Genomic DNA, 144,179 nt, shown 5'->3' with positions numbered 1-144,179 from the left:
AGTCTATCATTGATGGTCATTTGGGTTGGTTCTATGTCTTTGCTATTGCAAATAGTGCAAAACAGCAATTACTTTTGTACCAACCTAATATTTATCTTAACTCTTGTATTATTGTCTACTAGAATTTGAGCCTCATGAGTGTTGGGTTATTGGCTAGTTTGTTTATGCATAGTTCTCTGGCATATAGTAGGGACTCAGAAAATATTTCTTGGTTGAAGGAAAGAGTGCTAACTTTAATAGCCTAAAATTTTACAAAATGTACTGATATTTATTCACTATATTAGAGGAATTCTATAATGAATGAAGTGTTTCTACTGTCAGACCCATAAACATACTTATGTCTATTTCATCTGTTAGGATGAACCATATATGGTTGCCAAATTTTTTTTTGACCAAATAGCAATTTGATATGGGCATTTTATATGGATTAATCTGTGTAAAATGAGATGCAGGAAAAATGAACAGTAATCTGGAGAAAGCTGATTGATTTCTCCACTGACTGTCCAATGATTCGTAAGATTCAGAAGTATAATTCCCATTGTCTGTACTTATTTGTATAACTGCTGGTAACTTAATTTAAAAAAAAAATGCACTGTCAATCATCCCATAATCTAACTACGCAGGATTTAGCTGCTCCTCTGTAACTATATGTAAGTTAAATATTAGCATGGATAGCTTAGCGAAAAAGCTGTGGACTCCACCGTAATTTTGCAGCATCATAAAACATAATCATTTAACGACTTTTTAATTATAAAACTACAAAAAAAAAATCCTGCCTTGTGTACCCACAAGATGGATAATTTAACATCTAGCCTGATTCTCACATAGCTTTTATACCTATTTCTTGTAGAAATGTATATATGACTAGTGAAGTCAATGTTCTATTTGCTCTATAGCTCCAAGAGGTTTTGGAAAAGGGAGGAAGACATTATGTGTTTTAATTTTTCGTTGGAAATATTGGAATAATGCTTTGTGGACTATCAAATTTTGGAAGAAATATTCAATGTTTATGAGGCAACCTGCACTACAGGAGCTCCATTATCCAAGAACGCTAAGCGTTGAAGACCTTGCTATCCCAGGATTTCATTATTCAGAGTCTTCACAATAAAATTGCCCAGGGTCCAACCTGAGTCAATTGAATAAGACTCTTTTTTTTTTTTTTTTTTTTTTTTTTTTTTTTTTTTTTTTTTTTTTTTTTTTTTTTTTGCAACAAATGGAAGAAACGCATTCTCTTCACAGGTGCTTAAATGAGTCAAAACATGAAGCTCTCTGTCTAAATCTGGAGATCCCAGCTGATTCTCCTTTGGTATATGAGGTTCTTGGTAGAGTGAGCAGTGTAAGGATGGCAACAAGAGGAGCTCTGGATCTCCAGAAATGGTAAAGGGGTTGCATTTTTATGTGTGTATTTTTCAGTGAGAGAACCCATAGCTTTCATCAGAGAAGATGGATGAAAAAATAAAAATAAAAGGTTATTGATCACTGATCTAGAGAGAACTCTAGTGGGTTTTAAGAAGAAAACCAATTTTGGTCTAGCTCTTGTGGCTATAAATCTCTCTAAAATAAATTATTCCATCTTCTTGCTTCATTAAGTACATTGAAGTGAAAATGATGGGCTATTTCATAATGTGATAGTGCTTCAGGGTCATCATTCTGTAAATGGATTCTTATGCCTGCCAGCAAATGAAATAGGGGTAGAAGTTTGTGTCTCATATATAGTGAGCCCAAGACGTGTCCAAGATGTTTGCACATAGTTTTATCACTGGGATTTACTTCATTACTTTTTTGCTTGTCTTATATTGTGAATCTTAGCAATTTTAATATGTGAACAAGGAACATTTTATTAGGCAAAAGACCATCTATGAAATATTCTAATATTTCTTAATTAGCATACATATATAGTAAGGTTTGTGTACAGAGTTCTAAAATCACATATGTATTGAATTTATAATATTTTCCTAATGATATACTAGGTTCTACAGTAGAATATTAAAATTGTTAAATTTAAATCATACAAAATAATCCTTATTATTCAGAAATGTAGATTTGTATTTGTATATTATATAATAGGTGCTATATCATACCATATAATATAGCACAACATATTATTTATGAAAATTAATGTAATTTAAATCATTACCAAGCAGATATGGATAAGTATTCCAGTAAAATAAAATGCAATTAAATGCTATATGTGGTCAAATGAGGAAAACATCCTGTCCAGCCGTGACCACCAAGGACTTTAAGAAAATGTAGGCTTTAAAAGGAATGAGGGCATAGGAGCTTAAATCTATCTGCATACAACCAAGAAAGCAAAATAAAACAAAATTGATGTCGCCAAGTTACATTATGCTAAAAAGTGTGTTTTATTTATAATGTGAATACAGTTATATTTAATGGTTGTAACTGAACTCAGTTTCAAACTAGCTTGTTTGCAAAGACTATCTTTGCAATTTCAAAAAAAATGATATGAGTAAATGCTTTTAGCAATCATTTGGGCAGTCTCTCCTGTTTGATATAGCCAGAGTTCAATATGCAAAAATAAATGTGAGAATATAATCAGAAATAATGACAACAGGAAATCTCTACTTTGCAAGGCCAGATAAATTTTACCCATAATTTAATTGGTTAATCATAATCCTTGGTTCGCAGCACAGTTTCAACTTTGAATCTGCATTGCTGTCTTTTATGTAGTTATTTTAATTAGTATAATCACCAGGAAAGGCTAAGAACTACAAGAATTCCTCTTAGTACTCTCATTCACAATGTATAAACATGGAAATGAAAGGTTATAGAGGTGAAGTAACTGGCCAGTGCAAAATAGCTGGTAAGTGTTGAGGATGGGATTTGCACCCATACTGCCTGTCTCCAGAATTAGTGCCCGGTTGTTAAGTGAAAATCTTACTGTGAATATAAGTCAATGTCTTTTTTCCTTCCAGACTTACATTAAGCTTGACTGAGGATTGAGTACCCTTTTTCTCTTTTCTTCTAATATAATTTCAACCACAGTCAACACTTGCCCTGTTTTGACCTGTTCTTTCTTCTGCAATGTGTACAACCTTCCATACTTTATCAGGTTAAAACATAGATTTATCTCAACCTTGAAGAAACTTAGTTTTAAACTGTGCACTAATTTTTGCTGCTGTTTAAATAAATTGATCCATCATACCTGGTCCCTCAAAACTGTATCAGAACCCTCTGACTTTATTATGTTTGACAAGCTTTGAGTTGTCCCACCTTTCTGGATCAAACCAATGTATGCCTCACATGCAATGATTGATGTCTTATGTCTCCCTAAGACATATAAAACCAAGCTGTAACACAATCATTTGGACATGTGTTCTCAGGACCTCTTGAGGCTGTGTCACAGGTCATAAAAATCTCTTCAAATATTTTACAGTGTTTGCCTTTTTCTCATTTCTTTCTTCCTTCCTTTCTCTCGTTCGTTCTTTCATTCTTCTTCTTTTTTTTTTTTTTTTTTTTTTGGAGAGAGTCTCGCTCTGTTGCCCAGGCTGGAGTGCAATGGTGAGATCTCAGCTCACTGAAACCTCCACCTCCCAGATTCAAGAGATTCTTGTGCCTTAGCCTCCCAAGTAGCTGGAATTACAGGCATGCACCACCACCACGCCCAGCTAAATTTTTGTATTTTTAGTAAGAATCGGGGTTTCAACATGTTTCCCGGGCTGGTCCCAAACTCTTGAGCTCAGGCAATCAGCCTGCCTAGGCCTCCCAGAGTGCTAGGATTATAGGTGTGAGCCACTACACCCAGCCAAGGGTTTGGCTTTTTCTATTACACTAAAACTTGGCAACTATATGTGAGCAGATGTGATTTCTGTAATCTCTGAGCCATGCTCTTACTGGAAAGCTACTGGTCATCCCCTTTCTGTCTCTCTTTCCCATTGCTTGACCTATATAACCTGATGGTGCTTGGCTGTCTTCAACTGTGTCACCAATAGAAATACTGTGGGTAATGTTAAAAGAGAAGATAAATTGGATCCCTAGAAAAATTTCATCAAACTTTTTTCTAGTTTCTGTAAATATGACTGTGTTAATTACTATATTGAGAACTCTTTATGGCAGGGAAAAGTATGCTCAAGTACCATTAAAGTAAGCACTATATATATATATATGTATTACATGTAATAATTCCTACGCATAGGTTTCATATATTATATAAAATATATATGAAACACATAAAACCTATAATATATAAGGAAATAATTTAAATTTAATGTATAGACAAGATGGTGTATAAAAGGTAAACTACAATGAGTAATCATTTAACTTAATTGTCAATATGCAAATTACTGAAGTGTGGCCCTTACTTGGAAATAGATAACAATGTTATTTAAAGAGTGCAGAAAGACTGTTATTTACTTAAGAGTATTGACGATAGATCTGTGAAAATGTCTGACATTTAATTAGGAAGCTTACTGAGCTTGACAATATTACTTTGGTGTCCTTTTCTCGTCACAATGTCTTATTATAATGACTATAATGAAGGCAAAATAACTCATTTAAAACAAACATATTATGTTTGACAATAAAATCGTGGCTAGGATTCTAATTAACTGATAGTATCTAAACTGTCAGACTCAGACATCCAGTACAACCTTCTCTTACAGATGGGAAACCCAAGGCTTACAGAGGTTAAGCTCTCGTTTCATGAGAGCATGATTTTTCTCTCTAAACACTTTATCTCCATTTGGCACTAGCTATAAACCACAGAAACTATACGTATGGCTTCGTTTACGTAGTCACCAAATATAGTTGCTTGAGTTGGTGCTTAAACACTTTAAGTTTTGATTCTTAAGGTAGAGTGACTTGTGTCACCTTCGCATGTTAATATTTGATTGCAGGAAACATTTCTTACAAGCTAATACAAGCTAATACCTGGGATATGATTTTATTTTCAGTCTAAGCTCTCAAGAATTTCTCAGGGCTGTGAAGAGATTGTAATGTATGACTCACTTGTGGAAACCCCAAGAGAGTGGCATGTTATATATTTTGTTATTCTATATTATTTTAAAATGTTCATTAAGACATTTTAAAGAGTAATTTAGTTTTCAAATTGGAATTGCAAAACATGTTTGTATAGGAACAAAATGGAAGAAAGAAAATTACAAACATTATATTTCTTTTTCTTAAATAAGTACTTGGAATATATTGGCACACTTTACATAATATATTTTAAAAATATGACTGGAATCTCACCATAAACACATTTCTATTTTGTTCCACTTAATATAACACATAATCAAATGTTCTCCAATCAAATATTTTTTGTAAATATCCTATATATAGCTGCTTATTTGTATCACTGGATCCTTCCCTCAAGTTTACTGTTTATTTTGTCTTTTTTTAGGTTTTTTTTAGTTTATTGTCATTTTTGGGGGGCGGGAGCAGGTGGGCATCATGTAAAGATTTCTATTGCCAAAAAAAATTAAAACTAATGGTTTTTTTTCTGTGACTAATGACTAGAAGAATCATCTTTAACTCAATTATGTACTAAATATTTACCTACATTTTCTTATAGTTATTTTTTGTGACAAAGTGAATTTCTAAACTGGATACACAATATTGGTAAAAACACCTAAAATTTTTTTATATTTCTTGAGAGAATTTAAATACTCAGACAACCCTACTTACCACTAAAATATGACTAGGTTGACAGGCTTGCTTACCCAATTAGAGTTTTTAAAACAAATATTTGGGTCAATCAAATATTCTGATTAATACAAATTCATAAGTGTAGCCCACTTCTTTTCTTTCTTATCCTGTACAAATAAAATAATTTTATTCTTTTAATAGCTAGAGGTTGCAAACCTTCTGAAACTCTAGATGATTTATTTTCTTCAATATTAAACTCTGAAAATTTATGATTTTTCTAGGGTTTTGAGTTTATCATTTTGAGAATCAGTTCTCATGATGGACTCAACTTCTATAGTTCAAGGAGACTGAGCTGAATGTCTGTTGGTTCTAATAGATTCAATACTTCAGTTTATGGGGAATTATTTGCCTCAGTTCTTTCATCTGTAAAATCATACTCTCTGCCTCATGGGTTTATTGTGAAGAAGGAAGAAGTCTGTGTGGAAAAGACTGAGGATATGATTAGCATTCATTTTTATTAGCTACCTTCACAATTATTACTGTTTTCACCAAATGTGAAATTGTGAAAAAAATTAGATCTTGTCATCAAGTGGTTTGTTTATATCTGTTAAGAGAACCAGTGAGAGGTGCTAGGGTCATGTTGCGAAGGTAGAGTTATTAATTAGTGGTTGTAATTTACTTGTTCCTAAAGTTTACTGATCTTCTTCCTCCCTCCCTTTCATCTTTTTCTATTTTATGCAAGATGTTAGATTTTTAAATGTTATCATGAGACAGAAAAATTAGGACTTTGCATATAATAATTGCCCTTACTGCTCATAAAATTAGTTCCTCAGCACAACACACTTGAGCGTGGTACCCGGGGGTATTTGTATAAACACTATCATCACTGTCTATATGTGCTGTGTGTACAAAGCCCAGTTCACAGGAAGATCCTGTGACTAGAACCCCACTTCAGTGGAACAATATGTTGCATTTATTCATTCATCTTCCTTGCTCAAGGCCACTTTCCACAATTACATCTGAACCACTGAAATCAATTACACTCCTCTAACGTATTAGTCCCACAAGTTTCCTCATCTGTGAAAGTTATTCAGACAAAATTAAAATTGGAATCATCTTGGTTGCTTCTCTTTCTCTGGTACTCTGCAGTGAGTGCACTAACACATCCAATCCTGTCCTAAGTTCAACACTATTAACTATCCTCTTTTCTGGATTAACCTCTTAATTGGTCTCCCTAAATCTACCCTATTCCTCCTTAACATTGAAGCCAGAGGAATTCTATTGCAATAGAAGTTGCATATGTCACTCCTCACTCAAAACTGCATGGTGGCTTTCCTTATCATTCAGGGTGAAAGTCAAAATACTTGCAGAGTCTGAGAATGCCCTCTATGATTTACTCCTCCATTATAGCTCTGTGCTTATCTCATTCTACTCTACTCTGGAAACAAATTGCTTTTGTGTTAAAAAAAAAAAAATCAGATGTTCTTTTAAATTAGTTTATATTTTAATTTATAAGTTTATATATCTACGAATATACACATTTTATGCATACATTATATATTATATAGAATATGTATGTTATATATAGCTAACTTCATAGATTATTTTTAATAATAATCATGTTTTTGACTCTGAATCCTTGCAATCCCATTTGACAAGATTAGCATTCCACCATGGTTATTCATTCTCCACCAATCCTTATTCCCTAGGAAAAATTCCATTCTCACGCGTTAAAATAAGGAATTGGATGTGAGCTAACGTAGAAATTATTTTGGGTCAGAAATTAAATGTCATGTTAGAGCTCAGACTACAAGTTAGTTATCACACTTAGAATGTGTAAGGGGAGATATCCATTTGGCCACATATGTAGTTTCAGGTAATGGTAAATGGAACAAAACAATTGCCTGTACCTTAACGTATCACTATTCAAGTAGACCTCTTTAGTCAAAACTCAGAAATTAATTTCTCACAAAATATCTTTATTCCTCATACACATTATCCTCACTTGTGACCTAATCATCTTTCAAAAGCATCACTTCTTAATACCATCCATTGAAGGTTAGGTTTCAACATATGGATTTTGAAGGGAGACAAACATTCAGACCCTAGCAATTTCTTTCTTAATTCTTTTATCTCTATGTTATGATTACATCTTCTACTGAATTTCCAACTAAGCACACTCCTAATTGGGTCCTAAAGGGGCCTTCACTACTTTAATATTCCATAACTTACATATACTTGTTTAAGGCTGTCTACCTTTGTGTGTACTTTTTTGATATCTTTCTATTATAACTAATGCATAGGGTATTCAGTTAATCACTGTTGGTTACTTAGGCAACTTTTTTCAAAATTAAACTATTTTATGGTATAGTTTACCATAAATCAAGAACCTTATTTTTCATTTTTAATTCAAATTTAACTTTTAAAACCACATATTTTAGTAGAACATAATGTGGTTGTTGAGGGGAGCTCTAATGTTGTTTCTATGTAAAATATATAAAAGAATAGCAAGGATAGTCTGGTAAATATATTTAAGCTATATTTTTACATGACATTCGGAAAGCTACTTAAATTCATCTTCTACCATTTGAAGGGCAATGCCAACATCTCTATCATATTCAATCTATCAATCACCTATCATATTGATTTATCTAGGTAAAATTAAGATAAAAATGCATAAACTTCTTACCGTGGACTTCTTTTAACTTCCTCAACTATTTTTAGCCTATAATAGGAAAAATAAATATATGACCACCTTTTGTTTAATTTTTAGAACATGTGTGCTTTTTAATGTCTTTTTCATGATGAACTCAGCAGTCTACTCAGTACCTTATTTGTCGAGTATATCTGAATACACTGTGCTCTGATGTATGGGAAATAAAGCACAACTGGTAAATCAGATTTCTGACTTTCAGAAACTCATAATCTAGTGAAATTAATGTAATTACCAATTAAATTTCTATTAGTCATCAAAAGGGTTAGTCTCTGATTTAATTAAGAATTGTACAGGTCAGTCTCTTTTTTATAAAGAGGGGATAGATTTGTGAATTTTCATTTTAGGGTTTCCAAACTCTACTCTTGGTACTTAGGGGAAACTTGAGCTTACAGGTGATATAGATGCAATTTGAGAGTCCTTACTTCTCTTTGATCCAAATTTTTATATGTGGAAACAACAGAATCTTTGATATTGTAAATAACAGGTCATCACTTAATACAGGATCTCTTTCCCAGTTAGTGGTTTTTATTCCTCCAAACAAAATGGAATTTCTTCCCCTTGTCTAAGAATTATGAAAATCTGCTTTTATTGATCCATTTTTTTAGCTTGATCCAATTCCCTCCCCTCAGCATACAAATGTTTATTTAGCTATCAGAACTTAATGTTTTACGCTTTTCGATTTTCTAGATCATGCAAATTTATGTGACGCAAATAATGATGTAACAAAAACAGCTACTCCTACAATTCATTGGGTACCTATTGTGTGTGAGGTACTGAAATAAGCATTTTCCTTCTATTATCTTTAATCCTAATGACAATCCAACAAAGCAAGTATTATGGTCTCTGAATCACAGAAAAGAAAATATACATAAGGAAGATGAAAGACATTCACTTTCCCAAGTTCACATAAAAAGTCATAGAGACTTTGACCAAGTTACATCTGTCTCTAGAGACACATTATGTTCATTTAAGCAGCAATCTCCTTTTGTCAGGTTCTGCCTTTGTTTCTATGTAGCTCATCTCCCACTGCTACTATGGTCTTATCACTGCTCATCTCAACCCACATTCTGCCCTACCTGCCTGGACTCCAGTAGCAGCCTTGGGATTAGTACCTTATCCAGCAAAATATGTGGCCCAGATGGGATACCAACCTGTCCTATAAATCAACAACTACAGCCTCTGTTTCAGATTAATTTCATCTAGTTTTTGAACTGGAAAGCTACCATCTGTCAGTATGGCTGTGTCCACTTTGGATTCATTGTTTCCCTTGTAGTGATTTCTGGATTTCTTTGAATTTCTGTGAATTCCTGTCCTTGCCGTGCCTTTTGTCTAATTCCAGTGCTTTAAATATGATCATCTTGTTATCTCCTTAATACCTGGATGAAAGCAAATTGCTGTGGCAGTAATAGTTTTGACGTTGCAGTCAGAGAACCTAAGTTTGAATTTTATCTCTGCAACATGTTGTGAACGAGTTATTTTATGTCACTTTATTCTGAAGAGGCCTTGTGTTCCTATGTTAATCAAAATCCTGCAATGTTTCAGTGGGCCAGGTCAGATTGTTTTATTTATATCATTGTTAACATATTAACTTTTGAGAATTTGCTCTTTGTTCGTAGGTCAACTTTTAAGTTACAGAAACTTTCTGCTTTATAGCATCTTACTTTATATTGATTTACTTTATAATTTCCTGTTCTGATTTGTTGCTAAACAATTTTAGCAACACGGTTAACAGTAATAGTAACCCTGGGGGCTATATGTATGCTTTGGGCTACTGCCCTAACATGAAAATATGAGCTGCTGATGTTGACTGCCTGCAAATGCCTATGGATTGGCTGTGGTGAAAGTAGTTTTATGGATTGCTCTGACCCTAATTTGCCCCCCTAAAAAATAGAAAAATAGCAGCAGGTGTTCAAACATGCTTTTACTAGCTCTCTTGAGATGCTGTAGCTGATTCAAACATTGTCATAGTGAGTTACATTTGCTAACATTTTTCCTTCATCTTTTGTGCTCAGATGATGATCATTAATCATTTATTGCTAGAAGGGAGAGAAACATACAGTCTTTCCAACACTGAATCTGAGAGAGAAGTGGAATCTATTTTCATTTACTCCGGCCTTGAACATCTCGCTTCAAGTAATGTGAACTGAAAAGGATGCTTTTAACATGTCAAGTTATCCATCAGATCCTAGGCAGAAGGTTAAGAGTCTAACCAGGAGTGTAGCCCTCTGAGCATTTTAGGATTCCCTTTGGTCATTGTACTGAAAGCTTGAGAATAAAGCACCTTAAATCAAACTCAGCAGAAGGCAAAGTGATATGCATAGATGCTTACATTACTTATGTGTACAAATGACTCTTCTAATCCGCTACGATGTACATTTTGAGTTTAGTTTCAAAAAATGAGTGATGAGGGTACACTTACTCATTTTCAGAAATGCACAGGATCCTGATGGTGCCCAGTAGTTTATTTATTCAGATTGGCTGAGACTGGGGTCCATAGTCAAGAATTTAAAATAAATGACCAGATTTAGTGAAAATTCACAACCCAAATTTGGATTCCTGGCCATTTTGTTCTACTTCTTGAACTAAATCCTCACACAAATTCAGATAGATATCATTTTGGAATAAAATGGCTTGATTTCAAGGATCAAATGGACATGAATTCAGCTTTTGAGTTAAAGTGATATAAAATGTTATGATGTTAACAAAACAGAATAAATATGTCAATTATATTAGCCTTGTGATTATCTAGATTGTAGAAACAAATTCTAAATATCACAAAATTTTAAAGATTTAATGGGTTTGAGATAATTTGACCATAGATGATTATCTCATATTTTAGTTGAATAATTGGGTAGAAAAAAAATATTATCAAAACTAACCTCAAAGGTAGTGATGAAATATATTTCTTTGAATTCCTAACCTAATTTATTCTCCAAAGTGTTTCTTTATAGAGATTTATAAATTTTTTTTCTGGATCACTGATGTGATACAAACACAGTGACACAGATAACATTCACACTTTAAAAACTGCAATTTTGAATACGGTGATACTTTTTTACTATTAATATATTTACTATTTTTAACGATTAAAATAGTTTAACTATTAATATTTTATATAAAAGTGATGTCAGATTTTCAGAGATGGTGCAGTATTTTTGTCCTCATCTCTGGGTTTTTTTTGTTTGTTTGTTTGTTTTTTACATTTTTTCCTGAAAATTGACACAAAGTCAGTGATACACTTATTTTCAACTTGAAAAGTTTATTATTACCTGATTCTACCTGATAGGTACAGCATAAAATATTTTGTGATTAAGAGGATTAAAAAACAACAAATGTCAAAATTGTCTAGAGGACTTTGCATATCACAGAGCACTTTTATGAGCTTGTTACATTTGATTCTCCTGAAACCATGTGAGGTATAATTTCTACCCTCATTTTATCAGTTAATTTTTTTTTGAGACAGTGTCTTGCTCTGTTGCCCAGGCTGGAGTGCAGTGGCATCATTACGGTTCACTACAGCCTCAACTTCCTGGGCTCGAGCGTTTTCTTCAGCCTCAGCCTCCTGAGTAGCTGGGACTACAAGAGTGCACTGCCATGCCTGGTTAATTTTTTTATTTTTTTGTAGAGATGAGGTCTCACTCTGTTACCTAGGTTAGTCTCAAACTCACGGGCTCAAGCAATCCCCCTGCCTCAGCCTTCCAAAGTGTTGGGATTGTAGGCGTGAGCCACTATGCCCATCAATTAGAAACTGGAGGTTTTACAGTTTTAGTGACAGCACAGATCTCACTACTAAGAAGTGGTAGTGAACTTGTAACCACATCTTCTGTGGCCTGAGTACTTTCCATAGTTACAAGGCATTGCTTTCTCAGCATCTGAGTAAGCTGCCATTTCCCTCCTCTATATGTACACTTGTTTGGATAATTTAGATTTAGGACATTAAGATTGGAAAGAGATTTTTTTAAAGGCAATGAATTAGATTATATTGAGATTAAATGAACTCATTGTCAACCCTTCACCTCCATTACCTCCACTAAGAGGTACAACCTTTCCATATGCCACACATGTGCCAGCATGACCCTAGTAGCTGCAAAGAGCACTTGAATGCAGTGACTGTGGCTTTGTTCTCATTATCTGTGAGTAATGATCCATGATGCATTTTCTGCTGGCTTTGAGGTATTCAGGAGATTCATTTTCATCCCTAAACTCCTTTCCCTTAGAAATTATTTTGAATTTTCTAAAACATTTGGAATTTTCTCAAACATAGCACACTTTTATATTCAAAGTACAAGTTTCATTTTGGAAACAATTCATTTTGAGTCGAGTCTGGTGAATAAAATTGATGACTAAGTAGAGTCACATTTCTTAGGTGTAAAAGAATTTTAATTGTGAGCAAATGCATTCTTCCAAAGTCACCTCGATTTGTCTTTTTGAGTAACCTGATTCAAATATTCTCCTTTTGTCACATTTTCTCCCATTCAAACTTATTTTGGGAGGGTCTGTCCTGAGTATCATATTATTTTGTTATTGACCAGTGCTTTGACAAGGTTCTGACACTGAGTGTCCTGTTATTTAATTCAATTCTGACACTACCCAGATTTAGCATCAGACTCCACACGTTTAAGAGCTCAGTCCTCTACAAGACTACCCTCACTTCAGGGGCCAGTTGCAAGTCTTAAGGGCACCCGCATTCCTGACCAACCAGCTATAAATTCAGAAGTTCTCATGACACCATCAATTTCAACAATATGCTAGAATGACTCACAGAACTCTATGCTGACAATTCCAGTTTTATTATAAAGGATAAAACTAAGAAATGGCCAAATTGAAGAGACACACAGGCTATGGTCTGAGAGGGTTCCAGATGAGCTTCTGTGCCCTCTCCCCATGCAGTCAGTGTATCACCCTCTCTGCACATTGGTATGTTCACCAACAGGAAAGCTCTTTGAGCTTTGGATGGCCAGAGTTTTACTGAGTTTTTACTATGTGATTCATCAAGTGATTGAGCTCAGTTTTCATTCCTCTCCCTTCTCAAGGTGTGGATGGAAGTGAGGTTAAGGCTAAAAGTTCCAACCCTTTAGTCATGTACTTAGTTTTTCTGGGGTGGCCAGCCCATCCCTTAAAATGATTTAAGGGCCCCTCTTGAGTCCCCTAATTAGTATTATTTCATTTGTGGTCAAAAGGGGCTCCTTTATCAAAAGACACTTACCATTAAGAAAAAAATAAGAAATTTCCAAAGGTTTTTGAAGCCAGGAACCTAGATCAAAACTAACATACATTTTTTTTTATTTCAACACAACCATTGACCATTAATAATTTACTTCTAAAAATGATTTTAAAAGTCAATTGTTTATAAAAGGTAACATAGACTGTAATAATTTAATTTTGGAATAACATTATATGTTAATGTATGTATATGCATGTCTGTGTCTTTATGTGCTGTGCAGCAAAAAAATAGGAAAATAATGCCAAATCTATTGCAATAGGACAACATCACTAAGTTCTAACTGGAATATCAGTGACCAGGGCGTTGGTTAGATGTGATGGGTTGGATTTGCTGATGTTCAAATTGGCTAAATTTGAGTCACTGATTAACGATTATAGAAGTTCAGATCTCTTCTATTCTTATAGAAGAACAGGTCTTGCAAGGAAGTATTGTTCCTTATATATCATATTTTGGATGGGAAGTTTTTGTTTGTCCTAAGTACCTATGTAGGAAAGCTCAAATTAGTAAATTGTGTGGATGTATAAAGAACCACTCACTCAATAGCTGAAACTATCTCCATATTCATGTCTCGTCCACTAAGGCAAACTATTGTTCTGTGCAGCAGGGAGATGTTTGGAGGTAACACTGCATGGTAGATAGGGTTGCAGGATGAATTCAATCATCTGTTTTCAAATCAAGCTCCATGTCTCACTAGCTGCGTTCCCTTGGGCAAGTTTCTTTCTCTGCTTCAATTTACTCATGAATAAAGTGGGAGATGACAATACTCCTACTTTCACTCAGTGTGAAAAGTAAATTAATTAATATCTTTGAAACACTTAGCAGTGCCCAGCACATACGGATAATTGAACACGTGTTAATGAAGGATTCTGTGTTTTCATACTGGCTCCAGAAAACTTTCACTGTAGCCTGTGGTCTAAAATTCATTGTTTAGACTTTCTGATGGTCTCGCTGAAAATCTAATATTATTCAATTATAATTGTACCATGCACATAGCTCTACAACTAAAACACAGTTTTTGCTTATTGTGTTTGTCCATCTTCTGCTATAATAGAATACCATAGACTGAGTTAATTATAAATGATAGTTTATTTGGTTCACAATTCTGGAAGCTGAGAAGTCTAACAGCAAGGTACTGGCATCTGACAAGGGTCATCCCATGGCTGAGGGGTGAAAGGTGACAGCAAGAGCAGGAGATAGAGAGGAAAAAGGAGCCAAACTCCAAAGATAACTAGCTCACTCGTGAATTAATTTATTCATGAAGGGTGGAGATTTCATGAGTCAGTTACCCCCCAGACCCCATGTCTTAACACCGCCAGAAGAATAAACAAATTTCTAACACAAAAACTTTTGGGGAACACATTCAAACCATAACACTTATCTTCATTGGTTTAATCAGTTGTCATTGTCTAACCCCTTTTAGCTTGATAGCTCTTGGAAAGCTGGTTATTAACTTCGAATGTAATTTTCTCTTCTATAGATAATTATATACTTATGAGAGTGTTGTGCGGATTAAACTAAACAATGGGGATGGATATCTAGTACCTGGCATGATGAACTCTAAATTTCTAAATGTGTGAGATGTGTCAAAATCAATCTGATTGGAAGATGGACTGTGCATTGTTTTCTTAGAATTGCTGTTATACCCTTGTTAAAGCAAACTAAATATGGCCTGGGAAGGACTCCGTATTTCTATATTTGAGTCCGTGTGGATGAACTGTAACCTAGCTTAATAGTCAGAAAAGATGGAAAACCTAACTTAGGAGTAGGTGCCTGTAACAATAGCTGAGTCTTGGCCACTCCCAGCTGTCATACTTCAACCACTCACAGATTGCTAAGTGTTAAAACTGTGTTCAAATAAGGCAAACACCAACCTGTAACCAATCCAGCTGTTGCTGTACCTCACTGCCGATTTTTGTACATAATTTCCCCTTTTTTTCTTCCAACACGTGGCTGCACTGGAGTCTCCGTGAATTTGTTGTGATTCTGGGGGCTGCCTGATTTGCAAATCGTTCATTGCTCAATTAAACTCCTTTCAATTCGGCTGAAGTTTTTCTTTTATCACCTTTGATTGTCTATTTCCTTTGGAGTTGACTGACATTGGACTATTGAGAGAGCTAAAGACTCTCAAAGTACATCATAACACCTCCTCATGATACTTCCTGACAAAGAAGCCTTGATAAATGTTAACTCTTCTCTGAGTAGATTTCTGTAATGCAAATTACAAAAGTAAATTTCTTTTTACACAGATTTATAATTCTACAGTGTAACTAGGATAAACCAAAAGGAGAGTGTCTGAGACAGGTCTCAATCAGTTTAGAGGTTTATTTTGCCAAGATTGAGGTTGTGTCCAGTAAAAAAAAGAAGACGCAACCCACATAGAATGCACAGCCCACCCTTTCTCAAAGAGGGTTTTGAGGGCTTTTATATATAAAGGGAAAAATGCATGTGGGAAGAAAGGGAAGTAGGAAAAAAAGGCAGGTAGGGGTAGACAAATGAGGCAAATGATTACATTCTTTTGAGGCTTTGGTCAGCATTCACTGAATCCATATGTTGCATGTAAAGAGGAGGGGGTAGAGGAACAGTCTATTACATGTTCATCTTGTGTTCTCTAAATCTGCATTTCACCTAAGAGAATGTAAACAGAGTAGAGGAAGAAAGCAAATATGTATTCATCTTGGGGTGGACAGTGGGATGATTTCTAATCTCCTCTTGTCTCATAGCCATGAAGATAAACTTGTTTTTTATTTATTTATTTATTTTTGAGACGGAGTCTCACTCTGTTGCCCAGGCTGGAGTGCAATGGCATGGTCTTGGCTCACTGCAACCTCCACCTCCCAGGTTCAAGCAATTCTCCTGCCTGAGCCTCCCAAGTAGCTGGGACTACAGGCATGTGCCACCACACCCAGCTAATTTTTGTATTTTTTGTAGATACGGGATTTCACCATGTCGGCCAGGCTGGTCTTGAACTCCTGACTTTGTGATCCGCCTGCCTCAGCCTCCCAAAGTGCTGGGATTACAGGCATGAGCCACCACACCCAGCTAGATAAACTGTTAATTTACATTGTCAGGGTGAGGGAGTCTACCTGGGGAGATATCTGAGAACAAAAACAAAGACAAGTTTTTTGGGTGTGTGCCTCAGGTTACAGGCTTAACTTTTCCTTTGGGCATAGTGAGCTTGCGATCCCAAGATTTTATTTTCCTTTCACGCTAGAATCAGATTTGTCTTAGTAGTTATAATTAGATGTGTCCACCCAAAGCAGATAGACATTCTAAGAATCAAAGTTGATAATGAAGTTGGTAATATGAGAATGGCTATAAGCTATAATGTGCTTAGATGACATGTTTGGCATATACCATATGAGTATGATGTGTTCTTTATATCCTATAATTATAAAAACAATATTTCAAGTTAATTATTACTTTTTCTCATTTAAAAAGGGGAAGTTTAAATATTTCCTTTAAAGTCACAAAGCAAGCAAGCAGCATTACCAAAACTTAATTCTCTAATTCCTTCCCTTTTCCAGGAAGCCTCTATATACAGTGAGGTGGCTTCCTGTCTACTCATAGTTTACTTCAATTTTGATCACTTGAGATAAAAATAATTGTTCACTACTGTTCTAATTTTCAGTTGCCAAGGTAACAGCTGTTCTCAGAACTTATCACAGAAAATCTATGAAACGTGGTATTATGAGCAAATTTATTGACTAAGTTCCCTTAAAACATCTGCTGGCAAGACACTAGGAGGGTTTTGGATTAATAATTAAAGCATGCTTCTGAATTATACATTTTTCATTTGTTTCTTTAAAGGCATTTTAAAGCTTTCGTTACTTGTGAAGGGAAACCTCTGAGGGTTTTCTGACATGATATTAAAACAAACAGGAAGATAAAATGGCAGATTTCCTAAATATGACAAGAAATAACAATATAAAGGATATTTTTGTTATTGTTTCTTCACACTGATACTCTGAAGTACAGAGGGGCTTTGAAATACATTTTGAAAAATCAAATTATTTTCTTTGATTGTTTCGTTGAAGCTCAAATATTCTTACTCCAAATTAAGAAATGTAATTTAATTTTCACAGAATCTGAACCACAACAGTGTGTTAGAGTATATGCCTCTAAATTTTCACCTAGCTGGTGTACAAGGTAGCAGAATACATATGGGGGAATCAGTTTGGAAAACTAGGATAAAAAGCACAGCCTTTCTTCTACCCTTTTAACAAACTGTTTAAGAATACAAAGAACTATTGTTCCTGTGCTGGGTCATGTCCCAAATCCCATCAGCACTCCCCTAGGAAAAAATAAAGAAATTCCCTAGATCTGGAAGAGAGTGGAAGAAGATGCATCTTCAGCTTTTGTAATAGACCTTACAACACTTGTTCCACAGGAAGGAAGCTGATTACAGTAATAAAGGATAGTGGAAGCATCAGAACCAGTGCATGAAACACAAATCAAAAGTAAGGCTTATTTAGAATGCCACTAGCTTTCCAGCCATGAATATAACCTTGTTTCTCAGGTGTTCAAAAAATCCTGTTCATTTTTTTTTGTGTTTGAAGTACACCTAGTACCAAGAGGTAAAAACTTAACCCACGAGAAGACAATAAAAGGAGAATATTATTTCCTGTGCCTCTACTCACTCTCCTCTTCAGATTTCTCCTCCCTCTTCTTCACAGTTGCCAATACTGAATAGTTTCTACATTCTCACACTATTCTAAGTGCTTTCAATATGATAAATTAATTAGCACAAAATTCCTATATCATAGAAGTTATTTTATTCCCACTTTACAGATAAGAAAACTGAGGTGAAAAGAGGGGGATTGACTTGTACAAGTATCTACAGCTAGTAAACTCAATCCAGGCCTGCAGAATTTATCTCCTAATCACTGTGCTATATTGCCTTCTTAAGTAATTTAGCCCTGGGCTCTCTAGAGTCAATTTGAAGTGCGTTCAAATATTAGCTCTGCCAAATATCAACTTTTTAAAACATAAGCCAATCATAGTAAAGTTACTTAGCATTCCTCAGTTCCATAAAATGTTGTAAGTAATATTTATCTTCCAGACAGGTCTTGAGTATTAAAGAATTATCATAGTAACTGGTAGTGGGACATCAAATCCCAAAGTAAAACTTTGCAAAACTTTGTTTTTGTTTGTTTCCAAAAGAATTAATAAAATTTAATGTTCTTTTACAGTGAAGCTTAGTCCCTGGTAAAATTGTATTGATAGCTACAATCAAGGACACTTTTCAGCAAAGGTACTATACAAATAAAATGAATATCACCCAAATGAAAGTTGCAGAAATAGATACCTCCCAAATGTAGGAGTAAATGATGGCAAAGGATATATATTCAGAGTTTGATTAGCAAAGATGTCAGCCACCATCACTGAGCAGGAGCTCAAAGGCAGGCAGGGGAATTGCAAAAGTTTATAGTGGAAAAAAAGGAAGACTTCATGTATGCACCCATGAGAGGTTTTTTGCATGGCGAAATTGGGAGCCTGGCTAACTGGATGCAGCAATGATATATACTTGTTTAGGGGAGCATATTTGCTTAGTTCTAAGTTAGTAGCAGGGGAAAAATTTAGGGAAGTTGACAGTTGCTAAGTTTTGTTCATTTGGGATAGATTTCTTCAAAGGTTGTGGTTTGGCTTTTTGGGTTGTTTCCTGCTGCAGGTTGTAGGTCAGTGTTCTATATTTCTATATGGTCTGGTCATTGCTGGTCATCGTTCCTTTGATAATTAATCGCTCAGTGTCTAATTAATTTAGCTAATATACAACAATGCTAGAAACCATGGAATTGAGGAGGGGATTTATGCAGGTTTGGGATGCCTCGATTCTACCTCAGAGCACCCTATCTCTTCCTTTTTGTTTTACTTCTCCATACCTTATTCTCTCCCTATCCCACTCCCTCCTCTTTTCTAGTAGAAGGAAGAAAATTATTTGCTTAGTGTGGTTATCTAGGAATGAGAGAACAACTCTTAACTTTACTCATCCATCCTTCTCTATATACACACTTAAAGCTCTGAGAGTAAAAAGACTGGAAACTTTCTCCACATTGCAGACTTCCCAGCAAGTATTTCTTAGGGAATCTTTGTGAAGGAGCTTGGAAGCACCCTCCTATCTTATATAATAAACAGAGCTGGGGTTCTTGACCTGAGGTCACATTGTACTACACTGCGATATTTGCAACACATTAACTTAATTCAGTTGAGTCACAAAAAAAAAAAAAAAACCAACCAGATCTGTGACCTTATTTTACAGTCAAAATATGCTGAATGGATGAGATGCAAGACAACAGTTCAATCACGGGCACTGAATAGTCGGTGATGAAATGCTTGCCTGTTCAACCTACCCATGTTACATTCACCTTCAATCTAGCAGTGACTCTGGGAAAAGTAATGTGTCATTTGCTTTCCAGGTGATAGTTATCCCCAATTTACTGTTCATCTTGGGAGAATGAGTAGAATCTGACAGGACAGATCTCTGAAATTTTAGACAGATGTAAAATGTAAGTAAATTTATGAATGGCACAGTTGTGATGTTTCCAAAGCATAAGATAAAAAATACAGTGCCTTCTCTAAACCATTTTCTATTTGAGGTCAAGTTTAATTTTCTTAAATACATCCCCAAACTCTACCCTGGAAGAACAATTTTGTAAGTGGATATTTTTACCTTATTTACACTTTTCAATGGTTATGGTTTCAGTGTCAAATGCATCACCAAAAAACTGTTACTAATTCTTTCTGCATTTGCCACTAGAACCAAAATGATTTTTAGCAAAAGTGTGGAGTAGATCTAGCCTTAAAAACACTTCTTTGTTTCATGCAACGTCATGAATACTATTTTAGTTTCTAATTTTAATTGGCTCAAACATTTCAATTTATTTATAATACACTATTCTCTGAGGGCTTGTGTATCCCAAGGGAATGTTGTTCCCACAGAATCAGCATATGACCTATCCATCAAAGGCATTCATGAAAGAATTTCTGAAAATATCTCCAAGAAAGTTTAAATTTTCTTAAACAAGGTAAATAGATTATTATTCCATATTCTAGAAATAGAATTACCTAACTTTATAGCTCACTCTCCCTGTCTTTTCAAAGCCTCTGTGATTTTACCATTAAAAAATATTTTATTCACATTATAAATAAATTTTTCTAGTTTGGATGACATATTGTGCTTTAGTAATCATGTCAAGTCCTTTAGGTTTACTATTTCATTGGATCTTTAGAACAATAGCATTAATTGGGTAATATTTTACCCTCCATTTTGTTTTATTGTTTTGAGATATACAGAAGTTAAATAAGTGGCCCAATTAAACATAATTCATAAAAAATGAATTTTGGACAGGGAAAACTGGGACATTCCTTCAGTGGGTGTACTCATAAAAACTTACAAAGATACAAGTACTTACAATGAAGTGTTACATGTTATTCTTAACTCTGTTTATATGTACATGAGTATATTCACTTTTAGGGAGAAGGGGTGTAATATAATAAATACTCTAGGTTTTAGAATTAAATATGTTTCAGTTTGAAACCTGACTCTATCACTTATGGCCAGGTAATTTAAGGAAATACTACTTAATTTATTTGAGCCTGTAACCTAATATGCAAAATGAAATACAATAACATTTTTTTAAATAAATATGAAATGAAAATATATATAAAATTTTTATCACAGTGTTAAGCAAAATCTTAAAATTGACAGTATTATTAAAGGTAGAGAGCTTTTAATTATCGGCATTACAGGTGAACCTCAAGAATTTAAGGAATTAATATTTTATAAGTATTGTTCAAACTAAAAGAAGAGGACAAAGAATAGTACTGAGAGGTTAAGTTACTGAAGGCAAGTGCCATGGAGGAGACAAAAAGCAGCAATTGGCCAATCAAGAAGGCAGCGGACACACACAACTAGGATGCTTGGTTAAATTCTAACTTTCCATTGTCTTTTCCAAATATTAAGATTACAGGCTTTATTACTTTTTGTTTTCAAACATCTATTGGTATAGTTCTCTAGGAAAAATTTGTAGATGATTATTTTGAGTCAGACAGACTGATAAAAACGTATGGCCTGTGGTTATCAGACATATTATCTTGAGATATTTAGGCCATTTACAAAGAGTTCTGGATATGGCTATTGAGATCACCTAGCCAAATATGTATCTTATTTAGGGTTCTCCTAGAAACAGACACTGAGAAAGCTTTGAGTGCAAGTAGTATAAGGGAGGCAGAGAAAATTCCAATAAATAACAAAATGAGATAAGGAAAGCATAATAACCAATAAATGACATGTATTTATGCAAACAACGAAAGCAAATGAAGCTTAATTCTACAACAGAAAAAAAAAAGCCACCAAGATGTGAGTGATCTGGAATATTTATATACCAATTTAGTGTAAATAATGGTTTAAGGCTGCTGCTTCTAGGAACATGATATCCTGGCTCATTGTAGTTGTGGATCCTTTCACAGTTGATGCTGGCAATGGACTATAAAACCAAGTGGCCACAGTGGTGGCCCTACAAGATTTAGCTGAGGCAAGAACAGAAATAAAAGTACATAAATCACATGAAACTTAAGTCACATCAGAAATACTTTGGGGGAATATTTTCCCAAAAGTTGGGATGCTGGATCATCAAATTACTGAAATAACTCTACAATGTTTGATTTAAGCCATATGGTAACCACAAAGCAAGGACATACAGTGGGCACATAAAAGATTAAAAGTAAGGAATCAAAGCACGCTACTGGAGAAAATTATTTAATCATACAGGAAGAAAGTAAGAGAGAGATAAAGGAACAAAGAATGTACAAAACAACCAGACAGTAAAATGGCAAAAGTAAGTTCTTACCTAGCAAAAATTACCTTAAATATAAATAGATTTAATTGTTCAATCAAAAGACATAGAGTGAATGAATGCATTAAAAACAAGATCCAACTAGAAATCTATAACAGGGTCACATCATCATTAAAAACACACATAGACTGAAAGTTAAGGGATGGGAAAATATATTCCATAAAATTAGAAACCAAAGTAGAGGAGAGATAGCTATCTTTATATCAGAAAAATTATAAGTCAAAAATTGTAAAAAGAGACAGTCATGTAATGAGAAAGTTCATCAAGAGGATATAACAATTAAAAATATGCATCCAGCATTGAAGCACCTAAATATATAAAGCAAATATTAATGGATATGAATAGAGAGATAGGCTTTTGACACAATAATTAATACTAGTAGGGGACACAATAATTAATACTAGTAGGGAACACAACAACTTACCTTTAGCAATAGAAAGATTATCCAGACAGAAAATCAAGGAGGAAATACTCAACTTAAACTACACTTTCAATCAAACAGACCTAAGAGACATACAGAATATTTTACTCAACAGCTATAAAATGCATGTTTTTCTCAAGCCAAATGGGACTTTTTTCAGTATAGAGCATATGTTAGGCTGTAAAAATAGTTTTAACATGTTTAAGAAGATTGAAATAATATAAAGTATCTTTTCTGACCACGATGATATGAAAGTAGAAATCTGTAACAGGAGGATTTCAGAAAACATACAAAACATAGAAATTAAACATACTCCTGAAAAACGAATGGGTCAAAAAATCAAGAATTTAAAAGACAGCATTAGGAGACATACCTAATGCTAAATGATGAGTTAATGGGTGCAGCACGCCAACATGGCACATGGATACATATGTAACAAACCTGCACATTGTGCACATGTACCCTAAAACTTATAATAATAATAATGAAAACTCAAAGAATTTAAAAGAAATATTGAGAAAAATTAAACAAAAACAAGACAAACCAAAATTTATTATAGCAAGCAACAAAAGTAGTTATAAAAGTGAAGTTTATAGCAATAAATGACTATATCAAAAATGAAAGAAAATGTTAGAAATAACCTAATTTTATACCTTAAGGACTTGGAAGAAGAAGAATATACTAGAAAAACACTAAAAATGGTCAACAAAACTGAGTTTGTTTTTTGAAAAGATAAAATTAACAAACCTCCATCTGCCTAATCAAAAAGAATACTCAAATAAAATCAGATATGAAACAGGAGACATTTACAAGTCATATAAAAGAAATACAAATGGTCCTGAGACTACTATGGACAATTACATGCCAACAAATTGAAAAACCTAGAAGAACAAATGGATACATTCTTAGACACCTAAAAACTACCAAGAATAAATCATGAAGGAATAGGAAACATAAACCTACTAATAATGGTTAAGGTGATTGAATCAGTAATAAAAGATCTCCCATCAAATACAAGCCCAGGACCCGATAGCTTCACTGCTGAATTCTACTGAAACATCACACACTGGGGCCTGTTGTGGGGTGGGGAGAGGGGGGAGGGATAGCATTAGGAGATATACCTAATATTAAATGACGAGTTAATGGGTGCAGCACACCAACATGGCACATGTATACATATGTAACTAACCTGCATGTTGTGTACATGTACCCTAAAACTTAAAGTATAATTAAAAAAAAATAAAACTAATACAAGTCCTTCTCAAACTCTTCCAAAAATTAGAAAAGAATAAGCATTTTAAAGCTTATTTTACAGGGCCAGTATTATTCTGATATCAAAAGCCAGACAAGAACACTACAAGAAAAGAAAATTATAGGCCAATATCCTTCATACACATAGGTGTGAAAAATTCTTAACAAGATTCTAGCAAATTGAATTCAAGAGCACATTAAATGGATCACTCATCAGGATCAGGTGGAAGTTATTCCAAAAGTACAAAGATGATTCATATGGTCTGTCACATTTATTGATTTTTAAATGATTCAGGATTTACACATCAATAAATGTGATAGATCATATTAACAAAATGAACTAACATTTTGTTAAATGTTTCTTTCTGCATCTGTTATTAACAAAATTCAATATTCTGTCATGATTAAACACTCTCAACAAATAAAAGTATAGAAGGAATGTACCTCAACACAATTAAAGGCCATATGACAAACCCACAGCTAAGATATTCAATGATAAAAATTTGAATTTTTTTCCTCTAAGATCAGGGTAAAAACCAGGATTCCCTTTTGCTACTTCTCATCAACAAAGTATTATATGAAGTCCTAGATGGAGCAATTAGGTAAGAGAAATAAATAAAGATATCCAAACTGTAATGGAAAAAGTTAAATTGTCTCAATTTGCAGATGACATAATCATATGTATACACACACACACACACACACATACATATATGGACTCCACCAAAAAACGATTAGAACTAAAAGAGAAAGTGGAAGGATACAAAATCAACATATAAATATAATTACCATTTCTATATACTAACAGTGAACTATCCAAAAATGAAATCATGAAAACAATCACGTTTACAATAGCTACAGAAAAAATCCTTAGAATACATTTAACCAAGGAGGTGAAAGACCTGTACATATAAAACTTTGAAACATTGATGAAACAAATGGAAGAAGGCGCAAATAAATGGAAAGATATCCTCGCAGATTGGAAGAATTGATATTGTTAAGACGTTCATACTAAATGATATTCAACTGCAATGCAATTCCTTTCAAAATTCCAATGACTTTTTTCATACAAATTTTAAAATATCAAAAAATTCTTGGGGGGATCGCCAAAGAACCTAAATAGCAAAAGCAATCTTGAGCAAAAAGAACAAAGCTAAAGCCATCAAAAAACCTGAATTTATAATACATTTAAAAAGCATGATAATCAGAACAACATAGTAACAGCATAAAAACAAACACATAAACCAATGGAACAGAATAGAGTCTCAGGAATAAATCAGTGCATTTATGGTCAACTGATTTTTCAACAAAGGTGTCAAGAATACACTATGGGAAAAGACAGCCTCTTCAATAAATGCTGTTGGGACAAAAAAGCAAAAAAGACAAATGGGATTATATCAAACTGAGAAGCTGCATAGCAAAATGAACACAGTGAAGAGAGACAATAAATATTAGATAATATTTGTAAAACATACATCTGATAAGCGTTTAACATAAAATATATACAATAAACACAACTCAATAACAAGGAAACAAATAATCTGATTAAAAAATGGACAAGGGATCCAGATAGACATTTCTCAAAAAAAGACATACAAATAGCTAATAAGTACACAAAACAATGCTCAACATCAATAATCATCAGGGAAATGCAAATGAAAGCCAAAATGAGATATCATCGTATGCAGTTGAAATGGCTATTATCACAAAGACAGAAAAAAACAGATGCTGGCAAAAGTGGTCCATGAAGTAGCTTGAAATTTACCTCATTTTACCATACAGATCAGTTTTTACTACCATACAACAAAAATTTGAAAGTGTCTCTGTCTGTCTGTCTGTCTCTCTCTCTCTCTCTGTCTGTGTCAGGGTCTTGCTCTGTCGCCCAGGCTGGAGTGCAGTGGCATGATCTCGGCTCACAGCAACCTCTGCTTCCCGGGTTCAAGCTATTCTCCTGCCTCAGCCTCCCGAGTAGCTGGGATTACAGGAGTGCACCACCACACCCTGCTAATTTTTGCATTTTTAGTAGAGACAGGGTTTCACCATGTTGGTCAGGCTGGTGTCAAACTCCTGACCTCGTGATCCACCCACCTCAGCCTCCCAAAGTGCTGGGATTACAAGTGTGAGCCACCACACCCAGCCTGAAAGTCTATTTTCTTAAACCACTATTTTGCCAAATATCCACAGCTATAACACTAATCAACAGTCAATGCTAAACTTAAGAGTAATGTTTTATCTTATGAGATGGACACATGTGTTAGAGTAGTACATTCTATTTTTACAGCTATTATGTAACTGATACATTAGAACCTTTTAGCATATAAAAGCATATGTTCGGTGTGTTGATAGTCAAATCATATTTAATATGTTATGAGTTGCTATAATTGTACAGATAATTTTCCATATGATAAATATTCTCATATTTAGAAGACTCCAATTGACAGGAAGATTCTAACAGACTCTCTATTTTAAATTTAAAGAAGGAATTTGAAGCTTTGGTTTATTTTTAAAACATAGATACAAAGCAAGTATATGAACTTGTAAGTGTAAACAAAGACATTTAATTTTTTTTTTAAATGCCTGACAACCTTGGAACATGGTAGCTAAAACTTCAGAGAAGATGACTTTCTTTCAGATTTGACTTTGCAATGTCTTTGTGTAAACGTCCAATGAGTTCACTTTTCCTGTTGCCTAGAAAAAGTCGATTTATCAGGACAGGAGAATTGCAATAGAGAAAAAGTGATTCATGCAGAGCCGGCTATGTGGGAGACTGGAGTTTTATTATTACTCAAATCAGTCTCTATGAGACTTCGGGGATTGGAGTTTTTAAGAATAATTTGGTGGGATGGGGGCCAGTGAGTAAGGAATTCTCATTGGTTGGGTCAAAGATGTAATCTTAAGGAGTCAAAGCTGTCCTTTTGTGCTTCATTGCTTCCTGAGTGGGGACCACAAGACCAGATAAGCCAGGTTATCAATCTGGGTTGTGCCAGCTGATCCATTCAGTGCAGGGTCTGCAAAATATCTCAAGCACTGATCTTAGGTTTTACAATAGTGATGTTACCTCCAGGAGCAATTTGGGGAGGTTTAGAATCTTGTAAGCTCCAGCTGCATGACTCCTAAACCGGAAGTTCTAATCTTGTGGCTAATTTGTTAGTCCTGCAAAGGCAGTTTAGTCCCTAGATACAAAGAGGGTTTGAGAAACGGCTGTTATCATCTTTGTTTCAAAGCTAAACTATTAACTATGTTCTCCTAAAGTTAGTTCAGCCTAAGCTCAGGAATGAAGGAGGACAGCTTGCAGGTTAGAAGCAAGATGGAGTCATTTAGATAAGGTCTCTTTCACTGCGATAATTGTTTTAGTTATTTTTGCAAAGGTGGTTTCATTGGTAGTGGCTGAACCAAGTCAGGTGTAAAATTCTCACCAAGGCTGGGTGCAGTGACTTACACCAGTAATTCCAGCACTTTGGGAGGCCGAGGCGGGCGGATCACGAGGTCAGGAGTTCAAGGCCAGCCTGGTCAACATAGTGAAACCCCGTCTCTCCTAAAAATGCAAAAATTAGCTGGGCATGGTGGCGCGCATCTGTAATCCCAGCTACTCACGAGGCTGAGGCAGGATAATTGCTTGACCTGGGACCCGGAAGGTGGAGGTTGCAGTGAGCTGAGACTGTGCCACTGCACTCCAGCTTGGGCTACAGAGCAAGACTCTGTCTAACAAAAAAAAAAAAAAAAAGAAAAAATTCTCACCAAAGTATTAATGAAACAGTCTCAAGTGTACAAGCTACAAAAATGACCACTGAGGGAATTATAATGCTGAGGAGACATGTTTCCTTATGAAGTCAAGAGTTTTTTAAGAAGTACTTGAGTCATCTTAGAATTGTGATGACTTTTCTTAGATGTAAAAACAACTTTTTAATGACCTACATAAATTTAAATTACTCTTGGAGGATAGATAAAATCAGCCTTAGTATCCTAATCTTAATTCAAACCAATAACCTTAAACTATTTTAGGTAGAGAAAAAAAGAATTCATAAAACCAATTTGCCTAGTTATTAATACATTCATCTGTCTAAGGAATCATGGGATAATTTTGTTGACAGGGCAAAAGCTTGACATCAGACAGATACATGTTCCAAATTTGCTTATTAGTTGTAAGATCTTAAAATTATTCAATTATTTTTGAGACAAGGTAAGTATAATTAAATAATGCATTCTAGCTTGTATAACTTTATTTTCTTTAATTTATTCAAGTAAACAATGGTGACAGAAAAAGCTGACCACACAGAGTTGCTAAGGAAAAATAAAACAAAAATAAACACTTGTCTGACCACATCAGAGGAAATCAATATGTTGCTTTTTTTTTAGCTGCTCATTCAATTAGCTTCTCTTTTCCATTATCAGTTTAACCTCCCATCTAGAAGTGCCTCCCCAAATTACAAGGATACTTTTCCTCCTGTCCGATACCTCATTAAGTGGAGCGGATGTTTTGTTTTTTCTTATTTTTATCTTACTTGAAGGCTTTTTCTCCCCTAGTAGACATAGACTGGATATAATGCTGTAAAACAAAAATAAAATTCTAAGCTCCCCAGCTGACTGAATGGATCCTCCCTATTGGCCAAGGGGATCTGAAAGAAAACCTAAAAACTAGTTCAGGCCGTGACAGGAAGAGAGGTTGTATTAGCTTCTTATACTCTCCTCCTTTTGGAATTCAGGCACAGCTGGCCAGTATTAACATTAAACTAGAGATCGCAAGACTGAAAAACAGACTGTTTGTAGCAATAAGATGATAGCAAATTCCAACCTGAGTTTAGTATAGTATCACATGACAGATGGTAGCCCTGAGGGAAATCAGAATATTTTATCCTCAGATATATTTTATTTTGCATATTTTGAAATGGACCTGCAAAGCTGTCCCTTGAGGAAGAAGTTTATATTCTGTAGAGAATCTTCATTCCTTATCAATTTAATATTCTATCCAGAACTTCCTTTTCCAGAGAGTCTGACATATTTTTAGGCTTGATAAGAGATATTAATCATCTATTTGATCCAAAGCCTGCTACCTGGAGGCTTCATCTAAATAACAAGAATCTTGGCTTCCAGAACCTGCCTTATCTTAACTCAACTATTTATACTGACTTCAATTCTTCAGGCATAGCTTAACTCTTTCAACCAATTGTCAATCAGAAAATCTTTTAATTCACTCATGACCTGGCTGGGAGCCCCACTACTCAAGATGTCCCACCTTTCCTGACCAAACCAATGTATATATTAATATGCATGGATTTATGTCTTTGCCTGTAACTTCTGTCTCTCTAAAATTTATAAAACCAAACTGTAGCCCAACCACCTTGGGCACATGTTCTCAGGACCTCCTGAGGCTGTGTCAAGGGCCATGATCCTCAAATTTGGCTCAGCATAAACCTTTTCAAATATTTTCTGAGTTCGGCTTTTTTTCATCAACAATAGCAACATTCTATTATTAAGGTGGGCTAAAAATAAATAATGAAAAAGATGTAGGTTGAGTATTAGTCTGTTATTGTTCAAATATTTTTTTCTGAGAATAAGACATTATAGTAATCATTGTACACTGAAGGCCAAAAGAGATAACTTCTTTACATTTCTTTTTACTCATGAAAGAGACAAGCTGTAGAATTTTGTTTAATATAAAATAGTAACGTTTGCTCAGTAGACAATTACTTCACAGTGAATTATAAAGGAAAAAATGAGAACTGGCTTCGACACAGGCATACTTAGGAGATATGGTGGCTTTGGTTCCAGACCACCAGAATGAATTGACTATTGCAATATGGTATGCCACACAATTTTTTTTTTTGTCTCCCAGTGCATATAAAAGTTATATTTATACCATATTATAGACCATTATGGAGTAAACAAGGGAGATATGAAAAGCTGATTTCACAGAGTTGCTAAAGTAAAGACATACCTCACAGGTATTTCTTTATAGTAGTATGAAAACAGACTAATAGCAGAAAAGTTAGATTGCTAACACTTGACTCCATAATGTTAAGTGTGCCTTAACATTATGCCTAAGAAATTTATATACCTCAACTATTGCTAGAAAAGCTGAGGATTATTTGAGCCTTCAGTGAGGCATAATCTTCTTGCTGCTAGAGAGTCTTGGCTTGATATTGATGGCTGCTGACTGATCAAGGTGGTTGTTGCTGAAGGTTGAGGTGGCTGTGGCAATTTCTTAAAATAAGACCACGATTAAGTTTTCTGCATTTATTTACTCTTCTTTCACAAAATACTTCTCTGTTGCACATGATCCTGTTTGATAGCAAACAGCAAAGCTTTTTGAATGTCCCCAACCCAAATCTCATGTTCAGTTTTAATCCCCAAAGTTGGAGGTGGGGCCTGGTGAGAGGTGATTGGAATAGTAGAGGGGTGGATTTTTCCCAGGGTGCTGTTCTGGTGATAATGAGAGAGTTGTCATAAGATCTGATTGTTTAAAAGTGTGTGGCACCTCCCCCAACTTTCCTCCTGTTCCAGCCATGACAGATGACTTGCTCTCCTTTGCCTTTCGCCATGATTGGAAACTTCCTAAGGCCTCCTCAGAAGCAGAAGCCGCTATGCCTCCTGTGCAGCCTGTGGGACCATGAGCCAATGAAACTCTTTCCTTTATAAAGTACCCAGCCTCAGGTATTTCTTTATAGCAGTGCAAGAACAGACTAATACAAAGTCAGTCCTCTCGAATCCTACTACTGCTTTACCAACTAAGTTTATGTAATATTCTAAAGCTTTTGTTGTCCTTTCAACAGCTTTCACTACATCTTCACAAAGAATAGCTTCTATCCCAAGAAACAACTTTCTTTGCTCATTCATAAGAAGCAACTTCTCATTCATTAAAATTTTATCATGATATTGCAGCATTTCAATCACATCTTCAGGCTCACTTTCAGTTATAGTTCTTTTGCTATTTCCACCACATTGCAGTAACTTCCTCCTGAAGTCACTGAAATCTTTCACCCTACAAAGTCATCCACAGGGGTTGGAATAAATTTCTTCCAAACCCCTGCTGATGTTGATATTTTGACCTTCTCTCATGAATCAGGAATGTTCTTAATAAAGTTTGGAATGGTGAATCCTCTCTAGAAGGTTTTTAGCTTACTTCGCCCAGATCCATCAGTGGAATCGCTATCTATGGAAGCTACAGTTTTATGAATTGTATTTCTTAAATAATAAGACTTGAAAGCCAAAATTACTCCTTGATCCATAGGCTGTAGAATGGATATTGTTTTAGCAAGAAAGAAAACAACATTAATCTCCTTGTATATCTCTGTCAGAACTCTTGGGTGACCAGGTGCATTGCCAATTAGCAGTAAAATTTAAAAACAAATCTTTTTTGAACAGTAGATCTCAATACTGGGCTTAAAATATGAAGTAAACCATGCTATAAACAGACATGCAATTATCCAGGCTTTGTTGTTTCATTTCTAGAGCACAAGCAGGGCAGATTTAGCATAATTCTTAAGGGCCCTAAGATTTCTGAAATGACAAGTGAGCATTGGCTTAACTTAATCAGGTGACTTGGCCCCTAATAAGTGAGTCAGCCAGTCCTTTGAAGATTTGAAGCCAGACATTGGATTTTTCTCTGTAGCTGTGAAAGTCCTAGATGACATCTTCTTCCAATAAAAGGCTGTTTCATTTACACTGAAAATCTACTAAGCATAGCTGCTTTTATTATTATTTTAGCAAGTTCTTCTGGATAACTTGCTGCAGTTTCTATATCAGCACTTGATGCATCGCCTTGCACTTTTATGTCATGGAGATGGCCTCTTTTCTTAAACTTTATGAGCCTATCTCTGCTAGCGTTCAACTCTTCTTCTGTAGCTTCCTCACCTTTCTCAGCCTCCTTAGAATAGAAGAGAGTTAGGACCTTGGTTTGGATTACGCTTTGGCTTAAGGGAAGGTTGTAGATGGTTTAATGTTCTATGTAGACCACTCAAACTTTCCCCATATTGGTGTAAGGCTGTCTGGCTTTCTTAGCATTCATGTGTTTATTGAAATTATACATTTAATTTCCATCAAAAACTTTTATTTTGCATTTATAACTTTGCTAACTGTTTGGTGCAAGAGGTCTAGTTTTCAGCCAATCTTAACTTTTAACATATCTTAATCATTTCTAGCTTTTAAAAAATTTACTTTTTAATTGAATTATTATTTATTTAGAGACAGGGTCTTGCTTTTTCACCCAGGCCAGAGTGCAGTGGGAAAGTCTTGGCTCACTGCAGCCTTGACCTCCTGTGGTCAAGTGATCCTCCAACCTCAGACTCCAGAGTAGCTAGGATGAAAGGCGTGCATCACCATGCCAGCTATTTTTTTTTTTTTCTAAAGACAGAGTCTGGCTATATTGCCCAGGCTGATATCAAACTTTTGGACTCAAGTGATACTCCTGCTTTGGTGTCCCAAAATGCTGGAATTACAAGTATGGGCCACCATGCTCAGCCCATTTCTAGCTTTTGATTTAAGGTGAGACAAATGTGACTCTTCCTTTCACTTGAACACTTGGAAACCACTGTACAATTCTTAGTTGCCCAGATTTCAATATTGTTGTGTCTCAGGGAATAGAGAGGCCTGAGGAGAGACTTGATTTGGGAGGGTGAATTTGATTAGGCCACTGATGTTACATTCATTAGGTCCTGAACTAATGGCTGCTATTGTAGCCTAGTTCCTGTACTAGACCTGTGCCATTTTATCTGTCACATTGAACCACATGAAATTTCTAAGGTTTTACTCCTTTTGATTTTAGCCACTGTATTAATTTTCACATTGGCATTCCTTCCCTTATCCAACAAATATTTATTAAGAGCCTGCCATTTGCAAGACATGGCACCGTGGATTTGGGTTACAGTATTGGATCTATTGGATAGAACAGCCAATATAATTACCCTAATCAAATTAATAGTCTAGTAGATGACATACAAAAATAAATAAAACACATATATAGTATTATAATGATAACTAAGTGCTAAGGACAAAAGTCTGTAGCAAGAAAGGAAGATATTTTGTGAGTGAGTAGGGTTGTAATTTTAAAGCTGGTTTTCTGGAAGGATTGAAAAAACAAGTCTGGAAGAAGGGGAAAGACAATTCATGTGATTTCCTGTAGAAAAGCACATCTAGCAGAGGAGAAAGCAAGCATGAACATCTGGAGGCAGGAGAATCCCCGGTTTGAGGAGGAGGTCAGTGTTGATAGAACAGGTGATCCAGAGAGAGAGAGGAGGAGGAGGAGAGACAATAAGAAAAGATAATGGTGGCACCAGGTGAAGTAGGGTCTTTTGAATCAGCAAGAGAACTTAAGCTTTTACTCCAACTGAGATTGAAAACCTTGAAAATTCCTGAACAAAGAAGTAACATTACCATATTTATTTTGTAACAGACTCAGTCTGTCAGGTGAATGGTAATAGATGTAGGAGCAGGATTAGAAACAAGAAGACACATAGTAAAACTAATGTAATTATGCCAGTGAGACATGACTTACTTAAGCCAGAGTGAAGTGCCAGGTAGAGGATGGAAGAACATATTTTAAAGATGTTACTGAAATAAATAATATGAATGCGGGTGAAAGAGAGGCATCAAGGATGACTCCAAGATGTTTGGCTTGAATAAAAGGAAGAAAAAAGTTGCTATTAATGTGCTGGAGAACATGAGAAGAGCAAGTTTGTGGTAGAAGTAATATCAGGAATTTGGTTGTGAATGTGTTACATGTGAGAGGCCAAATAGGCATCGAGTAACACGTAGCACATCCATTAGGATTTAATCAAGGAAGCAGGACCACTAAGAAGGATATGGTAGAAGGGGCTTATTACAGATTAGACCTTCCAAAATCCTTGGAACTGAAGCAATTGGATTATACGATCAAAGGTATTAATGTACCTAAAAGAGAGAAAAGTGTCCAGGAATTAAGCTCTGGGCCACTCCGATTTTTAGATGTCAAGGATATGAGGAGGAACTAGCCTAGTGCACTTTGAAGAAACAGAAGTATAAGATGGAAATCTAGTGATGATCAAATCCAGGAACTCAAGTAAGACATAGTGATTAAATGGGAAAAAGTTTTTTTTTGTTTGTTTGTTTGTTTGTTTGTTTTTTTGCCCCACAATTGAATTTCCTTCCTGGGAAAGCAGGCTTCAGGTTTTAATCCAAAATATTGATAGAGACATAATTAAAAATGACAGGAGAGTGCCAGTCCTTTCAGTATTACTAGATAACAGAATCATCTGAAATAGATTTTATTTTTACAAGTGAGAAAAATGTTAATAAGGAAATAATTTAACAGCTGTCTCTTAGCAGAATTTTATAGACTAGAGCACTACCTGGAGCAATTACAGTTTGATTCATTAACACACTGCTATTCCACAACTGTGAAGTTGCTGAAGTTTGTGACATGCCAAGATAAGTGTGTTATTAACAATTACTAATTGTTTACTGACTATTACGATAATCTTTTGAGTAGCAACTCGTCTCAGGAATCAAAGTGTGTTTCTCAGCAGCTCCATTTTTAAAAAATTTGTGAATAGAGAATCTATATTCCTGAAGGAAACCAGTAAAACAGGACTTTCACTTTCCTAAATTTTCTTCAACTTGATAGTTAGATATCCATGGACATCTATATTGTTGCATATAAAATCTATCAATAGTCCGTAACATTAAGTACAATACTATTTCATTATCTGCAGTGCCCACGCTAGAAAAGATTTTATTCTTGTTAATTGTATCCAAACCATATTCTTCAGTAAAGGATTCACATCTTAAGACTCCAAGAAATGAAGAATTGCTACAGAGTAATTTCGATTCTTTCTTTGCAACTGTCATTGGTCGCCTGGTCTATGAACTGCAGCATTTTGTTGGCATGATTTATTCACAGGAGAAACATATTCATTTGCTTTCACACAGTAAATATTTTGTGTATTTATATGTTTTTTCATGTTGGCAATTGTGTCAGGAATTGTACTTGAATAGGAGAATTTCCTTGACCTTCCTTGGCCACAAATTCCTTTAAGGCATAAGCTAAAACCCCAAAGGATGAAGTCTGTTTGCTGATATTTATTCAGAAATTATTATTAAATATATCTTAAATATTGTTTGGTATCTTAATATTTATTGCCATGTTCATATTTTAATAGTTTCTTCAGAATTCTTTTCATCTTCTGAAGTCCTATTTGTATTATTTAGAATCTTTTGTATAATCAAATCTCTTAAGTGCTCTTTTTCTTCATACATTTTAGATATTCATCCATTTGTTTTACTATTCTACTGTGCTAAATATTTATCTATGATCAAAATCCTTGGGGTATGGCTGTGGTTTTTTTTAACATATGATCTAAAATGTAAGACTGAAATAATCTCTCAGCTCAGAAAACAATTTATCCAGCCACAGATCTTGAATACACTATCTGGGTGAAATTCTATTATTGTATATTCTTTTATTATGATCCTTCTATGGCCAACTGGTCCATATGTCTTAAAGTTTAAAAGAGGGATTTGAGAATTCCTGAGGACATCAGGAAGCATCGTAATATACTTTCAGGAAGCCAAATTGTAACCACAGTGGTGAAAATACAGGAAAACAAAAGATCACTGTTTGGAAGGTTTTCTGGACTCTTCCACAAAGCTTGTAGAGGCATATTTAATTAATTTATAAGAATTCCACGGTAACTCAAGCTCAGTTATTGTGAATACTGCTCATTTGAAGGAAAAAGTAATGTATCCACCACCTTCTGTGCTGACCTGATTTTCATCAATAATGGTAAATGAATCAATACCTGTTAATACTAAGATTTTAAGAATTTCATTTGCTGTGGCTGCTACATTTATTAGGCAAACATGAGCAGATTCTAAAACCTCTCGCCCATGATCACTCTGCAACTTCAGCTTCTGTTCCTTGGGCAGCTTCCCTGGCTGTACTATGGCTATCCTCTACCCACACAGAGAGCAGCAAGCCCCTCAGAGTATCACCACTACCCCAGGAAATACATTTTTAATATCATTATATTTTAATGTAGTGGAGGATGAAATTAGTATAAAACTAAATTTCAACATGAACATTTCTCTTCAGATTCTATGGTTGTTTTATTGGTATTTAATGTTATCTTGGTATATTTGTTTGCTGAACCCAACAGTTAAGTGAGGAAGGTGACAGGAAAATAAGAATAAACTATCTTGAAAAAAAGAGCTTTTCGATTGAAATTTATCCTAGCCCCATTGTATACTAATAAGTGTAAATTATGTAACCGGTGTAAACTCTGAGGGTTCTTCAGATTCCACCCTCTCATGAAGTCATTGGGCAGTTGCTTGTGCACAGAGGTAACTCCACAGACAGGGTGTCTCCAGGTGGGTCACTTAATTTCTTCTTACTTTTAAAATAGGATTTTTTTTTTTTTAGTCTACCTCAAAGAGATTACATAACTATTGATGAGATTATTTCTGTGAAACAATTTGATTATCTCACCAAAGTAGTTTCCAAATGATTTTAAAACTACCTATTGGATTTTTTCCAGTCTGAAGAACAAATCCAAGAAATTGAATTACTCCTGCAGAATTACCTGGGTTCAAAGTGAAGAGAGATTTTTTCCCTGCAGAAAGAAATCAAATGATGTATGGTTGTCAGTGATAGCCTGTCTGACTCAGAGAACTCTCTGATGACTAACTGAAGCTGTCATAAATGTGTGCTAGACACATGCCACTTTGCTTTCTCTACTACCAGAAGAACTATTCACTCCTTTTTTGTGTGCCAGTCTTTTATCTTCTGTTCATAATCTTATATGATAGCACTTCCAAATGATTGGTATTATATAGCTATCTTGCCCATTGGACTATGAGCCTTTCATGAGGCTAGGGCCCAGATTTAATTTTTCAATTCTTACTCTATTGGTTATAGAACATGACATTTGTTAGATGGCTAATAAATCTATTAAATATATGAATAAAACTTAGAGTCAAGTTGGCTTTGTCAGAAAACCATCTCTGGGAAGTGCAGTAGGAACTATTGCTCTCGAACTGTGGAGACTAGGACTCCAGGAGCCTGACAGGATAATTGTTTTCCTCAAACATTTTAATGCTCTCTTCCCCAGTATTATAAATGAATATTCAATAGAGAAGAGTCCGTTTGCTTTCAGTTTAACCTTTGGGGAAATTTCTCTCCTTCTTCTAACTTTTTATTGACCTAAAAAGCTAAAATGATTTCTTCAGCTAAAAATCTCAGGTATCTTTTGGTAGTTACAGCTCAGCACTCTCAATAGGAGAGATTTATATTAAAATATATCAGATTTTTCACACTGTTCTCATAGCTCCTATTGTGGGAGCACATTAATGATTCAGCAGTATTTTCTGAACCATATTGATTTCATAATGAGAATAGAAGAGTAAAACTTTTGTTTTTAATACTTTAATTTAGATTGGAAACATCATATTTTCACGATTAGATCATAAATCATAAATTTCCCTTTAAAATGACAATATTAGTGATCTCTATTATTTGTATCATTTCAGTACAAAAATCAATTCTATGAATTCAAATAAAAGAATTATAAATAGGCATTAATGTTTAGTTCTCACAGCCAATGTTAATTTTTTTCTGAAAACATTTTCTTTACTATCATTTGTGTATTTTGAAAGAAATTCAAAAATTATCTTAGATAATAATAAAATGATTTAATCATCAGTTTAGCTTTAGGCATTTGGAAGAAAATGGAATTGGATTTCTTATCTTCGTTTGGACTTAGCGTGTGTGTCTGACAAATCATCTTTATTACTTGCTTCACAATATACACTGCCCAATACAAGTTATCAAGTGCATAAGCAATTATTTTATAGGACATTTTCTCTGATGGTTTCTAGGAGATTATTGCTTTTTGCAGATTAGCTTTGAGCAAGTTAAAACATCTCTCATAAGACACAGACATACAGGTTTGTCTTCAGTCTGCAGACAGTTCAATCTCCACTCGGCCCACAATCATCAAAATTGCTATTTAATAAATTTCAATGTGCATTTTCAAATAGGTTGGCAAAATAGGGAAGAAAAAGTAATACATCAGTTTCAGTCCTAGACTGAGTATTAAACAGAACCAGGAAATAGATGAGTTTATGTAAGTTTTTTAATACCTAAGTGCTGTAATATACCCTATATAAAAAGCAGAAATTTGTTTCTTATAAACAGGGTGATGAACATGCTGAGTTCTGTACTCCAAAATGGCATTCAATTTGTGCTGATAAATTTGTCTATCCCCCACAATCTGTGTAATAATGATGAAATACAATTATGGACCTTATTTTGCCATCGCCAACTGGCTCATAGTTGATAAATTACTTAAATTTTCTGAGCCTCGATTAATAGAGTTTTAAATTTCTTAATCTTATTCACTTAGCCAGTAGATTTTCTGTGAAGATTAGAGATAAATTTTTGAAGCCCCTAGCATCATACACAACCCGTAGTAAATAAAATCCAAATGATAATTATAATTATTGGAACAAACCATTATATTATCTGCAGTTTTACTTATTATGGCGATTGAACCTCTTTAAGTCTAGGTTATTGTTCAGTATCTTAACATTCTTTATCTCTGTGACAGTGACTCCTTTAAGATAAAATGTGAAGATTCTGCTAATGAATAGTTAATGAAATAGAAAATGTTTTTAAACCAATTATATTTTAAAAGATGTGAATTATCTAGTCATGTTTAATCCCAAGAATAGAACTTGAAGGAAATGTAGCAGTATTTACAGTATATTTATTTATCTCATTCAACTCTCTCTCTCTGTGTGTGTGTGTGTGTGTGTGTGTGTGTGTGTGTGTGTGTGTAATTAAAAATATTCCTAGGAGGGGGTGGGGTCAAGATGGTAGACTAAAAGCAGCTCATGTGCTCTCACAGAGAGGAAGCAAAGGGGAGAGTAAACACAGACCTTAAATGCTGATCATCTAAGAAACCACATCAGGGTCTATCCAGGCAACAAGGGGACACGGACAGCAGGCAGGAGTGAAGTGGGGCACCAAAGCTTATCTGGGATAAACGCGGAGCCAGGAGAAGCTCCCCAGTATGGGCGAGGGTGAATGAGTGAGAGCCTTCAGGGGATTCACAGTCTCCTCAGTGACCTGTACGAGACTGGGAACAAGAGAATCCTCCTGCTCCTCCCTCTCACTCTGTCACTGCATGTCCACACTGAGGCAGAGAGCCACTTGGACATATTTTGGAGGCAACTCTCAAGTCCAAGGTGACTTCTGCAAACCTTGGACCCCAGAACAGACCAGCACCAGTTTGATAGCCCCAGTAGAGGCCACAGTCATGACACCTGGGAGCAGTAAGATTGCTCCAACCCCCTCACTAGACAAGGCTCAGTGCCAGCTTTTGGCCCAAACATCCAGCTTCTATCTGAACTCAGCTGGTGGTCACAGTCCCCTATTGTCTTGGAAAACACCCAGAAGGCAGGGTGAGTAACCTCACACACACCTGCTACTGGTAGCCTGATGTTCAATGACTGCTGGAGCTTCTGACCCAGTGATTGCACTCTGTCTAAACTCAGTCAGCAGGCACAGCCTCCTGTTGTCCCGGGCACCACCCAGATAGCAGAGTGGGCGACCTCACCCACCCTCACCACTGGAAGCCAGGTGGGCAATGCCTGCTGGAGCTTACAGCCCAGGGTCCCACTTCTGTCTGAACTCTGTGGGCAGGTGCACGCTGATGTTTCCCCAGGAAGCACCCGGACAGCAAGTTGGTGACCCCATCTGTGCACACAGATCCTAGCTGGGTGGAACTTGCTGGCTTGGGCAGTGGCCAAGCAGGGAGGAGATCTCACTCTCGGATAAATATGTATTACAATGTAATAATAAACATAAAGTGTGCAATAAATGTAATGCACTTAAATCATCCTGAAACCATTCCCCCACCCTCCCATTCATGGAAAAAATAACCTTCCATCAAAGCATGTGCCTGTGGGTTCTGAGAAGATATTCAGGTAATTCCTTTTAGCATAATATAGGAAGTCCTGTCCAAACACAGGGTTGCATTTTCTGGGTAAGTCAGAAATGTCTTGCACATATGTGCACAACTGAAGAAAAACAGCATACAATAAACATTAAACCTATGCTCTCATCAATTTGACTCCATTCTTTATCTTTGGTCTCTAGCAAACCTCGAATTATCAGAGCAACCCTTTACTAGAAGACGGCTCCCGAGCCTCATTGTTTATGATACACAATACAGTAAGCCCTTTGTATTCTTGAGTGCTACATCCGTGGATTCAACCAACTGCAAATGGAAAATATTTGGGATAAAAAGGCAATAAAAATTAATACAAATAAAAAATACAGCATGGCATTTACATTGTAAATTTATATAGCATTTACATAGTATTAGGTATTATAAGTAATCTAGAGATGATTTAAAGTATACAGAGAATATGCATAGATTATATGCAAATACTATGACATTGTATATGAGGTACTTGAGCATCCACAGATTTTGATATTTGGAACAAATTCCCAGTGGCAAATACCAAGAGATGCTGGACACTGGTGTGTCCACTAAATGCCTTGCTGCTAATAAAACCAAAAGATGCTTGAAGTTGAGACTAAAATTGCCTTTTTTTGTAATATATTCCCTTTTCTGTGTTGCCCTAAGGGAATTTGTTGATGTCCTTTGGACCTCAGAGATGTGTCTTATACGAGGTAGAAAAACTCAGAAACATGCAGAAGTACAGAGTCAGGCATTTCATTTTTGCTTGATATTTCATTTATGGAAAACATGTTACATTTGGAGAAAATAGTTTCAAAATAAAAAAATAAGAATTTTGGCTGAATTAGAGAAATAAAACATTTAAATACTGCCATTTTTCTATGCTCGTATTTACCTTAAATTTAATGAATTAGACTTGCCTAAGAAAGCTAGGAAGTGAGAGATGGGTAATTTTTCAATTCTGTAGCATATGGTACATATCTTTGTCTTCAGCAAAGTTAAGACATGACAGCTTTTTCTAATTGAAGACTGAAATGCAGTAAAAACCATTGTTCTGAAAAGGAAATTAGCAATTACATTACAGTTTCTTTATCTGGTTATTATATTCCAAAATGACTACTCTTCATACACTGCACAGTATCTTCAAGTAATATGAACATAACTTCCAGGTCTTTTTTGCAAATGCAAATAATAAAATCGATTTTTTTTTGTTCTAGAAGATTATATATATATATATATATTTGGTTCTAGATTTACTGAATGGTACTTTAACAAATTTCAGGCACGGGTCAGGTTGTAATCAAATAAAATCATTTGACACTAGGCTAGATAATTCCTCACGCACTTTCTGTGACTGTATCTCAGTTATATTCAACAGTATTTGATAAATTTTCCTCAAGAGATTGACAGAAGAAAGCTACCTGTCAGTAGGAAAATTTTCAAAAGATCATATGAGACAGATGACAAGATGGATGATCAATCTTGCGGGTGAGTGAGATTCATGTTCTTGATGTCTAGTAAGCAGACACCACAAGTGGTTTGCTATCAGACAGGTGCAGATGGAAGAATTTCTTTTGTTTTTATGAGAAGTAGTAGTTCCCCAGATACTTACTGTGTCAACTAGATACCATGCTTTGTTAAACAATGAGCTACAGTGAGTGGCTGTCTATCTGGTCTTTCTATGAATTACTGCTACTTTCTCTTCAGACTTCAAATGAAGCATCCTTTCCACAGAGAAGACTTTCAAGAGGGGGCCTTATACTCAGTTTGGTCTACCTGACATACATTCCTTTATTTCCCTTATGAATTGATCATAAATGTTATTTTCATTGCTCACTTATAATTCTTTCCAAATAGTAAGATTCCAGAGATCATGTACCGTATCTGTACTTTTTATCAACCCATCTCTATCTACAGTGACTGATTGTCACATACAGTTGCTCAATAGTTTTGATACATACATGATACCTAAATGCTAATGATAATATATAAAATGAAGATTTTCTAAAAGAGACAATGTAATCTGATGACTTAAATAAATCCTGGTGTCTGGAAATGTCAGGGAAAATTTTCACTGGGAGTAGACAATATGATAAAACTTACTCTTTGGGGAAGTTAACCAAGGCTAAGCAGGTGGAACAAAAAAAAAGTGTATAACCATAGCATGTTACCAAAACTTCAAATTCGACTCTGAGGTAGAGATCATCAGGAAATAAATCTAAGGGAGAAAAGTTGTCTAGTGGTCAAAGAGTTCTTAGGCAGCCGCACTGACTGCAGCTGCTACATCAACATCGAAGCTTCCATATATTTTTCCAGTAAGGAAACAGCGAGCCAATGGATTTCAGCAGCTTAATATTCATGACTCAGCATGCAGTATGAGCTTCGTGTTCCTGTCAGTTTCCTTTATTCCCAAGTCCCATAGAGATGATATGAAGCAGGCCCAGGTGAATAATGCATACAGTAGATCTATGACACAGCTGAGGAGCTTGAACTCAGGAAAGCCCCAGTCTAACAAAAAGGAAATGTGCCCAAACTTTTGCCAACAGAGAGGCATTACCTTTATTATCCTGGAAATGGAATATGTCTACATTCTGACCTGTGGGAAACACCATCTCTAGTTTCAAGGCTGTTTGCTATGTAATATCTTTGTGAACAGACTCTATCAGAAGACTATAGAAGTGCCTTAGAGAGTTTCCTCCCAACGGTGATGGGAACACATTTTGAAAAGCCTTCCTTACTACCTAAGGTATTTGTATTTATGTATTTGTTGTTAATGGAGAAAAATAGGAATTGTATGCAGGTGACTAATAGGGCCACATTTTTATATGAAAGGGTGAAAAATCACGTTCCTGTCAAAACTGATAGAGCAGCTGCTTCTTGCCTGCAACATCCAAATACTATATGCCTAGGACATCTAAACAGTTTAGTCACTTAGATATCTCTTTAGAGATATATGCGTCAAATTCCTTATATGAAAGTAAATTTATGCTTAGAGATTAAAACTTTTCTGAGTTTCTTTGATATTTTATCGTTGTCAATATACAATGTTGAATTACCCTTTACATTTCATAGCACAGTAAACCCTTTATGGCATATAATATGATTCTATCATTAATCTGATGCATCTCACTTTCCTATAGCCAGATTTTCTTTTTTTACTTTTATTTTCTTGCAATGACTTATTTTGGAATGGTAACTTTTTATGAAACCACATACCTATTATATGCCTCTTATGAAGTTAAGTTTCAGAGTTGCTTCATACTTACATCTGTAGTGAAAACATACCCACAACGGAGACTTTCTCTTTGAAACATGAATAAAGCTGAGAAGGGAGTATTAAGCATAGAAAATGAGTACTATGTTTATTTTCTTTTCAGAATAAATATTAAATTAAAATTATAAATTTAATTTGCTGGAGAGGGTGGATATTTGAGAACGAGAATAAATCTAATTTACTCATTTGATATTTGTTGAGTGTTTTACGTGTCCTAGGTTTTCTCTTATGTTTTTGTGGAATCAGAAATAACACCTGACATATACCCTCAATGACCTTTCAGCTTAGTGAGAGAAACAAAGGGAAGGCACCTTTATAATAAAGCATTGAAACTGTTGTAATAGACAAATGTACAGAGTGTCATGAAAGTGCTCTTCCTATGCAGTTCATGCAAAGTTGCTTCAGGAAACCACTATTAGGGCTTGGTATTGAGTAGTAAAATTGAGTCTGAAGTGACTTGAAAGAATGGTGTGTCACATTAAGATAAATAAGTAGGAAGAAAGTAAAAATACATGTTGCATTAAGGAAAACCTTGAGTGTATGGTTGGGGTAAAGCTCAGATTACAAGGTTGGGGAGTCACAGAAAAGGAAGAGAGTATGGGACTACAGAGTTAAGCTGGAGCCGTGGGTTGGATCACAAAGGACCTTGAATGCCTTGTAACAATAAAGCTTTTATTTCTTGGAGGTGATGTAAGACAAGAAAATGTTTACACCTGTTCTACAAAGCTAATTCAACATTCATGTGGGAATGTATTGAGAGTATGCAAAATTTAATGCATGGTATGACTAAAAACATAATTAAGGCATTGAAAGTGAACACTGGAAAAAAGAAGGAACTGAGATGTCAGAACATCTCAATTTCCAAATCGATAGCAATGGGTTGGTTGACTGTGGGAATGAAAATTGAAAACAAGAAAGACTTTGAGGTTTGGAACTCAAACTGGAAATGTATTATTATATTTGGAAGATCAGATGTGAATTGGAGTATGAAGTAATATAATATGAAAAAACAGTTTAGGGATTATCAGGTTGTCATGCAGATGGAATCAGGTAGTCCATGAAGTAGGGGATTTTGTTAAGGTTGAATGAGTAATAGTAAATTCAGTGGAAGATCTGAACCTAGAAAACAGATATGGGCAATCTGATTCATCTTCCCATTTCTCTTAATTAATGAATTTCAAGTTAACAAATTGGAGTACTAAAAAGACTTGGCAGTCTTCCTAATAGCTTTGTGAGGCTAATTATTGTCAAAAGCAGTGTATCATGTATCAGAAATATATATTCTATCTTGAAACTTTGAAAAGTGAAAACAGCAAACAAAACGTATGTTTGTTTCTTCCCTTGTGGAGCAGGAAATTGTTCTGGTCAATGAAATTCATCTTTCATGTTAATAATCAATATTCCTTTTGAAATGTAGTACTTCCTACTGTATGTCTTTTCCAGAGCGGAAGTACTGCCTGGAAAATAATTGTTCCTTAATAAATATTTGCATGCATGCTTGTATGACAGAACAAATTCAGTTTTCCAAATGTTACCTGCTGACTGTAACATGTCAATAGTATTTTAAATTCAATACATTCTTGAACTGTAAAAAGGTTTAAACAGTTCAAGAACGTGTAAACCTTTTATAGTTCAAGATGTCCTTGTGTGAACTATTTTATGAACATCATAAACTTTAAGATGATATCAAGCTTGTATCAAATAGAAGTCTCAAAAGTCCTCCCTAAGTTTTTGCTGGGGGCCATGTTTTCCACTAGTTGAACCCAGCCCTATCCCAGGAGATTTAAGGATCATCACAGTTTAGTGTGCCAGTGAAGAGGCATGTGTCGCCTTGTTAGTTTGGTGCTATCTAACCTGGGTTGCAAATTAACAGGGTTTACAGAGAACTTATCTCTCTTGCCCAAGCTCAGTCTAACCATATGATGTGCCTCGACTTTAAATATGAAAATTTGCAGTAATTCCTCATACCTGAAAGGCTGGGCTTGTCCTACATAGACAAGATGATTTAATATTTGGACAGTATGATTTAGGATGAGGGGAGACCCATAACCTGGAGTTAATTAGGAGGTCATGATATAGAGAATAAAGACGGGGAGCTTTGTCTCCAGAAGAACTGAGTTTATATCCTGGTTCTGCCACTTACTTATTGTTTGACTTTGAGTAAACTGTTGTTCAAGCTATTTGTTTGATCATTTGAAAATAATGACTGAATGCGTATTATGTGTCAAGTATTGTCCTTGAATCTGATGATACAGAAGTAAACAAGAAAAATACATTTTGTATTCTCAAGAAGCTTGCATTCTTATGGTAGAGGCAGACTATAAAAAGAAAATAAAAGACTTGCATGATGGAGATCGATGGAAGTGTTGGCACTGATGTATAAGACAATGGGGAAAGACATTTTCAAGGAGATGCCTTCTGAGCTGGTAACCTGAATGATGAGGTTCCAGTCAAGTAACCACTCGGTTTGTGTTTCTACCTCCGTATTGTTGAAACTATGATATCTACTTCATAAAGTTATACTAATAATTTTTTAAAAGCTTGCGTAGGCCAAGTGAATAACAAATGAATATTTGTAAGCAGGCAAACAAGGTCAGGCCAATAGCTTGTTTGATATCGTGACCCTATTTCCTTGAGATTACCACTCTGTAAACATAATCAATAGTTTATAATAAAACTGCTTTCATACCTTGTATGACCACAGATTTTGCTAGTCCTATTAAATAGAATTTGTGTAATAGACTTGCGCTTCTGTAGCTAGACACTAACTGTTCAGTCCCATACACCTGCAACTGACTTTCTTGGAAACAGATTTTCAAAAAAATATTTTCTTCTAATGTACCTATAATGTTTTTCTTTTATTATGTGCATCATACCCTTCAGTTTGCAAAAGGCAAACTACTGAGAAGAGAGAGTGCATGTTTTGAGGGTGACTTGTAAGTACAATAAGAGGTGAATTGTTAAGAAATAGACGAGAACTATGGTTGGGATGCAGGGAAGTATAGCAGAAAGCAATGTTTCCAAACCATTTTCACCACACGAAAAATATGGTAAATAGTAGAATTATATGTAAGTCACCTTATAAAAGTATTCTAATAGGATAAAATTTGTATGAGTTAATATTTATAGGAAGAGTAGAATATATATTTTGGGGTTAATACTTACCCAAGTTCACATCCTGGTTTTATCATCAATGAATTTTGTGTCCTTTGGCAGTTTACCCAATCCCTATCTTCTTTGTTCAGGTAATGCATGATTGGCTCTAGAATGTTAGATCTTAAGAATAATGTCAGAAATCTCTTTCATTCTCTTCCATCCCTTCTGATGACTTTTTAGGTACTTAAGACCCAAGAGATATGTCTAATCCAGCAGTGTTGTCTTGTCATCAATGACAACACTCGCTCAGTGCGTCCAGAGTCACCACTACTGTCTACTTTCCCAACCATTATTCCTCAGTGATTGAAACTAATTCTATGGCAGTAATCCTCCATGTTACCTCTCCTCCCTTTTGTGAACTAAACCTCTAAGCACAATCAAGATATTTTCACACCCTTACATTTAGCTGACAGATGTTTGCAATAGATTTAATCATATTTAATGTTTCAGTCATAATTATTTGCCACTAAGCAAGCTTTGTAAAATCCCTTTTATAGTGAGGGAAGATTGCTAGCAAGTGTTTTCCCTCAGTTATGGAAGAGAAATGGCACCATTCATCTTTTATCAAATATTTGAATGGGCTAACCTCTGAGTAAGTGTGGCCCTATTCTAGAGATGGGGATATAATAGTGAAGAAGACAGGTAATATTCCGTAAATGGGCATAGGTTTGTATGTAACAAGGATTTGTATCTGTAGATAAAAATACATTACATGTAATATATGTCACATATATTATACTTTATACGGTAGGTAGAATAATGTCCCAGCAAAGATGTACATGTCCTAAACTCCAGAGCCTGTGAATGTTACCTTGCAGGGTAAAAGGTACTTTGCAGGTGTAACTTATGTAAGACTCTTGAGAGAAGGGAACTGTCCTGAATTACCTAGGTAGAGACAATGTGATCACAAGTGTCCTTAAAAGAGGAATGCCTTACAGGCAATGTCAGAGAGACAGTGATGTAATGACAATAGCAAAAGGGAAAGGTGACATGTGGGGAGATCCTTAAAAGATGGATAAGAGAGGAAACAGATTCTTCCCAGATTCTCCAGAAGAAAACAGTTCTGCTGACACCTTGATTCTAGGACTGCTAATATCTAGAAATGTAAGACATTTTTCGAAAGAAGACACACAAATGGTCAATAAGCATATGGAAAAATGTTCAACATCACCAATCATCAGAGGGACATACATAATGAGATATCATCTTCCACCAGTCAGAGTGGCTATTATTTAAAAAAGTCCAAAAGTATCAGATGTTGGCAAGGATGCAGAGAAAAGGAAACATTTATACACTGTTGGTAGGAATGTAAATTAGCCCAACCTCTATGGGAAACAGTATGGAAATTTTAAAAAGAACTAAGAATAGAATTACCATTAGCTACGGTAATGCCACTACTGGGTATCTCTCCAAAGGGAAAGAAATCAGGCCAGGCATAGTGGTTCATGCCTGTAATCCCAGTGCTTTGAGAGGCGCAGTGGGAGGATTACTTGAGGCCAGGAGTTCAAGAGTAGCCTGGGTGACATAATGAGAACCTGTCTTTAAATTTTTTTTATTTATTTTTATTTTTATTTATTTTTGTTTTGGAGATGGAGTCTTGCTCTTTCACCTAGGCTGGAGTGCAGTAACAAGATCTAGGCTTGCTGCAAACTCTGCTTCCAGGTTCAAGCAATTCTCCTACCTCAGTTTCCCTAGTAGCTGGGATTACAGGTGCATACCACCATGCCTGGATAATTTTTGTATTTTTAGTACAGACGGGGTTCTACCATGCTGGTCAGGCTGGTCTCAAACTCCTGACCTCATGATCCACCCGTCTCAGCCTCTCAAAGTACTGGGGTTACAGGGCATGAGCCACCATGCCCAGCCTAAATTTTTTAAATCATTATATTAAAAACATATCTGCACTTGTATGCTTATCACAGCAGTATTCACAATAGCAAAGAAACCTAAGTTCCTTCAATGGATGATTGGATAAAGAAAATGTAGTATGTGTGTACAATGAAAGAGTACTTAGCCATAAAAAATGAATGAAATCATGTCTTTTGCAAACATGTAGATAAAACTGGAGGCCATTATCTTAAATGAAATAACTCAGAAACAGAAAGTCCAGTATCACGTGTTCTCACTTACAATTGGGAGCTAAATAATGTGTACACATGGACATAGAGTGTGGAATAATTGACATTGGCACCTCAGAAGGGTGAGAGGATGGGAGGAAGGAGAGGAATGAGAAACTGGTAGTGGGTACAATGTATATTATTCAGGTGATGGATACCCTAAAAGCTCAGAATTCATCATTGTGGAATATAGCCATGTAGCAAAACTGCACTTGTAAAACTTAAATTTATACAAATAAAAAATTAAAATTTTGTTGTTGTAAGAAACTAATATTGTGGCACCTATTACAGTAGCAATAGAAAACTAGTACACTATAAAATATACATTATACACATATACATATCATGTTATGTTTATACATGTCTATGAGTATATACGTAATATATACTATACCAGCTATATAATATATGCCAGCTATACAATACACACTCTATAATACACATTATATATTTATAACATATATGTATAGTGTACATACAAAACACCTATATGTTGTATTACAATCAGTGGAATTCAAGTTAAAATTATATTAAGACTCTCTCACATACATAGCAGAATAAGAAAAGACAAATATTTAAAGTGATGGATATTCCAAGTACACTTTGATTTTTTACAAATTATATGAATGTCTTACAACATATACCAAAAATTCTGTTATGCACCAATAAAATAAATAGTGATTATATCAAATGCTGGTGAGAATATGGAGAAAGGGTATCCCTCATACATTTTGCTGGAAATGTAAAATAGTAGTTTCAGTTTCTTAGAACTACTAGAAAATAGCAGTTACTAGTTTCTTATAAAACTAAACATGGAGCTACTGTGTTACTTTGAAATTCACTCTTGGTTATTTGAGAAAAATAAAAACTTCTGTTTACACAAACACAAACATGGAATTGTTCATAGGAAATGTATTTGTAATAGCTATAAACTGGGAATAACACAGATGTCCTTCAACGGGTAAATAGTTAAACAAACTGTAGTACATTCACACCATGAAATACTGCTCAGCAATAAAATATATGAACTATTTAAGCATGTAAAAATCTGGATGAAACTTCAAGGAATTAAGCTGAGCGAAAAAAAGCCAACCCGCAAAATCCAGATACTTTATGTATACAGAATTTTTTAAATGACAAAATTATAGAAGTGAAGAACATCTCTGAGGTTGACAAAAGGTCAGGAATGAGGTAGGAAAGGGTGGTGGATGTGGCTTTATCAGGGCAATATGAGGTATCTTGTGATGATGGAAATGTTCTCCAGCTTAACTGTATCAATGCTAATATGTTGGCTGCAATATTGTATTATAGTTTAAAAGATGTTATCAGTGAGGTAAAATTGTTCTGCAGTATATGGGAATCTCTATAACTGCATATGAATTTATAATTATCTGTAATTTGTTTAAAAAAATGTTTAAACAGAAAAAAATATGTACATACCAAAGTTCTCAATAAAGTTTAGATGTCTTTCCTGAAAAAAAAAAAAAGTTGGGTTGAAGAGCCCCTGTTTCCATTTACTATGATGAAGAAAAAAATGGGGATATTGTTATTTTGGAAAACAAATTGTGTTAGAGAAAGATCCCTGGAATCTAGAATTTAGAAGACCAGAGTTATCTCTGTTGCTCTGTTACTAATGAACAGTGATCCAATAAATGAGTCACTTAATTCTTTAACCTCACTTCTCTTATGTGAAATGCATGTGAATTTGTTCAGATGATCGTAAAGTTCACTTCCAATTTATGAAATGATGGTTATTGAATAAGTTTGAGTAGATTTTCTCCGAAAGCACTCAATATAGTCATTTCACATAAATGTCTCTTGCAGTCTAAAATTACATATTCTTATTTTCCAAAACATGAGGTATATGCTTTCCTTAAATCTGCCTTTGTACGCCATCCATGTATTATTGAGGAGTTAATCATTATCAATTCTTAATTTTTAATATCAGCAAACTATTACAATTATACATTTTCTTATATTTTAATATCAAAACAAAAATCTGTATTATGTTCTCTGTATCTTCATAAAAATTTGAGCTTAATCTTTCATTTATGTTGTATCCAATAAAAAGATAAATTTGATATCTGAACATTTCATGCACATAACTGTGAATGCATGCATAAGCACATAAAACATGTATATACACACGTACATCAAGGCAAAATATTTTTATTTATCCATTTTATTCAGAATAAGAAGTCATCTAACTTATGTTAAAACAAATTCTAAACGTGTATTCTAAGTTTAAAAGACCTGCTGAAACTTACATAAGAAAGATATTAAACATAAAAATATTCCTATGGAGGTTTATTAAGTAGGCCAAAACAGGACAGTTATGTTCCCATTATATTTCTACTAAGGGCAACAACTCATGGGATTATGTGTGTCGCTCAAAATAAGTAAATTTTCTTTAGAAACATTTTGATAAATACATAAGTATCCCAAAAATGTAAGTCCAAGCATTCTGTATCCTTTCTTCCGTTCAAGTTAAAATAAAGAAGTCTATATCCTCCTTCAGAGCCTTTGAACACATCTCTCCCTTATAGAGCCACTGTCTCTGACATTAACATTGGAAATTAATAGACTATGAAATTATATTAATGTCTTCCAAAAATAAAATAAAAATAAAAATATGTAAGCATGAGGTCATTTATTTTTCTATAGGGTGACTAGAATAGCATATTTAAGTAACATTAGGATTTTCTTTGAGAATTGTTTCAATTGTTGAGAAATTAAACCACTTTTTTTCTTTTTTTCTTTTTTGTTACATTTTATTTGTACATATTTATGGGGTACATGTGATATTTGGTTACATGCATAGAATGTGTAACGATCAAGTCAGAATATTTGGGTGATATATATCACCTGAGTATTGATCATTTCAGTGTCGGGTACATTTCAAGACCTCTTTTCTAGCTATTTTGAAATATACAATACATTACTGTTAACTGTGGTCACCTAACTCTGTTGTCAAACATCAGAACTTATTCCTTCTATCTAACTGTATTCTTATATCCTTTAACCAACCTCTCTTCATCCCCTCTTCCCATCCACACACACTTCCCAGCCTTTGGTATCTATAATTCCACTCTCTACCTCGGTGAGATCAACTTTATTTTAGCTCTCACATATGAGTGAGAACATGGGGTATTTGTCTTTCTGTGCCTGGTTTCATTTAACATAATGACCTCTAGTCATTTTGCAAATGATGTTATTTCATTCTTTTTTATGGATGAAGAGCATTCCATTGTGTATATATACTACATTTTCTTTATCCATTCATCTGTTGATGGACACCTAGGTTGATTGCCTACATTGGCTATTGTGAATAGTGCTGCAAATAGTCTGTGTCTATTGCAGCACTATTTTTTTTTCTTCTAGTGCTGCTGCTTCTTCTACTTATGTCATAGAAAGTCCCCAGGCTCGTCCCAAATGTTTTCATTTTAGGTGGAAGCATTATTGAACTCTATGTCACTTGCATGATTAACTGGAAAATTAATCCCGATTGCTAATATCACAAAAGCCATTTTAAAAAAATATTTGAACTGTAGATTGTAGGGAGTAATTTAAGAACTCTCTGATCTTCCTTAGATCCCCTTAAGCTTGTGTAACTGAATTTTCAAGTTTGATACTGTAGAATCATAGTCTTACGGATCCTGATCTGTGATGATAATTGTACCTCTTTGGGATCCAGGAATGTCTTAAAGAAGACAGACACCCTGATGGTAGTTTCTTTTGCTGTGCAGAAGCTCTTTAGTTTAATTAGATCCCATTCATCAATTTTAGCTTTTGTTGTCATTGCTTTTGGTGTTTTAGACATGAAGTCCTTGCCCATGCCTATGTCCTGAATGGTACAATAGACTGGATTAAGAAAATGTGGCACATATACACCATGGAATACTATGCAGCCATAGAAAATGATGAGTTCATGTCCTTTGTAGGGACATGTATGAAACTGGAAATCATCATTCTCAGTAAACTATTGCAAGGACAAAAAACCAAACACCACATGTTCTCACTCATAGGTGGGAACTGAACAATGAGAACACATGGACACAGGAAGGGGAACATCACACTCCGGGGACTGTTGTGTGGTGGGGGGAGGGGGGAGGGATAGCATTAGGAGATACACCTAATGCTAAATGATGAGTTAATGGGCGCAGCACACCAACATGGCACATGGATACATATGTAACAAACCTGCACATTGTGCACATGTACCCTAAAACTTAAAGTACAATAATAAAAAAGAAAAAAAACACACCAAGTTGAATGCCAGTAATTTTGAAAATTTTGTTGTCCTTTTGCATTCAAAAGCCACATGGAAAAATAAGCTCTGTGATATTTCCAATCTTCCTCTGAGTAGTAAATTATTAACCAAGACCTTTACAGACCACCACCACCAACTTTTTCCTGTTACAACAATATTCAACTTTTTATTTCTTTTTACCCAATTTAAGTCACCTTCCAAACAATGCAAAAACTATGCAGATGAGTGGTATCATGCCAGTAACATTACTAAGAAAATCACGATATATCATCTTGGCATGACAATATTTGTACTTTATCCTGAAGATCTGTTTCTGTGTTCCTGTTATCTTGTCACATATAGTCTTTCGCATCTCAAAGAGGCAGGGATGGCTTCATAGGTGTGTTTTGTTGAGCTGGTTTACTAAGGACCTTGCACTTGGGGTTTTAATGCTCTACAGTTGTTGTTTTGTAATTGTTAGTAATTTGTTTGAATTTATGTTTTGAAAGTGAAATTTGACAGGTCAGTGGACCATGAATAGGAGGCTTGGAGATTGAGCTCCCATATTGTTCTACCTACATCTGTATCTGTTTGAATGAGTTCTGGTCTGCTCACAGCCCCACACTTTAGCACCCTGAGCCAAGGTGAGCCCTGCCACCTTCTGCTCCTGGTAAGGTCCTTGAAGTAAGCTTGAGAGGTGTCAGGTTTGATGCCTGTGTCACAGTGTATCTCAGGCAGGACATGGAGAGGGCCATCTTTGCCCTGTGTTGAAAGCACCAAGGCATATATGGTAGGTGACCAGCCTGAGGCTGCCTGTTGGTGGTGGTGAGTTTCTCTTCCATCCGTGATTTAGGTGTTGAGTGTCTCCTGGCACAGAGGTTTAAAAAACTTTGAAGGATACCCACCTATCATGAGTTATGGTATTGGGTCCATTGATAAAAGAGACATATGGCTTCCCCAGTAAGGACATGGCAAAAAGTCTGGCAGGTGGCTGAATGGTTGACCCAGAGCCCTCAGTCTTGTGGCAGAGCAAAGCCCTCTGGTGCCTGAGTGTCTGAACTGAGTGTGACTGTGTTTGTTGCTTTGGACATTTCTTGTCCCCTGGCAAGACACAAAATAGGAATTGTGTAGTTTTACTGATTCCACATGCAGATTAAATACTCTGAGCATTGGCATTTAAAACTGACCCTGCCAAATTTATATGAATGGTGAAAAATTATGCTGATAATTTACAATTTAATTCTTTTTGAAATATTAAATAGCAAATAAAAACGCCATGATACATTGAGAGACAGACCATGAAGAAAGGCAGTTCCTGATTGAATGGCGCTTTTCCACTGCTTTTTGAACCGTGGAAAAGTGGTCCCACATTTTTATTTTGTACTAGGTCCTCTGAATTATGTAGCCAGCACTGGATGAGTCTGAGATTTTGCTGTAGATATTCCTTGGTCTTTATATGCTGATAAAATGCCCTACCTATAAAACTGTCAAATACTGAAAGTCCTTCTAAAGCAATTAAATATTATGCCTTTTGAGCAAGTGATCCTCTTTAGTACTTCAGTAATAACAGAGGAATGAAGTCTTGCTTAGGGAGTAAATATTTATAAATAAATAAAATACTGCTTATGGAAGCTGACATACTGTCTCATCTTGGCACAGTTAAGATGCTTATGTGAGGAGCCCTGAAGATGCTGATAGTACCATTAAAGTCATATGGAGATTCCAGAGCACATGGATTCTTCTACTAAAAATTACAATAGCTTTGTTTTTTAAGTAAAATGAAGAGGTGATTGATAAAAATATCCAATGAAAAATAAACTGGAGGGGAAAGAGTGTAAAGTCTTGTTTGACTTGTTAAACAAGAACACATGATACAGAATAATACAGAGTGTTGGGTGACAAATTTTTAAATTTATGTTATGTAACATATTCGGGTCCGACATGTTGTACTTGTATTATGTAACTGTCCACGAGTCTAAATTTGCTCAGGAAAGAGAATTATTTGCCAAAGTACAGTGGGTTTTTCCTCGTTGGTTGTTTTTTGAGGAGTGAGGTAGATAACTACTTTCCGACATCAGTATTTCTCGGTTTTATTTATAGACTACTCTCAGGGAGTCTATAAGAAAATGATAAAAATTATCACACTAATATATATTGAACATTTACTATGTGTTATGCTCATTTACTATGTTTTATGTTGTAGGCACTGGTTAGAAAAACATGGAGAAGATGAACTTCTTTCTCTCAGGGAGCTTACATTCTAAAAGAGAAGTCAGATATTAAGTATATAAACATACATATGATTACTACAGAGAGAAAGCTACATGGCGTGAGAACGCTAACTGAAATATTTAATTAATCCTAGAAGGTCACTGACTACTGCCCTTAGAAGTCAAAGTTTTACCTAATATATAGAATAGAATTAAATGTTTGCTAGGTAAAGCAAGAAACAAAAGGTATTTTCAGAAACAAAGAACAGCACATACAATAGCATTTCGGCCAAAAAGAAAGGCGAGAGTGGCTGGTACAGAAAGAGAAGGGGAGTGTCAGGTGCAACTTGAGGTGGAAGAGACAAGCGGAGACTAGATAGTGCAAGGTCTTATGGGTCATAGCATAAACTGTTTCTGAATCAGCAATCTGAGAATGGTGTCTGGGACGCTGCATTTATAACAGATATTCCAATAGTTCTTATTTACATTAATTAAACTTTGAGAAATCTGGCCTCAAAATCCTATGAGAATTTCGTACACTATTCTATAACTGTTATTAGAGACACAGGCTTTGTACCTAACCCATTAATTTTAGGGACAATTGAAGAGGGATACATATGAGTGATGATGACCACATTCCAGACCATAAAGGTGATTTATCTCAGTCTGTGGCTGGTTCCAGAACCCTGAGCCCACAGCAATGCTTTTTATTTTTATTTTTTCTTGATTTCTTCCTGAAGATAGCATTTGTTGTCTATCTCCCGAGAACACATACAATTGAAATTATTGATGCATTTTTTCTGATCAAGACTTCCTACACTTAGATCCTGCTGTAGGTAGCTTTAGATTATTTATAAAAAATTACTTTAATGAGTTAGACTTTTATAGATTTTACATATAATTGTGCTCATGTAGTATTTGTCTCTGTGTCTGGCTTATTTCATCTGGCATAATGTCCTTCATGTTTCTGTGTGTTGTTGCAAATGGCAGGATTTCCTTCTTTTTTTGGCTGAATATTATTCGTATATACATATATATGCACATGTATCATATTTTCTATATTATCCATCAACACCTAGGTTGTTTCCATATCTTGGCTGTTATGAATAATGCTGCAATGGACAAGGGAGTGCAGATCTCTTTGGCATGTGGATTTAATGTCCTTTGGATTTATACCCAGAAATGGGATTACTGGACCATATGGTAGTTTTCTTTTTTAATTTCTTGAAGAACTTCTATACTGTTTTCCATATGGTTGTTCCTATATGGTTGTTCCCACCAAGAGTATTCCCTTTTTCATTCACATCTTCACCAACACTTGCTACCTTTTGACAATTTGGTAATAGCCGTTCTAACAGGTGTGAGGTGATAGCTCACCTTGTATTGTATTTGCATTTACCTGATGATCAGCGATAGTGAGCACAGTTTAATATACCTGTTGGCTATTTGTATGTCTTCTTTGAAATATGTCTATTCAGAGTCTTTGTTTATTTTTTAAATCAAGCTATTTGTTGTTATTTGTGTTACTGAGTTGTGTAAGTTTATTATATATTTTGAATAGCAACCCCTTATTGCATGTATGGTTTACAAGTATTTTCTCCCATTCTCTAGGTTGCCTTTTTTATTACCTCTTTCCTTTGTTGCGTAGAAACTTTTTAGTTTGATGTAGTCCTACTTATTTTTTATTTTGTTGCCTGTGCTTTTGATGTTATATTTAAAAATTCATTGCCAAGACAGTTGTCATGGAACATTTCTCCCATATTTTCTTCTAGGAATTTTATGATTACAGGTTTAAGTCTCGAATTCATTTGAATTGATTTTTTTTTTTTTTTTTTTTTTTGGAGACGGAGTCTCGCTCTGTCACCCAGGCTGGAGTGCAGTGGCACAATCTCGGCTCACTGCAAATTCCACCTCTGGGTTCATGCCATTCTTCTGCCTCAGCCTCCCGAGTAGCTGTGGGACCACAGGCGCCCGCCACCACGCCCGGCTAATGTTTTGTATTTTTAGTAGAGACGGAGTTTCACCGTGTTAGCCAGGATGGTCTTGATTTCCTGACCTCGTGATCCTCCTGCCTCGGCCTCCCAAAGTGCTGAGATTACAGGTGTGAGCCACTGCACCTGGCTGAGTTGATATTTGTGTATGATATAAGGATTCTATTTTACTTTTTTGCATATGAATATTCAGATTTTCTAATACAATTTGTTAAAGAGACTATTCTTTTCCCATTATACATTCTTGGTGCCTTTGTCAAAGATTAATTGATCATATGCATGTGAGTTTATTTCTGAGTTTTCTATTTTGTTTCGTTGGCCTGTGTGTCTGTTTTTATTTCAGACCTTGTAGAATGTTACCAGGGGCCCAGGGTGGGGGAAATGCGGAGATGTTTGTCAAAAGGTACAAACTGTCTAAGATGAATAAGTTCTGAAGACCCAATGTACGGCATACTGACTACAGTTAATAGTAATGCATTATATACTTGAAATTTGCTAAGAGAGTGGATTCTAAGTACAACAGAATAAGAAAAGGTAATTATGTGAAATGATAAATATGTTAACTAGCTTGATTGTAGAAATCATTTTACAACATATACCAATACATCACACTGTACACCTCAAATATATATAAACTTTACTTGTCCATTTTACTCAGTAATGCTGAAAAAAAGTTATAAAATATTGGTTCTATATAAAATCACCTTTACTATCCTATTGAAATAATAATTTCTATGTATAAAGTTTTAGGGCAGAAAAACACTCTCATAATAAAGCAGCTACTTAATATCTAGGCAAAAAATAATAATTATTGGTATCTCAGCTGTTGATCTGCTGCTTAGCAAGTGCTTTTCACAATTACCATACTTGTAGCAGAAAAACATGTCTCCTAATGTTAAATGTCTGGCTTAGTGGACTGGTGAATTTTTATCAGCTTCTGAGTGATGGGTCATAATCTCGGTGAAAAACAGAGCAAAATTCAAAACTCTGGTGTGTCAGTATCAGCCCAGCATTTATTTCCCATAAGCCACAGGTGGAGGGGAGGTAGCTGCTCAGGGCTCTTTAAGTTAGGCTTGAAAAACCATGGACAGACATCTGGGCCAAAGGGGACCGAGAGAAAAATCAGTTTGTTCTTTTCTTATTTTTAGTTTACCATGCGCATTTTTAAAAATTAGATTTATTAACATTCTATTCCACATAGATAGAAAAAACAGAGAGGTAGCCATGCCTGAGAGGTATGTTTCAAAGAGCAAATAAATAAGAAGTAACAAAGGAGTAGTAACAGTAACCACAAAAGGAGATTGAAATAAGAAATATGCTTTGGCTAAAGAATTCTGGATGTTGAAAGAGATTTGATAAACTCTTTGGAGAGAAAGGGAGTTGTGTTGTGAGTTTTTAGACAATATTCAATTATTTTATTTGAATTGAGTTGGTCCTCATGGCTGACTTTGAACAGATAAAATTACCTGATGTACTAGGTGGCTGCTGTTTAAGCAACCTGGAGTTAATTGCTGACACCAGCTTCTTTAAACAAATTTATGCTTATTGTTCCATTATTGGAATGCTAAGCCTGTGGGAGTTATTTATATCCTACTACTCAAGGTCATCGCCAAGGTCTGATTGCAAAAATACAAAAAATTGCAACCTCAGGCAAAAACGGGTTAAGATTAATTTCTGGGTAGCTAATACTTGCATAAAATATTGGGTATTTTTTACTAAGTCATGTCCTGGTTTCTGTTTTAGATAATGATGTTTTTACGGGAAACAGGGAAATCATCGTGTTTAAAAGAATGGTTTCAAAAACCCAGTAAAATAGTTAATAAAAAAGCAGGAGAAAAAGAAAAAAATGAATCGTAGAAGGACTACTGGAACTTTCTTCCAAATGGCAAATAATTCAAATATACGATCTCTAAGGAAAAAAATAACTTTGTAATAAATCGAAGAGTAAAACTTCCATAACTGTTATAATTGGCAATATACTTATGTGATATATAAATTCATGTTGTAATCAACCTGCATTTCTCAATGCAAAACAATGAATTCAAAATTAACTACTTTTTATTCATACTTTTTAACCTTGATGCAACTTCCTTCACAGAAATTTTATTGATAGCACCCCTTCACACTTTGAAGCTGAATTTCCTTCTTATATATTTGCATTGTTCCTATAATTCTCCTAGATAACAATAGAAAACTTACTGTTTATAAATCCTGTTTGGGCCACAACCATGACTATTTTGTCACTATATCTTGATGATTTGGTACAATCATGGATATATAGAAAATACATGGAAAGCATTTAATGAATAATAATAAGCATTATGGAATGTGTATTATATGCCAGATACAGTAACTCTGCTTGCATTACATTACTTTTCACAATAATTTTATAAATTAGGTAAAATTTGTTGCACCTTTTAGGGATGAAGAAACTAGAGTTTAGTAATATGCCCAGAATCTCATGTCTTACAAGGCAGAAAAATCCAGAGAAATTGGATCTAAAAATGGCAGGAGATTCATGTAAACAATGAATTCTGTAGGTATCATTCAGGAGAATAATTAAACTCTTAAGTGCCAAAGAAACTTTGAAATATCCTCAAATCCTTCCTTGAAAATAATTAACATGAGGCGCTTTCCATCTAGGGGTATTGTGAATAAAGGTATGATAAACATAACACATATCTTGACCCCCCCAAAAAAATTACTGATATATATTGTGTAAGATCTTAATGATTCCAGATGTTTTTCAAGTAACCAAATGACTATCTTTTAAGATAGAACATAATACAGAATTTGAGAATAGCAGGCAAGCCTATAAACAGAACTCATTTAGTTCTACGGAAGAAACTGAACTTATTACTGTATATCCTTTATTACACATCCTTTCAAAAAGCCTGCACATCCTTTCAATAAGCCCACAGAAATAACTGAAATTATTCTCTCACTTTCTCTTTTGTACAATACTCATAAAATTTATTTTTTTCTATTGTAAAATTTAAACAGCATAAAATTTACCATTGCAACCACATTTAAGTGTATTGCTCAGTGGCATTAAATACATTCACATTGTTGTGCAGCTATCACATAAGCTTTATTTTAGGTGTAACTGCATCACATTTTCAGATTTTTTTTTTTTGGTGTTTAAATACATATGGAAAAGTTCATATAGAATAAACATATAGCTTGATAATTCTTCTTCGACTGCACACAGCCATGTAAGCAGGACTCACATCAAGTAACCATGCATTACCCGCACCCCAGATTTCCACCCCAACATAAACATGCTAAATAAATATTTGTTGAATGTATCAATAAATAAGTGGGCAAAATATGTATATCTCTGCCCCTGAGGAACTTTAACTTCAAGACGTATAAGATATTAAAGCAAAGAGTGATCAAATTTCTCTCAGGGAATGTCGCTGTTAGTAGGAAATCCCCACTAAAGTCTTTGGGGTAATGAGAGCACTTTACTCTTAAGCTATTCTTTAACCAAAAAAAAAAAAAAAAAAAAAAAAAAAAAAGCACTTTCTTGGTATAATTCTTGTAGCTACTTCTATATGTTTGAAATTGTTTAAACAAGAAGAAAAACAGGTCTTCAAAAGCCTTTGATACGTCCAAGAATGGCAGGTAGAATTAAAATTCCTCACTGTTTTACATTACCCTTCCTTCCTTCTTAATTTACATCTGTATAATGTATGAGTCATTGTTTTCCCACGTCATTTACAGAATGTAGAACTGTTGTCATCCTGATACTTTTTATTCATAGTCCCGATCATTATCTCTTAATATCTGATTTTTGTCCTCATTCCATGTGTCATTTATTATTGATGGTCTTTTAACAGCTGTCTCAGTGTTCAGACAATCCATGAATACAAATTTGCTGTATGCTGTGTTTCATTTGTTCAGTTTTTAAAGTACATATCTATTTTCCTCTCCTTTTCTACTTCCATGCCTACTTTTTCTTATATATAGTATGAATTTCTGGTAGTTTGTTTCCAAATTTTTATCTATTATGCCTGTGTGTGTGTACACTAAGTAAACAGAACACACAAATTGTCAGATAATTTTTTATTAAGTAATACTTTTAAAAGGAATTTTTGGTTTGACAACATAAACCACTGGGATGATTCTAGACTTACTTGGACAGGAGATAATTATTCAACAACACGAGGATATAGTTTAAGGACTGGGTAAATAGGACACAGCATATACCATCAAATTTGTATTCGTAGATTATCTAAACCCTGGGATGGCTGTTAAAAAAAAAAAAAAAAGACTGTCAGTAACAAATGACACATGAAACGAGGGCAAAAAAATTGGATGTTAAGACATAATGATCACAGGCTGGGAATAAAAAGTATCAGGATGACAACAGCTCTATAATCTTTAACTGACATGTGGGGAAACAATTATTTAAATGGAGGAGTCTGTCCACCTAGAAACACGCAGTCTTATTTCAAAGATAATGGACACAAGCCTTGAAGAAAGAAAAATCAAATTTTGAATCTAAGATTTGCCACCTACAAAATATGACTTTGAGCGTTGTTCTAACTCTCATAATCTTAGTGTTCCCATCTGTAAAATGGATTTATCTTGTGAGTTGTCATAATGCTAAATGGCTTTGAGTATTGGATTTCACAATAAGATGAGCTCAATAGACTCCAATTGTCTTCATTGCTCCCCATTTTACTATTGTGATTTCAAATTATCGGAGTGTTTGTGTTTTTTATAATAACCTCTGTGCATGGTTACTTAATTTCTTTCTGATGAAGAAACTAAACTCCAGATATATTTGCATGTTATTTATGGAAAATTACAAAAATAAGAGCTAGTATTTATTAAGCACATGTGTCAGGCACTACAGTAAATCCTTTATGTACCACAACCCTGTGTGTTATATGTTTCTAACTTAACATCCAACCAAACTGAGACTTGGAAGAAAATGTATGTGCATTCCCCAAGATTATATTACCAATATCTCATAAAGCTAACACAATCCCAGAATTATATGATGCCCCCACTCCCCAAGTTAAAAGTGTTTTTGCTATTATTACTAATGACGATAACTCTATTACTGTACAGAACTTTTACCAAGTGTTTTTACATAAGATGCATTTTATTCCTACAATATTGTCAGGTATGCATGACATATTATTATATGGCTTAGGTTGTTATAACATTTTATTTTTAACAAATAAGGAAATAGTGATCCAGAGAAGTAAAGCCATTGTCCAAGATAATTGATTAGCTGAGACAAAGCTTGTATAAGTTAGAACTGGTTTCATACCGCTGCTGAGAGCCATTTATGCACATTGCTTCTCAAACCTGCATTTAGTGATGTCATTTGGGAAGTTTTAAATCAGCTGTAGTGGGAATATTTACATCAGGGAAATTTGCAAATACTGCAGGTAAGTGTTTCCCCTCTCTTAGTAGCTGGTTTATCAGCCCACTCACCATGTATATTGACATAGCCACCTGAGAATGGCAACATGAACAAACCAACATAAGGCAGAGAGAACAATCTCTTTCCAATGCACTATGTTTTTTGGCCTTTTCTTCTTTAACTGTGGAAAGAACATTAAAGATGAGATCTCCTCTCGTGACAAATTTTTAAGGACATAATATGTTTTTGTCAATCATTGGTACAATATTACATAGCAGGTCTCTACAGCATATTTATCTTGCTTAACTGAAACTTGTAGTATTACTTTGTTGAAGTTAACACTATGTGTAATTGTGTGTGTGTGTGTTCATGGTTTAATGTCTGTACCCATCTACACACACTCCTCACCAGACTGTAAAGTCCAAGAAAATACGAATTATTTTCAACTCACCAACAGATGTCAACTTCCTATTTTAGTCCCTAACTCATAGTAGATATTTTAGCGAATACATTTTGAAAGAATGTGTAACATATTTAATTGGCAACTGATGTAATTATTTATAGATTTACAGTACAATAGTTTTGAAATTCTTTACTCACTGATTCCATACTATAATTTCCTTTTATTAACTTTTGGTTCAAATAAAATGAGAATCATAGCTTCTAGAAGAGGGTCTGTGACAATATGAAAGCATCAATTCACAAATCTAGAAATTTAGCTGTCTACTTTTGCATGTCTCGCTAGCTAAAAATTGCCTTCATATTTTTAAATGGTTTAAAGAAATCAGAAGAATGATGTGATGCACGAACATTATATGAAACTCAAATTTCAGTGCCCATAAATAAAGTTTCATTGAAATAGTCACATTCATTCATTTATGGCTTGTCTATGGCTGCTTTTACACTATACATAGTGAAGCTGTTGTGATAGAGATAGTCTGTAAAACATAAAATAAATACTATCTACCTCTTCACAGAGAAAGCTTGCCAACTCCTCCTGTAGAACATCATACTCTTATTGAACTGCTTCCAATGTTGAGTTTACTCCTGAATGAAGTGCTCCTTCTATGGTGAAACAGCTACATTATAATAAACACTTCCCTTATATTGAGAAAAATATTACCACCTGCATATTTTATTAACAAGGCCATAGATTATATTGGAATGAGAGCTTGATCTCTTTAGCCAAATTGATTTAGGTGGAATCCTGGCACTGCTCTCTTCCAACTGTGTGTTGGAGCAGAAGAAGTTCCTTTAACTTTCTGTGTCTCATAAAGCTACACCTTAGAATTGTGAATGTTAAACCAATGTTAATATTTGCATATTAGTTTTTATTGTTACATTATAGTTTCTACAGGTAGGTGCAGATAATTTTTTTTTTCCTAGAGAGAGGACCCATAACTGCTACTGAGCCTAATGTGGGCCTGCCTGCCCACTGCAGCAAAGCCACACGCTGACATCGAGATTTGCACTGAGAGAAAGTGAGGCATTTCTTGTAGGGCATCAGGCAATGAGAATTGGGTAGCTAATGCTTAAGACTTGAACCCCCCCACAATGGCTTAAATGTAAAGATTGTTAAAGGATAGGAGGCAGAGGTTATGGACAAAGCTATAAACCAACACATGGAGGCTATGTATGGGGTTTGACCTAAAAATATGGGACATCTTGAAGCAGAATGTCACAGGTAATAGGAAGATATAAAGATTCTCTGATTTATAATTGGTTAAGGAAGTAAACCTTTGTCTAAAAACTTGGATTCAGCAGAAAGAATGTGAAGTTCTGGCTTATGGGTATGATTTCCTCCAGCTGTCTCAGGAAGAAATTTAGAACATTGGGTCAGCAGATGGCATTTTCCAGCTGGAGGGGGTCCAGGCCTCTGAAAACTCAGGAACATATGTTAAGATGTTATCTTTGGTTTCTACAAGGAAACAAACATTGTTGTGTCTCTAACTTCCTTGGCAATTGTTTTAAGTGATTATTACCTTCTTACTTAGCAGGTTTCTCATTTACTTTTCAAAGCTACACAGGTGCCTCAAATCTTTCTTGAAGGAAATCAAGATTTTCCTTTATTTCCATGAGTGGCTGGGCCCAGCTGACCTCTAAGAGGAGTCCCTGCTATATCTCATAACTTTTTTCATACTCATGAACGTGTCTTGGATTCTCAAAAACTGGAATTCTTGCCTATTAACAGTGTACCTGTAATGGACCAAATCTTCCATACCCCTTGTACCCAATAGAGATTAAAATTTAGACTTCAAAAAATACTCTGAGGATCCCTTCTCCTGAGATGTCTGCTGAGCATATTTTAAAGAACTCATTCTTAGAGAATCATCCACTTTCTTTCTGAAACTGAATTTTGCAATCCAAACATTATCCCATTCCCAAAATGTAAAACCAAGTTCATTCTTCTGCCTTGCCCCTTCTTCTTCAGAAATTATAGCCATTATATTGAGAGATGGTATTACTTCTAAAGGTAAAACTTCCTGTCAGGGACCAGTCATTTCCAAGGTGACCCAAGTAATGTGCAGGGACAGAGTTGCTCTCTTTTCTTCTTTCTTATGGGTTGTGGTAGGGGAGTGGGCAGGTAGGGTGAGGTGGAAGTTTTCTGCACAGATACTATCATCATACTTAGGGAAAATACGATGTGAAATAATGTCACCTTGATTCTTATAGCTATCTCTGTTGGCTATCTCAAAAACAGTTTGAATATTAAAAGGACTGTTACCAAATGAAAAGTACTTTTAAGACATGTATTGAATTCAAAACTATTGCTACACTCTAGCATTCCATATCACAATAAGACTTAGAACCACATAGTTCTTCACATAAGAGGATGGCCCAAGCAAAGCAGGATAATGTGTAGTTTGTGTGGTAGATGAGCCAACACTGTTTGATGGAAGGCAAAGAGGGAGATACAAACAAGTAAAGAAAGAATTTTTAAAAAATATCTTCCAGCATAGCCTAAATCAGTGTCTGTAACTCTACTGATGAAGGATTTTTTGCTCCTTAGTGCAGCTAAATCTGGGTTCTTGTCTCATGATTGGGAAACATTAGGCATACGGGCACATTTCAGGGTGAGGAGGGTGAAATTTATTAAGCAAAAGGAAAGCTCTCAGCAAAGAGAGGGGTCCTGCAAACAGGTTTCCACCTCACAATTGAATACCCGGGCTCCCACACATGAGCTGAAGAGGCTAGGATCTTCCTCAGCACAAGGCACGAATTCCTGGTGGCTGCATGTGGGTTTAGTCTGAGCCACTCCACATTGATTTATTTCCGTTGCTGCCCATGTGTTACGGGACAGAATTTTTCACCATGGGCATGTTTAGGCAAGCTCCCTGTGGACAATGACCTGGACAGGTCAGAGGTTCTTCAGGGACCCTTTCCTATCTGCCTACGCATTTGGCTGTCGCCTGCCTCTGTCACTACCTTTGGGCTTTATTCCTTGACTTGTCCCATTCCAATTTTGAAATGCAAGTATCTATATTGAAAGATAAGACACATTTACCAATGATTCATCAGAACAGCAGTACTCAATCACTTTTCTTTGGCTTGTTAAAGACTTCTCAGAACCTTGATCCTCCGTATCTAATTCTACTCTCAGCTTTTAAATGAACCAGACTCCCCTTTGTCTGGAATATAGTCAATCCAAATGAGCCCAGGGCATTCTGGTCCTGATCAAATAATCACTGTTTATTGATCCCCATCACACTCATGTCCCCCATCCCCTAACTTACTTTGATTTCACATGAACTCATTGCCTTTTTCTTTCTAGTTTATGACCCTTATGAGAAAAACATACGTACATACATGAAACAGATAACCAGCCACTTAATGCTTTAAGCTTACTCAGCAATAGGAAAACATGAAAATAAAAGAAACCAAGTACGTCGAGGCCTAGGTTATTATTAGTATTCCATAAAGATGGGAGCACTTTGAGTTTAATAAAATGACATCTAATTCCTTGCTTGTTTGTTTTGTGGATGGTTTATATAGACCTTCATTAACAGCACTGATTGTATTTCATCACCTATGTGACTTTTCCTATACTTTCTGTATCCTTTTCTCAGCTGTCCAGGCTGCCAGTTTAGTAGTTTCGTGAGTACTAATGTGTTCCTCTTATATTTTTGTACACCTATTCATCTCTCATAGTGCTTGACACAGAGTAGGTACACAAAATACGAGTTTATTTTTAATCAAAACGTGCATACTTGGACTGGGCAAATGGAAGAGAGAATTTCTCATGTTCTAAGTTTCCACTGCTGACAACGAGAAAGAATTTAAGTGCACATAGAGAAAAAGACAGCATTTTATTTCGTGGCTTCTCACAGTAGGCACATAGGAAGCTTTCCCTCTGATTCATTGTAATACCTCATCTTTATTCATTCACTCTCAGAGTTGACATTCATCCTGTGCCAAAATGTTATCCGCAGTTTCTCTTGATTAAACAGTTGTCTTAGTTGTCCTCTGTCATTTTTCTAGCAGGGATACTTGTTTGAAACAATGAATCCAGAAACTCTGATTCTCTTGCTCTCCATGTAACCCCCCCACTTGGGAATTTTTGTAGCCAATTCTACTCTTATCAGGCCAATTGCATTTTTCCCTGCTGCCCAGGATTTAGTAGAGAGAAATGTTGTAAAGCAGGAATTGGGCTTCAGTGATGGGTTGGCTCATCCTTTCCAGCCTGGAGCAATGGGTTGTTGATAAACTTTCAGAGATGATGATAAGGTTGTTTCCTTGATAGTTTTCATTTATATATTCCTAAACTCTTGTTCTCTAGTGGAACAGAGACATTTTTACAATCTGGTTGATACAATATCGGGAATATGCTGGAAAACTTCAGATTGTGTTTACAGAACAGTGGTTATAAGTAAGGGTTTGTGTGTCAGAACAATCCGAGTTTGAATCTCAGTGTGTCACATACTAAATACTTCTGTGACTTCAAAACGTGTGGCTTAACCATTTTAAGGTAATCTTGCAAATAAAATGAGGCTAAGTACTTGAAAAGTGTTTTTTAGTATTCACTGGGATTTTTGATGATGTTATTACTATTACTTTAGTTTCATTTTCTATAAAATGAGGATAATGTTATCTGCCTTAAATATTTGTAATGGTATTTTATTAATCTTATTTATAATTATTGGCTGGGCACAGTTGCTCATGCTTGTAATCCCAGTACTTTGGGAGGCCGAGGAGGGTGAATTGCTTGAATCCAGGAGTTTGAGGCCAAGCTGGGCAACATAGTGAAACCCCATCTCCACAAAAATACAGAAAATTAGCCAGGTGTGATATATTTTTATATATATTTATATACATTTACATATATTTTATATATTTATATATATTTTACATCTATGTATTATATATTTATATATAATAATATATATTAAATTTATATTATATATTATATTTATATAATATATATTTTATATATTTATATATAATTTATGTATTTATATATATCTATATTTTTATATTTATATACATATATCATACCTTTATTGTGGTATGATTAATACCACATAAATACCACATAAAATACCACATAAAAACTTACACATATTTAATGTATACAATTTGATGACATTGGATATATGCATATATCCATGATGTCATCACTACAATCAAGATAACAAACATCACCTCTAAAAATTTTCTTGTGCTTCTTTGTTTTTTAATATTTTTGTTATAGCAATGTTTAACATGAGACCTTCCCTCAACACATTTTTAAATACACAACACTATATTGTTAACTATAAGCACTATATTGTATAGCAGATGTCTAAAACTTATTCATCTTGTATAACTGCAACTTAATTGAATAACATATTGCCATTTTCTCCTCCCCTATCTCCTGGCAACCACCATTCAATTTTCTTCTGTAATTTTCACTATTTTAGATATCTCTTATAACTGGAATCATGTAGCATTTGTCCTTCTGTGCCTGGCTTATTTCACTTAGCATAATGTCTTCTAGGTTCATCGATGTTTTCACAAATAATAGTATTTCCTTCTATTTTAGACTGTGTGTGATGTCTGGACATGGTAAATATTTAATAAATAGGCTCAATTTCATATTAAAGTCTAGTTTATTTCTAGTTTTTTGTTTTTCCAATTCTTATTATTTTAATTCTCATAAGTGACTCATCCGTAAAAACAGGTAGTGTAGGAATATCAAGTATAAACTTTAGCATTTTCCATCAGGAATTACCCAAGGCCATCTACCATTTCTTCTTGTAGTATTATTCAAATTAGCTAAGATAGAGAAATAAACTGTGTTCATTAATGGATGAATAAAGGAACTATGATATATACATATCAAATTCAGTCCTTAAAATGAATGAGACCTTTAAAAAAATTTGTCGTTAAACACCTTATTGTCATGAACATTCCTTTGTCCATTTCCTTCCCCATCTGTCCTAATATTGTAACTAAAGAGCTCAGCAGAGTACCTCGCTCACAGGTAGAACTGAATAATACCATGGGGAGAATTCTCTAGCTATACCATTAGGGAGAAAAGTAAAACATACTTTTATTGTAGACCACAGTGACTATCTTTATATTACCCTGAGCATGAAGATCAGACTGGAATTAAATTTTCTAAACAGTAACTTCTAGGAGTTTCTTTCAGAAGCAAAGTATCATTTTCCAGATTGAATGAATCATTTGGTGACATAAAACCTATTTTCCTGGTGGAAAAATGTTTATTACATACAGTAGTATGCAAACAACTATGTTAGTTGCTAGAAGAAAAAGAAAAAATATTAGCTATTATCCTACTAAAAATATATTGCAATATATTGGGTTAGGTAGATTTGCCTGTAGACATAATAGGTGCCATGATAAAACTGACAAATTGTGCTCTTGGGAGAAGAAACTTCTAATATGTACTTGGAAATTTAGAAAGATCTCACAAAATGTTAGCATTTTAGCTAGGCATGGAATATTTCATAGGATTTCATTCCGTGAAGGAAAGGATATGAGAAAAATAGCATCGGTATGATCACAAGGTTTGAAAATTGGTCTGAATAATCAGAAAATTAGAATGCCACTGTGAGTTAAGTTTGATGACAGCTGAGTCTAGAGAGAGGCTGAAGGCAGCCAAGCAGCATGACGGTCATGCGGAGCTGTACGTGTGCTACTAAATCCATTGATTTAGACCTTAAAGCATTTTCCCAGAAAAGTAGAACACTGATAAAAGCTGAGTGATGTAACTTGGCTTCGAAAATTCTTTTGAAAAGTTAGAAGGCACTCCAATTAAATGACAGATAATAAATTATGGAATAGAGTTTTTTTTAATTTTTGCCAGTTTTTAAATTAATGATATAAAAGAACATTTCTACTGAAGGAAGGAGAAAGGCTTCATTTATAAAGAGTATCGTCTTGTGTTCTCATCTAAAAATAATAAGACTCTAGAGAGAAAGGCATTTTTGGTTTGGGGTTCCAGGGATATACGAGGAATAAAGAGCATTTATAATTTTTTGTATGTTATTTCTTATGGCATCATTAAAATAATTGAAATGTTTTCTCATAGTTTTGAAGGCTAGAAGTCTGAAATCAAGATGCTGGTAGGGCCATGCTCCCTCTGAAGTCTTTGTGAAAAAACACTTCCTTGCTTCTTTCCAGTGATTAGCTAGAATTCTTGGCATTCCTTGGCTCCTGGAAACAAAATTTCACTCTCCCCACCTGTCCACATAGCAGCCATCTCTGGATGTCTGTATCTGTCTCTACTCCTCTCCTTACAAGGACACCAGTTATAATGGATTATGGTTCACCTTCATCTTAACTTGATTAGATCTGCAAACACCCTACTTCCAAAAAAGTTCACATAAACAGATAAAGAATAGAACATGGACATATTTTTCTTAGGGGGATCACAATTTAACCCATAAAACTTGGTTACTAAACAACACACTTCTAAGTAATGCAGAGCGGTAACAGGAAGTCTCAAAGTAAGTGTAAGCTATATTTAACTGAAGGAAAATTAAGGTTCAGCATTTTTAAAATTACAGGACACAGCTAAGGTAGTTCTGATAAATAAATTTATGGCACTAAATGCTTAGAAAGGAGAAAAACTCTTGAAACAACAATTAGGCTCCAACTTCAAAAACCTAGAGAAAAAAAAATAAATCCAAAGTAAGCAAAAGGAAGGAAATTATGAAAATAAAAGCAAAAATTAATCAATTTGAAAACAGAAAAGCAATAAAGAAAATTATTCAAACAAAAATCTGGTTATTTGTAAAGTTATTTATAATTGACAAAACTTTTGCTAGACTTGTTAATTTAAAAAGAAAGAAGGTGTGAATTAATGAAATGAGGGAAGTCATACAGACCCTGCAGATATCAAAAGATAATAAGGAATACTACAAACAAGTTTAATCATATCAACTTGATAACTTAATGAAATGAATCAATTTCTCAAAAAACCAGTCATCCAGCATGATATTCAGTAGCCTTAAAACTCTAAAAAATCGAACTTAGAATTTAAAACCTACCGAAAATGAAACCTCCAAGCTGAGATGGTATTAATTGAGAATTCTACCTGTCATTTAATGACAAATTAAGATAGATTTTACACAATCACTTCTAGAAAATGAATATGCAAAAAACACTTCTAATTCATTTTTAAGCTAATAGTAACCTATTACCAAAACCAAAGACAAAACTAAAAGAAAACTACAAGCAAATATCATTCATGAATATAGAGACAAAAATCCTTAACAAACTACCAAGAAATAGAATTCAGTAATAATGATATGCCATTATCAACTGAAGTATATTTTAGGAATGTAAGACTGGTTCAATATTTGAAAATCAGTGCGATCTCTGGCTAACAGGGTGAAACCCCACCTCTACTAAAAAATACAAAAAATTAGCCGAATTAGCTGGGTGTGGTGGCGGGCGCCTGTAGTCCCACCTACTCAGGAGGCTGAGGCAGGAGAATGGCGTGAACCTGGGAGGTGAAGCTTGCAGTGAGCTGAGATAGTGCCACTGCACTCTAGCCTAGGTGACAGAGCGAGACTCCGTCTCAAAAAAAAAAAAAAAAAAAAAAATCAGTGTGATCTAATAAACTAAAAGTTTATCATCATATCAATATAAGCAAAAAAGCATATTCAAAATTCAACACACGAGCATAAATATTTCAGAAAAGCTGGAATTAAAAAGATTTTTTTCATCTTGAAAAAGTTTTTTTTTTATTTTTATTATTATACTTCAGGTTTTAGGGTACATGTGCACAATGTGTATCCATGTGCCATGTTGGTTGGCTGCACCCATTAACTCGTCATTTAGCATTAGGTATATCTTCTAATGCTGTCCTTCCCCTCTCCCCCCACCCCACAACAGTCCCTGGAGTGTGATGTTCCCCTTCCTGTGTCCATGAGTTCTCATTGTTCAGTTCCCACCTATGAGTGAGAACTTGCGGTGTTTGGTTTTTTGTCCTTGCGATAGTTTACTGATAATGATGGTTTCCAGCTTCATCCATGTCCCTACAAAGGACATGAACTCATCATTTTTTATGGCTGCATAGTATTCCATGGTGTATATGTGCCACATTTTCTTAATCCAGTCTATCGTTGTTGGACATTTGGGCTGGTTCCAAGTCTTTGCTATTGTGAATAGTGCCACAATAAACATATGTGTCTTTATAGCAGCATGATTTATAGTCCTTTGGGTATATACCCAGTAATGGGATGGTTGGGTCAAATGGTATTTCTAGTTCTAGATCCCTGAGGAATCACCACACTGACTTCCACAATGGTTGAACTAGTTTACAGTCCCACTAACAGTGTAAAAGTGTTCCTATTTCTCCACATCCTCTCCAGCACCTATTGTTTCCTGACTTTTTAATGATGGCCATTCTAACTGGTGTGAGATGGTATCTCATTGTGGTTTTGATTTGCATTTCTCTGATGGCCACTGATGACGAGCATTTATTCATATGTTTTTTGGCTTCATAAATGTCCCAAAACCATTCAAATCCTACAAGCAAACCTAGGCAATACCATTCAGGACATAGGCGTGGGCAAGGACTTCATGTCTAAAACACCAAAGCAATGGCAACAAAAGCCAAAATTGACAAATGGGATCTAATTAAACTAAAGAGCTTCTGCACAGCAAAAGAAGCTACCATCAGAGTGAACAGACAACCTACAGAATGGGAGAAAATTTTTGCAACCTACTCATCTGACAGAGGGCTAATATCCAGAATCTACAATGAACTCAAACAAATTTACAAGAAAAAAACAACCCCATCAAAAAGTGGGCGAAGGACATGAACAGACACTTCTCAAAAGAAGACATTTATGCAGCCGAAAAAGAGTCTCTTAAACAGTGATATTTATAATTATACTGAATGATGAAAGACTGAATGCTTTTCTCAAATGATTAAAAATAAGGCTAGGATATCTGCCTTTAGCTTTCTTATTAAATACAGTGTTGGAATTTCTAGACGGTACTGTAAGACAAAGGAAATAAATGGCATACAGTTTAGAAAGAGAAAAAATATGTTTGTATTTTCAGATGACAAAACTGTCTACATAGATAATCCCTGCAAATCCATAAATAGTAAAAGAAAACGCAAGAGTAAACCACCCAGTACTAGTGAGTTTAGCAGGGTTGCAGGATACAAATTAAACATACAAAAAGCAATTTATTTTCTAAATACTGGCAATAAAGACATGGCCACTAAAAATTTAAAATATAATACCACTTATAGTTTCTTAATGAAAATGAAATATTTAGGTATAAATCTAACAAAACATGCAAAAGACAGAATTTAAAAATTACAAAATGCGACAAAAAGAGACATAAGTTGTAAATAAAAGAGGTATATTCATGGAATGGGAAAGTTAGCATAATAAAGACGTCACTTCTTTTCAGATTGATATACATGATTAACACAAATTCTATCAAAGTCTCAGCAACATATTTTACACATATAGACAAGATTATTCTAAAATCTCTATGAGAAGGCAAAAACTAAAATAGGTAAAACAATTATGAAACAAAGAATAAAATAGGAAGGAAGCAACAGCTATCTGATTTCAAGACTTTTTATATAGCTACAAAAATAAAAAATGTGATTTTTGTATACAGAGATCAATGAAAAAACATAGAGAACACTGAAACAGACCTGTGCAAATATGTCCACCTGATATTTAACAAAGATGCAAAAGCAATTCAATGGAGGAAAGACAGACTTGTAAACAAACAGTGAGAGAGCAATTGGACATTTATAGGTAAGATTTGGCCTAAGGCTTTCATCTTACAGAAATGTTAATTCAAAATGGATCATTGATTTAAATGAAAAGTGAAACTATTGGAATCTAGGGCTAGGCAAAGAGTTCTTAGACTTGATACCACAGCACAATCCATAAAAGGAAACATCGATAAACTGGACTTGATCAAAATTAAAAAAAAATAAAACAATAACTTTAGGTCTGCAAGAGAGTCTTTTGGGGATGAAAATTTTGACAAGATATAATGTGAGAAGAAGTATTTGCAAAACACATCTGTAAAGAATGTAAAGAATCTGAAATATATAAATAACACTTAAAATTCAATAGTAAAATAAATAAATTTGAAAATGGGCAAAAGATATTGAAAATATATTTCACTAAAGACATACAGATGACAAAAGCATGCATGAAACAACCAATAGCCATTTAGGAAATGTAAATTAAAGGCACAATATAATATCATTACTCTATCACAATGACTAACATTTTTACAAAAGGACAGTGACAATTCCAGATGCTGGAAAAGATGCAGAGAACCTGGATTATTCATACAATCCTGAGATGTATGGGGACATGCAATGGAAAATGGTACATCTGCTCTGGAAATCACTTTGGCCACTTCTTAACAATCTAGATGTTGAAATTTCATATGACCTAACAATTGCACTCCTGGGCATTATCCCAAAGAAACAAAAACTTATGTTCATGCAAAACACTGTACATTAATGTTTAAAGAAGTTTTATTTGTAACGGTCCTAATGGGGAAACTACTCAGGTGTTCTTCAACAGATGAATGAATGAATGAATGAAGGAATGAATTGTGGTACATTTATACTACCATGGAAAACAACTCAGCAATAGAAAAGGAACACAACTATCTGAAAATAACGATCTAGATGCATTTCCAGAGACTTACACTGAGTGAAAAAAAGTGAATACTGAAAGATCGCGTTCTGTATGATTTCATTTATCTTACCTCCTTTAATTGCATTGTTCAACCAGCTCATGATTATAGGACCCTTCTCCTGAGTTCTCCAATATCTCAGGATCTCATAATTTTTTTAACGTTCTTGGTTTAATTTGCCTGGAAATGTCTCCATATTGCCCTTGTTCTCGAATGATGGTTTAGTCAAAAACACAGTTCAAAGCTAGCTGTTACTTCTTTACAAAATGTAGAAGATATTTTACATTAGACATTACTGCTGTGGTGTCATTTTTTTGTGACTCCATTATAAATGATCCTTCCTTTCTACCTCTGGCTGTATACAATTTTATCTTTTTCTATGGCAATGCTGTAATGCATTTGATTTAGGTAAAGAACTGCCCCATTCAGAAGCAAAGCCATTGTTAAATGAGAATCTCAGAGAGGTAGGTCAATCAGTAAATGTAAAAAGGAGAAAATAAATACAGTCTTTGATACATTTGGTGCTTCTAACAAAAACAGTGTTTATAAGAAATGTTTAAGAAGCCCTTGGGAATAGTGGGGGAGTCTATATCTGGAATGAAGTGTCTGGATCTAACATGTCTGCTGCTTCCTTTGCTGGTGCTGGAATACCTCCTGCTTCAGTGGTTTCCAAAGGCTACTGGATTCTACCGTGGCTTTTATTCTAATAGTCGGTCAGTGGAGGTCCAATCCGGACAGGAACAGGCTCCGAGGCTATGCTATGACTCCCTGAATTTACTCACAGCCATGTCTCTAGAGAGGAGTCCTGCAGATAAATTTGAAATACTATCCTTCTATCTGAAGTTGTATCTGTTATATATGAATGGTATGTAGCAGATAAAATGTATATACATATATTGTTTATATATAGCAGATTATATATATCTATATTCACACACACTAAATGCTATATATATACACACACACAAAGTAGTAGGTAGTGGTTTTAGCTTTACCATTTTTTAAAAATTTCTTTGTCCACATTTCTTCTCCATCCCACTCCCTTTGACTGTTTTTTTCTTCAAAGCGTTTTATTGCATTCTTGCATTGCAAGCTTAATTCCTCCATTTCTCTCTCTTAACAGTTTAACATAGTTCTCTGAAGTCCTTTGCAGATTTCCTTGTTAGCTGTGAGTTCCATGCTGTAGCTTCTCATTTGTGGCCTTTGTGTACTCTCTACTAGAGGCATGTGTATTCCTAATCTGTAGGTAATTTTTTGTTATATGTTCAGCAGCAATTGTTTTCTGTGAGTCCACACATGGGCCCTTAGCTGTGAAAGTTTCTTCGTGGGTCAGTTTAGTATTTCCTCTGTTAGTGTCCTAATGCTTCGCTGCTATTTTAATTTTTTAAAGTTGATATATAATATTTGAACATATTAATGGAGTACATGTGATATATTGATACATACATGCAATGTGTAATAATAAATTCAGGGTATTTAGGATGCACACCCCCTCAAATATTTATCATTTTTTTGTGTCCTCATACAACTTTAAAGAAAAACTTTTACTAGAATGCAAAAGTGTTGCACCACTATAAGTACTATTTTGGATGCAAGAGTAGCAACTGTAGAATAAATTGAAAACCTCTTCATGAGGGCTGATGTGCTTTAGTGCCACCTGTTCACTGGAGGTCCTCCAAGTCTCCTTGGCATCTTTCTGCCACCTTGTCCTGTTGCCTTCACATTCTCCTAAAGTATATTCATTCTTTCCTTTTCATATTCTGTATAAAATATTACCTAATTGAAGATTTCTGCCCGATGTGATGAAGTGAATAAAGGAGCAGAAATAATAATAACAATGGTCAATACAAAACACTGTAGGGGGGATAGCAAAGGTTGGTTAAACAAAAAGTACAGCTAGATAGGAGGAATATATTCTAGGCGTTCTATAGCACTATAGGGGGAATATAACTAACAATAACCTTTTTTGTATTTCAAATAGCTAGAAGTGCAGATTTTGAATATTTCCAACACAAAGAAATGATAAATGTTCGAGGTGATGGATATGCTAATTATCCTGATTTGATCACTACACACTGTATAAATATGCCAGTATTGAAATGTCACACTGTACCCCATAGTCTAATTATTATGTGCCAATGAATAATAAAAGCAAAAACTACACTTTTTAAACATGCTTTCTCTCATCAATTTATTTAAATGACATAAAATTATACACAGTAATATGCACAACAATGTATTATTGAGTATGTATGACAATAATTGCAAAAAAAGAGGTAAGAGACAAGCTATATAGGAGTAACATTTCTATGTCTTTTAAGATTTAGTATAAATCTGAAGTAGATTCCAGTAAGCCAAGAAGTATATGATAAGCACAATGGGAAGCATTAAAAAAAAAACCTCATATGTAATACAAAAATTTTTAATACATTAGAAATATAAATAAAAATAAAGCAGTAAAAGAGGAAAAGAGAGAGAAACAGATTGGAAACATATAGAAAATTAAATGTGAAATGGCAGACCTAAATCAAATTATATCAATTGCAGTGTTACTGGAGGGTCTTTGTTCTTAAAGCTCCTAAGATGGTGGCGGGCCGCTCCCAAGATAGTGAGATTACTTCCTTTATGTGGTTTTTCTCTTACTTGATCTTGAACTCCACGCCCATCAGACATACCGGTATGGTTGAAGTAAGTCCAACAGACGGTGGCTCCAAGCCCTCCAGCACAACTAGGATTAATTATTTTCCCTGTCCAATAATGAGTGTTTGAATGCATGCAAAGAGTGGCAGAATTATAGCAGTTGTGGGGCATATGGGCTTGGGCAGTGAAAGTGGGGTTTCCTTTAGAAAAACCCCTATACGATGGGGCATCGATATTTCCGGGAAGCCGCATTCTCCATAGAAGCTCTTGGTAAGGGGAGCTACTGGTAGTACAGCAGCGTGGAAGAGGTACAGTGAGAGTGAAAGGGGGTAAAAGAACAGTAAAAAGAAAAATATGACAAGGGAGGGCCAAGGGGATCTACGATTCTAGTTACTTTCCTCACAATTGTCGCTTGAAGAGCAGGCATAGATCCTCTAGATGTTCACAGGAATACCCAGCGTTGTCTCCTGGATTTTCGGGCTCCTTTGGCAGTATCCAGGGTTTGACTCGAGTGTGATGTATCCAAGACTCCACTCGAGCCACTTTAACCATGGTTGGGCTAGATAAAATGACTGGGTAGGGTTCTTCCCAGGATATGTCTAGGGATGGGGAATTAGAGGGAAGGGACTTGACTAATACCATGTCACCACGGTGGAATAATTCCTTTCCCTCCTCTCAGGGACAAGTTCCCTGTAATGTTTTAAGAACTTGTTGATATTTGGCTAAGGAGGTGATGTCTGCAACGAAGTTGGCTGTCTCTCGGTCAAGCACAAGATCATTGGGTAGGAAGGGCCATCCATACAGCATCTTGTATGGACTAAGTCCCAATTTCTGGGGAGAGTTTCATATTGTTAGTAAGGCTATAGGCCACAGAGCAGGCCATGTGAGGTGGGTTTCTTGGATTAGCTTTTTTAGATTTTGTTTGAGTGTTTCTTTCATTTTCTCAGCTTTTCCTGAGGATTGTGGCCTCCAGGTGCTGTGTAAGTGATATCATATGCCTAACACCTGGGATACTCCCTGGGTTACTGAAGCCTTGAAAGCGGGGCCATTGACACTCTGTAAGCCTCGGGGAAGTATGAATCTGGGAATTATTTCAAGAATTAGTGCCTTTATTACCTCCTGGGCCTTTTCTGTCCTACAAGGGAAGGCCTCTGCCCAACCAGTGAAAATATCTACCCATACTAGTAGATACTGAAATCCCTGAGATTTGGGCATGTGGGTAAAATCTAGTTGGCAGTCTTCTCCTGAGTAATGGCCTGTTCTTTGTTCTCCTGAAGGAGCTTGGTGATAAGGCAGGGGATTATTTCTTTGGCACACTTCACAGGCCCTGACTATCTGCTTGATAGTTTTGAAAAGGCCTGGTCCAGTAAATAATGATTTGGCCATCTGATGGGCATTATCAGTGCCTAAGTAAAGGTTTGGTGAAGGGTTTTAAGTAATTTCCGTTGGTTAGCTACAGGCAAAAGTATTTTTCCTTCTTCGGAGGCTAGCCATCCTGAGGGGAGGAAATTATGTCCTCGTGAGGTTCCCCATTCTATTTCTTCTGCTGAGTACTGAGGCTTGGTTTCCCAGAGGGGATTACCCCATACTAGGGGTCCTTCTATAAGCATTTCTAATGGAGGGTCCCGCCTTACAGTTCTTTTGTCTTCAATCTGCTTGGCGGTTCCCTTCTATTTCCCTTTCCTTTTCTTTCTGATGACCCCGGCAGTGTAAGACTGCCACCTCTTTAGGTTTCTGTACAGCCAATAATAATCTCCTAATGGCTCCCTGATGTTTGATAGATGTTCCCTCAGAAATTAGGAATTCCCTTTCTCTCCATATTGCTGCCTGGGCATGGAGGACTAGGTAAGCATACTTACAGTCTGTATATGTATTCACCCTTTTTCCTTCTCCTAATTCAGGTGTATAATGGCCCTTGCTTTTGCTAGGATGTGTTTCCCTAACAAAGGAGTGGGGCTTTCAAGCATAATTAGAAAGGCATGTGAAAAGAGTAAAGTTCCCCAGTCACAATTTAGTGGCTGGGAGAAGTATCTAGTGACTTCCTGTCCTAGGACCCCTCAGATAGTGACAGATCTGGAGGACAGTTGTCGGGGACAGGACAGTAAGACTGAGAAGGCTGCACCAGTGTCCAGGAGACAGTTAACCTCCTGGCCTTCAATGGTCAAGCATACCCGGGGCTCTTGGAGGGTGATGGCATGGGCTGGCGCTTGCCCTGGGCACCCTCAGTCCTGCTGCTGGATCATCTGATTGGTGGCTTCTGACTCAGAGGACCATCATTCCCTGGGGTAGTGAGCCTTCCAGTGATTCCCTTGACATAAGGGGCATGGACGAGGGGGTGGCTTATTTCTATTTGGACAGCCTTCTTTAAAGTGTCCTTGGAGACCGCACTGGAAGCAAGCCCTATTAGGCATTCGATTTGCCCAGCCTTTCCCTTTTTTAGAGCCTCCAAAGTCTGCTTGCCTGAGGGCCATGACTAACGCGGTGGCCTGTTTTTTTTTAAATCCCATTTGTCCTGTTCCACCTGCTCCTCCTGATCTCTATTGTAAAAAAACGAGGTTGCCAAGTTCAATAGGGCTTCCACGTTTTGCTCTGGGCCTAAGGCAGAGTTTTGAAGTTTTTTTCTAATTTCTGCAGCTGACTGAGTGATAAACTTATCCTTTAAGATTAGTTGGCCGTCAATAGAGTCAGGTGACAGAGAGGTATGCTTCCTCAATGCCTCCCTTAGTCTCTCCAGGAAGGCAGTAGGATTTTCTTCCTTTCCCTGTGTTAGAGTGGACATCATTGAATAATTCAAAGGCTTCTTCCTAGTTTTCCTTAGCCCTTCTAGCACAGAAGTTAGTAAATGTCTGCGGCACCAATCTGCATGTTCTGATTTTGCTTCCTAATAAGGGTCTTCACTGGGAACTGCCTGCTGGCTTGTGGGGAATTGTTCTCTTTCCTCTGTTGTCATCCTGTCATTGACCTGACTGAGACAACAGAGATCGCTGAACTCTCAGGCTGCAGTTACCGTGGCACTTCTCTCATTTGGGGTTAGTGTCTGATTTAGCGGCAACATTATAGCTTTCTATGTCAGATCAAAGGATTGTCCTAACCCTTGTAAAACATCAGTATAGCCATCAGGGTCATCTAAGAATTTACCTAGGTCTATTTTAATTTGCTTCAAGTCTGAGAGAGAAAAAGGTACATGCACTCTGACTGGGCTGAATTCTCCTCCTCCCACCACTTGGAGGGGGCATAATTGGGGAATATTGACACTCCTTGGTTCATTGTTTACCCCTTTGTCTATCTCCTTTTGAACCGTTTGGGTTGAAGGGGGTGTCCTTATTAGTTGGGGAAGGAGTCGGGGGGACGTTGGGGTAGGGAGGTAGACTCTGAGGCCTTCTTATAGGGCATAAATTAAACTTTTTAGGTAATTGTGAGTTGCTTCTTAATGAAAAGAAAGTTTGTACATATGGCACTTCACTCCATTTGCCTTACTTTCTACAAAAGAGGTCTAGCTGTAAGATGGTGTGATAATTTATACTTCCCTCAGGAGGCCAGGTTTCTCCCCTTTGAAGAGTATATTGTGGCCAGGAGGTACTGCAGAAGAATATAAGTCATTTCTTTCGTAGCATCTGAGGGTCAAATTGGTCCCAGTTCTCCAGAATACATCTTAGGGGTGTTTTTGTCTTGGTGAGAATGTTTCCCATCTGGAAAAAGAACATAGGGATGCCAGCACCCCTAGTCATTTTCTGACAAGCATTAGTCCTAGAGCGTCCTCTGTGGTCCTAATGCTTATTCCTTTCCAGGGTGCATAACCACCCATGGACCTCTGCTTATCGGATTAGTTACACTCACCTATGTAGCAGTCCTGCGCCTGTTTTCCCCCCTTTCTTGACCACAAAGAAAGGGGTCCGGGCTGCTGCAGTCTGGTGGTCGTTTACCAGCGTGCCCAACATTGCCTTTGTGCTCAGGGGTGAGTTCTAGAGCTTGGCTGGATTCCTGAGTATTTCATAACAACCCAGCTGCCCCATCAAGATGCATTCCCATAAGCAACATCCTATCAAATTCATTTCTGAGAGGGTGTAGGTAACTTTTTGAGTCAGGATTGAGATAGAGTTTTTGCCCACTAGGGCCTTTGTCCTTCTTTTCCTTTGTAGGAATATGCCCTAATTATCTATCTTAAACTTTTTGTTGCCCCACATTAAGTCCTTTTGGGTATGAAATATGAGAGACGGATCCTGTTTATCCTACGTGCCTTTTTCCTATGAGAAGGACAGCAAGGAGAATAAAAACAGTCTTGCTGGTTTTTATGTGCTAAAGTCCAGTTAATAAACTGTTGGGTGCTATGTTGTCCTTCCAGTAGTATTGACTTACATAGGATCATTAGGCAAAGCTGTGAGAGAGACAATTCCTCTGCTATGTGCAGTATGGGGACTTGGTCCCCTGCCCCTGAGCCACTCCAGCCATGACTAAAAGGGGCCAAAATACAGCTTGGGCTGTGGCTTCAGAGGGTGCAAGTCCCAAGCCTTGGCAGCTTCCATCTAGTGTTGAGCCTGAGGGAGCACAAATGTCAAGAATTGAGGATTGGGACCTTCCACCTAGATTTCAGAAGACGTATGGAAATGCCCAGATGTCTAGGCAGAAGTTTGCTACAGGGGCAGGGTGCTCATGGAAAACCTCTGTTAGAGCAAACCTGAAAGGAAATGTGGGATCCAAACCCCAACACAGAGTCTCCACTGAGGCGCCGCTTAGCGGAGCTGTGAGAAGAGGGCCACCGCCCTCCAGACCCCAGAATGGTGGATCCATTAACAGCTCATACCATGGGCCTGGAAAAGCTGCAGACACTCAATGCCAGCTCATAAAAGCAGCCAGGAGTGGGGCTGTATTCTGCAAAGCCACAGGGTCGGAGCTTCACAAGGCCACAGGAGCCCACCTCTTGCGTCGGCATGACCCAGATGTGAGACATGGAGTCAAAGGAGATCATTTTGGAGCTTTAAGATTCGACTGCTCTGATGGATTCTGGACTTGCACGAGGCCTGTAGCCTCTTTGTTTTGGCCAGTTTCTCCCATGTGGAGCAACTGTATTTACCCAATGTCTGTACACCCATTGTATCTAGGAAGTAACTAACTTTCTTTTCATTTTACAGGCTCAGAGGCAGAAGGGACATACCTTGTCTCAGATAAGACTTTGGGCTATGGACTTTGGAATGCTGGAATGACTTAAGCCTTTGGGAGACTGTTGGGAAGGCATGATTGGTTTTGAAATGTGAGGGCATGAGATTTAGGAGGGGCCAGGGGCAGAATGCTGTGGTTTGGCTCTGTGTCCCTACCCAAATCTCATCTTGAATTGTATCCCATAATTCCCATGTGTTGTAGGAGGGATGCAGTGGGAGATAATTGAACCATGGGGGCAGCTTCTGCCATACTGTTCTCATAGTAGTAAATATTTCTCACGAGAGCTGATGGTTTTATAAGGGGTTTCTGCTTTCGGTTCTCTCTCATTCTCTCTCTTGCCACCACCATGTAAGAAGTGACTTTCGCCTTCTGCCATGATGGTGATGCCTCCCTAGCCACTTGGAACTGTAAGTCCATTAGATCTCTTACTTTTGTAACCCTCTTTCTTTTGTAACAGTCGCAGGTATGTCTTTATCAGCAGCGTGAAAATGGACCAATACACACATAAATTCAAATGTAGTTAGAGATAAAGAAAAACATTTTATAGTAATTAAAGGGATAATTTCTAATACAACGTAACAGTTTTAAAGTATACATAACTAAACACAAAACACTAGAATGAGTAAAACAAACTGAATACAATGGAATAGAAAATTAATAATTGGAGATTAAAATATTTTATTAATAGACTGAACAAATGTGAAGATCAGCAAGGAAGTAAGAGACTTGAACAAATTATAAGCCATCTATACCTAACAGACATCCATAGGATACTCAATCTAGTAGTAATAAAATAGAATTTGTTCTCAAATGCACATGAAACCCTATTAAATATAAAACAAAATCTTTAACAAATTTAAAATAATTGCATGAAATAGCTTCTTCAACAACAATCGAGCAAAATTATAAACAAAGAAGGCAATTTGGAAATTCACAAATATGTGAAAATTAAAACACTACTAAATAACCAATAAGCCAACAAAAAAACATAAATATTAGAGAAAAAATCAAGATGCATAAAAATGAAGGTACAACAACCCCAAACTTTGGGGCTTCCATGAAAGCAGTGATAAGATATAAATTTATAGATGAAAAGGATTACATTATAAAAGAAGAAATATCTTAAATCAATTTAACTTTCATGTTAAGACACTGGGGGAAAATCACAGTAAACCAGAATTAAACAGAAAAGGTAAATAATAAAAAATAGAGTGAGAATTAATCAAATGGAAAAGAGAAAAGCAATAGGAAGAATCAATTAAATCAAAAGTTGTTTATTTGAAAGATCCACAGCACTGACAAACTTTCAGCTAGACTGACCAATGTAAGAAGAGGGGATTACAAATCAGGAATGAAGTAAGTAACATTAACACGAACTTTACAGAAATAAAAAGGATTATAAGGTAATATTTTTAACAAATGTATCTCCAAAAATTAGATACCATATGTGAAACTGACAAATTCCTAGAAAGGAACTGAAGCTGCCTTAGAAATACAAAATCTAAACAGTCCTGTAACAAGTAAAGAGAATGAGGTGGTAACTACCACACACACCAAAAAGCACAGACTAAAAATAATTTACTGGTAAAATTTACCAAACTTCTAAAAAAGATTTTTTTATAAATTTTTTTCACGGACTCTTCCAGAAAACAGAAGAAAGAAAAATTCTCATCTCATTTTATGGGTACAGTATTATCCTAATACAATAGCCAGAAAAAAAAGAAAACCATAAATATCTTACTAATATAGACACATAAATCATTAACGAAATGCTAGAAAACTGAACTCAGCAATATATAAAAAGATTATATCCCATAAAAGGTGGGTTTTATCCTCGGACTTCAAATTTGGTTTGACATCCAAAAACCAATTAATATAATACACCAGACTTACAAAACCAAAGACAAAAGTCACTTGAATATCTCAATAGATAAAGAAAAATTGCTATACAAAATTCAACTACTCTTCCTGATAAATACACTCAACAAGCTAGGAATAAAACAGAGCTTCCTCAGCCTGATGAAGAATATCTGTTAAAAAAAATACATGGCTAAATTTATGCCTAATGTTGGGTGTAAGATCAGCAACAAGACAGGGATGTTGGCTTTCATAATTTCTACTCAAAACTGTTGTGGTGGTAGGCAACCACAGGGAAAGAAAAAAGACTTTTATATAGGAAAGGAGAAAGTAAAATTGTCTCTATTCACAGATGACAAGTGCTGGACTGGATGTGGAAAAATGGAAATCTCCATACATGCTAATCGGAATATAAAATTGTGCATCTACTTTGGAAAACAGTTTGCAGTTTCTCAAGTGAAATTTGTAGATACCATAGGACATCACATTTCTATTCCCATGTACATACCCAAAATAAATGAAAACATGCTTACACAGAAAATTTTTGATGAATGTTCATAGCAGCATTATTCATTAAAGTAAAAAAGTGAAAACCACACAAATGTTGATGAACTGATGAATGGATAGAAATATGGTATATCTATAGAATAGAATATTATTTGACAATTAAAATGAATAAATTATTGACACATAGTATAACACAAACCTTGAGAACATTATGCTAATTGAAAGAAACAAGTCAGAGAGATGAAATATTGCATGACTTCATTTATATGAAATGTTCAAAACAGGCAAATTTATAGAGCAAGAAATACATTAGTGATTGTCTAGGATTGGGGGTGAGAAAGAATGGGAAGTGACTGCCAATGGCGTGAAATTCTTTTTTGGGGTGATGAAAGTATTCTAAAATTGATCATGGTGATGTGTGCACAATTTTGAATGAATTTTACACATTAAATATGTGAATTATAGGGCACATGAATTGTATCTCCATAAAATGTGTTATTTAAAATTCTATGGAGTACAGACAGTGAAAACACATTCACTGGCATGCCTGCTGTCTGGAACAAAGCAAAATGTACTAACGAGCATAATAATAAATTGTAAGGAAATTGGAGGAGTTTATATCAAATTTGTAGAGACAAACTAGTGTAAACACTCTAGTATAATTGTACTTATGTGTACAATTGTATAATTTCTATTAAACCAATTGTATAATTGTATAATTTGTACTTACAAATCATTTGTAAGTACATCAATTATACATCAAAATAAATCAATCACATAATTTGTACTTAATTGAGCAGGTGTATAAAAAGCCACTAACATTCTCTTTATTCAATATGCCTTATTTATTTATTTCAGTAGCCAAAGATTTTGGAGTATTTATAGTTTCATTTGTGGCTTCAGTTCCATAGTCAATTTTTTCAATAAGTTCTTCATTTCCTTAACTATTAATCTACTTCCTTGAGAATTTCCAGTTTTACCTCTTGCTGTTTAGGAAATCATAGAAATGTAAGTGGTTTGATTGTAATCAATACAATTTTGTTTTGTCTTATGTAACCACAGGATTACACATGAGTTTTATATGTGAGAATTTTTTTCACACCAAAGGTAAGATACTCAAGGTCAGATAGCTTACCTTATTCCTCTGTGTTTTCTTAATACATGGTTCACAGACATATTCAATGAAATTTTGAGGAATGAAGAAATAAATGGCTCCATAAACAAAAATTATAATTACAACACATGAAGGTAAACTTGGGTATGATTTTCACACATCATAATATAAGCAGCTGCCAAAGAATGAGAAAAGTACATACAGATTAGAGAAATTACAAAGGACTGAATTAAAATAAAAACAAAATGTACCCTGGTCTTTAAAGAATTAGTTATACTTAGTCTATAAAGGCAATTATTATTTTATGAAGAAATCAAACTCTGTGTCACAGAATATAGGATTAATGAAGAGTTGTTCCTCTTCTCCTTGACTATATCTGGCCCATTCTCTTTCCAAATTCCTGCTCTTTTGTGTGCTAGACGGGAAGATCAGAGACCATTTATGGGAGATTAGAAAGGCAAACTCACAGAAGCAGAGTAGAGGAGTGGTTGCCAGGGGCTAGGCGGATGGGAGAAATAGGGAGATGTTAGTCACAGGGTACAAATTTTTAGTTATTAGCTGAATAAGTTATGGGAATCTAATACACAACATGGTGACTGTGGTTATTTACTGGAAATTTGCTGTAATAGTAGATCTTAAGTGTCTTCACACAAACACACTGACACACAGTTGTAACAATGTGTGATTGTTAATGTCTGAATATAATGTAATCATTACACAATGTATTCATATATAGAATCATTGCATTGCACATTTTGAATATATTCAATTTTTATTTGCCAATTATACCTCAATGAAGCTGGAAGTATGAAAAAAATGCAAAAAAAAGGGCCTGATTTGAAATTTTGAAATCACAGCTCTTTCATTGAGTGCTGTCGTGCAAATTTCGTGACCTCTTTACAATTTACAGTAAATGGAAATGATAAAGGAACCTATTTCACAGAGTTCATTGAAGAATTAGGTGAATTAATAAATGAAAATCACTTAGTACAAGGCCTAACACTTGGAAAGCACTCAGCATACTTAGTAGTTATTTTTAGTGAACAAGATTATAGCGACTACATCTCTGTTATAGCAATTTCTTCTGTAACCTCAAAAGCTTGTCACTCAATTTGATACAGTGAAATGTAAAATTATGTCACTTAACAGTTTGCATATTCCAACAAAGCTCATATGATAAATATGAAGCTCATAAGCCTCAGCCATAAATTTGGGGAGAAATGCTGGACTCACTTTAAAATGGATGGAAACTATAGTTTAATGCAATAGCTACTAACCTTCCTCCATCATTTTTATATGAGGTGTTTACTATCTTCAGGTATTTGTCTCCTAAGAGTTATACATCTGAGCTCAAATATTCTTAGGTATCTCATAAATAACACAAAACTACATGAGCTGTTTCTTGACATGTACGTAATCATGAAAATTTCAGTCAACAGTGCTAATAAAAATAATCTGAAGATCTAAGATTCGAGTTTATAGCACAATTATTAAGTAGGCAACATTTAATAAATTATAGTTAATCTTCACTACAGCAACAATAAAACTACTTTATGTTGTAGAAATTTAGATTAACTCAGAGGTCTCCAAGGGAATAAGGATTCATTACATTTGTCTGGAACTTTGTACTTAAAAGAAAAAAAATTATGTATCAACATAACCACTCATCAGAAAAGGTTTGTATTATTACATTTATTTTAAAGATGATGAATCTAATATGTAAAGACCTAAAGTGACAGGCACAGAATCACAGAAGTATCAAGTTGAATAATCAGTCTCTTTTTGCCACAGCAGAGCACCTAGCCCTGTGATTAGCTCAAAGTAAGAACAAAATATGTATTGAATAGATGGACTAACTAGCACTTAAATTAATGAAAGAATAACTATACACATCTTGATTAAACTGAGAAGAGATACAAGAATTTAGTAGAAACACGGAATGAAAAAGTGTACCAATTTACCAGGCTGCATACAGCTGGTTCCATGGCAGAGATGAAATGAGGAAAAATGCTTTTGATCAAAGCCTTCTATAGTCTTTGTAAGGCCAGTGGCTGATATCATACCCAGATCTTTTTTAGGACTTCACAAACTTATTTGAATACATAAAGGCAAACATGGATCATATTATATGTGAACTTTCAGTTGGCAGACAATGAGAAATTAGAGTCATTGTTGTCTTTGAAAAGTTCGTTGTATTCTTAGGAGGTTACACTCTTTCCCCCAGACAAATGCATTTTCTACAATGAGAATTCATAAAATAAAATTTTTTTTTAATTGTCTAAATCTTCTCCAGCCTAAATTTATCACCATTTTAAGCAATTTTCTTTATCCTCATCAGGGAATTTTGAATTATGGTTTACACAATAAAATGATGAGTGTATTATACAATATAAGGGGCCCATCTTAATTTAGATTAATAATTTGCTTATATCATCAAGTATAAAGGATGTAATAAGAACAAAGTCAGCCAGACGTGTTGGCTCCCATGGTGTATATGTGCCACATTTTCTTAATCCAGTATATCATTGTTGGACATTTGGGTTGGTTCCAACTCTTTGCTATTGTGAATTGTGCCGCAATAAACATACGTGTGCATGTGTCTTTATAGCAGCATGATTTATAATCCTTTGGGTATATATCCAGTAATGGGATGGCTGGGTCAAATGGTGTTTCTAGTTCTACATCCTTGAGGAATCACCACACTGACTTCCACAATGGTTGAACTAGTTTACAGTCCCGCCAACAGTGTAAAAGTGTTCCTATTTCTCCACATCCTCTCCAGCACCTGTTGTTTCCTGATTTTTTAATGATGGCCATTCTAACTGGTGTGAGATGGTATCTCATTGTGGTTTTGATTTGCATTTCTCTGATGGCCAGTGATGATGAGCATTTCTTCATGTGTTTTTTGGCTGCATAAATGTCTTCTTTTGAGAAGTGTCTGTTCATATCTTTCACCCACTTTTTGATGGGCTTGTTTGTTTTTTCTTGTAAATTTGTTTGGGTTCATTGTAGATTCTGGATATTAGCCCTTTGTCAGATGAGCAGGTTGCAAAAATGTTCTCCCATTTTGTAGGTTGCCTGTTCACTCTGATGGCAGTTTCTTTTGCTGTGCAGAAGCTCTTTAGTTTAATTAGATCCCATTTGTCAATTTTGGCTTTTGTTGCCATTGCTTTTGATGTTTTAGACATGAAGTCCTTGCCCATGCCTACGTCCTGAATGGTACTGCCTAGGTTTTCTTCTAGGGTTTTTATGGTTTTAGGTCTAACATTTAAGTCTTTAATCCATCTTGAATTAATTTTTGTAGAAGGTGTAAGGAAGGGATTTAGTTTCAACTTTCTACATATGGCTAGCCAGTTTTCCCAGCACCATTTATTAAATAGGGAATCCTTTCCCCTTTGCTTGTTTTTGTCAGGTTTGTCAAAGATCAGATGGTTGTAGATACACTCAGTGAAATAAAAGAGGATACAAACAAATGGAAGAACATTCCATGCTCATGGGTAGGAAGAATCAATATCATGAAAATGGCCATACTGCCCAAGGTAATTTATAGATTCAATGCCATCCCCATCAAGCTACCAATGACTTTCTTCACAGAATTGGAAAAAACTACTTTAAAGTTCATATGGAACCAAAAAAGAGCCTGCATCTCCAAGTCAATCCTAAGCCAAAAGTACAAAGCCAGAGGCATCATGCTACCTGACTTCAAATTATACTACAAGGCTACAGTAACCAAAACAGCATGGTACTGGTACCAAAACAGAGATATAGATCAATGGAACAGAACAGAGCCCTCAGAAATAATGGTTTGCCTTCTTTATTAATTAAATCAATAAATATTTCGTGACAGTCTATTTTCCAGTCACCTTCATAATGGGTGATAACACAGAGAACAAGACATAAAATGTACTGCTCTTAAATAAGTTACATTTAAATGAGGGAAAATGTATAATAAAAACATGAACACATAATTAAGATAATTTGAAATGATAATTAATAGCACAAAGGACATAACACTGGGAAATGTTCTGGACAGAAACTTTAAGGATGAAGCATGGCTGGAAAGGTGACCCTGTTGTGTGTTTCCAAGGTGATATGTGAGCTGAGACATAAATGGTAAGCAGAATACTTCAAAGAAGAACACTGCAGGCAAAAGGAACAGCAAGTGAGGAGACTCTAAATTGGAAATAAGCTTGGGATGTTAGAAGAGCTGTATATAAAGGGCAGTGTGACTAAAACACAGTGGATGAGCCGTGAGGAGGTAATTCTAAAAGATAAGATCTGAGAGGTATACAGGAATCTGAGTACCTGAGAGTCTTCTAGGCATGGAGTTTGCATTTTATTTTGGCATCATGTGGCAAAGCAGTTGAGAAAAATGAGTTGGTGAAAAGGGAGGGGTAAGAGGATGTGAAAGGCAAGGCCAACCTTGGAATGGGAGTGAATTGTAAGATCCAGGGAAAAATAATGCTTATAGGGTTTACATAACATTTATTAGGTAAAATCTGGTCCAGTGAACTTCAGGGTGAATAGTGTGGTCAGTTGGTTGAAAACAGATTGGACCAAACTGTACAAATGGAAATATAATGACGTTGTATAAAGTATTGTCCAGGGTCTGCTAATGGGACTGAATCAAAGCCAAGCCTGAGTAGCATCTGTAAATGTCTCCATCCAATTGCAGAGGAATTATATGGGTTGGGAGGGGAGCTGGCTGAGCTAGGACAGAATACCTTTAGGGTAATCTGAGGCTGTGGGTCAGGGTGAGAGTGGAAGGTAGATGGGGAGTGTGCTTAGATAGAGAGCTTGGAGAGATCTGCAACGTAGTTTGGGAGAAGAGCCAAAGTCAAAGATGGGTGCTACAGCTCAGGTATGGAGTTCAAAGTGCAATTAAGTTAGAGTCAAAAGGCTAAGAGGTTGAAATGAAGAATAGCTCATACCTGTGGCCATGAATGGTAAGAAGATGCTGCATGTTGCAGACTCCATGGCTTTGGGGTGATCCTGGCAATTGCAACAGCCCTGTGGGATTAGACAATTACAGCAATGTTGAGGTAATTAAAAATTGGAAATTTTGTCTTGCCTGTTTAGTGCCTGCTAAACACATAGCTGAAAACCATTAATATAGGTGTTGCAATCCATTTGATTCAGCATCTCAGTCCTATTTTTAAGAAATGTACTTAATTAAGATAAGAAAATTAGCTCAACTTATGCCTTTAATCTTTACAGACACATTTTTTGATATGAATTTCAGTAAGAGGAGCCAGCATATGAATAGAGAGAGAATGTGGTCTTCCACCCAAGAGATAATGACCATCACTGTTTCCTGCCCAATCTAATCGGACCATTTCAAATCTATATTTCAAAGCCAGATAGGCTTTGGGTCCTGGCCCAGGCACTCCAGACACCGTCACATTGGCTTTCTTCCCATTGGCCCACTGTAATATGCAAAGGACGGATCATGTTTAAATTTTTTAGTGCCAACTGGCTGATTTAACTCACAACACAGTATTTAACGCCAAGACCTCCTGTTCTGTGGTAACAAAGAAAGGAAAGGTCAGCCAAGATTATTGCAAATTAACCATATAAAGAGCCAATGTATCTATACTCTTTTTAAAAAATGTAATTTATTATAACTGTCTTACACTTCCATCCTAGGAAGAAGATAAATGTCATTTATTCAAAAAATTATCGAGTGCTGGGGACTGTGCTAAATACTGTGTATACAGTGTGCATTGATACGTGAGCATATTGACATTAAAATCAATAATAACTTACATGAAGGAAACCATCAAAGTTCAATGATAAAAATTATTGGGGTGAGAAAGTTGGAGGAACCAAGGACTTAGGCAAGCAAATCCAAAGCAACCAATTTGAAGAACAATAATGTGTAGGTGTGTGCATACATATCATTGCCTATGTTTTATATGTTCAGCATATTCCTTCCCATGTTCCACCACCTTCTACCCAAGTTCTTTTAGATTCTTGTTCTGGCTTAGGTATCTTGAAAAAGCAAGTCAACAGGGAGAAATAGGATGTCTTTCTTATTTCTAACACATCTTCAGTGACTGTAGCAACTGCTTTCATCACAACTGGTCTTTGTTTCTTATTAAGGTCACAAAATGTGAGATTTCATAAAGAACTATTCTAATATAGACAAGTTCATCTCAATGTCAAGTATTAGCACCTGTCATATTTGACTAGAAGGAATACTGCTAGGCACTCTGCAGGATCTAATTATGGTACTTACCATCAAATTTATGACCATTGACAAGAAAGCTTTTTAAGCAACGATAGAGGATGCTTTTAAAAGTATATTTCTGGTGTATGTTATCAAAGGTAGTGGTTTTGCTGGCTGTACACTGTTTTGTCAGACAAAAGGTACACGAGCTGTTGTTTCATTGATCCAATGGTGACTTGAAGCATATCTTCTCAGTGTTCCCAGCCTTGTCCACAGGCCTTACAGGAACTAAAGAACCTCCTCCATGTCTCTGTTGGCCTCAAGGCAACATCTCCATATATAATTGCTAACATCTCCAAATGGATGTTAATGTACTATCTTTTTATTAGACTCTGTATTCATGCCCCCAAATTGACCTCATTCTGTCAAAGTATCATTCCCTGTATCTTTCTGTAAGATTTTATGTTCCTACTTCATTTTGAAAATGGTAGATACCTTTTTTTCATTTAAGCTTAGCTTTGTATCAATGTTTTGTTCCATTTTTTCAGCATTTCTAAATTCTTAGCATTATGTGGGAAATAGAGCTAGCTGGAGGGTGTTTACATTTGCTTAGGATATCTTGTTGCTTAAAACAGAAATCCATGTGAGATCTTTGAATCTTGATTTTCTCCAAGGTCTTAACAATTGAGGTTCCACAAAGTTTGAAAATATAACATAAATTTGTGTATATAAAAATGCACAGGGTATTTCAATATTTATGATAATTTGAGGTTTTGTCAATATTATTCACTATCACATTAGATTAGCTAACGTCATTTCATATGAGTCAGAGGAAATAAGAGATAAGAAAATAGTTTGATCATAGACAAAAAATCCACTGCAAGTAAATTGAGTGGAATACAGGTTGATTTGAGTAGTGTGGGGGAGATATTCTGAATAAAAGAGACTGATGCTGGTAGAAAGATCTTAGGATTCTAAGGGGAAATTTTTCTACTTCAGAGCAATGTTAAACTATCCCCTTTAATATAAACTATTGCAGTCAAAACCTTTATATCAATACATGAGCAACAAGTAAACTATTTCCCTGCCAACTGGGTGTTCCAGATTCAGAACTTCAGGGAAATTATCACACTCACGGAAACAGACTCAATATAGAATATAATGTTACTTCCTTTAATGTATAAAATTGTTATATTGAAAGCCAATATATTGCTATGTGGGGAGTGAGGAGGAAAATGAGGAAATGGAGGCTGAAAGATAAATAATAACAAAAGCTACTTGTAAAGAACTTGGTGCCTTTTTGTTTGATTTTGGTTTGATTTTTGTTTTGCTTTGCTTTTTTAAAAAAATTAAAGCTCTGAAGGAGACTGTGCAAGTTTACTTGACATTATTTTTCATGATCGACATCCCTATCACATTAATCTATTTCCGACGTTACTTACATCCAGTAAAACCAACTCTGGTGGTCCAGATGCAATGGCAAACAGCAAGGTACATGTTATTCTTGCTTAGAAGAATCAAATAATGTGCTTGGACAGTTTACCCTATATATTTATCAGAGTGGACCACAGAGGATTTCATGTTCATTGAAAGATTAGAAAGACTGTGGAAGATAATTGTAGCCCAGTTTGTAAAGTCTCCGTAGTTACTTGGAGAATGTTGGAAGGCGGCTTTTCTTTTCTAGTGAACCTGCAGGCTCACTTAGGGAGGGCCATGTAAGTGCTGAAAATTGAATTATAGGAACATTAAGGAAAAAATATTTTATGGCATTTGAATATATTCTGTATACTTGAGATGAAATAATACTTTTCCCTTAGATAGTTAAATGTTGTCCTTACATGTGTACTACCTTTATTTGTTTACCTATGCCAGCAATTCTCAATCTTGCTGTGCATTAGAATCACCCTCAAACAGAATTCTGGTATCTCCCTTTCCCCACAGATACGTTAAATTAGAATCCTTAGAGTTGTACTGTGAGCATCCATGTTTTAAAATAACTCCCAGAATGGCTTTTCATAGATAAAAGTCTGAGGCAATTGAGATAAGCAAAGCTTTCTCCCTACTCCCACCACTATCCTATCTACAAAGGGGAATTTCAGTGCTTCTGTTGTTTGAATCATCTGAAACTTCAGTTTGTTGTAAAGTCCAAATTCAAAAATGATTTAAATGCGTGATTACAACATAAAATACTCGTTAAGAGAAATTGCTTTGATTTTCAACCATGTTTCTTAAAGATGTCTAATAAACTAACATAGAATCATTGGTACATAAGGTTGAAATGATTTGCACAGACCAATGCAAGCTCTAAATTAAAAAAAAAAAAAGTTTGGACCAGGAATATCTGAGTACTAGTGGTACACATTCTTAATGTGTTCACACATTATTTCCATTGTTTCTGTGTTAGAAAAATTGGGAATGAGGAGAATAATGTATATTATGGAGACATCATTTTAAAGACAAAATGTCAAACATCTGTTGAACTAAAAGCTTCTCATATTCTTCTTTAGATACGTAATGTCACCGCAGTCTTGAAAAATCTTGCTCTGGGAATAAACTTTTCAAACACAAGTTGATGCCATTTTATCTTATTACTGTTGGGTTTTGTTACCCTCTGAAAGACATTTAAAAAGTAAATGTCTTTAAATGATATTCAGAACCAGTGTTTGAAATGGAGACTCTTTTTATTTCTTCATTTCTGAAATTGTCTTTTAGATTTTGTAAAATCGTCTTTAAAACTATGTAACTATCATCTAAGAAGTAAACTTCCACTAAAGAATAATTAGTGAACAGCTCTGAAATGTATTCCTCATCCATTCATACAACATATATTTCCTTGATTCTGGCTCATAAGTCTATATACTCAATGTGTTAGGTCCTGAGATTATCATAGGAAATAAAACAGACAAAGTCTCTAATAATTTTCATAAGATTTTTTAAAAGGGAAAACAGAGAATATTGGTACAACTTTAATATGGAATTTGAAGAAAAAGAAACAGGTTAGGATAGAAACATCTGTCTGGGGGCCAAAGCACCTTCATCTTGGATGCTAATCCACTATGCTGACATCTGATCAACCCCAGTTCCGGGAAGGCCTATAAGAATTCCTTCCAGCTTACGTATTGTTCTTTGTTTCTTACCATAAATTCTGCCATGAGGTAAAACAACCTTGATGTTATGATACCTCAATTGTTCTACACATCCCTTCTGGACCACCCTTTCCCTATCGTATATAAACCCTTGGTCTAAGGGGCAATGGCACAGGGATTCACCATCCTGTCTCACCACCACCTGAGACACAGATGTGGCTTGCTTAAATGTTTCTTTCTGAGAAATTGGATTTGTCAGCCTCTTTCTTTGGCCTATCATCTTCCTCTGACTTTGGGGTAAGTTTGCATGGTTCATGGTAAGAATGGCTCATGGAGAGGGTAGCAAACAATGACATAAAACTTCTTAGAGTTGATGTGTGATGTGTTCTTACTATTGATTTTGAAATAAAAAGATCATTGTTGACCTATAGGGGAACTCTTTTAAGGAGATTTATACTCTAGGATCACATTTTTGAAAGGCAAAATATTCTTTGCCCAATTAACAATACCAATTCAGGAATATTTATCTACCACTTCTACAAACTGATGATAGTGTAGTGCATTTTGATGTTTGGGATTTTAAAATTTCTGAAGATAATATATAGTTCAATATAATTGAAGATATTCAACCCTGTGTCAAGTACATATTTCCCACTCAATGAAACAGCTAGTCTTTCCCCAAAACAGCTCCTCTGACAGTCTTCCCCATCAGTGAAGAATCCATCCTTCTAGTTATTTAGTCTAAACACATTAAAGTTAGACTAGACTGTTCTCTTTTTATATTTTGCTTATATACTTGTGTATGTTTTCTATTTTTCTTCTTTAGAATGTAAACTCCATAAAAGCAATAATTTTCGAGTGTTTAGCTCAATACTTTAATCCTGTCAATGCATAACAGGTGGTAAGCATTCAGTAACTACCTAATTTCGGTGAATAAAATTACTTCTAAAAAGCAATTAAGAACGCATATGAAACATCACGTTAGGCTGGGTGTGGAGGCTCATGTCTGTAATCCCAGCACTTTGGGAGGCCCAGTAGGGCGGATCACCTGATGTCAGGAGTTTGAGACCAGCCTGGCCAAAATCGTGAAACCCTGTCTCTACTAAAAATAAAAAATTAGCCAGGCATGGTGGCAAGCGCCTGTAATCGCAGCTACCCGGGAGGCTGAGGCAGGAGGATAGCTTGAAACCGGGAGGCAGAGGTTGCAGTGAGCTGAGATCTTGCCATTGTACTCCAGCCTGGGCAACAGAGTGAGACTCTGTCTCAAAACAAAACAAAACAAAACAAAATTATATTGATTCAGTAGCTTTCTCAGATATAAAGCTTTCTAAATAAGAGTTTAATTATGCTAATATCTATGAAGATGCCAAAAAACAGGCTTTGGTTAGCACTCGGAAGTAAAGTAGAATTGAGGAAAGTGGTGTCGACCACTATAAAATCACTCTTCCCAAAATTCTCTGTTCAGTTATTTTAGTACAGATGACAATGCACTCTGCATTTTCTGAAGCCTCAGTGCCTTTACATGGAAGAAAATAGAGTTGAATAACTCCTTGTTTCTGGAGGATCTGCGTAGAATGCGATCTATCTCTATTTAGACTTCGGAAGATCCTTGAAACTAGGGGTTGTGTCTTTTTGTTTTGTTTTGTTTTACCTTAATTAGGACTAGTCAAAGGTTTGCATAAAAGTATTGGCAAATTTACCATCTCAGTAAATAATTGATAGTAAAACAATTTAATTGCACTGCAAAGACTTATAACTTTATAAAAATAATTAGGTAATCAAATTGAGAGAACTCTGAAGACAGAGATAAGGGACAGAACATTTTTTCTGTGTTTCAGCCAGTTCAAGTTGAAGCCTCTGGTCTCTGACCAAAAGACTGCTTTCACCAGCCCCTTGTCTACCAGGTCTGGGAGAGTTTTTAGGCTGTGATGTGAAAATAAACCTTTGTTTTTATTATAAATGTAGATTAATGGGCCGAAAGCCATATCTACCGAATCAGAATCTAGGGCCCCAAAACTTACAGCTTTAATAAATGTCCCAGATTATCATTTGACCCTAAAAATTGAGAACCATGTTGCTTAGAGATTATAGCCAAGTACTGAGATTTACCCATTTTATTTCCTTCCAACTGTAAGGTATATATTTCTATTTATTGTTTCTTGCCATCAAAAGTTATAATCTAATGCTGTTAACCAAAAACCTTTTTAAATAAACAATGGGATATAATTTCATTAAAAGTTTGATCCTGGCTGCTAAATCATTTCTTTTAACCCAACCACACACTCTTAGGCCTGTTACTGTCTTAATGTCCATTTTGCACCTAGCATGACTACTATAGTAGAAAACAACCCTGTGTTTTAAGGTGACAAACCTTCCTAGACCACAATAATGGTGATTCAAACTAGAGTCATGTTGTGAATTTAATCATTTCTGAAATATTAGTAGCTGTACCCAAATGAACTTGGGGCAATCTGATAATATGATCAAATGGTTCTTCTGACTGCTGGCAGGGAGAAGAGGCAAAGTTAGCTTTTAGCTGAACTTATGATATAAGGAAAAGTGTGGGATCGGCTTCTGACATTTGCAGAATGTTGAGTTTGCAAGCACACTAGGAACTAGGCACATAGCAAAGAGTCGAGTTTCAAAAAATCACTCAAGATACTTTGGGTTCTAGGAAAATGATGAATTTGTGTCGGCTGAATAACTTCATGTTGATCTTTTCTGGTTTCCAGAGGCCCACTTAATAGAAAAAAGAACAAATCAGATGGATGTGTCACACTGGGCACTACAAATATATTTAAATGATTATTTAAGCAAAAGCAAGTACGTTGAAACTCTACTCTTTAACTAGCTTTATTGATTGTTAGGTAAAACCTAACTATAGAAAACAAGCAAAATGAATTTAGAAAGCAAAAGAAACAACAATAAACCCACAAAAGACGAAAACAAAACAAAGAACTTTATAGACCTGTTTTTAACTTTGTACATAGCGGTGCTATGAAACTATTAGTGTAGTATCACTAAACAATGTAACAATAATTTGTCAAAAGTAGTTTCTAATACATTTTTAAACTTGAATCTTATAGAGGAAAAATCTTATAATATGAGAGCTTTAGGAAATAGATCCAGGCTATCTTATGCCAAAGCGAGTTTCTGAAATTTAGAACTGATGATTTCACTCTCCTTTTTGCTGGTTCCCTCCTGCTTCCTCTCTGAAAATACCAAAAACTCTGAGAATACTAAATCTGTACAAGAGTGTTTTACCTTAAGCAAACTCAAACAATTTTTTCATAATACATTTTCAGTTTATGAAAAATAATGGGTGAGCACTATAGGATTGGTCATTAGTAAAATGCAATTCATGAAAGTCTGAGTCAAAAAGAAGAGCAAAGTTTCAGCTTAATTCATTCAGGTAATTTTGAGTGAAGCAGCTTTACAATTCTGTGGACATGCATCCAACCCAAAGTAAAACTGGTTAGATTCATCATTATTTTATGTTGTTTTTATTTATTGGTGAACCTGAATACATGGGTATTTCCTAATTTCTAGGTTTGAGTGATTTACTGTTAATAAGTGCATGCCACTTGTTGAAATAAAAATTAATATTTAATATTTTTCTTGGTACATCACAGAGTAATGTAGGGCACATTTAAATGGACTTGCTAATGAAATTTCTCACTTTTCAAAAACAATACCAGAAAAGTTCAATTGTTTATGATAAAATTCAGTCAGCGTAGGTTAATGTGCCTTAGGCATCTTCTTTTATATATTAGTGTTAAAGTTTGCTTGGGCTTCTGTTGTGCCCATGTTTTTAAATTTTTCAATATTAGCAAAAATATATATAAACTTAGTTTTTAATCCCTCTGTAGGTATTTTACAAATAATATCAGCAATAATCTGAATAGTGTATGTGAATGAGTAAAGGCAACCAAACAAAATGTTTCTTTACATACAAGAAGGAACTGCCAAAAAAAAAAAAAGGCTAACATTTATTGAGTATATATCATGCACCAGGCCTTGAGTTAGATGCTTTCCATCCTCTATTCCAGTTAGATAAGTGAAAAACAGAGGACCAACCAGTAAAACCACAGAGCCAGTAAGCATAGAGCTAGCATCTCAACCAATGTTGCTTTGTCTTCAAGTGACATTGGGGACAATGTCCCCAAGCACAATATCTCAAGGCATTATGCTACCCTGATTTGCTCAAATGCCAGTTGACTCACCCAGGACATATGAATTATGTTAGAACAAAGTTCACCAGGAATATAACCACCCAAAAAGAGGAAGAAAAGAGTAGAAGAGACAATTATGTCATGGCATCCAGGTCCAGGGAAATGACAACCAGAGAGCCCAGCTTTTGCTATGAGCTCCTTAGAAGTCAGGGCAAGAAGGGAAAGAGAGTACACATAGCCGTTATCACCTGGAGGAGGGAGAAGAACAGTTTATAGAGTAAATAGGCTTGGTCACATTTCAGAGTGAAGAGTCAAATAGAGTGATGGGCTATGGAGTAGAGCAGTCCCTCCAGGGAAGAAAGTCCCTACTGAGGCCTCAGTAGATTCAAGGTATCATTTCTCAGGCCTGGTTTTGAAGTTCTGCATGGAAAGTCTGAAAACCTGGTTATTTGGTGCATTGACAATGGATTTGAAGTTCATGTTCAGAGAAAGCATGACTGGTCCAATGTGGGGCAAATGCACAATTTATGATACTACTGACTGCGATAATCAACTTTAGGTGTCAACATGCCTGGACCATGATGCCAAGCTATTTGGTCAAACACTATTATGGGTGTTTCTGTGATTGTTTTTTGGTTGTTGTTGTTTGTTTTTTGGATAAGATTAACATTTAAATCGGTGGATTTTGAGCAAAGCAAATCACCTTCCATAATGTGGGTGGGCCTCATCCAGTCAGTTGCAGGCCTGAATGAACAAAAGGCTGACCACCTCTGAGCAAGAGAAATTCTCCAGCAGAGAGCCTTTGGAGCTTCATCTGTAACATGAGCTCTTCTGGCAAGGAGCTGCTTTAAGTAAGATCTTTCAGCTGGTAACTCATCAGAGTTGGATAATTATAACAACAGTGACATAATATGCTTGATTGATTGAGCACAGTGACAAAATCACTTCTTTAATCTCTCGCTCTCTGTGCCTCACCTTTCTTAGTACCTTTCTCATGATGTTTCTGTGAACATTCAATAAAAATAATAATTATTCATACGTTAATTCAGAGAAAATATTTTGTTTTATTTCTATCCTAAGTGTCATTCCTATTTTAGACTGGTTTTTGAAGAGTATATTTTGAAACCTGAAAATCACTCTAAATAAGCAATCTTCAGCCCTTGTCTGAAAAGCAACAAAATATCTTATCTTCCTCTTGAAAAGTAACACTTCTCATTTTAGAAAAGTCTATTTTAAAAATGCTGGCTAGATTTACTTTATTCCAGAACATTATGTAACATAGTATTTTTTTTTGAAATTTCTATGGGTTTTTAATTATTATAAGTACTTAATAAATGTTATCAAATAACCATCTCATTAAACATTTTATAGATTCTAAACTGGGAATTTCAGTATGAAGACAAAATTTTGAACAGCATATAAAGCCATCATGGGTTAGCTTCTTCATTTTATCACATGTAATTTTTCAGAGATAAGCAACAAAATGCTTAAAAATAATATTTAGGACTATCAGAGCCCCTAAACAATTAACATGATAAAAGCAGAAATGGGATAGGTGAGGTCTAAAGGAACCAAACGTCATCACAAAATCAACTGAGAAAGCTATTCCAGGGAGCAGAGGCCATATTATTCCCCCACCTGCAGCCAACAATCTCTTCTCATGGTTGGTCACCCTAATAAAGAATATGTATTTTTGCAGCAGAGATCCTAATACTTGAAATGCAGTAAATGGTATTTCAGTGCCTAATTTCGAAACATTGGTCATGGAGCTGATAATTTCTAGAGTAATTCCTTCCCTCCCTCCCTCCCTTCCTTCCTTCTTTCCTTCTTTCCTATATTTCTTCCTTCACATATTTAATACATTACATGGAACACTGCTAGAGTCTTTCCAAAACCATTAGGCTGGTAAGCACCTTAAAGACGATCTAGCCCAAAACCTTCTTGTCCTATGAGGCGTGTAAGGGTCAATTGACTTGACTGTGGAAACACTGCCACTTTGTGGCTGAAACTGAGAATGTATTTTTTTTACTTAAACAGTTCCTTTCACCTCATCTGTGCGGCTGTTCTGTGTCTGCACTGGTACAGCTGCGCGCTGCTGAAAAAAAAAAATGCTGGCTACACTTGCAAACATCAAATGACCCTCAACACTACATAATAGTCCTACTACACTTCACTGATATTGAGACTTTCCTAATCTCTAAGAAGACTAGTGCATGCCTGTTCATTTTTATCAAATTTCCACTCCAACTACCCTATTCTATGACTACCACCATTTCAACTGACAAACTCCACTTATATTCATTATGGAAACAGAAATGATCATTTATGTACTCTTTCAAGAACATACACAAATTTCCCCCGATTACTGCTGGTGAATTTTCTTTTCTGTAGGGTCAACCCATGCATTCCCCAGCTTCTGATCTAGACATGATCCCTTACAATGTCATCAAGAACTTCAATCCTGAAATTATTCTGAATTACCTTAGAATATCAATCTGTCCATTTACTGATTTATCCCTATCACACTACAAAAATTCTCCCGTATAACATTTTAGAAATAAAAAGCTGATATGGTTGGGCTGGGTGAAGTGGCTCACGCCTGTACCCCCAGCACTTTGGGAGGTGGAGTTGGTGGATTGCTTGAGCTCAGGAGTTTGAGACCAGCCTAGGTAACTTGGTGAGACCCTGTCTCTACCAAAAATACAAAAAAAGAAAAAAAAAAAAAAGCTGGGCATGGTGGTGCGGACCTGTGGTCCTGGCTAATCGAGATGCTGTGCTGAGAGGATCATTTGAGCTCGGGAGGTGGAGGTTGCAGTGAGCCGAGATTGGACTACCACAGTCTAGCCTGGGCAACAGAGAGAGACCCTGTCTCAAAACAAACAGACAAATAAGCGAAAGAAAGAAAGACATCTAGCTAGCTGATATGGTTTGGCTGTGTCCCCAACCAAATCTCATCTGAAAATGCAATCCAAATTGTAACCCTTACATGTTGAGAGAGGGACCTGGTGGAAGGTGATTGGATCATGAGACAGTTTACTCCGTACTGTTCTTGTGATAGTGAGTGAGTTCTCAAGAGATCTGGTTGTTTGATAAGTGTCTGGTGCTTCCCCCCACCTCCATCCCGCAGCCTTGTGAAGAAGCTACTTTGTTCTCTTTGGTATTCAGCCATGATCGTAAGCTTCCTGAGGCTCCCCAGCCATGTGGAGCTGTGAGTCAATTAAACCTCTTTCCTTTATAAATTACCAAGTCTCAGGTAGTATCTTTATAGCAGTGTGAAAACAGACAAATATAAAAGAAAAGTAATTCAAAATATAATTTATTTGTTCATGTCCTCTTCAAGTATCACCAATTTGTCCATTTATCTGCTTCTTTTCATAGCAATATATATATACTTTCTTTAAGTTTCATTTTCCTCTCTATCTCTCTCTTCCAGCCAAATTTTGATACTCCAATCCAGCACAACTCCACAGATTATTTTATTAACATCATTAATAATTTTCATGTGGTCGAATATTAGGTTCACGTCTCTGTTCTTGTTTTTATCAACCACTTAGCAATAGAAAACACAGTTGAAACAACCCTTCTTGAGATATTTTCTCCTCTTTGTTTTGTGACATTACACATGCTTGTTTTCTTCTACCCTGATATCACAAAAAGCTCAAGAGCTTCACTCTGGGATTCTTTATTCTTCCGCTTAAGTGATCCTCTTCAGTATCACAGAGATGATCGTGACAGAGGAAATGATGGGCAACTGTGTTAATATTGGGGGGCAGAAAGATTTGCCCCAAGTACTTTTTCTGAAAATTGGCTTATTTCTCCATCAGAGAAAGAATAAGATCTCTTCCAGGATTCAAATCTCCTCAATGTAGAAACACATTCAGAAACTACAGCCACATGCCCACCTCCTTACATACTCAAGATGTAAACAGTAAACACATGACTTACTGCACTTTACAAGGGGAATGATAGCTTATCAAGGACTAGCATACGTTTTATCATTTTGATTATGCCTTCATTTGCATTATTGGCCATGCTTAGCCAGCTTCAATTTCTGCTCATTCAAATTGAGAAGAAAAAATGATACACTAACGAGTCAAAAACCATAGATATGCATTTCTTCTTTCATATTATTTCAATCTTGCAAATAAAACTGGGCTAACATAGCCTAACCCTTATACATAGTCATCGTATATCATTGGGCTTGAAAAATACAAATTCAGTTATGCACACACATAAACACATGCAGATTCATCATGAACCCCTGGCAATATATACGTTAAAATAATAAATTTTAAAAGCTCCCTGACATGCTGACCACCCCAAATGTAATCAATGTGTCTAGTGTTTCTGTTATTTTCTGTCCAAATCAACTGTGGCAATCCCAGGAAGAGTTGCCAGATTTAGAAAATAAAAGTACAGAACTTCCAGTTATAGTTGAATATCAAATAAATAATGAATAATTTGGGGTCATACTTATATGAAAATATCATTCATTGTTTATCTGAATTCAAATGTAAGTAGGATTCCTGTATTTTGTAAGGCAACCTTCTTCCCATGGGGTCCTAAAAGTTTAATAGTCTGTAGTGAACTTGGCTCATACTGGATATATGACCACCTCATTAGATGAAACTTAGCAATAATTGGAATATCTCCATTTACATATTCAGATTTTTACAAAGAGAGGTTTGGGGAGTTTTTGCCCAAACTTACATGTAAGATCAAAGAATCAGGAATTGGTCTGAAATTTTTAGGAGGGAAAAGGCTTATTTGTAATCACCTTGGATGTGGTACTAATTTAACAAGGAAGAGAAGCACGGCCTGAGTGGAGGTCTAAATTCTCCATTCAATTCTGAAGAGAGAGGCTTTCAGAGGGACTAAGAGAAACATGCATAGATCTTATTTTCCTTCTCATCAAAATGTTTGTACAGAGTATTACAAATATTCTCACCATAAATAACTTCAAGGCCTTTTTTTTAGTTTTATTGCAGTGTAATGAATGAACAATAAACAATATGGTGTATAATTTAAGACTGATATATGTAAATACCTATGCTATCATCATTGCAAGTTACTAATTGATGTTTGTCATCCTCACGATTTTCCTCATGTCTTTTATAAACTTTCTTCCCTAGCCTCTTCCGTATCCTCATAATAGCTGAACTCTTTTTTTTCTTCTCTCACTAAGATTAGTTTATAATTTGCTAGAACTGCGTATAAATGACTGCATAGATAAATGTATCATTTTTTGTCTCTCTTTTCTTACTCAGCATTACTCATTTGAGATTCATTCATGTTCACACACACACACACACACACACACACACACACACAGAGAGAGAGAGAGAGGAGAGAGTGAGTGAATTTATTTGTAATGCTGAAGAGTATTCCATTGTATGTATATACCATAAATTTGTTTTTCTATTCAACTGCTGGTACACATTTAAGTTATTTCTAGTTTTTAACTATTAGAAGTAATGCTGCTATGAACATTCATGTACAAGCTTCTATATGGACATTAATTTTATTTCTCTTGAGTAAATATTTAGAAGCAGAATGATGGAGTCGTTGCTAAGTGTACATATAATTTTCTTAAGAAATTGTGAAAATGTCTTCTAGTGATTGCACCATTTAACATTTCTAGCATCAATGTTTGAGATTTTTAATACTCTAGTGCATATATATGTAGGTGGAAAAAAAAATTATATGAGGCCAGAACCCAAGACGGTTCTACATGTAAACACAAATACTTTTGTACATTTTAATATAAGCTACATTTCCTAGGAGTGGGATTACTATCTAAATCAGCAGTTAGTCTTGTAACTTTATCAAGAGTTTTTTTTTTCATTTCTGAAAATCTTGTTATTGATGTCAATGACCCTTGTTTTGCATTACCAGTACAACATGTCTATATCAGTGGCATTATTGCCATTACTTGCATAGTATTCATATATTTCAGTGAAAGTATCTGATGGCCTCATTATGTTTCCAGTGCAGTTGTTCTCAAGCATCGACATACTAAAATACATATAATTTTATTATAAATCATTTTTATTACAGTTAGGCAACTTTTTATATTTTAAAAATTCTGAGTAAAGGTAAATTTTATTTTAAACTAATTACATTTTACAATAGTTGTGGTTGGCTGAATAACGGTCCCCAAATATGCCCATGTGTTAAGCCCAGAACTTGTGGATATATTACTGTACACAGTAAGTGAGACTTTGCAAATATGATTAAGAATCTTGAAATGAGTCTATTTTCCTGAATTATCAAGTGGGCAAAATGAAACCACAGAACCCTTGTAAGAGGAATACAGGAGTCAGTATTAGGAGGAATGAAGTGGGAGTGATGTGAGGAAGGGACCATGAGCCAAAGACTGCAGGTGGCCCCTAGAGGAAGCTAAGAAAAACACTGAGACAATTTTTTTTTTCTCAGAGTCACCAGTAAGAACAAACCACACCAATGCTTCAGCACAGTGTACCTGGTTTGAGACTTCTGACCTGCAGAATTTGAAGATAATAAATTTGTATTGTTTGAAGATACTAGGTTTATGGAAATTTATTATAGTAGCAATAGAAATCTAACACTTTGGTAATGGGGACATTTAGAACTATGAAACATCACGTCTTCAGAGGGATTAAGAATTATTGCTTTAAGTTGTAGAGACCTATGATGGTATATGAAGTATGTACAAATGTGTTTTAGAATGGAATCACATTGATGATCTTGTGAATGTTCAACTGGAAGGTGAGGGTAAGTCTGGAGGAAGACACTACTTGAGAGTGTGTTTGAATGATACAGACAGGTTATTAGAGTAACATGAGAGTTGGTAGGCATAACCGGCCAGGGAGAGGTTCCTACTAGATTTGATAGGTAGAATTATGGGGCTTAGGAAACTTTAGAGGTCAAGGTTAAGAAGCTGAGTAATGGTGGGAAAGAAGCTAAATGGCAGCCAGCAATTTAACAATGATCTTAGAGGATAACTTTTCCATTGTATCAATAAAATATCTGAGAGCCAGAGACATTAAATCACTTGACAGAGATTATACAAATAGTAAACAAAGCAACTGGGATTTGAATTTCAGGGTCTGCAAAATGTGAGTTCTTTCCTCTATGCCTCAGTGTCTTCCTTATATTGAGTCACCTGTGCCAACACTTAAGTGATAAGGACTGAGAGAAAATCAATGGCAACAAATACGTCTGCTGTACTTCAGCTTTCAGTTGCAAAAGAAGGGGCAGCTGTTAAGTAAAAAATAAAAGAGTTGCAAAGTGAGAATTTGAAACTGCAATATACAAACTCTATCAACCTGTTAATGATACTTATTATTAACTCTAGGGTCAGTCACTGACAAATATATCGAGGAAACCTCTTCTACAAATCAAGTAATGAGACTTTTTATTCCCTCCCCCCTTTTTCCCCTCTTTCTGCTTCTCTTCTTCCCCCTTTTCCTCCTTCTCCTCCTCCTCTTTTTCATCTTCCTCCTCCTCCTCCTCCTCTTTTTCATCTTCCTCCTCCTCATATTGACGTTTGTTATTAAAAGAATATTTAATGCTGTAAATGGATAAAAGTAAGATTTGAAAAGGTTTGAGTTGCAGGAAAAAAAATGATCTGGGTTAAACAAAATATTCTGATGAGAGAGGTAAATAAACAGGAAATATACTATTGAAAAGGATGTAGAATTGTATTTCTTCTAGGTGCCGTAGAGTCCCATTACTATATAAATAAACATCTTTAGGAATGAATTGAACAGTAAATGAAACACCATCTCCTACTCTTCTTTGTGTCTAATAACTCCTTATTCTGAATGGAAAAAAAAGTGTATCATTTGTTTATCTTCAACAAATTGTTACTTTACATTTACATCTCTGTTTCCATAAAATAAGGAAGAAAGATATGGTTATCTGCGTTTAAGTAGCTCAGAGTCAAATCCAGTAGAAAAAGCACAAAATGTGTTCTTGGAGTGTGAATTCTGAAAGAGAAAAAAAAAACATTTGTAAGTAGAGAATTTATATTCCTACAAAGATGGGATAATTGTCTATAGATATGGACACTGGGGAATATTCTAGACTAAGGAGACATCTCTGTTTAAATATTTTTAGTATTTTCTTCTTCATTGCCCACTAATCCTCAGCCCCACAGGGCTGTTATTCCTAAACAGGCTTAGATGCGTCACAGATCAAACAATCTCAGCCAGGCAAAGCCTATTAGAAGCTGATTATCAGAGAGTCTATAAGGATATAACTTTTATTCTTCAATTTTCTCTTGTCTCCCTCTCAGTTTTGTAAGTGTGTATATATATATATATATATATATAAGCATTTGTTTTAAAAGGCTGCAATGTGGGCCTTACTGGAAATAGAGGGGCGTGAACTAAATGTCTCTTTAGCATCTTTTTATCTCTTTTCAGTTATTTATACCCACTATTCTGAAAAGATTTAATATAAAATATCCAGCCATAATATTTTTAATATCATTTTTCTGCTAAGGAAAATAAAATTGCATTATGCTTATAGTTTTATTGCCATCATTTTCTCCAGGTTGTTTCTAGGCCATGATGATTTTTATCATTCCTAGTCTGATTTTGAAAATACTACTTATCCCAACAAATATGTTTTTGAAAAATCTAGATGTATACCTTTTTTGGTAAAACTAATAATACTCTGGGCCACTGGGAAAATAGAAAATACTTCTTTCCCTACAATTCTTTTCATCCCCTCTTCCATCCCCTCCCTCAGTTGTCTATTGACACTCAACTAGCTTTTTGAGAAGGGGGTGTTATGCTGTACTCTAACTCTATGGTAGACCACAGGAGGAGACGTAGGTAGTGTGATAAAAGCAGGTAAGACAGGAGCTATTCTCTCCTGTTCAAGAAAACAGAAATGATATCCCGGTAAACATTCAGAAATGTACTCTCAAATTCAAGCTGAGTTATCAATGTGTGCAAAGTATGTTAACAAACAAATCCATGCCACTTACTCATTATTATTTACATAATAAGAAAGGAAGCCTGGGTTAAAGAGCTAGCAGCTCTAAGTATATATCTTTATGTACATATATATATAGATATATATTTGTTAATTCTTACACATATTTGTTATATATATATTTGTTGATTCTTATACATGTCCATCTAGAATAGGAGGGGAGCAACGATTGGTATTTCCACTTTTGTATAAACTCTGAACTGCATCTTGGATATATGAAAGACTGAATGTTACAAATATGGAATACATATAAAACCGTGTTATAAGTTGACACAAATGTCTTGGCTGTGAACTACTACAGGTTTTGATGCAGCTAGTCCCTCCCCTTCGTTATTTGGAAAGGCATTCCTTTCAAAGTCATAGCCATAAGGCTTACAAATTATAAAATATGATATGGCTTTCCAGAAACTTTTCTTGAAATGTAAATATGAGTATAAATATATAAAGCTTTGTCTCTATGTATGCATTCAGAATATTTGGATCAAATATTTTTGTGGGGTAGAGGTTGTGGAGGAGGGCTGTGATTCTAAATGACCAAGATGGCTCAGCCTATTCACTTATTCATGCTTGAATTTAAATCAGAAAGAGCCATGAGACACATAAATGATTTCCTTTGATCCCCAGCAGGAAAAGGCTATGCTATGATTTTTTTTTCTTTCATGCCACTAGCAATTAAATTCAGGAAAAATATTGATCACTGGCCATCAGTTATCTCTTTCGCTTACTAATCAGCAGCTCACATGTTATGAGGTATCAAATTCTCTTAAATCTAAAACTTCGAACTTTTGGGTAGTAAATCACAATATGCATTTTTCAGAATATTAATAGTGATACTTCACAATTTGATGGAGCTTTTCATAAAAAGATTTCAATAATGTTTAAAGGTACTAATTAAACCTATTGTTTAAATATCTGTAGGGTCCTTCATGATATTACAAATCATTAGATATTAGAGATACTCATGAATTTTTTTTAAATTGTTACTTGCTCTTTTACGTAATTTAGAAAATAATTGAGAGATATGTATATTACTTTTCCAATAAAGGTTTTATACATATAATTCAAACATTTTAAGACTTCATCAAAAGTAAATACCCATTGTTCATAGAGTGAAAAATAATCATCTTAAGCTTCATCTTCCGGGTACGTCTACCCTTTCCATCTCCATACTTACCTCCACTATAAGCCTTTTTAGAGTATTTTAATCTACCTTGGGTTATAAATTTTTATTATTTCTTACTCAAATGTTACTTGATATATATGAAGTGTATGGGAAGTATTTTCCTTGATCATTATTTGGCAATGTTCAACTTTGAAAATGCCTACATGCTAATTTTCCCAAACTTTACTAACTCTATTAAAAAAAAAAATCAGGTTCACTGTTAGATAAGCCCAAGCATTTTGGGATTAGTTAACTTTAATTTAAATCTCTTCACTGCAGTTGACTACTGGTTTGACATCTGAGTTGACTCAGTCTCAGTCTCTAAGTCAGTTTCTCATTTCTAAAGTAGGTGACATTGTAACTGCCCAATGGGTTCATCTTGCCCACTGCCTAGACAGAGCTGATTTATCAAGACGGGAATTGCAACAGAGAAAGAGTAATTCACACAAAGCTAGCTGTGTGGGATACTGGAGTTTTATTATTACTCAAATCAGTCTCCGTGAAAAATCAGGAGTCAGAGATTTTAAGGATAATTTGGTAGGTAAGAGGCCATTGAGTTGGGAGTGCTGATTGGTTGGGTCAGAGATGAAATCATAGGAAGCTGAAACTGTCCACTTGTGCTGAGTCAGTTCCTGGGTCGGAGCCACAAGAACAGATGAGCCAGGTTATTGATCTGAGTGATGCCAGCTCAGCTACTGAGTGCACGGTCTGCAAAATATCTCAAACACTAATCTTAGGTTTTACGATAGTGATGTTATCCCCCAGAAGCAATTTGGGGAGATTTAAAGTCTTGCAGCCTCCAGCTGCATGACTCCTAAACCATAAATTCTAATGTTGTGGCTAATTTGTTAGTCCTGCAAAGGCAGTCTAGGACCCAGGCAGGAAGGAGATTTGTTTTGGAAAAGGGCGGTTATCATTTTTGTTTCCAAGCTAAATTATAAACTAATTTCCTCTTAAAGTTAGTTAGGCCTAAGCCCAGGAATAAACAAGCACAGCTTGAGGGTTTAATGCAAGATGGAGCTGGTTAAGTCAGATCTCTTTCACTGTCTCAGTTATAATTTTGCAATGGCAGTTTCAACATAAAAGAAGCTTGAGAGCATCATCCTGTAAACAAAAAAAAAAAAAAAAAAAAAAAAAAAAAAAATTCTTAAGTCCTTCAACCAACTGAATGGATCCCTCTTCTTGGCCAAGGGCATTCTAAAGTAAACCTGAAACAGGAGTTTAGGCAATGATGGAAATGGGTGGTCAGACATGCCTCATTAAACCTTCCTCCCTTTGGAATTCAGGCACAGCTGACCAAAATTAACATTCAAACAGAGACCTTAGGACTGACAGAACAGACTCTTTAAGTCTGATAAGAAATGTTTATTATCTATTCTCTCTGAAGCTTACTACCTGGAGACTTCATCTGTATAATAAGAACTTTGGTCTCCACAACCCCTTATCTTTAGATAAACTCTTTCAACCAATTGCCAATCAGAAAATATCATTGAATCTACCTATGACCTGAAGAGCCTCCCCTGCTTCCCCCACCCCCATCCTGCCTTTCTGGACCAAACATTTTACATATGTTGATTGATGTCATAAATCCAAGCTGTAGCCTGACCACCTTTGGCACATGTTGTCAGGACTTTCTGAGGTTGTGTCATGGGCATGTCTTTAACTTTGGCAAAATAAGCTTCTAAATTAATTGGCACTTGTCTCAGATTCTTTTTGGTTTACAAGCCCAACCAAACAAGTTCATCTGCTCATTTGCTGGTAGTAACAGTATATCAGTGGAACCTATCTCTCTATTTTACACCAATATTAGGGTTGTTGACACTTCTGAGATTTAACAATGATGCTATAATACATTGAATACATTATAGTTGATGAGTTCATTTGGAACCACAAACTCTTTGAGGGAAAATTGTCTTCGTTATTTTAGTGCCTTTCAGTGTTTATCAGGAAACAGTACAAAATGATAAATATTTGATAAGCAAAAAAAAAAAACTAATTAAAAAGCTAAGTGAATGAAGGAGGAAATGGTTCTACCATGGTCCACTTCTGTATACACATAAATGACTTTATATTTTTCAATGAGTTTACCCTATCCTTAAAGGTATTCTATGAAGGGATCATATTTATTGTCATGACAGCGATGACTTTTCTTACGAAATTCATATTCCCTCATTTTACCAATGGCCACATGTATGCTGTGAATTTTAGCCCCCATCATGGTAAGTACTTAGATATTCCCTTTACAGTGAGACTTATTTTATATATGAGAAAAGTGAACTTGGAAGTATTGGCCATTTATTCTGCATTAGGACGTGTGAACATATCTGCATGTTTTATATACATTTAATATAATATGTTTTATATATATATTTAATACAAAATATAAAAACAAAAACCAAAACCTGAAAACAAAATGTTCTCTCCTGAATAATGATATATTATTGTATTCAAGTTATCTATAACTACCCAACTAATTTTTGATCCTATACTCTTGGTCCAGACATTGACAAGGAATTTGTCTCTCTCTGTCTCTCACTTTGTTCAAGCATCTCATGGCTAAATTTACCACTGGGTATAACTTTTAGACACTGAGCCATTTTCTTCCCGAATCACACCTGATAAATATAGAATATATATCATGATCCTCCTCCCCTCCACCTGGGGGCTTTGATACCAAAAGATCTACCTAACTGGAAGTTTCACTGTATGCCTATTTAGCCACAAGGGGCAGGATTCCTTACCTGCTTTCTCCCCATGATTTTGATCATCTGTAGTGCCAGATATGTCCTTATTTTTATAGATTAGTATTTAAGTTTATTATTAGGGGTTGGGTTCATTATTCAATGTCCATTTGCTTCCCTGAGCACTTGAGAAAACTTATCTAACACATTTTTAGTCCTCTCCCCTAGGGAAAATAAAATATCCTCTCCTTTATCTTCTATCTCTCCCTGAGTTTAAAAATCAGCTGAAATAATAATGATGCTCACTGACTTCTACTATTTCTGGATGTCTGTAATGCCATGTTCATCCCTGCCTGATTCAATCTCCTTTCTCCCAACTTCCTCACACAGTTGCTCAAACATGCTTAGACTTGCTGAACACACTAGACACTATAAACACTGAATCACCAGATAGCACAAGTCTTTACAGCTGTGATACAAGTTCTATCCACCGTACCTCAGTCCTTACTTTCTTCTCAGCCTTTTTGTTCATTGTTACTGAGGCCCAGCAATGGTCCATTTAAATCCCAAATTTAATTACAACACTACTGAGAAGGTCATACATATGACACTGTTTTCCTTACTTGAACCGCATAGAAAATCAGACCCACCCCAGTTTCTTCATACCTTTAATATATTGTTGGTTCAATATAGATAATACAGTTTAAATTTCAACCTTAAATTGGATTGAAATACCTACATTGTTACTATTTCTTTAACTCCTAGGCTTTTCCATTTAAGACAAATTTCATGTTTTTAACATTTATTTTACAGCAACAATAATTTGTTTTATGTTCCTGCTTATAAGCCATAACCATTGAACATATTATAAAAATAATATTTGTTTTTTATGGAGATTTTTACAAGGTTATAAAAGTAATGCAAAAACAGATGCTATTTACTGATTTCTTAGTACCTGCCTTATAAAATGCTATCCACATGAACTTATTTCATCCTCTCAAAACCTGTATATAAGACGCTGCACTTCTTTTATCCTCTCAAAATTTATATATAATAAAATGTCTTCATTTTCACATATTATAATAAACTATTATTTTTCATTTCCACTCTTGTAAATCGAAGTTCATAGAAATTAAGTAATTTGCAGAGCTCATACAGCTGGTTAGCATTTCAAGGGAGATAAATCTCATTGACATTTATTTTAGATATAATTTTTAAAATTCCATATTTACATAGGTATATTATACTTGATTTAGGATTGTCCCTATTTCTAAGTAATTTTTCATATTTTTTCTATTTGATAAAAATTGAACTAACATTATAGGTACAAATAGGACCTCTACTCCTACTAAATGAGTTTCTTGATGAAATAAACCCTGTTTGGTTTATCCACTTAGTCCTCCTGTCTTCCTAATTGATCTCTTTTAATCAATAGCATTTAATATAGTGCCTTAAACACACATTGTGAGTAATCAATAATTGTTTGCTGAATGAATAATTACCCATTACTTTGTTGAGTTTAGGGCTTTGTTAGGCACACGTTTGAAGCTGACATTATGGGGTTTCTTAAAGTAATTTCTGAGGTTTCCTGTTGCTACCAGTGGCACAATTGTGAGCAGAGTTAGGCCTTGATCTGGTTCACGTGACATGGTGTACATTTTTAAACAACTCTTCAAGGTTTTTCATCCTGAAATTTGTTTTTCTACAATATTATTTAAAGCCTCATTGCCTTTTTGAGAATCTACAGATTGCAGCTGTGCTAACCACCATCCATGCACTACCGCAATCCATTCAGCAAGGTTTCAAGAACTTTGGAGAATCCAGTGCATTTTTCTGATGACTTGTGTATTTTTAAATATAAACGAATGAATAATGTAAAAGTAGAAATAGTTTCACAGTAGACTTAATAAGATGTATACCAAAAAAGTGAAATAAAGAACTAAGTTTTATTTTGGAGAGGCATTCACAAATTTCTCAGTCCCTCTGGTTTTTCTAATATTACCAAAGCAATTTTCTGAGCTCTTATTAAAAGGAATTTGTTAGAAGCATCTCTATTTGTTTACCATTTCACAATAAAGTATGATTATTCATCTCATCATTTCTAACTGAAAAAAATTCTTATGTAATTTTTAGCTATTCTTATTTTCAGGCCATACATTTGTTAAAGGTAAATATAAGGGTTTTAGAAGAGAGAACTCTATTCTTCTCTGCTTAAATAATCTTTCTTTATTGCAGACCTATGTGGTTCTGTTATGTCATCCTTGGTAAAAACTTGTTTTATGTTATCTCAAGAGTTATGTTTAAGGCACTGGTGTATACAGCAACATAGATTCTGCTATTATCAAACATAACAGCTTTGCTTCAACAGTAAATCACTCACGAACATTATATTTCAACTTTTCAGTTTTTCTCCCCATGTATATTAATTTTTAAGAAGAATTTGAACTCATAGATTTATTTTTGAAGCCTTTTATATCACTGAGATATATCATGGAGTTCCCTCAAGTAGACAATTTTTCTTCAGTTCTTTCTTTTAATACCTCCTGAAATAATTTTCAGCCTAGGCTTTACTGCCTGTACTACATAAAAGGGTAAACGAATTTAATATTTTTGAAATAAAAACTCTGTGTCTTGCTTACTACTTTTGAAATAAAAAAGCTTTACTTCTGAATGTACTTTTTAAAAAATTTTTCCATTCTGAAATGTTATTTGTAGAATTTGATGATAGAGAACATTTGGAAATTAGCAACAAGATGTTTAGTGGAAAAAAGAACATGTTAGACTGAAACTCAGAGCTCTCAGATCGTAGGTCCAGTTCTTCTACTATCAACTGACTGCCCTTTTGCAATTCACTTTCTATATCTGTGAGTCTTTATTGCTATTTGTAAAAGTTTTATAATAATAATATGAAGGTAGTGAAACAACAGTAAAAACACTTGAAAAATATCTTACAGAGGAAGTATTGAAAGTAAGAACCATATGATATTTGATATTTGTGCCCCTGGTGAATGAAATAGTACATGCATCTAAGAAATACTTGTTAAGGTTACATATATATAAATCATGTTATATATATATAGAATAAATTTCATATTTCATATTGTGTGGATTTTATGTAGTTTTTGTATGTGTATAAAATGGAAACATTTACACAACTGCATTTAGTTTAGACTGGAAAGGTAAAAGTTACCAAGAAACTCCATGCTCTTTATGAAACAGCATTGCACTGAGCTATATTTTCTCTATTTCTTTTAAAGTAACGTAAATGTAAATAAGTTAAAATTGTAACAGGAGTGTTTGAGATTAGGCATTTGGATCAATTTATCTTTAAATTTTCCATCCTCGTTACTTTGAAATATAGTCACCAGGCTGTGCAATACAGCTCAAAACTAATTCCTTCTCTCTCTCCTGAAACTGTGTACCCTTCGAGCAGCAACTCTCTTTCCTCCCTTCTTACCCTTGCCCCAGCCTATTGTAAGCATCATTCTACTTTCTAATTTTATGAGTTCATTTTTTTTTAGCTCTTCACATAAGTGAGATCATGCGGGATTTGTATTTCTGTGTCTGGCCTATTTTACTTAAGTCATCCAGGCTCAACCACATTGTGGCAAATGACAGGATTCCCTTCTTTTTCATGGCTGAATAGTATTCCATTGTGCACTTACACCTAATTTTCTTTATCCATTCATGTGTGGATGGGCACTTAGGTTGACTTCATATCTTATCTATTGTTAGTAATGCTACAATAAACAGAATGCAGATATCTCTTTGGGATAGTAATTTTATTTTCTTCGGATGTATACCCAGAAATGGGCTTGCTGGAGCATATTTATAGTTTTAGTTTTTTGAGGAACCTGCACACGAGTTTTCATAATGGCTGTATTAATTTACATTCTCACCAACAATTTACAAGTTTTTCTTTCTCCACATCTTCACCAACATTTACTATCTGTCATATTTTTGAGGACAGTCATTCTAGCAGGTTTGAGGTGACAGCTCTCTGTGGTTTTAATCTGTGTTCTCTAACAATTTGTGATGTTATGCATTTTTTTCATATTCCTGTTTGACATATGTTTGTCTTCTTTTGAGAAATGTTAGTTCAGGTTTTTAGCCCATTTTTATATCAGATTATGTGTTTTCTTGCTATTGAGCAATAAAAATTCATTAAAGCTTGGGCAATGATAAGCCATTTTTCCTGTGGAGATGAATTGGTACAATGTTTCCTGGAGGTTCTATATAATGTAATATCAATAATTTAAAAATTCACCTAAATATAAATTTTTTCCTGTTTAATTTTTGAAAACTCGCATACTTGGGATTCAGTGTTGCCAGGGATAAAGAAAGTAGATGGTAGAGTGACCACTATTGAGAGACAGGACTAGCTGGATTTCCTAGGCTGACTAAGAATCCCCTAAGCCTAGCTGGGAACGTGACCCCATCCACCTTTAAACACGGGGCTTGCAACTTAGCTCACACCTGACCAATTGGGTAGTAAAGAGAGCTCACTAAAATGCTAATTTGGCTAAAACAGGAGGTAAAGAAATAGCCGATCATCTATCGCCTAAGAGCACAGCGGTAGAGACAGTGATCGGGATACAAACCAAGGCATTCGAGCCGGCAATGGCTACTCTCTTTGGGTCCCCTTCCTTTGTATGGGAGCTGTGTTTTCACTCTATTAAATCTTGTAACTGCACTCTCTTCTGGTCCGTGTTTGTTACGGCTCAAGCTGAGCTTTCACTCGCCATCCACCACTGCTGTTTGCCGCCCTCACAGACCCGCCACTGACGTCCATCCCTCCGGATCCAGCAGGGTGTCTGCTGTGCTCCTGATTCAGCAAGGTGCCCATTGCCACTCCCGATCAGGCTAAAGGCTCGCCATTGTTCTGCACGGCTAAGTGCCCGGGTTTGTCCTAATCAAGCTGAACACTAGTCGCTGGGTTCCACGGTTCTCTTCCATGACCCACGGCTTCTAATAGAGCTGTAACACTAACCGCGTGGCCCAAGATTCCATTCCTTGGAATCCGTGAGACCAAGAACCCCAGGTCAGAGAACATGAGGCTTGCCACCATCTTGGAAGCTGCCTGCCGCCATCTTGGAAGCGGCATGCCACCATCTTGGGAGCTCTGGGAGCAAGGACCTCCTGGTAACACTATCATGTATTTGCTGTGTAACTTTTGGCAAATTACTTAACCTCTCTGAGCCAATATGGTTATCTTTAATTTGCGATGGCTTCAGTTGTTGTGATGTAATGTATAGCAATGTATATGATGTAGCTACATTTTCCAAGCACATAGTAAGAACTCTTAAGTGGCAAGTAATAATGTTATACTTATCATTCCCCCTCGAAAACAAAACTGTGTTGGTCTATATCTTTAAATTGATAAAAATCATTTCCCGCCATTAAACCACTTTTCCAACTTTTAAACACACTTACTTGGTCCCTCTTTCAATGCTGTTTGCAGTTGAGCCTCTTTCTGCATATCAGATGTAAGATTATTAAAAGATCTTTAAAGTATTTAAAGAATTTAAAATTACAAACAATTTAGTTACAAGCTGTGTATTTAGGCATTATTTCTCAAACTTACTCTGATGTAAACAAGGATTTATTTCACATTGAAATAATAACAAATTCCTGTTGTGTAGGAATTAGTAATTCAATTTAGCAAAGGAATATTTGTCTGCAAAATGCTTTTGTAGTATTAATTTCCTATTTCTAATGGTTAATATGGGTTGATTCTCTTCTTGAATACATATTATTTACATTACTTTTATCTCTTAATGTATTAACCCTTTTAGACACTTCTGCAATGGAGTTTGAAACACCTATGAAGGCTTATTTTATGAATTTTTCAGCTATTGTTTTAATGCTATATGAAATTTTAACAGAATTGTTTGACAATGACTGAAATTTTAAATAGTAACTTTATGAATAATTATTTGTGAGACTCAGGTGAAAATTAAAAAGTACTCTTTAGATACCAACTTTTCTTCTCCAGTGTCTAAACGATGAAGTTGAAATTCCTCTGCCTGGAGATGAAACCGTCATCAACTTAGCCTTCAACTATTGAACCTTTCTCCCTAGAATAATACATATACTACTTTTCATGCTTCCCAACCTCCATTCTGTTATCTCTTTCCATTTGATGTCATTTAACATTATTTGATGTCATAAATCGCTCTTCCTCAAATACTCTTTTTTCTCCAGGTCAAAATCCCATTCATCTTATAAGATAGACCCAGTTTCTAAACTTCTCACCTCCTTTATCAAGTCTGTCAATACTCTTCCAAAAGGAATACATTTCTTATTTAAACACAACTTTTCACCATTATTGTGCCCACTTTTTAAAACTGTAAAAAACTATCAATCTCATTTCAGAAATAGAAACAAAAAAATACTCTAAAAGAGTATTAACATTCTCCTCAGTTTTATTCAACTTCAAACAGACTTCTTCCCGAATATATAGGACCATCACTTGTGTTTTCTTAGAGCATTAACTCTAGAAAATATTCAACTCTAAATTCTTTCTCTGCCTGCTTTGAAATGTAAATCTTTCTGTAGCTCAGGCTGGAGTGCAGTGGCTCCATCTCAGCTCTCTGCAACCCCCGCCGCCCAGGTTCAAGGGATTCTTGTGCCTCAGCTTCCCAAGTAGCTGGGATTACAGATGCATGCCACCAGCCCAGCTAATTTTTGTATTTTTAGTAGAGATGGGGTTTTGCCACATTGGCCAGGCTGGTCTCCAGCTCCTGATCTCTGTTGATCCACCTGCCTCGGCCTTCCAAAGTTCTGGGATTACAGGTGTGAGCCACCTCGTCCGGCTTCAGCTCTGTTTTCTGTTTCAAATTTTCTTCTTTTAGCTTTATAATCACATACATTTAACCCTATTTTATTTTACCTTGTACTTTTTAAGTAGTATACTTAAGATGCTTAGCGTGTTATTTTACTCTTTTTCTTTTTTGAATATAAAAACTTTGAGGCCATGTATCTTACTCTATAAGTTACTGTTGTAGGACTCTTTCTTTAGTTCAGCTAAAGATGGGGGTCCTTGTCACACAGACGTGAAAAACTAAGCTCGCAGACCATCTGAAGGGTGAGAAGGGCAGGGTTTACTGGGTGAAAAGGAAAAAAGGGAAACAGGGACTCTCTGCAAGGTCATAGATCTGTTCCTGCATTTCCCTCCTCACAGAATGAATCCCAGTTTCCACCCAGGAAGAGGAGGGGCCAGGCTCCTCCCCACTGTAAACAGCGTGACTTCTGTGGCCCCACACCAATGAGCACTCCTCCCAGTGCCCAGGCGGGTTGGAGTTTCTCTGGGGACCCCTTCCCACCTTGCTGTCTCATTATTGGAGATGTGGCTGGAAAATTTGAAATGTAGCATTTTCATTATAAGTTCTAAGAATTACCAAAAAATTTACTTTTCTCTTGGTTACATGATTTTTTTAGGTGTATTTTAATTAATTAATTTATTTTTAGTTGGCAAATAATTTTGTTTCATTATGGAGTATAATGTGATGTTTTGACCTACGTATACATTACAGAATACTTCAATCAAGCTAATTAACGTATTAATCATCTCAAACATCTTTGTTTGTGGTGAGAATGTAAAACATCTATTGGTTAAAAGTATATGGGGAATAGTTCTATTTCTAATTTAGTTTTATTTGGTTATAGAATATGAGTGTTAGAATATAAATTGTTTTTTTAAAGTTGAGTCTTCTTTTATCACCCATATTGCTAAAATTCCATGTATACTAGAGGAGACTGTATATTACCTAATTTATATGTAAGATTTTACATATGCTAATAAATTTAAATTTTTATTAGTTATTGTCTTCAACTCTTCTAAACACTTATCAGTTTTTTTAGCTATTTATATTTAAGAGTCAATTACTGACATTGTTCCACAAAATGCCGTATTTATACATTTCTTTCTGCACATCTGTCAAATTTTAAGCACACATATGTTAGAATTTATATATCATCCTGGTAATTAGCCTTTTATCCATATATTGTAAATCTCCGGAAACAAATGTTTTATCTTATCTCAGTATATTTTATCTAATATTGATAAAGCTGTATTGGTATTCTCTGGTTAGTATTTTGTCTATATTTTCCTCTCTACTTCACATCTTTCCTTGTATATATCTCTAAGACACATTGTTAAAATGTACTTATTCTATTCAATTAGGCAAACACTGACTTTTACCTAGCATGTTTAAGTAATATGTATCTGTTGTGGATACGGACATTTTTGGACTTTTTTTTTTTTTTTGAGACAGGATCTTGCTCTGTCATCTGAACTGGAGTGAAGTGCAGTAGCATGATCACAGAAGACGGCTGCCTCTACCTCCCAGGTGCACATCATCATGCCAGGCTATTAAAAAAAATCATGCCTGTAATCCCAGCTACTCGGGAGGCTGAGGCAGGAGAATTGCTTGAACCTGGGAGGCAGAGGTTACGGTGAGCCGAGATTGCGCCATTGCACTCCAGTCTGGGCAACAAGAGTGAAACTCAGTCTCAAAAAAAAAAAAAAAAAAAAATTGTACGTAGACAGGTCCCACTTTTTTTCCCAGGCTAGTCTCAAACTCCTAGGCTCAAGTGATCCTCCCACTTCGGCCTCCCAAAGTGCTGAGATTACAGGTGTGAGCCACTGCGTCAGACTTAGACTTCTATCTACTTACCCCAAGTACAATGTCAGCATTGCTTCATTTTTTACCCTAATGTTAATGAGTCGATATTTTGTGTGTTTGTTTTCTATTTCATTTTATCCTCTATATTTTATAGGGCCATTTGAAAGTTTTCCATGAATCATAATATTTTTGTATTTCTGACATCGCACTGACTTTTTGCTAACATTGTTTTTCTACATTTTATTTCCTCCACTAGATTTGGAACAATTTGTAAAGGGCAGTATTTATGTCTAATCTAACATTTTATATCACACAGTGTTAATGTCTTATGCATAGTAAGAGCTCAATTTTTATTTTCAGGCTTGCAGTTAATCATTTGAATGGTGAAAATAAGTTTAATAAACCAGTAGGGGTCTTTTAACACTACCGAAACATGTATTTGCTTACTTTTTTCTTAGCAATAACAGGAGAATAAATTATTTTAATTTCTGCAAAGCCTTTCTTTATATTATTCTTATAAATGGCATGAAAAATAAAATGTTCTTTTTCATGATCTTCTGTGACATGCATGAAGCATTTTGTGTGTGGGGAGAGGACTATAATTTGATAAATATTTTGCCACACGTAGGTAAAAGGAGCAGTGGCCTCCAACCTGAAATCAGGTTAATGAAAACTATGGTTATGTGACCCCATTATGCTGATTAGGACCCGAGATTTTTGCAGGCATAATTTGTCAGACCAAAGCCAAGGAAACTATGAGAGAATAAGTCAAGCTATGCGGGCCGATGCAACTTTGATTTTTTTTTTTCCTTTTTGGTATCATTGCCTAAATGGCAAACTGTCTAAAATGGTTAAAAATGCTAAGATTACATGGTCCTATTCTAGAACTACAGGGTTCTTTTCTATTGCCCTGCTTAACAGTGCAAACAGTTTGCTAAAAGCCAGATGGCACTAGTTTTTTTCTGAATGCTATACACAGACATCATGCATTTTCACCACTAGGAGTTACTGCGAAAAGAAGTGTTATCATATATCTGATCATATTTTTTCCTTGTTTTAAAGTACAAAATATTTTTAAACAGTCAAAAATATATACATTTAAAAAATATTTTATATTTTAGTTATAATATTTTAAAATACATCATGTACTCTATACCTATCTCTATTAGTCTCAAACCCTGTCTATAAATGCTACCAGTCCCAGAGTATAAATGAGGAAACAAAAATAACAGAGGCTAGATAACTAGAGTAGATATTAGTTGAGCTGGCAGTTTAACACAGGTCTTACCCTTCCCAAAGTTCGTATGTTTTGCACTAGACCAACCAAGCAATTTTTCTTAGAATAATGACATATAATGTAAAATAATCTCCAGTTCACTTACAATTGATATTTAGTTCAATTCTCCGTTTTTGTCTCGCTATTTTTTTTGTCAATTAAACAAGGACAATTTTTTTTCATTTTCTTTTGTTTTTAAATTTTATAATGTTTTCATGTCAAATGTCAGAGAAACATGAATAGTATTGTGCTGGATGTGTGGTGGTTTCTAGGATTTGTTGTAGGGGTTTACCTATTTTTATTGTCCCATCTACCATGCACCCAATCACAAAATGCTGTATTTACTTCCACGTATGTGCTATTTCCTATCTTTGCTTTACACATGTTGCAACATTTTCCTTGAACTTACCTGCAGTCTCCATCTACCAGTCGCTTGTCCTGCTGGCCATCCTGGTGAACTCTCCTTCTCTGTACCTCTGTGCGTGTAAAGTGGACCCAACTTTCCTCAGCCTATCTTTATCTTTGCAATTAATAGAAGATGTTAATATCACATCTTTCATATCTTCTTCTGATAGTAAACAGTGAACATTCAAGTCAAAGCTAAGTTGCTTATCACTTTGTGTCTAATGCTTGGTGTCATCCCTCAAACAAACTAGGCTCTATGTCTGAATGAGTGCCTGAACAAATGGAGCAAAGTGGAAAAGACACCTCTTGAGCCTGGCTCCTGTTTCACAAGATTTTGTCAGAATTAAATAAAATATTATACATAAAATACTCATCAATATTCTAGGGATATAATAAGAGCTATATTGTAGATATATAAGTGCTATAACGTATATTAATGTATGGAAAATCAAGGAGACCATAATCAGAGCTAATATTCCTGCTTAGCCATCCTCATCCACCTTCATTGCTGATTCTCTTCTGTGACCTAGAAGGATTCTTGCCTTTGCTTTTCTTTTTTTCTTCTTTAATGAAAATACTACTTAATAGTAAAATACTTTAGAAATCATGTATTACAATAATTTCATTATATAAAATGTATATATAAAATTTCAACTATATATAGATATTATATATTAATATATAATTATATATCTATATATTATTATATATATAGCCAAGTTTTCCCAAGAAGTTAGAAAAATCCAAAATTAACGATCTAACTTTGTACCTAAAGGAGCTAGAAAAAGAACAAAGGGATAGATATATATCTATATATACCAAGTTTCTTTATCCAGTCCACCATTGATAGGCACCTGAGCTGATTCCATGTCTATATTATATATATAGATATACAATTAGAATTATATATATAGTTGAGATATGTAGTGTAATTTTATATCTCATACAAAATGTGATATACATATGTATATCACATTTTGTATATTTAATTTCATTCTGCTCCATTTTTCTCTTGCTAATTTTTTTCTCAAATAAGCGAAGACAGTATTTGTTTTCATTTTCTCTTATTTTTAAATTTTAAAATGTTTTCATGTTAAATGTCATGGAAACATAGATAGTATTGTATTGGAGGTGTGGTACATTATGCATTTGTGTAAATATATACATACATTTTATATAATAAGATATATAATTTTATGTATATGTATATATATATGAAATGGAAGCAAAACCACTTATATATGTGCTCTGTGTACCACTGAAGTGAATGGAAAAATGGGTTAATAGAAACTATACATCCTGGAAATTCTGATTTACAGGAAACGTATTATTTACTCTAGTTTCTTATGTTTATGACATGCTGATTTTTTTAAATTGAGGCCTTCAAAATGCTTATTTTGGCTTCATCATATGTAGTATATTAAGCAGTTCTTGAATTGCTATAAAGAAATGCCTGAAACTGAGTAATTTATAAGAGGTTTAACTGGCTAATCGTTCTGCCGGCTGGACAGGCAGTATAGTGGCATCTGCTGCTGGGGAGGCCTCTGGAAGGTTACAGTCATGGTGGGAGGCAAAGCGGAAGCTTGCACGTCACGTTGCAAAAGCAGGAGAGAGAGAGGTATAGAGGGGAGGTACCGTACACTTTTCAATGACTACATCTTGAGACAACTCACCACTGCAAAGATACAGCACCAGGAGGGTGGTGCTAAACCATTCATGAGAACTCTGCCCCTATGATCCGATCATCTCCTACAAGGCCTCACCTCCAACATTGGGGATCACATTTCACCATGGGATTTGGGCTGTGACAATATCCGAACTGTACCATAAAGGTTTTGGCTCCACGTTTTTCGTTTGTTTGTTTGTTTGTTTGTTTTTACCGGAAAGACAAGTGAAAGTTATAACCAGTGTATTAGGGAACATTTCATAATGTAATCTTAAACAGGCACTGAAGTGTATTTAAGAACTAGAAAAGGAGTCTCTAACATATTTCTAAATTACCATAAAGAGGAGTGAATCCTTTTTGGATACAAGCTCTCCCAGAGCAAGATAGAAATCATTAGGAAAACAATCAGTTTTCAAGAAACATCTGCCATGGATATATTGTCTATTAGGGGTCTAGTACTTTACATTTATTTTCTTTATTCCTAACAAAAACCCTTGGATGTAAGTGTTCATGGTGTGTGCCATTTTATATAGTAGGAAATTGAAACTCTGAGAAGCGACACGAATTATGTGGGATCTAACTATTCTCTGTTAAGCTGGGATCAGTAGTCAGGTTTTTCTGACTTCAAAGTCCAATCACCTTCCTCAGGGTTAGGTCTCATTCTTTAATTAATTCATCAGACTAAATAAGGTTTATTTTCAGATAATGCAAAGCTATTTTCAGAAAAAGACTATTAGGTGGTTGCATTTATAATGTTAAATACACGCAGCCCTTCAACAAATATGTTTTAAACTTTATAATTTTTTTATGCTTTATTGCTCACATCTGTTTAGTGATGTTTAATTTCTTCTTATTGTTAAAAGTAGTTCGTGCATAGACTTTCTTTTACAATAAAATGAGGTGAGATAACTCATAATTAACATAAGCTGACAAGTTAGGAACCCCAGCTGTTTAACAGATAAGCCCTAAAAAAGTTTCAGCAAACTTTTGGAGGAGGGAAATCTTCAATGTCATTTGTTTTTTCCTGTTCTTTGTGCACCTAAATAATAAATTCAGGCCCTGTTATTACCCTCCTTTCTAAGTAGCAAGAACTCATCTTACCGTTTCACACACAAAACTGTCTGAACAAAGGACCTTGTGTTAAGAGTGTATCCCTTGTCTCTGACTTTCCAATAAAAAAAGGGATCATTTTCAAAATTGCATATTTTTTCATGAGAAAGTAGAATAAATATATAAGTGGGGAATGATCTAGTAATTAGATATGCCAATTACAACTATACATATTTAAAACGTGTGTGTTTGTGTGTGTGTGTGTGATTAGCACGCATTTGTAAGTGGATCTCCCGTCCTTCTATCTTGGTGAGACTGTAGTTATTCTTTGAGCTTCCCAGCTGTGTCAGTTATACCCCTGGTTGTTTCCCAGTGTCAATTGTTATCCTACCACTTGTGCTGTCTTCTCAATTTTGTATTATTAGTTTCATCCATGCCTCTCTGGTTACAAGAAACAAACACTGACTTTGGCCAACTTGAAAACACGGGTAGTTTATTGACAGAACAACAGGAGCTCACAATAGGAAAGAGGCAATGAGAGGAAAAAAAGCCTGGCACTGGATTAGAAAAGAGCAAGCTCACAAGCCTAGAAAGCATGCAGATAACACTAGTTTTGTAGCAGAGAACCCAATGTGAAATGAACCCAGATGTTTGTAGTCATTCTATACTTGAAGATTAAAATTCCAGGGAGGGAGACTCCAATTGACATAGCTTGGGTCACCTGTCTATAACTTGGGCAGGGCATGGGATGATTTAACTTTACATGGTGTATAGGATTCCCCAGAGGGACAAAACTAATAGGAGATACACACACACACACACACACACACACACACACACACATATATTTATATATGTATATATATTTACAAATACATGTTTTTATATATTGTGAGACTTCACCTTGTGATTGTGTGAGTCAATTCTCCTTAATAAACCCTTTTCATATATATATGAAAAGTCTTTCATGTATATGATAGGCCATCTGCAAGCTGAGGTTATAAATATATATATGTATATGTTTATATATATTGTGAGTCTTCACCTTGTGATCGTGTGAGTCAATTCTCCTTAATAAACCCTTTTCATATATATGAGAAAAGCCTTTCATATACATGATAGGCTGTCTGCAAGCTGAGGAGGTAGGAAGCCAGTAAGGGCTCAGTCTGAATCCAAAAGCCTCAAAAGTAGGGAAGACAACAGTGCATCCTTAAGTCTGTGGCCAAAGGCCTGAGAGTCCTTGGCAAACCACTGGTGTAAGTCCAAGAGTCCAAAGGCTGAAGACCCTGGAGTCTGATGTCCAAGGGCAGAAAACATCCAGCACAGGAGAAAGATGAAGGCTGGAAGACTCAGCAAGCCAGCTCAACCCACCTTCTTCCATCTGCTTTGTTCCAGCTGTACTGGCAGCTGACTGGATGTTGCCAACCCACATTGAGGTTTGGTCTTCCTCTCCCAGTCCACTGACTCAAATGTTAATCTCCTCTGGCAACACCCTCACAGACACACCCAGGAACAATACTTTATCAGCTATCTAGGCATTCTTCAATTCAATCAATTTGACACCTACTATTAACCATCACACATGGGATGCTTTATTCTGTATCCCCTGGGGAGGAGGCTACCTTCTAGAAAGAAATCAATGACTTCAAGAAGGGAGAAGGAATGGTGACAAGGAATATCCATTAACTGTTTGTGTGAGCTTCTTAAGCTCAACAATCATATTTGTCTGTTTGTTGGTTTTTGTCTTTGATCCCGGGTTCCTAGCATAATGCTGTCACAGAGTGGAGTCTTAATAAACGTTTGTTGACTTTTAGTGCTGGAATAAATAAATAATATTAACACATTTTGACAGCATAATTATAAGCATAAATGCATCAATTTCTTTAGTAATGACTTTTCATTCTCCTCTTTATTCTAAGAAGTGTATCCTAAAAAATGACCAAAGGAAAAAAAAAAGCAATTCATTAAAACACTATTGGGCTCAAATATGCACTATATTTAGCAGGTACAATAATGAAAAAGGCAAAATGTCTTCGCTGTAGAAGCTTCCGGCATACCAGAGTCATGTGTCTGGGTCACTGATACAAGTTTTCTAGAGAGGGTGGTACCAAGGTTGATCATCATTACAACATTAAGTAAAATAAACACAATTTAAAATAGCCTAAACCTCCCATCACAGCTGAATGAAGTATATAAATGTTTTCAAGTGCACTCAAGAGATTGCTATTCAGACACTAAAAGCACATGAATGAGAAGTCTATGTGACAACCTGGAACACATTTAAAAACAAAATATAAAATGGCATGACTCTGGTTAACTATGAAAATATGAATTTACATGAATGTGGAAAAGACTTAGGGATGAAAAATATTATTGTCAGAAAGATAGTTTTATTTTTCAGTTTTCTTTAATGTGGTTATACTATGGTTATATAATAAATATAATTTATAGAGATAAGTTGGGAATATTTATTCAGTTTTTTCATTATTCAACAACAACCAAATACTCTAAAATTGCTCCCTTACCTGTTAATGGGATGTAATTCCATTCTTTAACTTACAGCTAGGGCTTCTGTTCTGAATGCCTGGGGAGACTGCCTTTTTATGTTAGTTTTTATTTATTCCTCATGAATTCTTGTTGGTTTTGCCCTCTGGGAGCACCTGTACTTTAGGGGCTATGAGAAAAAATATGTGTAGGTGTTCAATAGAGTTAGAATAAATGGCTATTTATGATTCTTGCTAATGTATGTTTTATTATTTTTTTATTGCTCTACATTGGTACATCTCTGTAGAAGTTCCAAGAGCTTTAAATCCTCTTTATCTAAATTGAAAACATCATCTTGACTCAATATCTTCTCTTTCTCCTGGTTACTGTGCTTCTGTGGAATTCTCCAAAGTATTCAGGTTCTGACACTTTGTCCAAATGTAAGATTAGTAACCAATTTCTGTAGATTTAACTATCACCATCATAGACAAATTAGTTTAGCCCCTGATTATCACATAGCTGATAGTTTTAGTAGTACCTTACTGCTTTTCTCAGTCACGCACCCCTGCTACATCATGCTGACAGAGGCCAAATAGCAGCACACATCTGTTTTAAAACTTCTCAAAGGCTCTCATGCATTAGTCAGCTAAAGTACAAATGCTGTAACTCAAACACCTGCCTACTTTTGTAGCATTATCATCTATGATTACCTTGCTCCTACCCTGTAAACTAACTAAACTGGCTGACTTCCTGTTCCTGCATTGCATCAATGACTCCCACTTCCCTGTCATTGTTCATGTACTCTTTTCTCGAAATGTCCTTCCCCATCTTTGCCGTAATCATTCAAATTTCTGTCTATCCTATCCTTAAAGAAATATTCAAACAATTACATATTCTATATTTTTTTATTTTTCTAAATGGATATGATTTCCTTCCCTTCAATCCTAATATGCTCCCTTTTACAATATTTAATGTGTTATTCTAATGTAAATAGTGATTAGACTATGCATAGTCTGAGCACAAGTGCCTCTGAATACACATATAATAACTTTGTCACCCTGACATCCATTTGCTGTACCCAGCACAGAGGTTAGCTTGTTCTTTTGTTTTGATTAAAGAATGACACCAAAATTGTTGCAGATAATTTCTAAGATTATTAAGTATACATTTCACCTCCAGTTCAATTATTTTTCTGATTCAGAGGAAAGATACAAAGAGGGAATCCAAAAGCAGGAGTCTTACAAAAGGATTGAAAGAACAGAAAGATGAATGAGACACGGGAAAATAATAAGCACCTTCTAAGACTTGAAGACTAAGTTAAACTTGAATGAGTTTAGAGAAAGAGTAATGCATTATATTTTGTGTGTGGTGGAAGTGGTGTGGATATGTGTGCTCCACACAAAGCAGTTTGGGTATGTTACTTTAGGAAACATATTAGTGAGAGGTAGTGCTTTATCGTGTCTTCTGTCTCTGCACATCTTGATTAATTAATGATTTACGCATTGCAAGTGAGTTTTATGGTTAATTTTCGTGTCAACTTGACTAGGTTAAAGGATAGCCAGATAGCTGGTAAAACATTGCTTCTGGATGTGTCTGTAAAAGTGTTTCTCAAAGGAATTAGCCTTTGAACCTGTACACTGGGAAAGAAAATTCCTGCTGCCATCCTTCTTTATATATTTCACTCTGTAGATGGGTGAGTGAACTGATGCCATAGATAAAATCCAAATCAATACATTATGCAGCCATAGACTAACAGATCAGGAAGAAATCTGAGGAAGGCCTATTTAACCTCTGAAATGCTTAAAAATACCTAGAATTATCTATAAAGGAAGATCCAGAGAATTGGCAGGGTTAGTGGATTGACTGAGTGCACACAGTGTATTGTTTGTTGGCAGTGCCAGTTTTGTTTTTGTTGTTGTTGTTGTTTGTTATGTTTTTTTAAACATTTTTTGAGATGGAGTTTTGCTCTTGTTGGCCAGGCTGGAATGCAGTGGTGTGATCTCGGCTCACTGCAACCTCTGCCTCCCGGGTTCAAGTGATTCTCCTGCTCCAGCCTCCCGACTAGCTGGGAATACAGGCATGTGTCACCACACCTGGCTAATTTTGTATTTTTTAAGTAGAGACAGGTTTTCTCCATGTTGGTCAGGCTGGTCTGGAACTCTCGACCGCAGGTGATCCGCTCACCTCAGCCTCCCAAAGTGCTGGGATTACAGGCCTGAGCCACCGTGCCCAGCAGGCAGTGCCAGTTTTAAAATCCAGGGGCTCTGAGCCTCAAACCAGTGCCTCCTCCACTTAGTGCCATGAGCTGCTCCTGAGTAAATCTCCAGCAAAGGGCAAGCTAAAAGAAAGTTTAGAAGCAGCTAGTTGAACACAGTCCCCAGAAAAAAAGCCTGTATAGGCTAAATATTTGAGACTTGAGATTTGTTTTGGCTCTGATCCATATGCCATTTTGTACAGATTTTTCCAAGCATTATTCTTTGATAATAAGAAAGGGGAACACAGAGAAAACAATTTTACAGACCATATCAATAACATGACTGGTCTTTCAGATTGGTCACTGTTGAGCTACAGCTTAAGTAGAAAACAAACCTTAGTATTAAAAAAGTAGTTTATTTTCTCTCTTTAGAGAGAAGATAAACCTCTAGAATCAGAAATATCTAAACTCGTATCATTTTTGTCTCCCCCATTTCACTCTTTTATTTCTTAAAGTCTTGAATTTTGAGATTAGCCATGGCTAAAAGAACGTTAGGAATTTTGCAATGTTCCATTAAAATAAATACATAAAATACACTGGAGAGACACGATTCCAGAATTTTCTTTTGGAATCTCTATTTTTTGGGGAGTTATTGTAACTTAGTATCTTTGTATACATTTCTGAGGGATCTTGAAGTTCTCCCCAATTATTTATGCATTTTCTTGTAGGTGCATTTGCTGGTCATCTATTACACTGTCATGTGTATAAAATATATTAGGTTGTCCATGATCTCCCAAAGTAAAAAAGAAAATATGAAAACACTAATTGAAGGAGAATATCATGTTATTAATCTAAACATGAAAATATGTTTATGCGCCAGAATATTCAATGTATATGCACCAGAATATCCAATGAGATTATCACATTCGTTTGTTGAAGGAAAACCTGTATGCAGTGGTTCCCAACGTTTTTGGCACCAGGGACCGGTTTCCTGGAACACATTTTTTTCCACAGACAAAGCAGGAGGAGAGATGGTTTCGGGCTGAAACTGCTGCACCCTAGATCATCAGGCATTAGATTCTCATAAGGAGTATGCAACCTAGATTCCACATGTGCGTAGTTCGCCATAGAGTTTGCATTCCTATGAGAATCTAATGCCATGGCTGATCTGACAGGAGGCAAAGCTCAGGCAGTAATATTCTCCCACTGCTCACCTCATGCTGTGAGGCCAGGTTCCTAACAGGCCATGGACCAGTACCATTTCCGTGGCCTGGGGGTTGGGGGTCCCTGCTGCATTGGATACTCAGTTATGTTTACATGTTTGGCTTCGTGAGCACAGAAGTAGAGCAAACAATGTTGAGTAATCACAATGGCTTGTTTCAAGCTGCATTCACTTGAAACATAATATGTTTATAATAAGACCAAGAAACTGGAGATATTATTATCTGTTAATCATGATGTAGCCTTACGTAGGCAAAGCTAGAGAACTATTTCTTTGATGATGATGATGATGATGATGATTTTATAATTAGAATTCTTAAAAGATGCATTTTTAATAATATTTTGTGTTCACTGGAGGAGATCCTTGTAGGTGATGCAAGTCTCAGGATGTAATGTACACTTATAAAAGATTTCATGGCACAATGTTCAATGTCTCTGATATATATAAAATTTTACTTTCTTTATTGTTTGCAATGTTAGTTTTGTTTTATATTAACCACAAAATCTATTTGTTGTATCTATTTGTATTATTTTCATTAAAATAAAATTTTTTCAACTTTTATTTTAGATGCAGGGGGTACATGTGCAGGTTTGTTACATAAGTATATTGCTCTCAGGTAGTGAGCAATGTACCCAATAGGTAGTTTTTTAACCCATTCCCTCCCAACCTCTAGCAGTTTTCAGTATCTATTGTTCCCATGTTTATGCCTTAGGTGCTCAATATTTAGTCCTACTTTCAAGTAGAAACACATGGTGTTGGGTTTTTTGTTCCTGTGTTAATTTGCTTAGGATATTGCTGCAAAAGACATGATTTCATTGTATGGCTGTATAGTATTCCATGGTGTATATATAGCAAGTTTTTTAAAGGCAGTTCACCATTGGTAGGCGCCTGAGTTTATTCCATGTCTTTGCTATCATGAATAGTGCAAAGATAAACGTATGACTCTGTCTTTTTAGTATAATGATCTATTTTCCTTTGGGTATATACCCAGTAATGAGATGGCTGGGTCAAATGGTATATCTACTTTTACTTCTTGGAGGAATCTGCAAACTGCTTTCCACAGTGGCTGAATGAATTTACATTCCCACCAACAATGTGTAAGTGGTCCCTTTTCTCTGAAGACTCACCAGCGTCTGTTGTTTTTTGACCTTTTATTAGCCACTTTGACTGGCGTGAGATTGTAACTCATTGTGGTTTGGATTTGCATTTCTCTGATGATTAGTGATGAGCATTTTTTCATGTTTGTTTGCCATTTCTATGTCTTGAGAAGAGTCTGTTCCTGTCCTTTGCCCATTTTTAATGGTTTTGTTTGTTTCTTGCTTGTTGATTTGCTTAATTCCTTATACCTTCTGGATATCAGACCTTTGTCTGATTCATAGCAAATATTTTCTCCCATTCTGTAAGTTGTCTGTTTACTCTGTTGACAGTTTCTTTTTCTATGCAGAAGCTCTTTAGTTCAATTAGTTTCCACTTGTCAATTTTTGTTTTTGTCGAAATTACCTTTGGGTATTTCACCATCAATTCTTTCTCAAGGCTAATGTCAAGAATGGTGTTTCCTAGGTTTCTTCCGGGATTTTTATAGTTTGAGATCTTACATTTAAATATTGAATCTATCTTAATTTTTGTATATGGTGAAAGATAGAAGTCCAGTTTCATTATTTTGCATATAGCCACCCAGTTACCACAGCATCGTTTATTAAATAGGGAATCCTTTCTTCATTGCTTATTTTTGTTGGCCTTGTTGAAGATCAGATGGTTATAAGTGTGAGGATTTATTGCTGTGTTTTATATTCTGTTCCATTGGTCTATGTATCTGTTTTTGTATCAGTACTATGCTGTTTTGGTTACTATAGCCTTATAGTTTAGTTTGAAGTTGGATAGTGTGATGCCTCTGACTTTGTTGTTTTTGCTTAGAATTTAGAATTGCTTTGGCTCTTCAGGCTCTTTTTTGTTTATACATGAATTTCAGAATAGTTTTTTCTAGTTCTGTGAAGAATGGCATTGGTGGTTTGATAGGAATAGCATTGAATCTGTACATTGTTTTGGGCAATATGACCATTTTAATGATATTGATTCTTCTAATCCATGAGCATGAGATGTTTTTCCATTTGTTTGTGTCATCTCTGATTACTCTTAGCAGTGTTTTGTAGTTCTCCTTGTGGAGATCTTTTTTTTTTTTTTTTTTTTTTTTTTTTTTTTTTGAAATGGAGTCTCACTCTGTCGCCCAGGCTGGAGTGCAGTGGCACAATCTCGGCTCACTGCAAGCTCCACCTCCTGGGTTCACGCCATTCTCCTGCCTCAGCCTCTCCGAGTAGCTGGGACTACAGGCGCCTGCCACCACGCCCGGCTAATTTTTTGTATTTTTAGTAGAGACGGGGTTTCACTGTGGTCTCGGTCTCCTGACCTCGTGATCCGCCTGCCTCGGCCTCCCAAAGTGCTGGGATTACAAGCGTGAGCCACCGCGCCTGGCTGGAGATCTTTTACCTCCTTGGTTAACTCTATTCCCAGATATTTTCTTTCCTTTGTGGCTATTGTAAATGGGATTGTGATCTTGATTTGACTCTCAGCCTCATTGTTATTGATGTATAGAAATGCTATTTACTTTTGTACATTGATTTTGTATCCTGAAAATTTACTAAAAATGTTAATCAGTTCTAGTAGCCCTTTGGCGGACTCTTTAGACTTTTCTAGGTATAGAATCATATTGCCAGTGAAGAGAAAGAGTTTGACTTCCTTTTTCCATTTGAATGCCTTTCATTTCTTTCTCTTGCCTGATTGCTCTGGCTAGGACTTCCAGTAATATGTTGAACAGGAGCGGTGAGAGCAGAAATCATTGTCTTGTTCCAGTTCTCAAAAGGAATAATTACAGCTTTTTCTCATTCAGTATGAAGTTGGCTGTGGGTTTGTCATACATCACTCTTCCTCTTTTGAGGTATAGTCCTTCGATGCTCAGTTCATTGAGGGTTTTTGTAATTATGGCTGTTGGATTTTATTAAAAGCTTTTTCTATATTGAGTGAGATAATTATAAGTTTTTATATTTAATTGTTCATGTGCTAAAGGACATTTATTGATTTGCATATATTAAACCAGTTTTGCATCCGATGAATAAAGCCTACTGGATCACGGTGTACTAACTTTTACATGTGCTGCTGGATTCAGTTTGCCACTATTTTGTTGAGGATTTTTGTGTCCATCTTCATCAAAGGTGTTGGCCTGGAGTTTTTGTGTGTGTGTGTCTCTGTCAGATTTTGGTATCAGGATGAGGCCAGCATCCAGCAATGAGTTAGGGAGGTGCCCCTCCACCTCCATTTTTTTGGAATAGCTTCAGTAGGATTGGTACCAGTTCTTATTTCTATGCCTGGTAGAATTGAGCTGTGAATGCCCCTGGTCCAGGGCTTTCTTTTGGTTAGCAGGTTTTTTTTTTCTTTGTTTTTGTGTTTGTTTTATTACTGATTAAATTTCAGAGCTCGATATTGGTCTTTCCAGGGTTTCAATCTCTTCCTGATTCAATCTTGAGAGATTGTGTTTTTTCAAGAATTTATCTGTTTCCTCTAGACTTTCTAATTTGTGTGCATAGGATTGTTTATGGTATTCTCTGAGGATCTTTTGTGTTTCTGTGGGATCAATTGTAATGTTATCTTTAACATTTCTGTTTGTACTTACTTGGATCTTCACTTTTTTCTTCTTTGTTAATCTAGCTAATGATCTGTCAATCTTGTTTGTTTGTCCAAAGAACCAACACTTGATTTCATTGATAATTTGTATGGATTGATACATCTCAATTTTATTAGGTTCTGTAATTTTAGTTATTTCCTTTCTTCTGGTGGCTTGAGAGATGGTTTGTTATTGATTATTCTAGCTCCTTTAGGTGTAATTTTAGATGGTTAATTTGAAATTTTTCTAATTTCTTGAGGAAGGAATTTAGCACTATAACCTTTCCTCATAACACTGCTTTGAGATTTTGGTGGGTTGTTTCTCTATATTCATTAATTTCAAAGAATATTTTTTATTTTTGTCTTAATTTCAGTTATCACTCATGAGTTGCTCAGAAACAAGTTGTTTACTTTTCATGAATCTGTGTAGTTTTGAGAGATCTTCTTGATATTGATTTCTATTTTTATTTTACTGTAATCTGAGTGTGTTTGTGGTATCATTTTATTTTTTTAATTTATTAAGATTTGCATTATGACCAAGCATGTGGTTGATCTTACAATATGTTCCATATGTAGATGAGAAGAACGTATATCCTGTGGTTACTCAGTGGACTGTTCTGTAGATGTCTATTTGTTTCAATTAGTCAAGACTCGAGTTTATGTTCAGAATTTTTTTGTTAGTTTCATGCCTTGATAACCTGTGTAACAATGTCAGTGTGGTGTTGAAGTCTCTCACTATTATTGTGTGGTTCGCTAAGTCTTTTCATAGGCCAAGAACTTATTTTACGAATCTAGGTACTCAAATGTTGGGCATACATATATTTAGGATTCTTAAGTTCTCTTGTAGTATTGAACTCTTTATCATTATGTAATGTCTTTCTTCATCCTTCTTAATTTTTATTGGTTTAAAATTTGTTTTATCGATATAAGAATGGCAACTGCTGCTCTTTTATGTTTTCCATTTGCAAGGTAGCTCTTACTCCAACCCTTTACTTTGAGTCTGTTTGTTTTGTTACATGTGAGAAGGCTCTCTTAAAGGCAGCATGTGGTTAGGTTTTGTCAGCTTGCCACTTTCTCTCTTTTAAGTGGGATGTTTAGCCCATTTGCATTCTGAGTTAGTAGTGATACATAAGATTTTGATCCTATTATCATGTTACTAGGTGGTTCTTCTATAAACTTCATTTTGTGACTTCTTTTTAGTGACTGTGAGCTATGTGCTTAAGTATATTTTTGGTAGCAGGTGTCATTCTTTTGGTTCCATGTTTAGCACTCCCTTAAGGACCTCTTGTAAGGCAGTCTACTTAACGTGCATTCCCTTAGTGTTTGCTTGTCTGAGATAGATTTTACTTCTCCTTCACTTACGAAACTTAGTTTCTCAGAATATGAAATTCTTATTTGGAATGTCTTTTATTTGACGATGCTGAAAATATGCCCTCAGTCTTTCCTGATTTGTAAGATTTCTGCTGAGAAGTCTCCTGCTAGCCTGATGAAATTCCCTCTGTATGAGACTTGACCCTTCTCTCTCTAGATGCCTTTGAGTTTTTTTTTGGCCAGGCGCAGTGCCTCATGCTTGTAATCCCAGCAGTTTGGGAGGCTGAGACGGGTGGATCACGAGGTCAAGATCGAGACCATCCTGGCCAACATGGTGAAACCCCGTCTCTACTAAAAATACAAAAACTAGTCGGGGGTGGTGGCGTGCACCTGTAGTCCCAGCTACTTGGGAGCCTGAGGCAGGAGAATTGCTTGAATCCAGGAGGCAGAGGTTGCAGTGAGCCAAGATCGTGCCACTGCACTCCAGCCTGCCAATAGAGTGAGACTCCGTCTCAAAAAAAAAAAAAAAAAAAAGATTTTGTTGTTGTTGTGTGTGTGTGTGTGTGTGTGTGTGCACGCGTACGTACCTTGGGGATGGTTGTCTTGTATAGTATTTCACTGGGGTTTTCTGTATTTTTTGTATTTGTATCTCAAGCTCTCCAAGATTTGAGAAATTTTCATGAGCTGTATTCTCAAATATATTCCAACCTGTTTATTTTCTCTCCTTCTCTCTCAGGTAATGCTACCGAGGCATAGATTTGTTCTCTTTATATAATCCTATATCTCTTGGAAATTTTGTTCATTTTTTAAAACTCTCTTTTATTTCTGTTTGACTGAGTTGATTTGAAGAACCAGCATTCAAGCTCAGAGATTCTTCCCTCAGCTTGGTATATTCTGCTGTTAATACTTCTGATTTTATTAGGAAATTCCTGTAGTAAATTTTTAGCTCTAGAAGATCAGTTTGGTTATTTCTTAAAATGGCTATCTTGTGGGAAGCAATGGCAGGTACTGCTGCAGTGGCAGTGACTGAGGGGCCCTCAGTTGCCTCTGAGAGTTCCATCCCAGAGAAACACAGAGCTGCTGCAATCAGGATGATCAGCTGTGGGTGGTGGCAGCTGTACTGGTGAAGCCCAAGCCAGAGGGCCCTGCCTGGTGAAAAGCAGAGGAGGTTCAGGGAGGGAGAAGGGGCAGCACAGTGAAGACAGTCTGGCCTCCTTTCCATAGGGAGACTGTGGTGTCGTGCAAGAGGTGCAAGAAAAGCAATCAAGGTCTTTGTTCCCTCCCTAGCCTGTGGAGGGCAGGGGTAGGTACTGCTGAGGTGGCAATGCCAGAGGGCCTATTGATTGTCTCTGGGAGCTGCAGCCCAGATAAATGCAAAGCAGCCATCAACTGAAGTGATCAGGCAGGGGTAGGGCAGCTGTGCTGGGGGTCCAGGCTGGGAGGCCCTGCCCAGTGAGGAGTAGTAGGACCAAGAACCCATATGGAAAACAGTCTGGCTGCTTTTCCATACAGCACCTTCGACGTGCTGGAGGCCTACAACAGTTCTTGGGTTCTTGGCTCCCTCCGTTGCCTCAGGGCAGCAGGGGCAAGGGCCACAGCAGTGGAAAATGCTGCAAGCCTGTTACTTCTGAGAGCTCTGCCTCAGAGAAAGGTAGAGTTGTGACCAGCTAGAGTGCTGAGACCCAGGATGAGTGGCTGTCCTGGAGTCCTAGACCTGTTGACTTTGTCTGGCCTGGTGCAGCAGAGGTGAGTCCTGCAGTCCATCCACTCCCTAGCACTGTGGATGCTGTCCCTATCCTGGGGGCATGTGAGAAAGTGTGGCCTCACACACCCCCAGGATAGGATGGGGCTACAGCTGCTGGTGCCAAGGTGCTCAAGGATCCAAGGTCCATGAGGCTCTGCATAGGCCTGAGTGGGTGCTCTGACCAAACTCCATGCCACTCTATGTTTCAGTCTGGAAGCTCTTGGGTGGGGTGTGGGGGGTGGGAGAGTAGGGAAAATCTCCTGTGCCCAGAACTGCAAAGGTCCATGTCAATGATGGCAGTGGCTGCTGCTATCATTCCGGCTGCAGCAGGGAAGCATGGCTGGGACTGCACACTCCATGGAGCCAGTGGGAGCCCTGCTCCTTCTCAGTTGGGTAGGGAGCTCTCCCTGCTGCTGCAGCCCTGCCCAAACCACAGCTGCTGCAGCCCTGCCCAAACCACAGCTGCTGCAGTCCTGCCCAAACCACAGCTGCTGACACACGCCCGCTCTGAGGAGCAGGCAGGAATCCTGCCCTCCTGGGCGGGGCTACAGCTGCCCAAACTGCAGCAGTGGATCCGAGCCTCCCTGTAGAGCCTCCCTGTAGGAGCTGGGAACAGGCAGGATCTGCCCTCCTGGTGCAGCTGCAGCTGGAGGGCAGGGTCCTGCCTTCTCCGTAGAGCAGGTCTGTGTCTGCAGCTGTGGCAGCGTCTGCAGACCTGGGCCTCCCGCTCCAGGAAGCAGGCAGGAGTGGTGACAAACAGGAGCCCTGCCTCTTCTGAGTTGGCAAGGTGGGAGCTCTGGGGCGCAACTGCCGCTGCCCTCCAGGCACAGGACCAGGTCATCTCTGCAGCCTGTACCCTTGGTTTCCCCAGAAAGTACCCCGGTCCCTGCAGGCTCAAGTGTGTCTGCTCCCACTGCCTGGCCTTTCTCTACTCCCAGGGCCCACTCTGATGTCTGAGCGTGGTTGGGGGCAAGCCCCAGGGCTATGAATGGTGGCAGGAGGCAGAGTCCTGGGCAGAAGTGGGCGGGATCCCCAGTAAGGCCCCACCCTCAGGCCAGGGAGGGCCTGAAGGCTGGGGGTGGGCTTGTCAGTCCTGCAGACTGGAGTGGGAACTCCTGGTGCCTCTTTCAGCCTGCCCATCACTGCCCATGGACCAGTGGGCACGTGCTTACTCCCCTCTGAGGTCCATAAAAGCCCTGGGCTCAGCTAGATCAGGGCAGAGGACAGCCAGAAGAGGAAGATGGCAGAGAGACACTGGGAATGGAAGACTAGCTGCAGAGAGGAGTACCCTCTCCGCTTAGAGCTGCAGAGACAACCAGTGAGCAGAAAGGAGCTATCCTCTCTACTGAGAGTTTCAGAGACCTGCAGAACTGTCCCCACAACCTCCCTGCAGAGAGGAGCTCTCCTCTCCAGGATCTCCTCTCTGCAGAGAGCTGAACACTCCACAGGACGACCTGCCTACAGAGTGGAGCTACCCACTCCTCTGAGCTGTTCTAACACTAAATAAAACTATTGTGTATTCAAGGGCCAATAAGTGTCTCTCAAGAGGGAAGGCACATTTATAAAGAACTGAATAACACAATGTAAAAACAGATGTAAGTATTTTAAAATTGTTAATGCAACTATGAGACTTACTATTTGTACGTAATATCCATTATCTGAACATTCCACCTTCCAAGTGTGCAAAAGCAAATATTCTTTGGTTATGACTAAGTAGGTTCCACTGAAGAGCACTAACCACTTTTTCAGAGCTTTGCGAAGGTGAGCTCTTAGAGAGAGAAGTAGGTGACTAGCAGGCTCAGCAACCTGCCCATTATCACAGCTATGGCATAGAAAGCTGTTAAGATATGAAAAAGCATGGACGGGATTCTATATTATTCTCTCTAGTAATAAAACCAACAATATAGAGATGTTATACTAAAGAAAGAAAAAGTTATGCTTTGAAGTGAAAAAAGAATTTTTTATAATATGAAACTTTGCTCTGTGTTTTTGAACCATATTTCTTTTTCTTTTGTAAAGAAGAAGTCTCACTCTATTGCCCAGGCTGGAGTGCAGTGGTGCGATCTTGGCTCACTGCAACCTCGGCCTCCTGGGTTAAAGCCGTTCTCCTGCCTCAGCCTCTGGAGTAGCAGGGATTACAGTGCCCGTCACCATGCCTGGCTAATTTTTGTATTTTTAGTAGAGACGAGTTTTCGCCATGTTGGCCAGGCTGGTTTCAAACTTCTGACCTCAGGTGATCTGCCCTCCTCGGCCTCACAAAGTGCTGGGGTTACAGGCATGAGCCATGGTGCCAAGCCAGTGTTTTTGAAGAATTGAAGACATGAATTTTAAATTCAAGGACTTTGTCAGAATATTTTGGATCTTTCCTGCCTAGCTATGAGAAATAACATTGAATAAATTCAAAACCAGGTCTTTAATGTGGGCGACAAATTTGGAAGAGTACTAAGAAAGTTGCTGTTTGAAAAGAAATCAGACTGCAGCTAAAAGACATATGACAGGATATAAAAACAATTTAATTATTTCAGACTGTTTCTTGTTCTAGTTGCCAGAAGGGATGGGGGAAAATACAATTACCAAGAAATACTGCCTTTATTTTATTAGATATTTAAACATGTGCACAGATAATGCAAGGTAGAGCATAATACAGTTAAAAAGAAATCTAAATAAGTGCTCCACAGTTTCAGAGGTTGGTAGATTTCTTTCCAAGAGGAGAGAAATACAAAGTCATCAAGTCACCAAGCAGGATTTCACATTTGATTTGTATTTTGAAAAGCTCATCGTTGTCAGTGTGAGCAAATGTGTAGAGCTAGGAAATTTAAGACATAGAAAGAATGAACTCAATATAGCTTAGAATATTGGATACATCAGGGAGCATGATGGGATGGGATTCTGGGAAGAGAGATTGATGCTATGTTGTGGAGGCATTGGATGACAAGCTATAAGGAGTCTATATTTAGGATGATAATGTGAGGTTGTTCATGTTTGACTTTAGGGAGAATATGTTGGCTTTAAGGCCTGTCTTCCGGGAATTTTTAGAAAGAAATATCACCAACCATGTTTCCTATCAGGAAGTACTTGAAAAGTTTTGTTTTCTGCCATTGATTTAAGTGACTTAAAGTATTTGCTTTTCTTGTAGAAAGTAAGACTCACTATAAATCATGAAGTTGTTTATTTATGTATTTATAGTTTCAAGTCATTCAATTTTCCCTTTTGTCTGTTGTCCTTTCCTCTCTCTGGTATTTTACTCATCAGTAATTTTCACAAAACCAGTCTGGATCATTTTAGTAACCTTCACTATTGGAAGCTTTCTCTCTGACTACTCCCTTTTGGTAAAAGCTTATAGTGTCTGTGTCTCTACTTTCAAGATGCTGTACTCTTCAGCACAGATCGTGTTCTAAGTTGAGAGGGTACAATGTCAAATATATTCCAGGACCAAGTGTGTAATGCAAATGAGCAAAATGAGTCTGGTTGCAAGGTCTACATTAGTAGTTTTTATTTGTGGCTGAAGAGTTATGTTACCTGAGGAGCTTTTAAAGTCATTGAGACGTTCATATGCAGATAAGATTAAATACCAGTGTAAATCAATGTTCTCAAATGTATGTAAGCAGAAGGATTTTTTTTCCCTAATGAATTTTCTCCAACATTGACAGAATTATAAATGAATATAAGAATTATATGGATCCCAGGAATTTTTAACAAAGAATATCCCAAGAGTCAGGATGTTTGTGGACCACAATTTGAGACCTATAAAGGAGCAAATATATTTTAGTATAATAATCATTAGGAAGTGCTTTCTTTTTTCCAAGATATTTTACATTTTAAAGGGGGAAAAGCCTTAATTACACTTCTTAACTGAGGGTTTTCTGGTGAAGATTATAGACTTTGTTAAACATTTTGATTAGGGTTGGTGGGAGTCATCCCTGAAACCCTTGTCTAGTATGTTACTACCACATGCATGGCCATTTATGTAATAAGGTTGTAAATTTTTTCAAAATGTGTATATGAAGGCTGGGTGTGGTGGCTCATGCCTGTAACCCAGCACTTTGGGAGGCTGAGGAAGGCAGATCCTTTGAGGTCAGGAGTTCAAAACCAGCCCGGCCAACAAGGTGAAACCCTATCTCTACTAAAAATACAAATACCCAGGAATGGTGGCGGGTGCCTGTAGTCCTAGCTACTTAGGAGGCTGAGGCAGGAGAATTGCTTGAGCCCGGGAGGTGGAGATTGCAGTGAGCAGAGATGGCACTACTGCACCCCAGCCTAGGAGGCAGAGCAACACTCCAGCTCAAAAAAAAAAAAAAAAAAAGTATACATGAAAAAAATACTGTTTTTTTATGCTTTACCATAAGAGGCATTATTTTTCAATGGACTTGTTATGTGAGGAACAAAATCAAATTGTTAATGAGGATGGTACTTCCAATGTAAGAGTCTCAGCTATCCTTGTTTTGTATAATGCCCAGCACAGCACCACATTCATATGGGTCTTTAATTCATAACAATTATATTTAAAAAGAATAAGCCACGTGACATTTGAGATGGGGGAAAATATCTAGCATGTGTTAAATGTCTCTATATTCTCAAGCACTTCACTGGATAAGTCACACAGTGCTCTTTATTATTAGGAGAATTCTAAAAATATTATGTTAATTTTACATGCAAGGAAACTCACATTCAACAAGATAAAGCAATGTGCTCAAGGTCAAATGGCTGATATTATCTATTTATATGTAACAATTCTCTTTAAAATTAGAGGCTTAAAACAATACACATTTATTATCTCTAAGCTTTTATGGGTGAAGAATCTGAGAACAGATGTAGCTTATGTGTGTCATTTTGGCTCTGAGTATTGCCCATAGCTTCAACTAGGGTGTCCACTGATGCGCAATAATTTTAAGCTTGACTAGGTCTGGAGGACCCACTTTCAGGCTAACATCATGGCTAATAGCAGGAGATTTGATTTCCTTGGCACATGGGTCTGACAGTATGTCTTGTCCTGGAGTGAGAGATCCACGGGAGAAAGAGAACAACCAAGATCATACTCATAGTCTTTTTATAGCCTAATCTTGGAAGGAACATACATTCTATTCTACCATATCCTATTCCTTAAAAGAGAGCTCAGTTCATATTCAAGAGAGGGGATTTATAGTTCCACTTCTTAAAAGGAAGGGTATCAAATAATGTGTGGATATATGTCAAAAAGATGAAATTATTAACATAAAGAAACAATAGAACTTAATATCATTTTATGCACTGGGCATGCATTGTAAAATAAATGGCCCACTGTTCCTTCAAAAATAACACAAGAATGATACAAATCTAACAATTTTCTTATTAGCTGGAAAACAGCATTTCGTGGCTTACTAATTAGCAGTGGACACAATTTGTTCAACATAATTGGTTGGAATTATGTATCATTAATAGTGCTGAGTTTTGGGATACAGTGTAGCAGAGGAGATGAATGTAAAAAGAGTTCAGTGCAATAGCAATACTATGACAGGAATGGTCAGAGCACACAGGGAAGTACAGGAGAATTGTTCAGTGTTAAAGGCTGGGGAAATGTGGAGGATGGAAAGTCATCCTATTAGAGCTAATACTCAAACCAAGTATTAAAATATGAGAAATTGTATGCAGAATGCACTTTAGTGCAAGTGCCTCCCAAAGGAGACAGAAGGGGAGAGAGAGAGAAGAAAGTTCCAAACAATGAGCCGGCATTCCAAAGGACTCAGCTTACACAAAAGCCTCAGATAAATGAGAAAGAAATAAATGGTCTGGCAGGTTCAGGAAACTCCTAGAGGTATGTTAAGCTTGTACAATGTAGGGGACAGGGAATGGGGTCCTAAAAAATATAATGCCAGAAGGATAGTGAACTGGATGGAAAATCTTCTCCACTGAGGAGTTTGGACTTTATTCTAGAACAATGTTTTTCTATTTTAGTCAGGTACATCCCACCATCACAATTTTTGCCAAGTCTTTTACTGTCTGTACTGTAATTTATGCAACATTTTAAAACAGTCTCATTTTTACATAAATTTATTTTAAAATAGAACATAATATTGAGTTGGATATATTCTATTTTTTATATTACACATTAAATATAAAACCTGCATTGACTATTAAGAGGAATGGAAGAGTGATATTGAAGGGTTTTAAGCAAATGAACAGTATGACAAGATTTCTGTTTCATAGTAGTCACCTGGAGAGCTGTGTGGAGGGTACATAGGAGGGGCAAAACAGGACACAACTTTCCAGTTGCATGCGCCTTGAACAGTGCTGACCTGTGACTAAGTGTTTTCTGGATGCAGAGTCCTGCTTGCTTAACCACATTTCCATCTACTTCATAAGGACCATCATTATCCCAAGCTCTGCTGCCCAGGGTATGGATAATCTTAAGCAGAGAAAACCCTTCTGTTCTCTTCCTAAATAAAGAGACAAATTCTGCTTTCTTCATCTGGCCCATAGAAAGAAAATGAA

Source organism: Nomascus leucogenys, chromosome 15 (assembly GCF_006542625.1).
Source record: "Nomascus leucogenys isolate Asia chromosome 15, Asia_NLE_v1, whole genome shotgun sequence".
NCBI classification, from domain to species: Eukaryota; Metazoa; Chordata; class Mammalia; order Primates; family Hylobatidae; genus Nomascus; species Nomascus leucogenys.
Note: the sequence above shows the minus strand (reverse complement) of the source record.